Source organism: Lactuca sativa, chromosome 9 (genome assembly GCF_002870075.4).
Source record: "Lactuca sativa cultivar Salinas chromosome 9, Lsat_Salinas_v11, whole genome shotgun sequence".
Lineage (NCBI taxonomy): Eukaryota > Viridiplantae > Streptophyta > Magnoliopsida > Asterales > Asteraceae > Lactuca > Lactuca sativa.
The window spans coordinates 220064687-220208865 of NC_056631.2; the positions used below are offsets into that span (position 1 = coordinate 220064687).

General features: G+C 40.4%; 8 protein-coding genes, 1 long non-coding RNA gene, 1 other non-coding gene and 2 pseudogenes across 10 annotated transcripts; 6 read left to right on the forward strand and 6 right to left on the reverse strand.

Annotated features, from left to right (window-relative positions):
• Positions 1-18561: 18561 nt before the first annotated feature.
• LOC111879026 (uncharacterized) lies at positions 18562-19266 on the reverse strand (annotated as a pseudogene).
• A 23063-nt stretch (positions 19267-42329) lies between these two features.
• Positions 42330-45483, reverse strand: LOC111878997 (uncharacterized). Its single transcript, XM_023875465.2, has 6 exons — positions 44315-45483; positions 44054-44169; positions 43629-43962; positions 43337-43522; positions 43103-43203; positions 42330-42995 (listed from the first exon to the last, which is right to left on the reverse strand). The coding sequence occupies exons 1-6, from the start codon at positions 45350-45352 to the stop codon at positions 42542-42544; spliced, it is 2229 nt and encodes a 742-aa protein (XP_023731233.1). The 5' UTR covers positions 45353-45483; the 3' UTR covers positions 42330-42541.
• A 77-nt stretch (positions 45484-45560) lies between these two features.
• Positions 45561-52048, forward strand: LOC111879027 (MACPF domain-containing protein At4g24290-like; annotated as a pseudogene).
• On the forward strand, positions 50683-51737 carry LOC128129278 (MACPF domain-containing protein At4g24290-like). The gene is made up of 2 exons (XM_052767898.1): positions 50683-50970; positions 51576-51737. Exons 1-2 carry the CDS (start codon positions 50683-50685, stop codon positions 51735-51737), a joined length of 450 nt encoding a protein of 149 aa, XP_052623858.1.
• A 1649-nt stretch (positions 52049-53697) lies between the features above and the next one.
• Positions 53698-62172, forward strand: LOC111878999 (MACPF domain-containing protein At4g24290). Its single transcript, XM_023875469.3, has 3 exons — positions 53698-59655; positions 59735-59886; positions 59967-62172. The coding sequence occupies exons 1-3, from the start codon at positions 59370-59372 to the stop codon at positions 60618-60620; spliced, it is 1092 nt and encodes a 363-aa protein (XP_023731237.2). The 5' UTR covers positions 53698-59369; the 3' UTR covers positions 60621-62172.
• On the reverse strand, positions 57969-58680 carry LOC128129279 (uncharacterized). Its single transcript, XM_052767899.1, has 2 exons — positions 58473-58680; positions 57969-58426 (listed from the first exon to the last, which is right to left on the reverse strand). The coding sequence occupies exons 1-2, from the start codon at positions 58678-58680 to the stop codon at positions 57969-57971; spliced, it is 666 nt and encodes a 221-aa protein (XP_052623859.1).
• Positions 62173-65506: 3334 nt separating the features above from the next.
• Positions 65507-69337, forward strand: LOC128125925 (uncharacterized mitochondrial protein AtMg00810-like). Its single transcript, XM_052767900.1, has 3 exons — positions 65507-65639; positions 65690-67514; positions 67606-69337. Exons 1-2 carry the CDS (start codon positions 65507-65509, stop codon positions 66691-66693), a joined length of 1137 nt encoding a protein of 378 aa, XP_052623860.1. The 3' UTR covers positions 66694-67514; positions 67606-69337.
• Positions 69338-72916: 3579 nt separating this feature from the next.
• Positions 72917-73534, reverse strand: LOC111879000 (uncharacterized). Its single transcript, XR_002845990.3, has 2 exons — positions 73397-73534; positions 72917-73328 (listed from the first exon to the last, which is right to left on the reverse strand). It is a non-coding gene; the product is annotated as an uncharacterized LOC111879000 (long non-coding RNA).
• Positions 73535-74064: 530 nt separating this feature from the next.
• Positions 74065-94964, forward strand: LOC111878998 (MACPF domain-containing protein At4g24290). Its single transcript, XM_023875466.2, has 7 exons — positions 74065-74352; positions 74552-74790; positions 75432-75609; positions 75689-75751; positions 93561-93747; positions 93827-93993; positions 94081-94964. Exons 1-7 carry the CDS (start codon positions 74065-74067, stop codon positions 94714-94716), a joined length of 1758 nt encoding a protein of 585 aa, XP_023731234.1. The 3' UTR covers positions 94717-94964.
• Positions 94965-95904: 940 nt separating this feature from the next.
• Positions 95905-95977, forward strand: TRNAR-UCU (transfer RNA arginine (anticodon UCU)). Its single transcript has one exon. It is a non-coding gene; the product is annotated as a tRNA-Arg (tRNA).
• Positions 95978-133438: 37461 nt separating this feature from the next.
• LOC128129281 (arogenate dehydratase 2-like) lies at positions 133439-134589 on the reverse strand. The gene is made up of 4 exons (XM_052767901.1): positions 134518-134589; positions 133994-134086; positions 133703-133780; positions 133439-133594 (listed from the first exon to the last, which is right to left on the reverse strand). Exons 1-4 carry the CDS (start codon positions 134587-134589, stop codon positions 133475-133477), a joined length of 363 nt encoding a protein of 120 aa, XP_052623861.1. The 3' UTR covers positions 133439-133474.
• Positions 134590-136141: 1552 nt separating this feature from the next.
• LOC128129282 (uncharacterized) lies at positions 136142-137939 on the reverse strand. The gene is made up of 5 exons (XM_052767902.1): positions 137861-137939; positions 137663-137804; positions 137511-137577; positions 136317-136403; positions 136142-136234 (listed from the first exon to the last, which is right to left on the reverse strand). The coding sequence occupies exons 1-5, from the start codon at positions 137937-137939 to the stop codon at positions 136142-136144; spliced, it is 468 nt and encodes a 155-aa protein (XP_052623862.1).
• Positions 137940-144179: the final 6240 nt, after the last annotated feature.

Sequence of the window (144179 nt, forward strand, 5' to 3'; positions counted from 1 at the left end):
CGGAGCATTGGTTAGTCCAAACGACATAACCAAGAACTCGTAGTGTCCATATCGCGTTCTGAATGCAATCTTCTCTATATCTTGCTCTCTTACTTTTAGCTGATGATATCCTGACCTAAGATCGATCTTCGAGAAATAGCTCGAACCTTGCAATTGATCAAACAGGTCATCAATCCTCGGCAACGGATATCTATTCTTTATTGTTGCTTTGTTCAGCTCTCTGTAATCGATGCACATTCTCATACTTCCATCTTTCTTCTTCACAAATAACACCGGAGCTCCCCAGGGCGATGAACTAGGTCTAATGAAACCTTTGTCCAATAACTCCTGAAGATGCATCATTAGCTCCTTCATCTCCGTCGGTGCTAATCGGTAAGGTGCTGTTGCTATTGGCATGGTTCCTGGTAACAAGTCAATTCTGAACTCCACTTGTCTATCAGGTGGTAATCCAGGAAGATCTTCGGGAAATACTTCCGGATAATCACACACCACTGGAATACTCTGCATCACCTTCTTTTCTTTCTTAGCATCAATCACGAATGCTAAATATGATGTACATCCCTTGGTTAAACACTTTCTGGCTTTCATTAGGGAAATGATTCCAGAATTTACTCGCCGTTTGTCCCCATACACCATAAACGAATCTTTCCCAGGCGGATTTACTTTAACTATCTTCTTCTTGCACAATATTTCGGCATCATTGGAGCTAAGCCAATCCATTGCCAACACGATGTCGAAACCATTAAGCTCGATAGGCAATAATTCCTCATGAAACTTATTCCCATTAAGGTCGATTAAGATGTTTTTCATACGATGACTAACAGGTACAAACTTGCCACTAGCAACTTCGACTAGTAAAGCATCATCTAGTCTATCAACAGGCAAAGCTAGTTTTCTACCAAAATCATGCAAAATAAACGAGTAGTTGGCTCCAGAATCAAACAAAATTTGAGCAGGTAATTCGTTAACAAGAAAGGTACCTAAAGCGACATCAGCTTCATCTTTCGCAGCCTCAAGTGTCATCTGGAAGGCTCTCGCCTTCGGCTTTGGTGGAATGTTGGGCCTAGCTGCCTCCTTCTTCTTCGGACAGTCTTTCAAAATATGCCCCTCTTCATTACAACCAAAACACATCCTTTTGTTGTTCGGACACTCATTGGCAAAATGTCCAACCTTTCCACACTTGTAGCAGGTTACATCCTCGCTACATTTCCCAAAGTGCTTCTTCTTACACTTATCACACCACTTCGCTTCTCCTCCTTTTCCTCCACCAAACTTTTTCGAATAAGATTTTGAAAATTTGCTTTTCTTACCGGAACCAGATGTTCCCTCAAACTTTCTTTTCTCACCAACCTCAACCTTGTCGGTGGTTCTCCCCTTAATCATGTTCTCAACAGACTTGGCAGCCCAAATAGCCGCTTCTAGAGTATGTGCCTGACGTACTGGCACCTCGTACTCCCATGGGAGTCCCTTCGCATACCGGTCCACCTTTGTCAGCTCGTCTGGGAAGATACGCAAGGCAAACTCCATCTTATCGGTGAAGTTATTGGTGTATTCATCAACTGACATGCTGCCTTTCGTCAATGTCAGAAACTTGTTCTCTAGTTCCAACAGATTTTGAGCTGAGCAGAACTTGCGCTTGAACTGCACCAAGAACTCTGCCCATGCCAATTGAAGTGGCTCATTAGGGCATAAAGTCTTCCCTAGAGTCTTCCACCAACGAACGGCTCCACCTCGGAACTGACGCACTGCATAGATAGTCTGCAACTTGCCTCTGCAGCCACAAGTCATGAAGGCTAACTCCATTTCGGAGATCCAATCCATAACTCCAATCGGATCCTCCTTTCCATTGAAGGTCGATGGTTTGCAAGTTAGAAAGTCCTTGTACTTGCAGCCCATTCCATCATTCCTTCCATCATGGTTGTTTTGCCTAACTATCGGTGGGTTGGCTTGACCAACAGACCCACTGAAGTTTCCACCTTCCGAGTGCCCTTCATTTAATTCAGGCTCCTCCACACGAATTGATAGTTCTTCACGATTCTGTTGAAGCAACCGTCTAGTTTCATCCATCTGACGATCCAACATCGTCTGAATCATCATTTGCACACCAGCCATGGTTATTGGCTCAGGTGCTGCTGCTACGACAGGTACTTGCTCAATCACTGGTGGTTGATTCCTATTTTCATCAGCATTTCCAACTCCACTTCTTGTTCTCACCATTTTGATCTACACACCGAATAAGGTGAAATTAGATCCTCAATCACGATAGATATTCAAATCATCCTTATCGCTCCGAAACGTTTACGTGCTAGTTCTAATATCGTAGACGTACGCTTAGAATCCTACACACATAAGGTTTCTAGATCCGGTCGGCAACAGACCATAGATCCGAACAAATAATATCATATATGGAAACATATAACATTTAGCACATAAAGCATTTTAGGCAACTTTCTTAAAATAAACTAGTGCTCGTGTCTAAAACATAATAGACACAAATCTCAAAATTCCACTTAGCATTCTAAGTTTAAGTCTAGAAATCCTACGAATTCCTAGTTCGCTTAAACTAATGCTCTGATACCAACTGTGACATCCCCAAAATCTCGGCCAGAAAAGACCGATTTTCATTTATGGTTTTAAAATAATTTCAGAGTAAATCCTTTTGATTTGAAAGAGTTGTGGAATTTTTTCCCAAAAACAAAACATGATAAAACAATGTTTACCAAAGCATTTCATACAAGAAATGTATTTTTCATTATATAATCAAAACTCGGGGTGTCATGTTCCGATACAGACCAATAAGCATAAACGATAACATTACAAGTCATTCAACAAATATATACATATACACACTTGTAAACAAAACAACTTGATGGTTCATCCATCTTATGCCCTCGCGCCACTTCCTGTAATACAAATTAAAACTAAGTGGGTCAGGCTTGGGAGCCTGGTGAGCATATAGGGTTTTCAACCCACAATAAATAATTATATTTAATTTCCACCAACCAACAATAACCCAATTACCCATTCCCGTTATTCTCACTTTATGTCCCTAAGACAACTAACATAAGGGACCTAGTCTAAGAATATTTCATCGGGGCGACAACACATGCTTCAGGGGTTCCTCAGCAATATAAGTCAAATAAGGCAACCATGAGGGGGATGGAGTACAACGAATGAACACCCAAGTTCATTAACACCTACAGGTGGCGAACTTGCTAATGTTTCCACAAGACTATCTAGAAAAGTTCGTGGTCGTCATCTAAACTCCACTAGATGACTAAATCAAACAACAACGAGGCCTCTCATCTGTTTTATTACACACCAACTATCTACCCATGTTCTACCCAACATATTAGTAGATAAAATATACATTTTTATACATAGTTTTGAAAACCTGTATAACATGCTTTAATCAATACATATTCCACATAACAGATGAGGCACACACACACATAACACATATTTCATAGAGAATAAATCATATCTATGAGATAGAAGAAAGTGAATACACATTCACACATATAAACAACAATATACTTAATACACTCAAACCATACTTGTATTATTATCGTGTTTATGAAAGGTAGTATACACTCACTTGATCAGAAGATGATCAGACAGCACTACGACTTGCAGAAGTAGTAAATCTCAGCAGATCTGGAAGATCTTCACAAAAATCGAACTTCTCGCGGGCAGAGCTTCGGCTCGGGAACCGCACTTCTCGGGATATCCGGGATCTCGGGACTTGCCTCGGGGCTCAAGAATAATACCGGGGCTTCGGGATATTTCTGGCATGCAAATCGATGCAAAACGGGAGAGAGAAGAGAGAAAATAGCAAAAGAGCTCGGCTGCCCTTGCATCCTATTTATAGGAGGCTGGAGCCTCGGAGTACGCGGGACGTACGCCAGTACGCGGGGCGTACTGGTCCGAATTCGTCACTGCGTTCGTCATCCGAAGCCACTTGCTGCGAGTGTCGACATCTTCGGTGTACGCGGGGCGTACTTCGGATCGGATCGCTGACTCCCATTCGGATAATGCCGGATTTTCCAATTAAAATTAAATACAAATTATTTAATAAACTTCGGAAATTCATATCTTCTTCATACGAACTCCGTTTTCGACGTTCTTTATATCCTCGCGAAGGTGAGACTACGCTCTACAACTTTCGTTTAGACTCCGTCGGCTAATTTTAACTTTATTTTTATTATTTATTTTGAATAGGCCGGGACAGAAAAACTTCGTTATAAATTTATAACTTCTTTGTTTGACGTCCGTTCTCGCCTAACTTTTCATCGCTTCGATACCAACAACGAGACCTTCGATCCTCGTTTAGATTGTTCCGACTAAAAACCGCTCGATCTCAAATCGAGTATTTCGGGCTGCACACCGCGAAGTCGAAACTTCAATAAATCATAACTTTCTCATACGAAGTCAGATTTGGGCGTTCTATATATATTTGGAAACCTTGTTTCAACTACTACAACATTAACCAAAGATATCAAGTTTATTTTACACTTAAATTTTGACGCTTATTTTTATTCTTAATTAATCAAACTACATAATTAAGCAATAAAGCACAAAACACGTAATACTCAAATAATAGAATCTTATTATTTCAAAATGGGTTACAAAGGTTAACCTAGACTATTACATTGCTAAAAATGGCAAGCCCGGAAACACAGGCGTTACAGGAGGGCATAGAGGAGTAGGGGCGACTTGGCCGAACCGAGGCCTAACACCCGGTTACGCTGGGCGTACGAGGGTACGCTGGGCGTAACTCGGATTAGGCCGGTGACTCCCCCTTCGGATAATACCGGAATTCATTTTAAATTTATATATTTATTATTTAGCAAACTTCGAAAATTCATATCTTCGTCATACGAACTCCGTTTTCGATGTTCTTTATATCCACGCGAAGGTGAGACTACGATCTACAACTTTCGTTTAGACTCCATCGGCAAATTTTGAATTTATTTTTAATATTATATTTTTAATATGTCGGGACAGGAAAAGTCCGTTAAAGTTCCATAACTTTTTCATCCGACGTCCGTTTCTGTCAAACTTTTTACCGTTGCGCTTCTATTGTTGAGACCTTCGATTCTCATTTAGTTTGTGTCGGCTAAAAGTCTCTCGATCTCTATTTCGAGTTTTTAGCTGTCTACTGCTATATTCGTAACTTAGAAAAATCATAACTTCCTCATACGGAAAGGTTGTAAAGATTCCTCATATGAGTACCTCGGGGTTTTGAAACTAGAAACCAATTGGGGTTTGTGTCGGGTTTGTCGTTATAAATCGATCGAGTTTCGTTAGTCGATGGTTAAAGTGAAAGGGTCTTTTATAACACATGGACTGGTATGGGTAGGGCCACACCAATCCACGTCGAATGCCGATGTCGGTACTTCTCATTGTAAGACGTTTGTTAGTGGGATAGTGCATTCTACGTATGTGTTTTTAGTGCTTTTTAGTCTATCTCTATTATTACTACTATGAAAGCTTTGTTGAATGATTGGGGTGTTTGTTCGAGTGGATTTTTAAACTTGTGACTCACGGAACTCCTCTGCGTCCCTACTATCAAATGGAATGTATGAAAATAAGTTATCGAGGAGAAATGTACCCAGAATAACCATGGGGTCTGCAATAGCCTCCTCTTGGCCCATTGTGAATACTCGGCCTCCTCCACCAGCATTCATGATGTTTGACTCCAGGCACTCCCTTCGGAAGTGTCCCGTTACTCCGCATTCATAACAAGCACGGTCTATTCCTACATTTGTGGCTGAAGCAGTTGGTTGGGCTAGTTCTCTACAGTAGCGGACGGTGTGTCCCTTTCTATTGCACCTAACGCAATGCATTTCACGGCAGGGTCTGTGATGATGAAAGTTGCATCGGTTGCACTTAGGCTGGTTACCGTTGTACGACCTTTTGGGTGTAGGGGTATGGTTTGTTGATTGCTTGTTGGCGTTTCTTTGAGTTGATTTTCCTCCCCTCTCGCTCCAGGGTTTTCGTTTCATGTTCTTGTGTTCGCACCTTGCGGTATTCTTATAGGTAGCTACTGGTAGGTGGCTTCGATTGTTTCTTTGATTAGGATTTTTGATATCGTTTCCTTCCCTGCTTGAGTTGACAGAGTTATTGTATGCTATAATGGCTACCACTGTGGCTATAACTGTAGCTTGCAAAGTGGCGGTGTCCAATTGTAGGAATGGGGTTGCGTTGGTAAGTTGATTATTTTCGGCCCTTGCTGCGCCGCTAAAGTTTGCTTGAGACAGTGCAGCTGTTACTGCCGCAGTGATAGCAGATTGCACTATGTTGGGGTCATATTGGGGAGGTGGTGGTGGGGTTGCGTTTCTATGTGCTGATCTACAAGGAGACATTGTTCTGATAAGGAAATAACAAGAAAAACTATAAGTTTTAATGATTCGAAAGTCGCGCATTAGTGATTCGTTATATCAGAAGTTTGGTTTACCCTTGAATAGGGTTTTGAGGTCGACTCATAATGAAAGTAGATAAACTCATGAATTGGAGGGGTATGCAAAGGGTTTAAGAAAGGAAATACATCATATATATTATAAAACATGGTGCGTTACATTTTGTATTTAGGAAAATTTGACCTATCTAAAGGTCTCCGATTACAAGGTTAAGAAAAGTAAGGACTTTATCCGAGGTCTTATGCTATGACAAAATTTTGGAAGTCAGATAGGTATTATTTGTTACGCGAGCTGGCTACATGGGCCTTAGATTCTGCCAACTGACGCTCCATCTCGAGCATACATAGTTCATGTCTTGCCTGGCGTGCCCGAAGTTCTATCACTTCGGTTTGAGTTGTCGTTAGCTCTCTCTACAACGCTTCATTTCGATTTACGATCCTCCCGTGAGCTAATCCTAACTGTCGGATGCGAACTGTGTTGACTCCAGTGTTCACATCATTTTCCTCAGTTCGATGGATGGTCGTCCGTCCTTGTTCACCAATGCGTGAAATCCGACGAACCAATATAGGAAGGGCTCTGTTTGCTGAGCCTCCCTCACTTAGATTATAGAAGCTTCGGTCTCCATTGAATGGAAGGGGTTGATCCTGTTCGCTGCTCCACCTATTCAGGTTAGTTGCCCAAAGGGGCGTCGAGCCATGAAATTCCGGTCGAGGATTAGGATTTTGAATTGGAGCCGTTAAGGGTAGGTTATTGTCCTCGGGAACTGAGTCTGATTCTTCTTGCATTCCTTCTTCAGGATCATTCTCCATCCTTTCTCCATTACCTTGGTTGGGGTAATAGGGGTCACCGGGGTGATGGAATCCAGCCATTGAGTCTGTACGAGAATAGGGTTAAGAATTGACTATAAGCTAAAGCACATGGAATTTACCCTTAAGTTTAATGGTTGTAGGTACTCGAATACTCCCTTAGTATTCTTTAACGATATGCTTTTGGTAAGTTTTAAATTTGTTGTCCATTGCAGACACTCCTTGGCATATGTTAGTTGGCTCTCAGACAAATATAGTTGGTCATGCTATATTCTTCCCAGTTCTGATTACATGTCCCAAGGCATACCTGCACTGCACAACTTATTTATAATACTTCTATATTGTTTTAATTATGATACTGACCCTGTTATTAATATGAAATGCATGCATGCCTACTTTACAAAAACTAAATAAATAAATTTAATTTTAAAAGTATGACTCTTACTCAGAGTGTTTTTGCCCAGTTGTGTTTATAGTTGTATACCAAAAATGGTTTTGATATACTTAATTCACTATAAAAATGCTCTGATACCAATCTGTCACACCCCCAAACCAGAACGGCGGAAATGTTCGGGGGCGGAGGACGTCATATTCAGTATCATAATAGTTCATAGAAAGAAAAGTACACACCACCATATATATTAAGATTTCCAAAATGTTTACATAATTTTATTCGTTACATGTTCAAAAGATAAATACATAAACATCTTTCAAAAGAAGTAATTAACATCAGCACGTTAATCCCCAAAAGTTGATTTCCAAACCTGCTTAGCGGTTCCCTGAGAATACAAGTTATTTCAAAGAAAAAGTGTCAACAATTAAGTTGGTGAGTTCATAAGTAGTGTTTTGAGAAAATGTACGCCATTCGAAAGTTCGTGTATGTTTTCCAGAAAACCCGATATTTTCAAATGAAAAGAGTTATGATTCGTTGTGTTGAAAATGAATGTATTAGATCCAGAAAAATCCCATATTTTCCTTAATAGTTGAGATGTGATTTGTTGCGTTTTCCAAGAAAAACCCTTATTTTCTTATAAAAGTATGAAATGCATATGAATGTTCGTGTTATAAGTTGTAAATAATTGCACCAGGAAAATCCCTTATTTTCCTATTAGTTGTTTGTTTTAGATACAGGAAAAACCCTTATTTTCCTAACGTAACTGGCAGTCTCTAAGACCGAAAATCGCAAGCAACCGACGTGCTTAAAAGGTGTGGCATAGTTTTATATAATAAAGCTACACGAAGATCGCACTTGTTAGATGAAGAATAGTTTTAATAACTACTCGTTCATAAAAGCCTAATACCATAATAATTGTATATCCGATGAGTTTTATAACCATACTAAACATAATATGCCTGTAGCGACGTTCTTCAGGCGTCGTAGCGTTATGACAAACTGTCACCCAAAAGGACGGACTGTAGCTAACAGTCAGGGCGCGGGATCATGACTTCTCGTATAGATCTATACACATTTGACACGTTCTCCGAACGGGAGACTCTGGTTATAGACAGGACTTGTAGCGATACCTTCTAGCAAAAGGCAGTATTTGAAGATGTACATGTCTCACGGATTCTCAACTAAGTCTGTATTAAAGTAATAGTTTTGTATGCAAAGATTATCCTTTTTCACAATGTTTGACAAAGCATAAATCATAAGTTCTTTGAATGCATAAAATGATTTAGTAAAGAATGTTACCCTTGATATGATGTATTTGTATGTAAGCGTATAAATAAAACATTATTTCTATTTATAAAACATATTGTATCCCAAGAGGGTAAAGCTGTGTTGTGAGGTGTTTTGCATGATAATGACTTCATAAGATAGTTAAAACAACAGTATGAAAAGTATAGCAAAAGATCGATGTTTCACACGATTTTAGTCGTGTGTTTACTTGTATTCCCCCCTTAAAAGTGTTTAAAAAGCATTTAAAGTGTGGTTGTAGGGGTATGAACTCACCTGATAGATTGAAGAAGGTGTGACGAAAACCGAGCAGAACTTTGACTTGAAAAGGCGGATTTTTTTTGGGATTCTCGGGAATCTCGGGAGCGTAAAACTTCCTTCGGGGCTTGAGTATGGGAACTGGGGCTTCTGGATAATTATCACACGGAAAACGAGGCAAAACACAAGAAAAACGAGAGAAAATGAGCAAGTTTCCCCGGAACCCTCGCATCCCTTTTATAGGGGTGCTGAACCGCCTCGGTACGCTGGGCGTACGAGGGTATGCGGGGCGTACTGGGACGTCATCGCTTACGTACTTCGGATGGGAGGGCATAGAAGAGTAGGGGCGATGTGGCCGAACCGAGGCCTAGCCCCCGGTTATGCTGGGCGTACGAGGGTATGCTGGGCGTAACTCGGATCAGGCCGGTGACTCCCCCTTCGGATAATACCGGAATTCATTTTAAATTTATATATTTATTATTTAGCAAACTTCGAAAATTCATATCTTCGTCATACGAACTCCGTTTTCGATGTTCTTTATATCTACGCGAAGGTGATACTACGATCTACATCTTTTGTTTAGACTCCGTCGGCAAATTTTGAATTTATTTTTAATATTATATCTTTAATACGTCGGGACAGGAAAAGTCCGTTAAAGTTCCATAACTTTTTCATCCGACGTCCGTTTCTGTCATACTTTTTACCGTTGCGCTTCTATTGTTGAGACCTTCGATTCTCATTTAGTTTGTGTCGGCTAAAAGTCTCTCGATCTCTATTTTGAGTTTTTAGCTGTCTACTGCTATATTCGTAACTTAGAAAAATCATAACTTCCTCATACGAAGTCAGATTTGGACGTTCTTTTTATGTATGTTCACGGTTTAATGATATCTACGACTTTCATTTAGATACTTAAGGCTAAAATGTATTGTATTGGAACTTCGTGTTTTTCGTTTAATCGGTGTTGCCGGTTTTGTCGGAAATCTTAGAATGGTCATAACTTCTTCGTTATAACTCGGATTTTTGTGTTCTTTATATGTATGAAACCCTTGTTACGATATCTACCACTTAGTATACTCAATTACGGTTTTATAAAAGTTTAAATTTTGACCTGAATTTTGCTGTTGTTACACCGGTCAATGAAGTTTCATGCTCTCAATCATGTGAAGCTACGATTAAACTTCTTCGTGAACAAATTGATTTATTAAAAAGAGAAGTTGAGGACCTGAGATATGAAGGATGTCAACTCAGGAAAGGACAGAAACCCCTATAGGCTGAATTAGAAGCAAAAACCAATGACTTTAGGAGGCTTCAGGAAGACTATAGCAACAAATGTGAAACTTATGACTATGTTAAGAAACAACTTGCTGAATTAACTGTTGAATTTGACACATTAAAAAGCAAATTTGAAACTGCAGATTTGGATTTCAGAAAATTTGATATGTTAAGCGAAGTAGTTGCGAACATGATAGACCATTGTTTGAAATTCAAAAATAACCAACAAAAGGGTTTAGGGTTTGATAGTGTTCCTCCACCTTTCAATCATAACTACACATCCATCCCTCTGAATAAGGAAGAAATTGAAAAAGAAGCACATCTTGAGTATGGCCAACCCCCTGTTCCAGCTTCAGTTACGACTGAACAATCAGGTCCAACTGAGGGTGTTGAGATGAAAGATACTAATGTTTCTACTTCCTGTGCAAGTAAAGTAGCGGAAGATGAGAACAAAGAGAAAACCATTGAACAAACCAACATGTCATTGAACTCTGAATCTGTTGCTTCGAACTCAGTTGCTTCTGATCAACCTACTGTTGAGAAATACAGGCCACCAATTCCAGTGAAACAGAGTGCCTCCTACAATTGTGCTTGTGGGAAAAATAAGAGACAAGGCAAGGATACGCCACCAGGGGCAGGAAGAAACAACTTCACAATGAAGAAAAAGATATGTTTTCACTGTGGAACACCTGGACATATTGCCCGAAACTGTCCAAATCGTGCATATGTTTCCTACTACGTACAAGGATGGCAAAACACGCCAAGTGAGAGATACATCAAAAGAAACCCTTCCAGGACATGTTCAGACAATGGTGACTGGAACGCGCAGAAGGCCAAGAATCAAACCCACAAGGCAAAGAATCCAAATCCCAATGGCAAGAAGGAAATGTCGGCCAAGAAGCCCATTCCAAGAGATGCTCCAGTGAAACAAAGACCGGTTAGGTCAAAGTTATCTCAACGTCCGACATCAAGATCAACAGCAAGTACTGAGGCACCCATCGGATCGAAAAATAAATGGGTCAAACCCAACTACAAATGGGTTCCAAAGGTTCAATCTCCTAAATCACCTAATGACTCTAAAGTTTCTTCATCTTCTGTTTGTGATAAACATGATATGTCTTGGGAGAGAGTTCCATGCAAGGATGAAAAAGGTTAACCCAGTTTCAAAATGGACTGGGTTCCAAAGACCAACTGGTCCCGCTCTGTGTCAGAGCAGCTATGGATGCATATGATCAGACTTCGGTTTGTTGGTAGTGGTTGTTCCAGGCACATGATAGGGGACATCTCTCAACTGTACAAGACTCAGAACTTTGTTAGAGAGTATGTGTCCTTTGCGGGAAAAGAAAGAAGGGAAGAAATGAAGGGATCACATGAGGTTAGTGCTTAATAACATGAAGAATTTTCAGATCTGTTCTGAGATTATGCATGCTGTTCTCAGACCTTCTTAATGCAAATTCAATCAATGAATTACGGTTTGCGTTTTCTTTTCGATACTCTGAGTTTATCTTACACTGATTCATTTTAAAGACAACCTTCTATAGTTTTTTTTGTTAGTAAGTATTGTTTGGGGAAGTGATATCAAGAATGTGATAACGAGCAGTCTAAAACATGTGTAAAGGACTAAATCTGAATTGTCTAGACTTTGTGATCAATGTGTTGGTAGGCACGAAGGATTTGACAGTGTGGATTTATATAGGATTGTTTGGACTGACCATACAACGCTCAGGTAGATTGAGCAGTGAGATAAACACAGGAACCTACAGGATACACTAAATTAATACGCATCTAGAACAGTGGTTCAAATTTTCCTTGATGTATGGACTTATGTCCTTAATTCTGGTTCTGATAGGGCGACCGGGGGGTTTTGATAAAGTAGGTATGTAGAAATTATTTTCTTGCTTTCTATCTGTCAGTCATATGTTGCTTCCTCTGTGTGATCAGAAGATCCGACTTGGATTGCAACATATGCAACTCTATTTCTGTGCACCTCCTTATCTATGAAATTCTTTCTATCTGTTAGCCATATGTTGTCCCCTCTGCGTGATCGGAAGATCCGACCTAGGATACAACATATGCAACACCCTACTATCTCTATAACCCTCTATGTCTGTTAGTCATATGTTGTCCCCTCTACATGATTGAAAGAGATCCGACCCGGGACACAACATATGCATCTTTCTCTAAATCTGACTTCCTCCTTAATAATTGTTTACTCACCTAAAGTAAGAAGTCCTTAGGAAGCTCTTGATAACCAGGGTATATCGGGATGTGGGGAACACGTTCTAGTGCAACTAAAATTGAACCATTTAGAGGTTGTCTGTAGATCTTGTTGCTTAATTTAAGTGGACAACAACACCTGTAGTCTTCGTCAGCTAAATGATTTATTTAGAAAAGTTATCGATATCCTTTGTGTTTAAGTGGACCACAATACCGACAATTGATCAGATCTATTCATGAAGGTGAAGGTACTGATAAACAAGTTCAGACTGTCTCACAACTTTGATCCCAAATATTTTTCTTTTTGTTAAATTTGTTCATAGTTTTCCTCTATGCACAAATTTAGGGGGAGAATTAGAAAATAATAATAATAATAATAATAATAATAATAATAATAAAATAAATAAAAATTCATAAATCAAACAAAAATAAGAAAATTCAAAATCAAAAATAGTGTTATATTCTGTTTTATTTCTTGTTCAAGAAAATAAAAAATCCAAAAATATTTTGTTTTCTGTTTTATTTTTTTCAGAAAATATGAAAAACCTAAAAATATTGTGTGCTAAAATTTATTTTAGTTTTGTTTTGTCTTGAAAAGTGAATTCAGTGTAGATGAGACTCATGGAAACTGTGTCAAAAATTTCTGAGCCAAAGCTTCATCCATGAGCATCGAAGAATTCTCATTCAAAGGAGCAAGGAATGAAGATTATTCTTTCAACATTCAATCCTTCAACCCCAAAAGCAAGGTGAAGCTGAAATTGAAGATTATTTGACAGATTGCATTGAAGCCTCCTCAATCAGTCTGCTGCTATCTTAAATCTGCTAAAGTGATCCAGAAAATTTGTTCTCTCTGATGTTCTCTGTGAAGATTCTCAAGCTGAAAGTGCTATCTTTGAAGAATCATTACATCAAGCCTCCTTACCCAATGTGCGTTCAGAGTCAAATCTTGAAGAAAAGCTCAAGTGCTCAAGATGAAGTCATTCATTGAAGATTCATCAAGTTCATCTTGAAGTTGTGAAGGATTTGGAGATTAATATTGAAGCCAAGCTCTCGATGAAGATTGACAAGAAAAGGCAGCTACTTTTTAGGGGGAGCTTGTTGGGTCATTTAAGAAAAGAAAGCTCTAAACCAAGGGGGAGATTGTTGGGTCAAAAATATGGGTCATACTTTACTTTTCTAGGAAAATGTATTTTTTTTGTCTTGGACTGTAAACAACTTGGTGTTTACGGCCGTATACTTGATTACGGTTGTGTTTACGGCCGTGAACAGGTTTACGGCTGTAAACCCATTCACGGCCCATGTTCACCAAGCCCATGTTCCCTATAAATATAGGTGTAAGGGGTGAGGAGTGGAGTGATGAACAGAAGAGAATAGAGGAGCTTATGTGTGTGTATTTGAAAGTGTTCTAGAGAGAGAAAAGAGAGTGTGTTAGTGTGTGTGAATCTTGTATCCGAATCTTCATTCTTATCAATACATACAAGATTCATCTTCTTCTTTTTCTCCTTCTCTTCTATTTGATCTGATATCATCCGTTTGATTAGGATTCCACACCATCAAACGGATTTGATTGATACACAAGCTGATTGGGACTTACAAACTTTTATCTTTATGCCTAACAGATTCTTCTTATTTGTTCTACTACTCTTTGAGAACTTTTCAAAGTGTTAGAATTATGCTTAATCTTATAAACACAACCATATTTACTGAAACATCGGTAAACCTTGACGAATAGAGTTGTCGTCCTTTGTAGCGGATCTAAATAGTCCACATAAATGCGTACTAGATCCTTTAGTCCTTCACTTGACTCACATAAACATGTGATCAACGAATTAGTCATAATCTTCCACCGATGAAGATGCTCATCACACTATTTAAATTGCATGACTCCAAATTTATATCTAATTGAAACTTGGGTGATGAGAATTCTTTGATATGGCCTGAGATGTTGCTCGTGTAATCCTACCTATGTATGTGTTGTTGGAATCCGTTAACAAATACTAGCCTAGCCCCCTCTAAGGAGATTAAGCTTGATCGGCAATCTAAGAATACGGATAGGGTTTGACTGAATAATTATATGCTTTATTTATAATAATTGACCCTTTAAATAGGGATAACAAGACACTGGAAAAAGGAAACTCTATATTCTAATTAACTAAACATATATTGAAATCTTTAAATAAAATAGCATGCAGCAAAAACGAGCCCAATTACTCTTTAGTTTCCTTAGGTCGATGACTGTAGGTCCTCCCCTCCTCCATATTGAGCTTTTCCTCAAACTCAAAGTCAGGATATGCCTCCTGAAAAGTCTGCCAATCCTCCCAGGTAACACTTTCCTCTGCTCCAGCAACCCATTGAACCAACAACTCTGGCTTGCCTTGAGTGTTACGGCCTCGTAGTACCTTAAAGGGAGCAAACAATGTTTTGCCATCCAAAAGAGGTGGTAATTCAGTAAATACAGTCGGTGAAGATCCATAATGCGGTTTTAGCAAGGAAACATGGAAAACGTTATAGATACGAATCCCTTCTGGTAAAGACAAGCGATACGCAACCATCCCAATTTGTTCCACTATTTCGAAGGGCCCATAGAACTTTGGAGACAGCTTGGTGAAAGTTGCCTTAGAAACCATTCATTGCTTATATGTATGCAATTTGAGCCACACCCAATCCCCTACTCGAAACTCCAATGCTCGATGACGCTCATCATAAGCTGACTTCATGCGTTGTTGTGCCTCCGAGAGACGCATGGTGGCTTCTTGTAAAAATGACGCACGATCGATTAAAGCTTGGTCGACTGCCTCCACCTTAGAATGCCCTCCGTCATAGTTCAATAAACAAGGCGTATCTCTTCCATAGGTGAGCTTGAAAGGTGTGGTTTTAAGAGCCGTGTGATAAGAGGTATTATAACAATACTCTACCCACGATAACCACATCAGCCACTGGCGAGGCCTATCCCTAGTTAAACATCTCAAGTACATTTCGATTGTGCGATTAACAACCTCCGTTTGTGGGGGTGATAAGTTGTTGAAAAAGATAGTTTTGTCCCTGATAAACGAAATAAATTCTTCCAAAACACACTCTGGAAGACTTTGTTATGCTCAGACACTATGGTTTTGGGAAGACCATGCAGGCGAACAATTTCTGTAAAAAAAACTCAGGCCACAAATTCAGCCGTATACGGGTGTCCTAGTGGCAAAAAATGGGCATATTTAGAGAAACGGTCTACGACGACTAAAAGTACTGATTTACTAGAAACTTTCGGAAGAGCTTCCACAAAATCCATGGACACGTCAGCCCAAATGCTCGTCATAATGGGAAGGGGCTGTAAGAGACCGACTGGTTGTAGTATTTCCCATTTGTTTCGTTGGCATATGAGACAATGGTGAATATAGCCTTGAATCCTTGTCTTCCAACCCTTCCAATAGAATTCTAGTCGAATGCATTCCATAGTTTTTTGATTTCCTTCATGTGTGGCATCATGAATACCTGAAAGAACCAATTCAATTAGCGGGGATGTTGATTGTAAATACTTCCTTCCTTCGTATAGAATCAGCCCGTTCACCACCGACCACTTGGCATATTCTTCCCCTGCTAAAATTCGGTCACGCAATTCACTAAGGACGACTGATTTTTCAATTTCGTTCCAGACAGCCGGTAAAACATCTGTACAGACATGAGCTATCATGTATAAGTCACCTTGTTCAATATCTTCTTCATGTCGTGATAAGGCGTCGACTACCCGGTTCAGTGCCCCGGCCCGATACTCAACTTCGAAATCAAACCCAAGAAGCTTACTAACCCAATGTTGTTGTGGTGATGTGGTGAGGCGTTGTTCCAGCATAAACTTCAAGCTATCATGATCCGTTTTAATCATAAAGTGACAACTGCACAAGTACGGATGCCAATACGTGACTACTTTGGCCAAACCAATCAACTCCCGATCATATGTTGGAAGCTTATGGTGTCGATATGCAAGCTTTTGGCTAAAAAATGCAATTGGGTGGCTATGTTGTTGGAGAACCACGCCTACCCCGCTACCAGAGGCATCACATTCAATTATAAAGGTTGTAGTAAAGTTGGGTAATACGAGAACGGGTGATTCTGATAGCGTTTGCTTTAGGCTTGTAAAGGTTGCTTCCAATTCATCACTCCAAACAAACCCACTTTGTCTAAGCATGCCGGTCAATGGTGCAACAATAATCCCATAATCGCGAATAAATTTGCGATAAGACCCCGCTAATCCAAGGAATCCTCATAAGGTTCGAATGTTGTGTGGTTTTGGCCATTCTTGTATCACTTGGATTTTACTTTGGTCAACAGAAACACCATCTTGGTGAATTATATGGCCCAAATACGCCACCTCTTTGCAACCAAATGAGCACTTTGATTTTTTAGAAAAAAACCATGTGCTCGCAACAAACCAAAGACAGTTTGAAGATGACAATAATGTTCTGTTCCTGTTTTATTGTAAATCAAAATGTCATAAAAAACTAAGACATACTTACGAAATTGATGGCGGAAAATGTCGTTCATTAAACTCTGAAATGTTTATGGCGCGTTGGATAGGCCAAATGGCATTACGAGAAACTCGAAGTGTCCGTGATGAGTGTGGAATGCAGTTTTCTCGATGTCAGTGGCTGCCATGCGAACTCGATGGTAGCCTGAAGCCAAATCTAACTTTCAAAAAAAAAGTTGCTCCATGTAACTCATCAAGGAGCTCTTCTACCACCGGAATGGGAAATTTATCCTTGACCGTTTTCGATTTTAATTCCCGATAATTTATGCAAAATCTCCACGAGCCATCATGTTTTTTTAACCAAAAGAAGTGGTGAAGAAAATAGAGATTGGATGCATATGATGGTACCATTTTGGGGCATCTCATCACATTGAGAAGTGGGGGTAGTGGTAAGGGCGGACTGCAATAGGTTCGGTACCATTATGAAGTCGGATCTGGTGGTCACAAGGATGAGTGGGTGGAAGCCCTTGAGGTTTATCAAATATATATGCAAAAGATCCAAGTAGGTCATCGAATTCGGGTGCCAAATCTCCAGATGCACCCCGGGCAGTTAGTGCGATTGGCTCCGAGGATTCGCCATGCCATTTAATTAGCCTATTATTAACTTTGAAATCCATATCTCTAACTGTAAAATCCCATAATATAGGGCCTAAATTTTTAAGCTAATGTATGCCTAAAACAATATCAAATCTTCTAATGGAATGGAAAAGAAATCAGTTGAGAATTCATACCCTTGGACCATCATGTGTAAGTTACGACTTACCCCGTTGCTCGCCATTTTGCCACCATCAGGTAACGCAATGTGCAAACCTGGCTGATTTCACACTTGAATTTGGAGATCTTCTGCAACTTTAGCAACAATGAAACTGTAGGTGCTGCCACTATCAAGCAACACCTAAGCCACTCCATTCCAAATATTTGCCCAGACTTGAAAGGTCTTGTCACTTGTAGTGCCTGCAATAGCATTCAAAAAAATTTCTGGTATGATTACATCTGCCCCTTCCTCATCATCATCTGTTAGCATGATGCAAAAAAATTTAAAGCACTTGTGTCCTGCCGAAAACATTTCATCACAGTTGAAGCAGAGTCCTTTAGCTCTCCTTTCAGCCATCTCGGGGGGGGGGGGGGGGGTGAGGCGTTTCCAAGTAGGGTTTCTTGGTTTCATGGGGGGCTTAGAGGGGGGGGGGGGGCAAAGTGGGCAGCTGCACTGGGCCCAATTTTTTTCATTATATATTTTTATGTTAAAATACAAAATTATAATAAAGATAAGGGCCTTTTTTTTTTCTTGTTCGTCCTGGGCCCTTAAGAATATTTTATTTTTCAGGACCGGCCCTGCTTGGTTTAGCAATGTTTCCAATGGTATCTCGGGTTTTATTCCTCAATATGGTCTCCAAATTATGTATCATAGGCGTTGTTATTCATACCAAATTTCATGTGTAAGATAAGAATCCATAAAAGCTCATATGCATCTTTAACATGAAAAGTTAAAAAGATAAAAAGGATGATGAACTTACTTATAAGTGCACCCATTGGGCCACTCATGAATACGTTAGGGAGATTGAGGATGCAATATGGTATGGAGACACCCACCAGAAACTGTGCGACTTCACTGCTAAAGTTGTTATAGTTGTGTGACAATAAACTGTACATTTCTTGTGTGTATCGGGGGCTAATCTCATCTAGATACATCTGAAAGAAATCTTTTAGGACATGGGTGACACCAAGATCATTGACTTTTAGTGGGGTCCCATATGGTGCTATTCCAGATGGAGTTTGTTGGATACCAGCCCCAAAAAGTACTCAGTACTATATACCACCACACTTGTATGCATGTTTTTATATATAAGTTAACAAATGCTTAATTGGCTCCATGGTAGGTTGGGGGAGGGGGTATGATGCTTACCATATGCCTTCAATGGATTTCCTTAAGAACGACATGGAGAGTTGACGAGCTAAGCCTTCACTTAAATCATACACGTGCAAAGTCACCTTGTAACCCTCCTATTAGTGAAAATTTTCAAGTGGTTATTTCATATCTTAAATAGTAAATTTGAAATGTGTAACTAGAAAATATTTGATAGAGCAATGTACCTTGGCCATATTTCAAATTTAAAATATAGATGTCCTGTCTGTAAGGCCTTTTGCTAAGTTGAACGACAGTGAGCTCTGGATGAACAAAGAAAAAAATGCATTAAGAATACAAAATATTGTATTGAAACAATAAGAAATAGCTCCTGAAAAATATTTAACACTGATGATCATAGATAGTGATGCAAATCTATAAGGTTAAACATCAGAAGATTCATATTGAAAAAAGAAAAGAGTAAATTACACGAATGGTCCCTATGGTTTGGGGTAGTTTGTTTGGTCCCTAACTTTTTTTTTTTTAACTCGGAAGGTCCCTATTGTTTGTTTTTGTTGTGCACTTGGTCCATGTCTTACCTAAAAAGACTTTTTTGGCCTTGATTTTTTAATTTATTTAAATAAACATACCCCAACCCCACTTCCACTCACCTTACCTTACCTTACCTACTGATATGGACATATTTAGTCATATAATTTATATATTATCTTAATAATTTATGTTGATTTTATCTCATTTAATGAACAAAAGGTGTTTGACTAGTTTAGAATTTCATTTTTCAGCAACAATGACATGCTCGGATGAAAAAGGAAGCAGATTTAGCAATTGGAAGCTTGGATCTTTGATTTTGAAGAAAGAAGGATGTTGTTGGACAGCTTGACCCCTCGTTAGTGTTTTAGCCATATCTAATGAACCGTAACTCCGATTAATGAGATTCAAAATATTCTGAAAACTAGACACAGTTTCAAACGACTTTCATGTTTTGGGAAAATGTTGATTGCAAGAGAACGCTATGAGTTGGGCCTCAACTCGACGAGTTGATCAGAAAGTTCGCGATTCTCGACGATGTCTTGCCGTACACGGGATTTTAATGACTAACTCAACGAGTTGGGTCACAAACTTGTCAATTTGGCTCTGTTTTCAGAATTTATATATAGAAACGCTTCTCATTCGAGCCCTAATTAATTGGGGAAGATTTGGACGATTTTTGGAGACTAGAAGGCTTCTTAGAGCTGTGGTTTTCGAGATTTCAACTTAGATATCAATTTGGAAAAAGATCAAAGGCAACAACACATTACTTTTATCTTAATCTTTTGCATGAACCATGTTTCAATCATTAGTTTTATTTTTTAGTTTGTTATTTGCTGTAGATATGAGCTAAAAACTCATTACTTCTGTTTAGGGTAGACTAGGTTGTTAATATGGTTTGAATTTTATGGCTTGGATTATTTAATTTAGTGAATTTTGTTTTGTTAAGCTTGTTAAAGATCATTATGTATTGACAATAACTATTTTCTATTAATTATCAAGTCTATTAAGTTGCATGAATATCTCTTAATTGCTTGTCTCATATAATTTATGTGAAAACAATATTATATGCCTAGGAATAGTGAACAGGAAACTAGGGTTTAACTAGAAAATAGGTAAGTCAATGTGTGAGCTTGTGTGACGAACAACCATACAAGAAGTTAATTGAATTAGTAATTTAATTAGCTAACTACAAGTCTTACTTAACCCGAATCAATAAACTAGGAAAATCATTGGTTTAACCAATTGGCCACTGTTTGAATTGATTTGTTTTCTAAGGATTATTAATAGTGAACATTGAACCTAATCACATTAATCGGTAGCCAATTATATATTAATCCATTGCATTTTCCATGAAATCAACCATAGGAATAAGTGAGTCGAATATGAACAAAAGTCTCTTTTATTATTGAATCTAGTTATCTTCTATTCTCTTTAGTTGTTAATTGCCTTCGTTTAAGTGTTATTTAACTGCTTAAGTTTCTAGTCTTCAAAAACTAGAGAAAACCCCCTTTCTATTATTTGTTTTATTTAAATAATATTAGCATTTATTTTAATTGTTTACCGTTCCCTGTGTTCGATACCCTACTTGCTTGAACTATATTACTAATCGATAGGTACACTGCCGTTCGTGTGTTTATTTTGTGTCTAAGTTAGTAGGATTAAAACTAGTGCATTTCACACACATCAAGTTTTTGGTGCCGTTGTCGGGGAACGGTTCAAATAGTTAATTTTATTTGCTAATTTTTGTCGTTTTTAATTAATTAATTTTTTTTATATTTAATTTAATTTTAATTTTAATTTTTATTTATTATGTATTTTCCAAATCTCGATGCTCTTGATGCTTTTCATGAGGAAGTAGTACGAGAAATTGAGCAAGAAGATGAGGAGTATGACTCAGATGATGATTTGAAGAAATTTGGAAGATGGTTAGATAATATATTGCCTAATAAATAAGAGCAATGTGAGTCACAAGAGCTAAAGTTACAAGATGAAGAATTTAATCCAGAAAGAGATTTGAAGGAGCTGGAAAGATTGCTGGCAGAGGGGTCAGACGAAGAACAAGAACAAGCTGAGTTGCAGGAACCACAACGCGACCCCCTGTTTTTCCAGTTTGTGTTTCGAAGCAAGGGGTGACGATTCCAACTTTGGAGGTAGTTCTGAGGCACGACCCATTTGTGATTAGTACCCGACCGGTTCCCACCCTTGTCAAGATTCTTGGGTTACATGAATTTAAGCTCGTTTGGCCAATTTTTGAAGCAAAGAGCCAAATTTTACAAATTGGTCCAAAGAAAATATTCAATGCAACGGATGGATTGACATTAACTTTATTGGAAGTTTATTAAGTTGAGAGTTCAGCTCAAGACTCGCACAAAAAGAAGTGCTTGCGGGAGGCAACCCGTCATTAGAGTTTGCTTTTCTTTTTCTTTTTCTTTTTATTTTGTGTGTTTAATTTGGTTTGTTTTTAAACTTCTAGTCTATTAGAGTAATATAGGAATGCTAATTTGATGTTTGTTTTCCTCTTATTATGTAGTTTTTTTTGTCTTTGATCTTTGAAGAAGTTAGGGTGATATTAGAGCGATTTCTTAAAGCGTGAGGGAAATAAAACGAGGGGTTGAGTCGTAGACGAGAAGATTAGAAGACATTGGTCGATATATTGAGTTCGATGTTTATAATTGCTAAAAGGAGTCTCGTTGCTGAAGAAATAGAGGAGGTGTATTACACTAATACCCTACTAGAACACCAAATCAGAACTGAAGCAGAAAGAAGAGTTTGTCTGATCAAAGCCAAAAACTCGTCGAGTGCATACATATAATACGACGAGTTCCAGAGGCAAAATGTGATTTCTGCCCAAGTTACGATCCAACATGACGAGTTCTCCACTATCAACTCGGCATGTTGCTCAGTCATTTTATTTTTGAGTCTTCGATTAGATTCTATACGGCGCGGGCATTGTTTAAATTTTGAAGTCCAATTCTAGGCGATTCCAAGAAGCTTTTTCCACTACATTAGGAGTTGTACCACACTAGATTTTGACACCCAAGGCATGGATGAGTTGTTCCCACGCCTTAAGTCAATTGAAGATGGAGCTTAACAAGAAGAAGACCGACCTCATAACTACTATCCCAGGGAAGTTTGGTCCAATTCCCTCTTTATTTTTATGTTTTCTTTATCATGCATAACATGCAATGGGGGCATTGCATAAATTAAGTGTGGGGTAGGGATTGGTTATATTAGTTAAATTTGTGAAATTAGAATCCTAATTTTCGGTATAATTTTAAAAAATTTGCATTAAAATTGCTAGGGTTAATTTAGAAAATTTTGGTAAACGCAATTAGGATTCAATGCTAGTATTGTGTTTGATGATTCCTTGAGGACCTAAATGTTTAGTTGAGCCTATATACGTCCTAGTGCATTTGTGGCACCCTTTGTTCTAGTGAAATCATGGAACAAAACACACAACCTTGCTTAGTTTGAGGGACGCAACATATTTAGCATCGTGTACCAGAAATGTATCCAGGAAAACTTAAGTAGTCATTGCACATGAGACTAATTCCTTTAACCAATAAGGGATGAAGTTAAATCCCCTTGCGTAAGCATATGTTTTTTTAGGTTTTTAGTTTTGAGAGAAAAAAAGTGAGTGTTGAAAAAATCAGAAAAAAAGAGTGATGCAATGTTTGAAAGAAAGAATCTACAAAACTATGAAGAAAAAAAAAGAAATATCAAGAAGAAAAGCTACAAATTATTGAAGATTCAAAGTATCAAGTATTTTTATTTGCATTGTACATTTTTTTCTAGGTTATTTTATCGTATGTGTGCTTGGGGGTTTAACCAAAAATGACTCGAGGTTAAGATAGTTTTATGGGGATGGATTCGGAGGGATGCATAAAATGAGTGTTGTTCAAAAGAAGTGGGCGTGTGTTTATGAGGATTGTTTGTATTTAGAATTATGGGGGTCCTTAGGAAAAATTTAGACACAAATGCATGCGTTGCAGTCTTGGCATAATGGTTGTGTTCAATTGGGATTGTCTTATGTGATATTAGTGTGTTAAAATTCAGTTTTGCTTGGGGGCAAGCAAAGGTCAAGTGTGGGGTATTTTCACCTTATTTAAATAAATTAAAAAAACCAAGGGAAAAATAGTATTTTTAGGTAAGATAGGGACCAAACGTGCAACAAAAACAAACTATAGGGACCTTCCGAGTTAAAAAATTAAGTTAGAGACTAAATGTGCAAATTACTTCAAACCATAGGGACCATTCGTGTAATTTACTCAAAAGAAAAAGTAGAGCAAGTCTATTAATTTTTTTCCATTTAGCTAACCAAAACATGACATGTAAATTGATAATGATAACATCACAGACCTTACTCATATGCATATTGCACTTAAATTGATGAAAAGAATTAGAAGTTAACTAGAAATCCTATAGAATTGCTAAGACTAGACATATGATGATCTTATATGTAATGTCTGATATAAGAGTTTCAAATAAAGCAAGAATTCCAAAGATCGCAATTCAAAGATTTATGGTAATACTTGAGGACAAAGAGACAATAGACAAATCTACACCAGAGAATTCTTATTCTAAAAAAGAAAAAGTAGTGTAATTGATTTGACCATGTTGCGTAGCTCTCATTTGAGTCTAACTGTTGCAGGGATAAATATTCTACTCGAATGATTATTTGAGCCTTTTGTTGAGTATAAGTGTTCTGTAGCTGTATATAGTCAGTGACTTTGTTCCCTTTGAAGCAACAATGTGATCGAGGGTTGGAAGCATTTTGTGTGGTAAGAAACTCTATGGGGTTGGCATGGTGGCGGTTCGGTATGGTAGGTCTGACAGGGAGTCAGACCATTGAGACTTTAGGTTTCAGATTTTAGGTGATGTAGGATTGGTTTTTATTTAAGAGATTGATGAGTCGTTCTTCGTCGGACTTGAAGAACTATTCTAAGGATGGTTTCAGTAGATTTGGATAGGCCGTTGTATGATCAGGGTTGGAAGTGGTATGTTTGGTCTGTTATTCGTCGAGATTTTGGCTTGGAGTTGTTTCAACATGGGCGGTCTGTCGGGGAGTCAGATCATTTTAGATTTAAGATCTCAGAAAAGTAGAAGTCTAATTTAGAGTTGTTTGTTTTGATATGAGTGTTAGTAAGGAGCGATTTCGAGGACAAAATCAAATTTAAGTGGGGGAGATTTGTAACACCCGGAATCTAAAAGATTAATTGTGGAAATAAATCCCCTTTTCTAGGGACCAACACGATGAGTTGATGGTGGGAAATTCGACGTATTGGAGGCTTTTGGGACGCACATTTTTATGAATCAACTTGGCGAGTTGGCGAAGGAAACTCGACAAGTTGGATGCTGATTGAGAAACCCTAATTTTTAGGGTGTTGTACCATATTTAAAGGCCTTAAGTTCTTTGGCAGGCCTCCTTACTAGCCTCCTCTGTCCAGAAACCCTAAAATCGAGCATCATCTTCCATTGTTGAGTGTGTGAGTTTGGGGAGGGACTTGAGTTTTCATTTTTGGTGCATGTTGAAGGAGCTAAGGAATTAGGATTTGCTTGGCTTGATAGAGAAGTCTTGGATCCAGAATCTCTGTCTATTTGCCAAGTTTTTGAGGTATCAAGTTCTCACATTGCTTATTAGTTGCTTAAATCTCTTCTTAGGTTAGATTTTATGCTTTTACCCATGGTTGGGTGGATGTTGGGGTTTAGGACGTCCCGAATGATTATTATTTCAGATATAAGGTCTTCATGAGATCTTTTGGCATAAAGGTGCCAACTTTATGGATTTAAGGGCTTCATGCATTCAGTAAGTCTTTCATTTATCCCTTTTTGAGCTTTCGAGCTCCCCCTAGTCATACTTAAGTGTAAAGATGGAAACTTTATGTGACCATCTAGCCTTATGGGGTCAGATCTGCATTTTTGGGTTTTCTCTTTGATGATTAAGTTCTTAATGGCTAAGCCCTCACTCTTTTAAGTCTAGGGTTTGGGTTTGGACTCATTTTGTAACATCCATAACTTACGTAAAAATTAAAAACATTTCAAACATCCAAAAACCATTATTTATTACAAAATGTGTTTAAAATAGTTTCATATTAGAGTATCCCAGAAATCAAAATCATAAAATGTGAGGAGGTGCACGATCAAGCCTTCACCTTCCCGCGATCATCCGAAGTACCTGAAACAAAATCAACAACTGTAAGCCCGGAGCTTAGTGAGTTCCCCCAAAGTACCAATACCCAAAAAGATAACATAACAACACGCATAGTGAGCTATCAGCCTGATTGGACCACCTCATAGGGGCCTACAACCTATCTGGATTGCTCCCGAGCCATCAACACGTATGGACCGCCTCGCAGGGCCTATAGCCTATTCGGAACGCTCGCCGGGCCTTCGGCCTGACTAGACCGCCTCAACCCAACCACACACACACACACACACACACATATATATATATATATATATATATATATATATATATATATATATATATATGTCGACATACTCATAAAACATAAACAACCAACAGACAAGAACAGATCATACATATCACTAAGCATAGCATCATCCTATATACCAAGATACCGATCTAACAGATCATAATAACATAACAACATCCTATCTACCAGGATACCGATCTAATATATCATAACTGCATACAAGCATACTATAACCAAGATAATAATCCAAAGGGCTGGTCTTGGTGCCTTCGACCCTTTAGTACAGTAAGGAAAACTCACCTCACAATGTCGAACTGAACTGAAAAGATCAAGCTCTTAAATCACAACTCCAAGCTAAAACACCTACAACCACCATAGGACTAAATCCATCAAGATCCAAATTACCAAAATACCCTCAGAAGTCAAACTTGGTCAACCCTGGTCAGAATCAAAGCCAACAGTCAAGGTCAACAGTCCATGTTGACCCAACTCGTCGAGTGCAGCTAGCAACTCGTCGAGTTCCTTTAGAACTCAAAAAATCGGGAAAACCCCTGACTAACTCATCGAGTTATCTCATCAACTCGGCGAGTCCACTCACAATCTAGAAAGCGGGAAAACCCGACTAAACTCGTCGAGTTGGCTATAAACTCGTCGAGTTCCTTCATCCTTTTCATATTCAGTCCTTTCCAGTCGAATCCAAAGCCCCAAACTATAGATCTAGTCCCTTAGGGTTAAGATACCACGTAAAGTTGCTAACTTTACGTCCATGCATGGCATCAAAGGGGTTAAAATACTCATATGAAACTTAATAAGGGGTCTAGGGCATGGAGGATGGATAAAGCTTGAATCATTAGTCCTAAGGAGGCCTAAAGGTGTCCAGATCTGAAGTCATAACTTCAAATCATGCTCACCTCCGAAATGGTTCCAAAATGGGCTAAAAGACACTAAACTTCCATAAGAGAAGATCTAAGAAATGGAAAGCCAAGGTAAAGACTTTTTACCTCCAAATGGTTGCTAACACAATTTTAATGCCGGATCTACAACTTCCCCCTTCACTCCAACCTCTTCAAGCTCGAAGTTCCTTCACAACCACACCAAAATCACTCTCCAAGGCTCTCTCTCACACACAAGAAGGTATAAGGCTCAAGCTAGGGTTTTCTCTAGGCAATAAGGTGGAAAGGGAGGCTGGTGAGGGGACTTAAGGTCCTTTAAATTGGGTGCAAACCCTAAAAATTAGGGTTTTCATGCACAACCTCAACTCGTCGAGTTGGGGTCCTCCAACTCGTTGAGTAGGTTCCATAATCAGGGCCGGTGATAGGCAGGGCAATATGGGCATGTGCACTGTAACAGCTCGGATTCCCAGGTATTATTTATTTATTTATTTATTTTGGTAATTTGTGAGGGGACTCGGCGAGTTGGAGCCTAGACTCGCCGAGTATGATCGCGGATTTGGACGCGGGTTCGCGTCCGGACGCGACGAGTCCAAGAGTGGACTCGGCGAGTCCACTCTGTTTAATGAAACCCTAATTTCTTGGGTTTGAGGCGTATTTAAAGGGCCTTATGGCCGTCATTTGCACTCATCAGACCCCCAGAGTGAAACCCTAGAGCAATTGAGTGATTCAAGTGAGGGAAGGAGCCATTATTGATCTTGGAGTTGTTGTCTTGCAAGGAAAGAGGAGATCTAGCCAAGAGGAAGCAAGAGAGGGGTGGATTCTTGAAGATTTGAGGTCCAGAACATCACATCTGAGGTACAATCTCGAATCATTCTCTGTTATTATGATGTTCATGTAGATTTAGGGCTTTTGAACCCATTTATGGCTAGATCTAGTGTCCTCATGGTCCCTTAGCGAGTTAAGGTCCTGGATCTAGACCCATAGAGGTCCAGAGCACCTCATTGCTAAAGCTTTATATGCATCCATGGAGGTTTTGGCTTGGGATCAATGTATTTGAGGCTAAAACACCATTCATGAGCTATTCAATGCTTGATGAGCATCAATACTTGGACTTTACATGGTCAATAAGCTTAAGGAGATTGGATCTATGAGTTAGTGAAACGGATCTGAACTCAGAAGGTCGTTTGGGGTTGTGCATGGAATGCACTCGCCGAGTCCATTTCCCAGACTCAGCGAGTTGGTGAGAGCTGTTCGTTGATTACGAACCAGGGGTTGAGTAACCGAGTCGGGTGAGTGACTCGGTGAGTCGGAAGAGATTCAGAGGGATCGGGTTCCCGTAGGAACTCGGCGAGTCCACGCTAGACTCGGCGAGTCGGGTTGACCGTTGACTGGTTTGACTTCGTGGTACTAGTCAGTCAAAGTCAAATAGTATTAAGTAGAAATACGCTTGTGTTGTAGGAGGACGATAGCTCGGGAGATCGAGCACTAGTGGTTAAGAGATTTACGAGTTACCGAGACACGCGAGGTGAGTCTTCTCACTATACATTACCTTGAGTGGTATTTCGAGTTGACCAGAGGGTCTTATGTGCTATGATATTATGTGTTATCTTAGAGATTTTGTGTTATGTGTTATTTGTATGCTGTATGGTTATTTTGACCGGGCCGGAGGGCCCAACGATTCTGACCGGGCCAAAGGGCCCAATGAGCTATGACTGGACCGGAGGGTCCGACGAGCTGCGGGACTGGAGGGTCCCGCCCAGACATCTAGACCAGAGGGTATGATTTAGCCTTGAGTGGCGTATTTGTGGCATGTGGTATTTTGGGGAACTCACTAAGCATTTATGCTTACAGTTGTTATGTTTGATGTCTCAGGTACCAGCGAGAACCGTGGGAAGACGACGGCTTGACACGTACACACACTGATGGAGATTATTATGTGTAGAGATCTTGGGATTTGTTTTTGAAAACAGTATTGATTATGGATTTTGATTTGTGATGTGATACATTATGTGATTTTGAAAATGAAAAATTATTTTGAAAATTTAAGGTGTTACAAGTTGGTATCAAAGCCTTGGTTTGAGGGATTCGGATGCACCTTCGGGCGTATTTGAACTCAAACCGAGGATTTGAGAAATTTTCAAATAAAACTAAAATTTTCTAAAAAGAAAAAGAGGTTTTGGGAAACGAGCAGAGTGGAAGGTGTGTACGGTCAGCCAGCGCCCGAACGGTCAATCCCCAAAATACCCTTACATTATATGTTATGAGTTATGAGATATTATGTTGTGCATGTTAGAGAGGCTAGGTATTCCTATTAGGACTAGACTGAGCCTGATTTGTGATGCCTTAGCTTAGGAGATCGCTGCTGTTATGAGATACTTTGAGAGTGAGTAGGTAGCAGTGAGGAGCTCAGAAGAGGGCTATTGAGGGTAGCCAGTGCATAGCGAGAGTAGAGTGTTTGCGATTTGGGATCCTAGGAGGAGGACTTGGGTTGTATATCGATTCGATGTGGACGATAGTATTGGGCCCGTACTATTGAAGACACCGGATTGGTGTGTAGTCCAAGTAAGAATCCTTGGGGGTACCAAGAGAGAGGATGTTTGAGTTATCGAGTGTGAGTATACTCGAGAGTATTCCTGATATTTCTTATGTTGTATTTCATAGGTTGATCATGGTCGGGACATGCCATAACCCCGAGAGCAGTGGGGTGAGCGATGAGGAGATCCGTCGGATCATCCATGAGGAGGTGGGTGCTGCCATCAGAGCCGAGATTCCGGAGATGTTTGGGTCTATTAAGACCACACTGATCGAGACGTTCGACGAGCATTACGCTGCTTTGACTGATGTTGTTGTTGCTGCAGCCACCGCAGCTGTTGTTGTTGCGAGATCCCAGGGTGGTGATTCGTTGCTGTACCGAGAGTTCAGCAACACGAAACCACCGGAGTTCGATGGTACACAGGATCCAATCGCCGCTATGAGGTGGATCTCAGACATGGAGGGGTGTTTCTATACGTGCTCGTGTCCGGAGCACTTGAGGGTGAGATTCGCACTCAACCAGCTTCGCTTGGGGGCGAAGGACTGGTGGAAATTCGTGACCGCGAGCTATTCTACAGCTGAGCTGACTGCAGTGACCTGGGAGAGGTTTACTGCGATGTTTCATGAAGAGTATGTTCCCCAGGTGGAGAGGGAACATTTAGCTCAGGAGTTTCTGACCCTCAAGTAGGGGACCGAGTCGGTGACAGTAATTACGAGGATGTTTCATGAGCGGGCGTTGTTTTTCCCGGAGTTGGTGTCCAGTGAGCAGGCTCGCATGAGCCGTTATCAGAGTATTTTGAGGAGGGACATCCATGAGTTCGTGGCGAACTCGACTTATCAGACATTTGCCGAGCTCCAGGCAAATGCCAGGAAGAGGGAGATCGAGCTTGAGACACAGGCGAGGGAGGAGACTGAGTTGCAGAGGGGTGATCGGTGACCGGCGCAGTCGCAGCCGGCCGCCAAGCGGGCAAAGCCCGCTGATTCGAGGATGGGCAGTTCGAGGGGCCGCACTTATGGGAAGTGCGGCAAGAGCCATGAAGGACCGTGCAAGACTGGGGTATGTTACAAATGCGGGAAAGAAGGACATTTTGCGAGGGACTGTCCGAAGGGGTTCTCGGTTTGCTTCCATTGCAACCAGATCGGCCATCGGAAGGCCGAGTGCCCCCAACTTCAGAGGTCAGCGCAGAGATCTGCACCTGTGGTTCGAGCTGCTGAGACCCGGCCAGTGAAGGCCGAAGCACCGAAGGCTAGGGGGAGAGCCTTCCAGCTGACTGCGGAGGAGGTCCGCGCAGCACCTGATGTCATGGCAGGTACTTTTCTTGTGAGTTCTGTACCTGCATTGGTTTTATTCGACTTGGGTGCGAGTCGGTCTTTCATATCTTTGGCTTTTAGTCGTCACATTAGTATTCCGAGGGAGGCGTTGAGTCGACCTCTGCGGGTTTCCATAGCAGATGAGCGTGAGGTATGTGCTACCGAGGTGATACGTGGATGCATGTTGGAGATCTTCGGGGTGGAGTTCCCGATCGATTTGATTCCGATCGCTATGGGGGATGTTTGTGTCATAGTAGGAATGGATTGGTTGAGCCGTTTTGGGGCTGTTATAGATTGCGAGCGTCAATTGGTGACGACCCGAGATCCTAGTGGGGGAGCGCTGACGGTTTACGGCGAGGGGACTCGTGGTAGTTCGGTTTTCTGTTCGGCCGCTAGAGCGAGGCGGAGTTTGCAGCAGGGCTGCAAGGGGTTCGTAGCCTATGTGACAGATGTGCGAGAGGCCGCTGGGAGGCCAAGTTCAGTGGATGAGGTGCCGATAGTGCGTGAGTTCCCGGACGTGTTTCCCGAGGAGTTGCCGGGTGTGCCTCCCGAGAGGCAGGTGGAGTTTCGTATCGATTTGGTTCCCGGGGCTGCGCCTATCGCCAAGGCGCCGTATCGGCTAGCACCGCCAGAGATGCAGGAGTTATCCTCACAACTGCAAGAGCTGTTGGGGAAAGGGTTCATCCGTCCTAGTAGCTCTCCCGGGGGAGCGCCGATCCTTTTTGTCAAGAAAAAGGATGGTTCACACCGGATGTGCATTGATTACCGGGAGTTGAACAAGTTGACGGTCAAGAACCGTTATCCGTTACCGAGGACCGACGATCTATTCGATCAGTTGCAGAGGGCGTCTTGGTTCTCCAAGATTGACTTGAGATCGGGATATCACCAGATGAGATTTCGGGATGAGGATATCCCGAAGACGGCGTTTAGGACTCGTTACGGGGATTACGAGTTCGTGGTGATGCCATTTGGGCTCACCAATGCACCAGCGGCATTCATGGATCTCATGAACAGGGTGTGTAGGCCGATGTTGGATCGTTTAGTCATTGTATTCATTGATGACATTCTGGTGTATTCGAGGACCAGAGAGCAGCATGAGGAACATTTGAGGGAGCTCCTCGGAGTTCTGAGAGCGGAGAGGCTTTTCGCCAAATTCTCCAAGTGCGATTTTTGGTTACGGGAGGTCCAGTTCTTAGGGCATCTCGTTAACCAGGATGGGATTTTGGTTGAACCGGCCAAGATCGAGGCTGTGATGAGTTGGGAGGTGCCGAGGTCACCTACGGAGATCAGGAGCTTCTTAGGGTTGGCAGGCTACTATCGGAGATTTATCAGAGTTTTCTCCAAGATCGCCGTGCCACTTACCAAGTTGACCCGGAAGGGTGTTACTTTCTCATGGGGTCCAGAGCAGCAGACCTCGTTTGAGACCCTTCGCCAGAGATTGTGCGAAGCCCTTGTACTCGCACTACCGGAAGGGATGGAGGATTTCGTGGTGTACTGTGACGCATCAATATCGGGGTTGGGAGCGGTGTTGATGCAGAGAGGGCATGTGATCGCGTATGCATCAAGGCAGTTGAAGCCTCATGAGATGAGATATCCCACCCACGATCTGGAGTTGGGGGCTGTGGTGTTCTCCCTCAAGATCTGGCGTCACTATCTGTATGGGGTTTGGTGTACGATATACACGGACCACAAGAGTTTGAAGTCCTTGATGGATCAGCCCAACCTGAACATGCGACAGAGGAGATGGCTGGACGTGGTAAAGGATTATGATTGCGAGATCCTGTACCACTCGGGTAAGGCTAATGTGGTAGCTGACGCCCTGAGTCGTAGGGCAGAGGGTGCCCCGATGCGAGATATCTGTATGAGGTTGACGGTGATGACTCCGGTATTGGATACCATCCGAGGGGCCCAGGCCGAGGCGGTGAGACCGGAGAACCGTAAGAGAGAGCGAGTTATCGGGCAGGTGTCGGAGTTTGTTACCGATAGCCGTGGGCTTATGACCTTCCAGGGACGGATTTGGGTACCGTTTGTGGGAGGGACGCGTACCATTTTGATGGAGGAGGCGCATCGATCGAAGTTCTCAATCCATCTCGGGGCTACCAAGATGTATTTGGACCTAAAGAAGGAGTATTGGTGGCCCTGTATGAAGAGGGATGTTGCTTGGTTCGTCAAGAGGTGCCTAACTTGTCGCCAAGTTAAGGCCGAGCACCAGTGTCTGCATGGTAAGCTGCAGCCATTAGAGATTCCCGAGTGGAAGTGGGAACAGATTACCATGGATTTTATCACCAAATTGCCAAGGACTGCGAGAGGAGTCGATGAAATTTGGGTGATTGTGGACAGGTTGACGAAGAGCGCTCATTTTCTTGCTATCAGTGAGAGCTCTTCTGCTAAGAGGTTGGCAGAGTTGTATGTGAGGGAGGTGGTATCGCGGCATGGGGTTCCGTTGTCGATCGTTTCGGATCGAGACGTACGATTTACTTCCAGATTTTGGAAGAAGTTCCACGAGGAGTTAGGTACGAGGCTGCATTTCAGTACCGCATACCACCCGCAGACGGACAGACAGAGCGAGCGGACGATTCAGACGCTTGAGGATATGCTCCGAGCATGCATTTTGGATTTTGGAGGGAGTTGGGACACCTATCTACCCTTGGCAGAGTTTTCGTACAACAACAGCCATCATTCGACCATCGGTATGCCACCTTTTGAGCTGTTGTATGGGAGGAGATGTCGTACCCCTATTTGCTGGGGTGAGGTAGGGCAACGCGTGATGGGTAGTCCGGAGATAGTGCTTCAGATGACAGAGCAGATCCAGCAGGTCAGGCAGAGGTTGTTGACCGCTCAGAGTCGCCAGAAGAGTTATGCAGATAGACGTCGAACCGAGCTCGAGTTCCAGGTCGGCGATTATGTTCTCCTGAAGGTATCTCCTTGGAAAGGAGTGATCCGATTCAGGAAGAGGGGCAAGCTAGGACCCCGATATATTGGACCGTTTCGGGTGATCGTGAGGGTGGGCAGGGTAGCATATCGCTTGGAGCTACCCGCTGAATTGGAGCGGATTCATAATACCTTCCATGTGTCTCAGTTGAGGAAGTGTATAGCCGACGAGTCGGCGGTAGTGCCGTTAGAGGACATTCAGTTGGATGCGAGCCTGAACTACGCGGAGAGACCAGTTGCGATTGTGGATCGAAAGATCAAGGTTCTGCGGAACAAGGAGGTGCCCTTGGTTTTGGTTCAGTGGCAACATCGGAAGGGGTCCGAGATGACTTGGGAACCGGAGCATGAGATGCGTGAGCAGCATCCGAAGTTATTTGTAGAGCGAGACTTCGAGGGCGAAGTCTAGTTCTAATAGGGGAGAATTGTAACAGCCCGGATTCCCAGGTATTATTTATTTATTTATTTTGGTAATTTGTGAGGGGACTCGGCGAGTTGGAGCCTAGACTAGCTGAGTATGATCGCGGATATGGACGCGGGTTCGCGTCCGGACTCGACGAGTCCAAGAGTGGACTCAGTGAGTCCATGCTGTTTAATGAAACCCTAATTTCTCGGGTTTGAGGCGTATTTAAAGGGCCTTATGGCCGTCATTTGCACTCATCAGACCCCCATAGTGAAACCCTAGAGCAATTGAGTGATTCAAGTGAGGGAAGGAGCCATTATTGATCTTGGAGTTGTTGTCTAGCAAGGAAAGAGGAGATCTAGCCAAGAGGAAGCAAGAGAGGGGTGGATTCTTGAAGATTTGAGGTCCAGAACATCACATCTGAGGTACAATCTCGAATCATTCTCTGTTATTGTGATGTTCATGTAGATTTAGGGCTTTTGAACCCATTTGTGGCTAGATCTAGTGTCCTCATGGTCCCTTAGCGAGTTAAGGTCCTGGATCTGGACCCATAGAGGTCCAAAGCACCTAATTGCCAATGATTTATATGCATCCATGGAGGTTTTCGCTTGGGATCAATGTATTTGAGGCTAAAACACCATTCATGAGCTATTCAATGCTTGATGAGCATCAAGACTTGGACTTTACATGGTCAATAAGCTTAAGGAGACTGGATCTATGAGTTAGTGAAGTGGATCTGACCTCAGAAGGTCGTTTGGGGTTGTGCATGGAATGCACTCGCCGAGACCATTTCCCAGACTCGGCGAGTTGGTGCGAGTTGTTCGTCGATTACGAACCAGGGGTTGAGTAACCGAGTCGGGTGAGTTACTCGGTGAGTCGGAAGAGATTCAGAGGGATCGGGTTCCCGTAGGAACTCGGCAAGTCCACGCCAAACTCGGCGAGTCGGGTTGACCGTTGACCGTTGACTGGTTTGACTTCGTGGTACTAGTCAATCAGAGTCAAGTAGTATTAAGTAGAAATACGCTTGTGTTGTAGGAGGACGATAGCTCGGGAGATCGAGCACTAGTGGTTAAGAAATTTACGAGTTACCGAGACACGCGAGGTGAGTCTTCTCACTATACATTACCTTGAGTGGTATTTCGAGTTGACCAGAGGGTCTTATGTGCTATGAGATTATGTGTTATCTTAGAGATTTTGTGCTATGTGTTATTTGTATGCTGTATGGTTATTTTGACCGGGCCGGAGGGCCCAATGATTCTGACCGGGCCAGAGGGCCCAATGAGCTGTGACTGGACCAGAGGGTCCGACGAGCTGCGGGACTGGAGGGTCCCGCTTAGACATCTAGACCAGAGGGTCTGATTTAGCCTTGAGTGGCGTATTTGTGGCATGTGGTATTTTAGGGAACTCACTAAGCATTTATGCTTACAGTTGTCATGTTTGATGTCTCAGGTACCAGCGAGGACCGTGGGAAGGCGACGGCTTGACACGTACACACACACACACACTGATGGAGATTATTATGTGTAGAGATCTTGGGATTTGTTTTTGAAAAGAGTGTTGATTATGGATTTTGATTTATGATGTGATACATTATGTGATTTTCAAAATGAAAAATTATTTTGAAAATTTACGGTGTTACATGCACAGGGCCCCTTTTTTTTAGGGGACCATTTTTCTATAATATTGTTAATCGACTAACGGAAACTCTCATCAATCACCAATTCATCATCATATTCAACTAGTCAACCACGCACCAGCAGAAGTTGATATTCCAAAATCCAGTTGAGAAGACAACGTAATTAGCGAAACCAGTTCTAGTTGTGCCTTCTAAAGACTAAAATCAATGATATTCTGGTATTAAGTTTTTACTTTTCTTTTTGTTATAGTTTTTTATCAGCCTGGAATCAAGAATTAGGTTTTTGTTTCGATGGGCAACCTTGAATCGGAAATCACTCTAATCGCTAGTATTTAGTAATGTTAATGTTTATCATTTTATCACTTATCAGATTATGTTTATCACTTTGTCAGAAATCAGAAATTCTTATTTCTTTGGAGAATTTATCTTTAGCAGATGCCTTTGGTGATTCCATCCTTAGATGCATACATGGACCATGGGTTACAGTCTTACATAGGTTCTTTTATTATCCTTTATAGCATTCTAATATTCATATCCGTAACATGTTAAACTTGATATACTGTCTAATCTTTATTAGAATTAATAGATGTAGAAGTTGAAATTGTTCTTAATGATATCAAGGGTAATTTTGTTTAAAGTAAGGAGTTATTTAATGTCAAAAGCTTGAACAAGATGGTCTTTGTTTTGACCTTCAAAGGCAAAGCTAAATGACTCTGTACAAAAATATAACATACCTTGTACAACCTAATATTACTTGAACAAAATTCATTTATAGCATACCTTCTAGAACCTAAACTCTATTTAATATTTTTTTGACAACGTTTTAAAGCAGTTTTCAACAACATTTAAAGAGATTTTTAGCTGCATTTTAAGTCGGAAATTTGACAACATTTTAAACCCGGTTTTTACAGCATTTTAAGGCTTTTTTTTACAACATTTAATATGTTTTTTCACCATTAAAATCAACCTTTAAACTTTCTATTCTATCAACCAATTTTTTTTTTTGTTTTTTAAGTCTTTAAAATCTATGTCAACTGGTTTTAGATAGATAGATAGATATATAAATAAATATCTCATTATTGATTTGATACATAGAAAAACATTTAGTCTAAGAGCTTTGTTTGTTGAAAATATGACACAGTATGCTGACTAGCTCAAGGGTAAATTGCAACAAATAGTAACATACTTTCACTTCATTTTTAGTTTGGTCATTAGACTTTAAAAATCATGTCTAAAACGTTTATTGCTATAAAATTTATCATCGTTTTAAACAAACTTTAGTTTATATAATTGAATTTGTTGCACGTTAAGGCCTAAGGGCCTTTTTTATCGACTCGTCCTGGACATCTGAATTCTCAGGACCGACCATGTCCATAATCCATGCGGCTTTATTAGTTTCTAGACGACGAGTTGGGGGCTCCAACTCATCGAGTAGGTCTTATGTGATGTGTAAAAATCCTTAAAATTTCATACCTGGGAGTCGGGATGTTACACATTTAGGTGGTTCCTAGGGGTAAAGTTGGAAACTTTACCCTTCTTGATCTCATTTTGGTCGAGATCTGGGCTTTGGAGTTTCTGGATTGATGGAGGCAGCTTAATGCATTAAGCTGTTGGTTCTTGGGCGGACTCGACGAGTTTTTGGTCAACTCGGCGAGTTGACTTGGTTTTCCCCGTTTCAAGTTGATGGAGAAACACGACAAGTTAATTGGTCAACTTGGCGTGTTGGGTTAACATGGATTTTTGATCTTGACTTTTTGACTTTTTGGTCTTGGACCAAGTTGTCCTAAGGGGATACTTGAGGTAATTAGAATTGTAACTAAGGGAATTATGGGCTTAGGTTAAGGGCCATATCGGGTTGGACCCAATTTGGAAAATTAGGCCATTAGTGGGCCTTTATGGATCTTTTAGATTTGGGCCTTAGTTTGATGTATGTTAGGTCAGGGATAAAATGGTCATTTTACCCCAAGTATTGATGGTGGGCCTTAGAATGGAACCTAATTGCTAATGGGTGTTATTTTGATCTAATAGCTCGAAGGTGTTGTTAGGGCAACATCTAAGGAATTTTTTCAGTAAGCCTGTGCATTCGAGGTGAGTCTTCTCACTATATCCATGGTCGAAGTCACCAATGCTGACCCATTATGTGTTATGTGGTATGTTAGTTGTCTTTGTGATACTTGCATGGAAGACCCCGGGGAAGCCCGTGGCATTCAGATGTCAGGACATGTTGTAAGGCCTATGTTGTATCTGTTTATGCTTTTGATCTTTATTGACAATCACATCCCGAGGTTTTTAATATAATGAAAATACATTTCTTCGGAAATGCTTTGATAAATTCTTTATCATATTTTTGGGAACAAATTCTGAAACATATTTCTTTAAAAGGATACTCTGATTTTCAAATAAAGCATAAACAAATTGGTATTTTTGTAACACTGCAAATTTTCAAGACAATTTTTTTCTTTTGAAAAACATATGATTCTTAATACACATTTCATAAAACATCATTTGTTTAGTTTACAAAACACAATCCCTTCCTAATTACTTAATAATCTAGGATCCTCGAAACATAATTCTTTCACTGGTGTGTACCATCAAGCTGGTGCCGTCCTGAGATACTGAGAAAACCTGAAACACATAACACGTAACACGGTAAGCACGAAGCTTAGTGAGTTCCCCAAAATACCACATACCACACTTATTAGCAACTCGAGGCTATAACTCTGTGGACCCTCTGGTCCTAACTCTATGGACCCTTTGGTCCTAACTCTATGGACCCTTCGGTCCTAACTCTGTGGACCCTCTGGCCCTAACTCTGTGGACCTTCTGGTCCTAAGCTCGTTGGACCATCCAGTCCGGTCTGCTTGAGCCTTTCGGCCTTATAAATCGTTGGACCCTCCGGTCCGGTCTATAAACTCCGCATAGCATAAATCACAATGACATAATGCATAGCATGTCACATACAATAGGATAACATAATACTCAATGTAAGCACGTAAGACCTTCCGGTCACACATAACTACCACTCAAGGTAAAGTATAGTGAGAAGACTCACCTCGCATGATGTCGGATACCCTCTCGTGCTCGATAACCCGACCTAGCCTCCTCCTATCAAATGATAACATCTATAATCAAAATCCTCTCATGTTCTCATCCCTAATAATGGGTAGAAGACCATTCTATCCCTCTCTGACCTCTCTTGAATCAGCTTGACCAAAACCCCAAGGTCATCTGAAGTCAACTCTAGTCAACGGTCAAACTTTGACTAGACTCGTCGAGTCCAAGCATGTCCTCTGAATTCTCCTATGGCCTCTCTCGGCTCGTCGAGTTAACCTTTCACTCGACGGGTTACCATGGGTCACGAATAGCGGGGCAACCCGACTCGACTCGGCGAGTTTCCTCCATGGCAACACTCAAACGATCTTTTAAGGTCAGATATGTTTCTCTAACTTGTAGACCTGACCTTATAATACTCCATAATCACGTAAAGGTCCAATCTTTAAGCTCATGCACCACTCATAACGTCTTATTTGGTGAAATAGCTTCTAAAATGGCAACCTAGGTTCACAACTCCAATGGAACAGAATAAAGTTGAAAGAGTGGGATTCCCTAGACCTCTCAAGGTTTAGATCTGAGGTTTCCCACCTCAGATCATGTCTCACTTAGCTCATAATCACAAAATAAGGGGAGTTAAACCCTAAAACTCCCAAGATCTTGAGGTCTAACCAAAAATAGGTGAAAAGGATGCAAGATCATACCTCTTACAGCAGTCCCAAGCAAAGAAATGTTAGATCCACAGCCCCCATCTCGTTCCTTGCTTGAATCATGCTCTTCCCCTTCTACAAAACCCACCAATTTACTTGATTTCATCATAAGAACTCTCCCATGGCTCCAATGACGATTTAGGGTTTCTCACAGAAGATATGGGGCGCATCCAAGGTCATAAGTTCCTTTAAATAGGCTCCAACCTCGGAACTTAGGGTTTTCGCTGCCCAGTACCTACTCGACGAGTCCATACTTGGACTCGTCGAGTCCGCTCATTAAATCCACGTGACCAACTCGACGTGACTCGGCAAGTCAGACCTTCGACTCGTCGAGTCCCTCTATATCCTCAAAATTGAAACACAAACTATCATACCCGAAATCCCGGATGTTACACTTTTCTGGTTGTGAAAATGGGGATGTCACAAATTATCCTTGGAGGATAATTAGGAAGGTAGATAATTACCAATTCAAGATAATATTATTATATTGATTTTAGGCTTATTTAGGGTTTCCTGGTTGCACTATATAAGGACTCCTAGTCCTTTGATTTTCGGCCATTATCCCAATTAAAGGATAGCCAAAATTCTAAGCCACCTCTTTCCTCTCTCCACATGCTTCTTATTGCTAGCTTGGGTGTGAGCCATTAGACACACGACATTTGTGGTGCTTGATTCCAAATCTTTTACAAGTCAAGGATAATTGTTATTTGATATAATAACAATAAGGTATGTAATCGTAAACCCTTTGTGTTTTTTGAAAATTACCTAACATTTCTAGGGTTCTTATTTTGATGTTCTTAGTTATAGATTTAATAGTGAAAACATAGATCCTGTTTTAGGTTGCATGCACACTTAAGAGTTTTAAGTTTGTTTTTGTTATGCCTAAAACCCATCATGACCTTCATAAGTAACTTTCCAACTGCATCACGAACCCATAGGAAAGCATATCAAATCTGAATTTGATCTCTACCTTCTACTAATTTGACCAAGACTGATTATGTTACTACACAAATCTGGTATGTAGTAAACATCCTGAAGCATGCGTTCTTCACCATTCTTGCACTGAAAGACTATTGAACCTCTTTGTTCAATTCAAACTTTAAACCCATTTCCAAACTTCATGTATCCTTGAATCATCTTGTTTAGGTCGCGAAACTTGTACCTATGACCAGTCATGTGGTTACTGGCTCCTGTATCAAGATACCATATGTTTGATTGATTTTCTTGATCACCATTTGTCTTCAGATGAGGGTGCACATTTTCTTCATTTAAGAATACTTCACCAATCTGCTCACTTACATTAAATGACACGAGTATAAGTGTTGGTTCGTTGTCATTGTGTTCTTGAATCAAGTTGTTCTCTAAGATTCTCTCACGCCTTGGGTTTTTACATTATGCAACATAATGTCTGAAATCTTGACAGTTGTAACATTTCACTTTACTCTTGTCTTGATTACTAGATGAATCACGATTTCCATCTTTCAGTTGGTGAAAGTTATCTCTGCCACGACCACTGCGGCCACCAACGTTGCCTCCTCTTATGCAACCTATACCTTATCCTCGTGTAGAACTAGACCCATTACAGTTTCATTTGTAACTGGATCTTGAATCATCTTTTGTCTTTTTCTTACTTCTCTCGGACCATTCTAGATAAGTCAAGAGAAGCTTCTTGTCATAAGTGTCACCATGACCCCCACATTCTTTCTTCACGAGCCTTTAGCCTTCCTATCACCTCCTCAACTGTCATCTCTTCTAGATCACCAAATTGCTCAAGTGTTGAAGCAATCTGAAGAAAATTTGGATGACACCGCTCGTAGTAGCTTCTTCACTACATACGACTCTTCAACAATTTCAACCAAGGTATGAATGTTGCTTACTATGTTACTCACTTTCACAATGAATTCATCTACAACCTCCGAATCTTTCATGCTCAAAGCTTCAAACCTAGCCTTCAATGTTTGGATTCTTACTGTGTTTACTCTATTTGCCCCAAGAACCTTGGCTTCAATGCATCCCGTGATTCTTTTGCTGTTTGCTTCTCCACCAACGACATCAACATGCCTTCTGGAATGCCCTGGTAGATGGCTGCCAAAGCCATCTTGTCTTTCTTCACTTCTACAACAATATTTGTTGGGCTCGACTACATCCCAAACTCCTTGGGCTTGCATGAACACCTTCATTTTATAACCCAAGTAACATAAATGTTTTTTTTTTCACATGGAATGTGATATGCCCATCCTTCTCATTCTTGTCGTTTCTTATCATCTTATCTCACGAGGTTGGTATTTGGGCATGTACCTGATACCAAATGTTAGATTTTACCCAACAAATACAGCCTCTATTTAGTGGTTAATAATGGGAAACACAAAAAGAGAGAAAAAGAGATACCCAGGTGGGGAAATTCTGCATTTTTATTCATAAAGGTGAAAATGAGAGATCATATAACATACACATTTGCCTTCCATATTTACAACAAAACAAAAGAAGCCTAAAAGAGAGGAGAACAAAGCTACCTATTCCAAGTGTAAGAGAGTAGAAAGAGGGAGGGTGAGATCGTTGCCGGGAGCCATGTTAAAGAGAGGGAGGTAGCGGCGATTAGGGAAAAAGGAAGGATCATGTTAGGCCAATACCATGTAAGGTTGGATAGAAATCACCACACTTGTGGAGAATCTTATATTAATATTTTATAGACATAAAGATACAAGAAAATAGGAAAGATAATTACATACAACAAGTTTCCTAATCTATGAGAGTAGAAAGAGGGAGGGTGAGATCGTTGCCGGGAGCCATGTTAAAGAGAGGGAGGTACCGACGATTAGGTAAAAAGGAAGGATCATGTTAGGCCAACAATCCAATACCGTGTAAGGTTGGATAGAAATCACCACACTTGTGGAGAATCTTATATTAATATTTTATATACATAAAGATACAAGAAAATAGGAAAGATAATTAAATACAACAAGTTTCCTAATCTATGAGATAAAAGATCTCTTCAAGATATCTTGTGAGATATATGCTTAAAATCGAATCGTTACACTTAATTCATTTCCAAATTCTAATCATATACTATAAAAAAAACCTATATGGCTTTAAACTCAATGCCTTGCACACTGAGTTCTGTAATCCTCGAAAAAGACCTAATGTTGAAATAAAGATCAAACAAAGGATTTTCACTAGTAGTAGCACCAGTTTGGCATTTCCATACTTGCACTTCCAACCAACCATCATTCCTACGTTGTGGAACACCTTCCATTTTGGTTCTCTTTAATGGGTTGTGTATGTTGGTGTTGTCATTAACCTGTTGTCTAATAATTGGGGTCTCAGGCAAAAATAAAAGGATATGATGTGGATCATACTCTCCACTCTCTGTGATACAACTCTGATCACTCACTTCCACAACTTGCCCAACGTTAGGGTTCTTGGTTTGTATGTTGTAAACAAGAAAGCATGCGTATCTTGTCTGAGGTGACAACATTTTCGAAGTGCAGGTTATTGAAAAGGATTGTTGAGTACAAAAAGCCACTTCTTTAAATCTGCAACAAGACATATTGTGTTTTAATAGAAATGGTTGAAGAATATTGGTGATTTATTGTCATTAAGTCATTTTAGGTAACTGGAATTTATATGAGTGGATTACCACCTTGATTCACGTGAAGGCCCCCATCTCCACACTAATTTTCGCAAAGCCATTCTTGCTGGAAGCATATGACATTTCTTCCCATTGTTTGCAAGTGAGAACCACTGTGAAACCATAAACGTGTAATTAAGTATTTCTTTTGAAATTATAGTAGCTAGAACAATGTTCATATGCTTAACAAATGACAACAGCTATATTGTGTTTATGAATATCTTAAAAAATAGTAACATGATATACCTCTTCACCATTATTGATTGGGAACCCTTTATGAAGAATAGAGTAGAGTTCCTTCTTTGTTGTCCATTGCACACTATTTTTGGATGACTTGATCAGTATATCTTCATAATCACTTGGCAACCTTTGTTCCCAATATGTCTCTGGCATATCCACCTTCTCATCCTCTAACAGTTGATGATGATCCACCTATAATAAAACATACACTTTATTTTCCAAGAATGTTTGAAACACAAGAAAAACATAAACGAAATGATCTAAATGAATAAACCAATATTTTTTGGCTTAGGCTTACTCTCTCGATGGGCTGGAACTCGATGCCTTCTACAATCAACGGATGTCCTCGGCAATCAAAAGTTATATCAAAATCAGCACTTTTTTTGGTGCTAGTAAACTGATACAATTCAGTCGTGAACCATCCATCTTCTCTCTCATCTGCTATGTATGAAGTCGAATAGTATGTCTCCTCAGCCAATTTGTAATTGAGGAATAAAAGGTCCATACTTTCATAGTCAACAACGAACACAAGGTTTACTGCGTATGTGATATGAGGTGACAAAAATTGTGCTTTGACATGCATTTTGAATCTCCAACATAATGGTGCAGTATTTTTGTTGTCTAATGGAAATCTGCAGGAAGATGCAGCAATGGATACAATTAATATTACATACTGATGAATATTCTAAAAAGCTAGAATCATAAAGGAAGATGACGACTAACCTTGATTTATGTAGACCATTGTATGCATATCTGGGAGATGCAGGGAGAATAGGAATCAAACATACTTTTGCGGATATCATTTCACAATGTTCACCATTCTTGTTTAATGAAAACCACTGTTCATTAAAAGACATCAAGTTAGGATATGAGTACATTTCAGCAATCACTGTTTGTTGAAATGTATACTATTTGGTTTTAATCGTACAAATTCCTTAAATTAGCAGTTTATAATTCACAATTTTGATAGAGCTAGCTAATTACCGTTTTGCCCCCGTTAACCAACATTCCTCTGTAGAGAAGCATCTGTAGTTCCTCTTTGGATCTGTAGACATGAGGAGCTACTGCAGTTTCAATCATCTCTTCAAAGTCCATTGGTCCTTCTGTCTTTTGAATATCAAGTGCATTCTCAAGTTCTTCCACAACATCAGACATCTTTGGACGTTCTTCACGAGATTTCTGCAAACATCGATAAGCAATGCCTGAAAATGTTTCCAATGAACTCGGATTCATATGTTCCTTCAGGTCTTCAAAGATAATCTGATCTAGTTTCTTCTCTTCATAACTTTTTTTCCACATTGGCCACAAGCTCATAAAATGACCATTGTTATATTCATAGCAGAGTCTCCCACACAATACTTCGAACAAAACCATGCCAAATGAGTATACATCCGACTCTTTCGTTAGGAGGTAAGTCTCCATATACAGAGGATCTATATACCCATACGTACCTACAACATTGGTGGCAAGAAAGCTGTGTTGCTGATTAGCAGGACCTATCTTCGATAAACCCATGTCAGAAAGTTTAGCATTCCAACTCTCATCCAGTAGAATATTTGAACTTTTAATATCCCGATGGATAACTCTTTGTTCTGTCCCTTTAGGATCATGAAGGTAGCAGAGTCCCTTTGCAGCTGTGAGGCATATCTTGAGACGTTTCCACCATGTGAGAGTATTGGCACTTAAATGGCGATCTAGGCTTCCGTGATATGCATGCTCATACACAAGGATCTTCTCATCATCTTCATCACAAAATCCCAGAAGAGAGATGAGGTTTTCATGTGTGTAACGGGAAAGCATCAGGATCTCTTTCAAGAACTCAGGGTTTCCTTGCCCAAGCTTACGATCTAGACGCTTAAAAGCAACCATGGTTAGCCCTTCAGACTGAGAGAGTACTCCTTTGTACACGTTCCCAAATCCACCTTTTCCAATAACGTTGTTGTTATCAAAGTTGTTGGTAGCTGATTTTATCTCTTCCAGTTTGATTTTAAGATGTTGATTCTCTCCCAGAAAGGCCTCCATTGTTTGTTGATCGGATCGTAATTACAAAACTGAAATCGAAATGATGGAAGCAAATGCAAGTGCAGGAGGCGAGGCTTCCATGAAATTGTGTGGGTTAGGTCATAGGTGGTGAAATCGTATGTGAGTCAACGTGTTGAATAGTCAACACTACCTAGCCATCATTAATACATTATAGAATAACTTTCAGCCGCCCTATGACTTTCATTGACTTTCAATGAGGCTCGATGTTGAGAATAACAATAACAAGTTTGGAGATAGCAGTGACAACGATGACAAGTTAGGTCGCCGGAGTGAGAGAGGGAGGTTTGACGGTGGATTCCTGTTTATTAAATCCCCTGAATCTGAATCCCGTAGGCCTCACATCCAGCTCTACCATCTAGGGTGTATCGATCGTCGCCAGCACTGGTTGATATGCACTTGTAGATTTTTCTTTTGAGAAATTGAAGTTAAAAATGGCGCTTAAGCTTCCAGCTGCTGAAGCTGCAAATGTTGCGATTCAGTCAATTGGATGTGGTTATGATATGACGTCAGATTTGAGGCTTAAGTATCGCAAACGTCGTTATGATTCAGATGTTGGTAATAATCCATATCGAAATTGCCGTTTGATAGAAATTGAGGAGGATGAATGCAGAGACATTGTGCTTCCTGGTGGACTTCTACTCCTCGATGTTCCCCAATCCATCAAATGTCATGAAGGCGAACATAGGCGACTTCATTCTAATCCTCTTTCTTTTCAGCTGGTATGGATTATGGATAGTTTTACTGTTTTTTTTTTTTATTCCTTGTGCCATGCATATAAAATAAAATATCAGCATTAATTACTATGCAACTGTTAGGTATAAAAAATTTAAATGATTGGTTAGCCACATAAATGAGAGAAGTTTCTGCATTTTTTGTATGCAAGATGTCTCAGCAATTCAATCAGGAATTATCATTATCTGGCAAAATTCCTTCAGGCCATTTCAATTCCATGTTTGAGTTTTCTGGAAATTGGCCGAAAGATGCATCAAGTACTAAAACCCTAGCTTTTGATGGTGTTTTCTTCTCTTTGTACGCTGTTGCATTAGAAGAATCTCCAACGGTTCTTTGTGATCATGTCAAGAAAGCTGTTCCATCTTCATGGGAGCCTGCATTGTTAGCAAGGTGAGGTGCAGACATTTTCATACACTTAAATCTTTCAATGCTGAAGACTGTTTTCTTCCCTGAAGTAAGATTTGGAGAAGCTAATACTATGCCCATTAAAGGAAGGGTTTGATGCAAGAAATAGCAATGTACTTACATTGATTTGTTTACTATAGCATGTTTGTATTTTAAAAGATCCACCCAATTATCGCAATGTCATTACAATTCCTTAATAATGGGAAGTCAAATTTTAAATGGCCATTTAGTAGATTTTTACCCCATCTTGTGCAAAACGTAAAACAAAAACACATCATACCATTATATTATGCAAGTCTAAGACGATTAACTCAAAGTTGCAGCATTCCCCTATGAAGAGCCTTTAAATTTGTATTTGTGTCGTTTGTTTATATAACTCTGATAAAATTATTTATCTATTTTCCATGTTCTCCTTTTTTCTTCCAGGTTTATCAAAAAATTTGGCACTCATATAATTGTGGGTGTAAAAATGGGTGGAAAAGATGTTATATATATGAAACAGCAGCATGCATCATCCCTTGAACCTGCTGATGTACAGAAAAGGTTATAGGAAATGGCAGACAAGAGTTTTTTGGACTCTTGCTGAATTCATCAAGTATGGGCTTATTAGAGATGCTCCATTTTTTTAGTGGCAAAAAAAAAGAACATGCAAGCTTTGATATCCAGGTAAATAGATTAATTTGTTAAAATGATAATCTGTGAAACAAAAATTGCAATTGTAAATGCAGTAAACAGCAATGTACTATGTATTTTCACATTTTTTTCTTATTTTTTTGTAATTTCTTTTCATTTTTTTTTTCCAAAAATCTAACCGTATAACTACAGAGTGATAAATATTGACATATTTAACTAATATTTTCATGCTTTTTAACAGTAATCACAATAATCAGCTAAGAAGGACTTGCAGAAGGAAGCCATGTTCCTAAGTGTCAGCCTTTTGGACAATTAGCAATAATAAATGCCAAGGGGTTAAAAAAAAGCAGCACTTTGGATGATTTAGTCGGCATCTCTTTGGTCACTTTTATCTGTGTATGAATTTTGTAGTTCATAATAACAGTACAATAAACAAATGTTGAAATTCAACTGAAGAATTTTTTTTTTACAAATCCAACCCCGCAACGCGGGATTCTTCCCTAGTTTTAAATTAATTATAAAGTAAAGTTCAATTAATTAAAAAAAATCAATAAAAATAAAATATTAAATTAATTGTAAAATCAAATTAAATTAATCGTATGTTATGAATGATATGTTAGTTTTACTAAGTGTTTTTGGATTTTAATGGTATGTTGCATTATGTTTATATTATTCTACAAATATCCCTTTTGGATTTGTTTTAAATGGTGTATATAAAAAATTTTTGTGGAAAATATTAAAAAAAGGGCTATAGAGACGACATGTCGTCTGTATAGCTTTATAACTGTAAAAATGATTTTTCCATTCCAAACGACATGTCGTCCATATTGATCAACTTTTCCAAACAACAAGTCGTCTCTATAGGATCACACTTTTACGGACTACATGTCGTCGGTATAGGGTCCGAATAAAACTTTTCTTTATTTCCACAAAAGTCAATCCCGACGACCTTTTATAGACGACGTGTCGTCTAGACTGGCTATGCTATACCGACGACACCTATCCCGACGACATTTTCGACTTTTAGCGACGGACCTATACCGACGACTTTTTACAGACCACATGTCGTCGGTATAAGTTTTAGAGACGATAAGTCGTCTGAACAGAGTCCATAATTGTCGTCTGCATAGGGCTCGATCCTTGTAGTTTCTTCTTTAGATGGTTATGATCATTTGTCTTGGTTTTAACTGCAAAAACATGGCAACATACTTTCATTGATTTGCTTATTATAGCATCCTACCTTTATTTCCTCCTATTCTAGCCTTATTCTTCAGGAAATCTGCCCAGTTAGAGAAATGTCATACACATACATAGCAGTTTAAAAGTTATAATTGGGTAGATTTTTCCAGCTACCGAGACGATGGGCCCCTACATTCAGTGAGTGGTCCGTTGGTCCACAACATGAGCAGCAAAGTACAACATCTTTACAGTTCAGCTTTTTTGGTACCAAGCTCTACGTGAACACCAATCTGGTAATTTCCTAATCTTAGAACTTAATTGCAATTCCGATGATAGGAAATTACTTCCTGACTGTTTCTAAATAGGTCGATGTAGGTAAGATGCCCGTAATGGGACTCCGGCTTTACCTCAATCCTGAAAGAAACCATCAGTTAGAGATCCACCTCCAACACCTCTTCGGCGTCCCAAAATTCTTCCATATAGCAGATTCCGTATCCGGAATCGGAACCTTCAATTCCGATTCCTACGACAGTACATTCTACGAAAAGGTCCAAGGGAAAAACTATGACCACGTCTGCACCGCCCCGGTCGAGTCCGAATACGGAATCTTCTCAATCGTAAATGGGGCCCAGCTACATGTCGGAGATCACGGGTTAAAAAAAGTCCTCTTTTTACGCCTCCGCTTCTCAGAACTACTTGGTTGCACCGCAAGGAGGTCGGAATGGGAGTCTCCGGGCCAGATGTCGGAATCTTCAGTTTTTTTCGAGGAGGTCATCCCACAACAGTTTCGAGTCCCACACACCCGGTTCAATATTTTTCGAGAAGGCCCGATGGAGATGATGCCGAATTTATTAAAGATTGTGGATATAACGGAGATGAAACGGGGCCCACAAGAAAGCCCTGGGTATTGGGTCGTCACAGGGGCTAAATTTGTAGTGAACAAGGGAAAGATTTCTCTTAAGGTCAAGTACTCTTTGCCTCATATATATGTTAGCCGATGAACAAGTGGCAGATTAGGTGGTGATGTGGGTCATTTTGAACTCGTGTTTGGAGCTACAAAATTTCATCTCTTGTGAAACCAAATGTCAAGTTATGTGGTTTCATCGTGATGTTGAAGTAAGTGTTAAAGTCCGTGGATTGTAAAGAAATCAATTAAAAGATTTTTTTGGGTGTAATAATTTCTAGATACACAGTGTGCAAAATTTGCACATGAATTTGCAAATTTATCCTTCTGTTTGATAGAGAACTAACGTTTCAAATGTACATAGATTATAGATATGTGTCTTGAAATGCACTTGTGGATAAGAACGAGTTACAGTTGAGTTGCAGATTCAAGTAGGAGGCCGGAACACAAGTTTTGTGAAAACCCCAAAACTAAAAGTACGAACACCCAAAAAATTTCATTGTAAAACATTATTTACATAGGTAGTGTACACAATTAACAACGGGATACAAGTCATATCATACAAGCCATAGTTACTACAAAATTCCTAATTTTTTGCGGTTTATCAACCATGTCTATCGTTAACATACTAATTTTTTGCGGTTTATCAACCATGTCAATTTCTATCAAACGCCAAACACCCCTGGAATATGGACACTTTTATATCCCAACGGATTACTCTTTGTTCTGTCCCTTTGGGATCATGAAGATAGTTCGCAGTGACACATATCTTGAGACTTTTCCACCATGTGAGATTAGGAGCACTTAAGTGGCGATCTAGGCTTTCGTGATATGCATGCTCATACACAAGGATCTTCTCACCATCCTCATCACAAAATCCCAGAAGAGAGATGAGGTTTTCATGTGTGTAACGTGAAAGCATCAGGATCTCTTTCAAGAACTCAGGGTTTCCGACCCTTAAAAGCAACCCTGATTTGGCCTTTCGAGTGAGAGAGTAATCCTTTGTACACGTTCCCAAATCCAGCTTTTCCAATAACGGTGGTGTTATCAAAGTTGTTGGTAGCTGATTTTATCTCTTCCAGTTTGATTTTAAGATGTTGATTCTCTACCAGAAAGGCACTCATTGTTTGTTGATCAGATCGTAATTACAAAATTCAAATCTATATGATGGAAGCAATTGCAAGTGCAGGAGATGAGGCTTCCATTGACTTTCATAAAATTGTATGGGTTAGGTGAGATGTGGAGTCAACTTGTTGAATAGTCAACGGTGGTCGCCAGAGTGAGAGGGGAGGGCGGGCGGTGGATTCCTGTTTGAGAGAGTAATTTAATCAAATCCCCTGATCTCACATCCAACTCTACCATCCAGGGTTTGGGAAGTATTAGAGAAGAATCGATCGTCGGCAGCACTGGTTGAGATGCACTTGTAGATTTTTCTTTTGAGAAATTGAAGTTAAAAATGGCGCTTAAGCTTCCAGCTGCTGAAGCTGCAAATGTTGCGATTCAGTCAATTGGATGTGGTTATGATATCTCGTTAGATCTGAGGCTTGAGCATCGCAAACGTCGTTATGATTCAGATTTTGGTAATAATCCATATCGAAATTGCCGTTTGATAGAAATTGAGGAAGATGAAGGTAGAGATATTGTGCTTCCTGGTGGGCTTCTACTTCTCAATGTTCCCAAATCCATCAAATGTCATGAAGGCCAGCATACGCGACTTCATTCTGATGTTCTTTCTTTTCCGCAGGTATGGCTTATGGATAGTTTTACTGTTTTTGTGCTCTGACAAATCTTCCTTTCAATTACTACAATCCGCTATGCAATATGTAAAAAAAAAAATAACATTTCATCTAAAAATGATTTATTATTAACATCTTATAAAGTCAATAATTTTAAAAAAGGGTTTGCATATATATAAAAAAGACTTCTAAAACATTTTTTTGTTAACTGTTTGAAAATAAGATTTTAAAAAGTCATGATTTATTACTTTTTAAAACAACTTATAATTATTAGCTTGAAAAAGAGATTTTAAGAAGTCATGATTCCTTTTTGGTCAATTTTATATGTATAAACTAAGTCAAACATTTTTTAAAAACCAATTTATTGATTTATCGACATTGACTTTTGTCACTATAAAAAATAATCCAAACATTTTTTTTTTAAAAACTTTTTTTTCTCACATTCATAAATCAATAAGTTCTTTTGCCTAAAAGTTACTTTAGGGTTTAAAATGAAATCCCAAATATCCTCTAATTGCTATGCAACTGTCAAGAGTCAAAAATATATGTGGTATAAATGGTTGATTCGATATATAAATAGTACAAGTTTCTGCATTTTTTTTTGTGTGTGCAGATGTCGGAGCAATTCAACCAGGAATTATCATTAGCTGGGAAATTTCCTTCAGGCCTCTTCAATTATGTGTTTGATTTTTCTGGAAATTGGAAGAAAGATGCATCAAGTACTAAAACCCTAGCTTTTGATGGTGTTTTCATCTCTTTGTTTTCATCTCCGTGATCATGTCAAGAAGGCTGTTCCATCTTCATGGGAGCCTGCATTGTTAGCAAGGTGAGGGGCAGACCTTAAATCTTTCAATGCTAAAGATTGTTTTTCTTCCTTGAACCAAGATTTAGAGAAGCTAATAGCAATAAATAGCAATGTAGTTGCATTAATTTGGTTATTATAGCATCTTACTTTTGTTTCCTCCTATTGCAACGTTGCATTTTAAAAGATTTACCCAGTTATATCAATGACCTTCAATTTACAAAGGAATTTTCACTGCTTTAATTAAGTAAGAAAATAATTGATGGTGTTTTCCTCACATCTTATATTGTTTGTGTGTGTCTATCGTATACCTAAACAATAATTGGGTATTAAAAAAAGTTTAAAATTACCATTCCTTAATAACGGGAAGTCGATTTTTGAACGGCTAATTAGATCTTTTTACTTAATCTTGTGCAAAATGTTAAAGGAAAAAACACACACACACACATCGTACCTTATATTGTGATTTGTATAAATCTAAGATAGTTAACACAAAGTTGCAACATTCCTTTATGAAGAGCCTTTAAATTTGTATTTGTATCATCTGTCTATATAAATTATGATAAAAGTATTTATGTATCTTCCTGGTTCTGTTTATTGTTTAATCTTCCAAGTTTATTGAAAAATTTGGCACTCATATAATTGTGGGTGTAACAATGGGTGGAAAAGATGTTATATATATGAAACAACATTATGCATCATCCCTTGAGCCTACTGATGTACGAAAAAGGTTACTAGAAGTGGCAGAAAAGAGATTTTTGGACTCTGAACACGTTTCTCAAAATTCCAAGGTACTTTTGTTATTTGTAGTTTATTCTTTAGCTGATTTATAATCATCTTATCTTTCAAACAATCATTTATTCATCACTTTCCTTTCTTTCCATTTTAGAATACACGGTAAAACTTTCGAACAATCATTAAATTTGAACGACTTTCCTTTGTTGTCCTCACGAAACAATTGATACGCCTCTTTAAGAGTTTATTTAGCACTTAGTCCCCTTTTCCTTTGGAGTTATAGGTTGTTGTACAGCCCATTCAACTTCGTAACATTCCTCACAATCTATCGAAAATTTTGAATCCGGTTGGTGCTTAGTACAGTAGTCGTCACCTTCCCCCATTTGTGCGACAAATCTTCCGTAATGTGTAGCCATAAAGGCTCAATCGATTGTGCGTTTACTTCCTTTTCATCCTCGAATATGTCGACCCATGCTTGTGTCAGCAACAATTCTTCCCTCGGAGTCCACCCTTTAAGGTCGACCTTCGTTTTAGTTGTCGTTTGTTCTTTTCCTTTGTGGAGTGGAGGGGGTTGGTCCTCCAAGATGTCTTCGGGTGAGGGAGTTGAGTTTCCTGTATGAAGTTCTCATCCAACTCTTCATGGAGGGTTTGGGTTGGAGGGTCGTAGGATGGGGTTGGGCTTTGTGGCGCAAGATGTGGTTGGGTGGGTGAAAGTTGATCGAGCGAGAAAAGTCACAAAGTTGTTGATCATCTTCGGTGTATTATTTGGCATTTGCATGGGATAGTATTGTTGAATAATTTGATATTGAAATTGTAGAGGGGCTTGATTAGGGCATGAAGTTGGGGACGATAAACAAGAATGGGAGATAGAAAGCAAAAATGTTACTAATTGGCGTAATTTAACTAGAAACACGAGATTTTCTTTGACTATATTTGGGAGGGGGAGGGGTGGGATTCATTTTTCTTGTAAAAAAGAATGAAATATTAAGAAAATGAGAAAATATGGTGTGAGTTTGATGGTTAAAATAGGTGAGTACTGATAGAGTTGTAGATATATATATATATATATATATATATATATATATATATATATATATATATATATATATATATATATATATATATATATATTGACCGTTGGCTTAAAAAAATTAAAATTTAAAATAGTCAACCATTGGAAGAATAGAGAGATGGGGAGGGGGAAGGGAGGAAGTCATCTCGTAAGCAAAAAACCGCATTCCAGGGTGTAGTGTTAGGATGTGGTGTTCCCTATTGATACACCATTAGTGATGAACGGTTGAAGATTTAAATATCCTTAAATGCCCTGGACTGGCTAGAAAAAAAAGGCACCTATCGTTGTTTTAAGTATTTTATTTTCAAATAAATTTATATATTTATATAATATAATAAAAAAATTGGACCCTATACAAGTGACCACTTTACTCTTCCCTCAGCGCCCCCTATAGATTGCACCCCTAATTGATAATGGATAGAAAGAATTGTTAGTAACTTCTGACTCGATCTTATACATGCGTGCACTCCGCACAATCCCCGTACATATATTATAGTACAAATCATGAAGCCCCTTAGCTCACATGTTGGTTCCAGTTACTTAAAATGACATGGTGATACTAAAATCACCAACTATCCTTCCCCATTTTAGTGTAGCCCTTGAACAAACATAACCTTATCAAACAAACCAAACTAGTACATAATGAAAATATCGAAACGATTGAATTTCCACTTAGTATCATACATTTGCAAATACTCGAGAATCAGGTTGTTCTAAGAATTGAACCCATCAACCCATTTGAATACCGGAAAGTAATATACATACTAGTTTATTGAATTTCTAGCATAATACAACTTGACACAATTATAAAGCTGTGTGTCCCAGTCCTCTCATAATCGTATCAAGGTCAAGTCCACAACCTCTTGAAATGCGGCTACACTTCACAATCACGTAGGTAACTCCTTTCCATGTATCCGCACATACATTTATCAAAGGAAGTATTAAGAAGTTAAACTTCAACCTGACTAACTTGCAGAACCGAACACATACCTGGGATGAATACTTCATGTGTTCCAATCTATAAGTATGAGCTTTCCACATCGAATTCAACTCCTAACATTATATTAGAAGGGAATTGGGACATTATAGAATTAAATGGACTTTAAGCCCATCCCAATTACAGACTTGTGCACTAAGTCTCTTGTCAGACCTTTAGTCAAGTGATCTGCCAAATTTTGTTGCGATTTCACAAACTCAACCGAAATCACACCATTCACGATTAGTTCTCTAATCATACTATGTCTAACACCTAGGTGTCTAGACTTGCCATTATAAACCTGGCTATATGCCTTAGCCAAAGCGGTAGCACTATCACAAAGGATAGAAATAGGTGCTATCGATTTAGACCACAAAGGAATCTCATAGACTAAATTCCTTAGCCACTCCGCTTCTTTACCAGCAGCTACTAACGCAACAAACTCAGATTCCATTGTTGAGTTTGTAATGCAAGATTGCTTCTTGGAAGCCTAAGAAATGGCACCCCCCCCCCCCCAAGTAAGAATACCCAACCAGAAGTTGAGGAATGGTCCTCATGTTGGTAATCCAACTTGCATCTTAATGACCTTCTAAAACCGAAGGACTCCCCAAGTAACTCAAACCATAATTCATGGTTCCCTTGAGATACTTAAACACTCTATTCACTGCTTGCCAATGTTGAGCACTAGGATTGCTAGTGTACCTGCTCAACTTACCTACAACAAAAGCTATATCAGGTCTGGTACTTGTCATGACATACATCAAGCTACCAATAGCCTTAGAGTATTCCAATTGCGAAATGGGAACACCATTATTTGGCATTAATTTCACACTTGGGTCCATAGGAGTACTCACATGAGAACACTCGGTAAAATTAAACCGCTTGAGAATTTTCTCAATATAATGACTTTGAGTCATTACCAATCCTTTGTTCATCCTCTTAATTCTTATTCCAAGAATTACATCAGCCTCTCCTAAATCTTTCATGGAAAACTTGGATGATAACAATTTCTTTGTTTCATCCACTTGATTTTGGTCGGTACCAAAAATCAACATGTCATCTACATATAAGCAAATGATCATTCCAGCTCTAGTAACATCATCAAATCTACTATAAACACATTTTTCACATTGGTTTGTCTTGAAACCAAAAGACAAAATCACCTCATCAAATTTTTGATGTCATTGTTTTGACGCTTGTTTCAACCCATACAAAGATTTGACAAGTTTACAAACCATATGCTCTTTACCGGGCATAATGAAACCTTCTGGTTGTTTCATGTAAACTTCCTCGTCAAGATCACCATTTAAAAAGGCTATTTTCACATCCATTTGGTGAGTAACCATATTATGAATACTTGCCAAGGCTACCAACAATCTAATAGTAGAAATACGTGTAACTGGAGCATACATATCAAAATAGTCAATACCGGCTTTTTGTCTAAAACCTTGAATGAATAACCGGGATTTGAATTTGTCACTAGTCCCATTAACATTCATTTTCTTTTTGAAAATCCATTTGCAACCAAGTGGTTTAGAACCCGGAGGCAAATCAGACAACACCCATGTGTTGTTCTCAAGAATTGATGACATTTCATCATCAATTGCTTCCTTCCAAAAGGCACTATCACGAGACTCCATGGCCTCTTGATAAGTCTTAGGATCATCTTCAATACTATAACAATAAGAGTATTCAAGATTAATTTCATCCCTTGAACCTTCCACCAAGTACAGTTGGAAGTCGGATTCAAAATTTTTAGCAATTTGGCCTTTTTTGCTTCTACGAATATCTTGTGGTTCTTGCACGATACCACCATCTCGACTTTCTGAATTTTGCTCTTTATTAGCACCAAAAGTCAGATCCTTAGGCCTTTGAATCGATGAAAATCTCATCTCATCAAAAATTGCATCCCGCGATTCGATAACAGTGTTAATTGGGACCGAATCATTAGGTTCTATTACATAAAACCTATATGTCTTGGAATGTTCAACATATCTAATGAATATAAAATCAATTCCACGTTCTCCTAAATTTTTCTTTTTGGGCTCGGTAAGTTTTACAACTACCCGACATCCCCAAACCCGAAAATAACTCAAATTCGACTTTTTCTTGAACCAAAGTTCATATGGGACTGTTTTGTTCCTTTTATTTGGAACCCTATTTAACAAATAGCAGGCCGCTAACATGGCCTCTCCCTAGAATCCTTCACTCAATCCCGAGTAAGACAACATCGAGTTTACCATTTTCTTTAAAACTCGATTTTTGCATTCAGCAATACCATTCTGTTGGGGCGTGTAAGGTGTCGTGGTCTCATGAATGATACCCACTGATTGGAAGTATATGGGATCCATATATTCACCTCCCCTATCAATCCTGAGACATTTAACCGGAATGCCCAATTGTAATTCCACCTCGGTTTTGTATATTTTGAATTTATCTAAGGCTTCATTCTTAGAATGCAACAAATACACATAGCAAAACCGAGTGCAGTCATCAATAAAAGTGACTACATACTTTTTTATTCCCTAAAGAAGGAGTGGAATGAAAATCACACAAGTCACTGTGTACAAGTTCGAAAACAGCTGAATTTCTAGTGACACTAGGAAATGGCTGTTTTGTCACTTTTGTAAGCATGCATGTTTTACATATATCAGATGTTATATCAAAGGCTAGAATTAATCCATCTTTTGACATCTCATGCATCGTTCTAAAGTTGACATGATCTAATCTTACATGCCAAAGCATAGATTTATCAACATTAGAAGGAGAAGATACAAATGCAGAATTCTGAACAGGTAGTAATTTGTCAACAATATTCAAACGAAACATTCTATTATTTAAATATCCAAATCCAACAAACATTCCACCCTTAGACAAAACAAACTTATCCGACTCAATAACTTGTTTAAAACCATCAGAATTCAAAAAACTAGAGTTAACAAGATTCTTACGAATCTTGGGAACAAACAAAACATCAAATAACCTAATTGTCTTTCCAGAAGTAATTCAAGACACACGACACCTAAACCACAAATAGGAATAAAAGAATCGTCTCCCATTTTTAGCATCGATCCATCTTCAGGCGGAGTTAATGTTTCAAACATCCGTTTATACGTGCATACATGGTTCGTTGCTCCGGAGTCGTTCCACCAAGAAACATCATCATCCTGCACATAGAATGATTCAGGGATAAATGAAACATAATAAACATAATTCTGATTAGAATTATCAAAGTTAGTCAAAAACTGACATCCTTTAACTTGAGCCCAAAAACCCGTTCACTTTCCCATTGGCTCTACTGTTTTCCAGCACCATTGTTGCCCAAATTCACACGGCAATCACGTTTGCAATGCCCAACTTGATTGCATCTCCAACAAACCAGATCCTTTCTCTTTTTGTTGGAGTTGCTTGGGACATGTTCCTACTTACGTTTGCCATGTCCTTTGTGGTTCTGGTTCCTTGGTTTGTTTTCAACCATATGAACCGAGGGCTGTCCAGGTTCAACTTTTCCTTTGGGTTTTTCAGATTTGTCACTTTCCTTCGCACAAATAGATTCTTCAATACGAATGTGACTAGCAAGTTGAACCAATGACAGTTCCTCCTTTTGATGTTTCAAGTTATGTTTGAAGTCTTTCCAGGACGGAGGCAGTTTGTCAATGATAGTGGACACAACAACGGATTCATCCATATTCATACGGTGCAGTTTAAACTGACCGTATATGCCAAGGAGTTCATTGTATTGTTCAGTGACAGACCTTGAATCTTCCATCTTATAATTATCAAAGTCACTGACTAGAAACTTCTTGCTAGAAGCATCCTCGGTAATGTATTTCAGTTGAAGAGTGTCCGTCCCACAACTCCTTGGCACACAAGGCTTCACTATGGATATCAAATAAAGAATCAGACATATCGTTCAGAATGTGACCTTTGCAGATGTAGTCATCATTGTCCCACTTCTGTCTCTTTCTTGTCTCTTCAGCCGTCTCAACCACACCTTCTGCAGGATCTACCGGTCTTGGAGTAGTTAGCATGTATGCTGCTTTCAGAGTGATTAGCATGAAGTGCATCTTTTTCATCCAATGCCTGATATCGACACCTTCAAACTTCTCAAGCTTGGCAAACTTAGTGGTCATCTCCCGGATTGAGTCACACATCTCCAGAAATAGAAATATCAGTTTGAATGTAGGGAATATAAGGGTTTGTAGTGGAGATCTGGATACCAACTTGGATCGTGATATCACTTTCCGAACTGATATTTCTACCCTATGCCTGGGTTACAAGAAATTCAGCCTAGGATAATCCAAGTGGACACTTACGTTTCTAGGCACAGAAAACGTAAGCCAGTATGCTAGAGGATTCTATGAAAGTATGATGAAAACAAGAGCTTAAGATCGTAACCCTCTTCTGGAGAGGAAGAGCTGTTTAAATATTAAACACGATTAGGGTTTCATTAGGGTTGGGCCGTCGTTAGTTGCTTTGGAAGCAAGTAATGTCAATCCGAATTTAATGAAGATTTAGGGTTACCAAAAACTAACGAGTTTCGTTAGTTTTACCATAATCAACCTCAAGAAATTGAATTTTCCATTATGTTCCCAAATGTAAGATTCGGTGAGAATTCGTTAGTTGTACCATAATCACCCTCAAGGGTTTCATTAGAGCTTTGCCCCTTGGACCCCACTAGGGGCGTTGCCCCTAGACACCGCCAAAGGGGCGCTGCCCCTTTGGAATCCCGGACCCCGACTAGTCGTTGAACCGGCTTCTGACTCGATCTTATACATGCGTGCACTCCGCACAACCCCGTACGTATATTAGAGTACAAATCATGAAGTCCCTTAACTCACATGTTGGTTCCAGTTACTTAATATATATCACTGTTCATTTCAATTATTTGCAGGATCAAATACAGTGGAGTGATGACAAGAACCTAAAGCATATTTATAGAAGGAGAGGTGGGAGTGATGATAGGAACCTACAACATAATGAGTGGTTACAAACGGTACAGTCTGAACCAGATGTGATCACAATGTCCTTCGTTCCAATAACCTCTTTGCTAAATGGTGTTAGGGGAAGTGGATTCTTAAGTCATGCCATAAATCTCTATTTACGCTGTGAGAAAATGATCCTTTTACCATCCTATCCAGATTACGTTAATTTGAGATAAAATTATGATTTTAAGGTTGTTTATAGATAAACCTCCATTCGAAGAGCTTCACCAGTTTCTGGACTTCCAGCTACCAAGACAATGGTCCCTTATATTCAGTGAGCAGCATGAGCAGCAAAGTTCAACGTATTTACAGTTCAGGATTTCTGGGCCCAAGCTCTACATATATACCAATCTGGTAATTTCCTAATATTGGAACTTAAATTTGATTCCAATGGCCGGAAATTACTTTCTGATCATTTTACTGTTTCTAAATAGGTCGATGTAGGTAAGATGCCCATAACGGGCCTCCGACTTCACCTCAATCCTGATAGAAACAATCAATTAGAGATCCACCTACAACACCTCACCTCTCCCCCAAAATTCTTCCAACTAGAAGACTCGGTAACCAGAATCTTAAATTCTGATTGTGACGATCCCAAATACTATGAACGGCTCCAAGGGATTATCTATGACCACATCTGCACCGCCCCGGTTGAGTCCGAAGACAAATTCTCAATCGTAACCGGAGCCCAGTTACAAGTCGGGAATCATAGGTTCAAAAAAGTCCTCTTCTTACGCCTCCAGTTCTCAAAAGTACTCGGTTGCACTGCAAACAAGAATCCAGAATGGGATGTGTCTCCAATCCAGAAAGCGGAATCTTCAATTGCTTTCACGGAGAAGGTCCTCCCACAACAGTTTCAAGCCATTCACGCCCCACTGCACGAACCGAAGCTTGTGGTCCATACAAAGAAGATGCAGAAGCTATTACATCTTGTGGACACGACGGAGGTGAAACGGGGCCCACAAGAGAGCCCAGGGTATTGGGTTGTCTCAGGAGCTAGACTTGTTGTGGAGAAGAGAAATAATTCTCTTCTTATATTACATCAAAAGATCTCTCTTGAGGTTAAATACTCTTTGCTCGATTGTTAATTCGATGAAAATGTGGCCGATTAGGTGATGGTTTAGGTCGTTCTGAACTCGTGTTTCGAGATGTCACGGTAATATAATGTTTTCAAGAGTAACATGCTACATAATTTTGCCACTTGTGAAACGAAATGTCAAGTTATGAGGTTCATTGTGATTGTAAAGACCTCAAAGCGATTTGTTTGGGTGTACTAATTTCTAGATACACATACGCTTTTTGAAATGCAAAATTTTCAAATAGATTGCATATTTATCCTTCTATTTGATAGGAGATGAAGAAATGCTTTGATGAAGAACTAACAATTCATATGCACATAGATGTGTGTCTTGAAACGCACTTGCAACAAAAGGACAAGAACAAGTCATAATTACAGACTGCAGTAGGCGGAACACAAGTTTTGATAAACAAAGGGATACAAGTCATATCATAAAAGTCATAGTTATTCCAAAATTCCCAATTTGATGTATTCTTTTGCTTTTAATAATTGCCAACCCCGTGTTTTTTCAACCATATGTGTTATTGTTAACATACTACTTGACTAGCATCAAACAAGTCTCATGTCTCAATTAGCTAAATTACTATTGTGCATCTTCTTGATGGTTTCATAGTTCATTTATAATGTTCTCAGGTTCAATTGCCAGCCACACAGTAGCTAATCATCTTAAGTAGTCAAATTCTACCATCACTACAAGTAGGTTCCAATCAACTACTTTGAGCATCATGAAACTGCATAGAACTGACTTGATATTCTTTTATGATGAACCTAGTCAGTTTGCGTGAATCTTTAGACAAGAAAATTGTTCTGCTTAGGATGATTGACTCTAGTTGAAATGTGAAAATCTTTAATTTACTAAACAGCCTTGTCAGCTTCGAATAAATTGACTAATCAACTTGAGATTTTCCTTTAATGGAACGATCACTGAAACATTTGCATGAATATATTGAGTGACACACACACACACACACACATTTTGTGTGTACAACTTGCCCAACGTTAGGGTTCTTGGTTTGTATGTTGTAAACAAGAAAGCATGTGTATCTTGTTTGAGGTGACAACATTTTGGAAGTGCAGGTTATTGAAAAGGGTCGTTGAGTACAAAAAGCCACGTCTTTAAATCTGAAACAAGACATTTTGTGTTTGAACATAAATTGTTAAAGAATATTGATGATTTTAGAGTCATTAAGTCATTTTTAGGTAACTGGTTGGATTCCCAACTTGATTCATGTGAAGGCCCCCAATTCCACTCTAATTTTCGCAAAGCCATACTTGCTGGGAGCATATGACATTTCTTCCCATTGTTTGCAAAAGAGAACTACTGTGAACCATAACTGTGTTAGTACTTGTTTTGAAATTCTAGTAGCTAGAACCTTGTTCATATGCTTGACAAATGACAACAACTAAATTATGTTTATGAATATCTTAAAAATGGTAGGATTGAATCATTTATTAGCTGTTGTTTGGAATTGGATATATAATGTTTAAAAAATATTTGAAAAATGACTGCGCATATAGGGAAATAAACTATAAAAACTAAATGTAGACAAAGTTGTAAAAAGTTAGGATGTAATGGGAAAAAATTCCTTTCCTCGACATTGAGTGGTTCTTTTGGCATCAAGTAAATAGAAACAATCACAATCATATATAGCTTACCCGATTAAGCACTATTTTATACTATTATGTATATTGCCTGAGTGACCATTTTAGCGTTTTGTCTAGAAGACGACGATCGGGTTATTTTGGGTTAGAATTATAAGTTTAAGGTTGTTTATAGATAAACCACCCATCGAAGAGCTCCATCAGTTTCTGGAATTCCTGTTACCGAGACACTGGACACTCTCTTCAATGATTTGTCCCTTAGTCCATACATGAGCAGCAAAGTGTAATAGCATCTTTACAGTTCAGCTTTTTCGGGCCCAAGCTTTACGTGAACAGCAATCCGGTAATGTCCTAATTTTGGAACTTAATTAATTCTAATTCCGATGACCGGTTATTATTTTCTGTTACTGTTTCTAAATAGGTCGATGTAGTAGATACGACGCCCGTAATGGGCCTACGGCCTTACCTCAGTCGTAAAAGAAACAATCCCTTAAAGATCCACGTGCAACACCTCTCCTCCCTCCCAAAAGTCTTCCAACTAGAAGATTCTGTTACCAGAATTTTAATTCCGATTCCGACGGCCGTGGACATTACAAAAAGGTCCAAGGTAAAAACTTCGACCATGTCTCCACTGCCCCGGTCGAGTCCAAAGACGAATTCTCAATTGTAATGGGGGCCCGGTTACATGTATTAGGACTAAATCAACATAATCAATTACATTAAATAGTTGATTTATTTTATCTTGTAAATTATTCTCTGTATATCTTCCTGTAATAACTTTATTTTGTTAATATATATTCAAATCCTCCCATATTGGTGAGGTATCCCTTTCAATTATCACATGATATCAGCCAAACTTCTCTCTCTCTCTTTACGTTCTCCATTCTCCTTTCTCTGTAACTTTGACTAATCTGCCATGTCTTCTTCCTCTTCAACCACCGACAGCACCCTCCCAATGGCCGCTATTTTGCACATGATTTCTTTTAAACTCTCCTCTAATAACTATCTTCTCTGGAAAAATCATATGATTCCAATTTTCACTGTTCAGAAACTCATGGGACACATTGATGGGTCTTCTCCATCACCTCCTCCTATTATTGTTACAACAGAAGGTAAAGAATCTCCCAACCCTGCTTACTCTGTATGGCGTGATGCAGATCAAAAGGCTCTCCTTCTCATCAATGCTTCTCTCTCCGAAGAAGCAGCGGCTGAGGTTCTCGGTCTCACTGTTGCCCACTTTGTTTGGTTGGCTCTTGAAAATGCCTACATTCTGTCGAGCGAATTCAGAATCTCCGTGATCAACTCTGGCAAATCACCAAAGGTACTACTTCTGTTTTAGAATTTGGTCGAAAATTCAAGGGTATTTGTGACCAACTATCCGCTATTGGTCATGCTGTCGATGACATGGACAAAGTTCATTGGTTTCTTTGCGGCTTGGGTGCATCTTTCGAGACCTTCTCAACATCGATTTCAACAGCCTCTACACGCCCCTTATTTCATGATTTACTCTCTTAGACAGAGAGTCATGAAATGTTTTTACACTCTCTCCATGGATCTGTTGCACCTCAGGCTGCCTTCTCAGCCCAGTCATCAAGTGGTAAAAACCGTGGTGCTCCTTTCAATAACAATCGGGTCCATTCTTCAGGCGGTAAAGGATGTGGGAAGCGTCCTCCTCATTGTCAGTTATGCAGAAAAAATGGTCACTATGCAAATCAATGTCCTAATCTTGCTTCTTTTGCCTCTCAAGCATCAACATTAGATGCAAATCTTGCACAAGCTTTTCAGGCACAATGCCATGTTACCCAAAATGCACCAGATTGGTATGTCGACTCGGGTGCAACGGCTCATATGACTCCTTCTCCGGACAAGGTTAATCATGCTAAACCATACATGGGTGATGCAAACGTGACTTTTGGAAACGGTAACTCTTTCACCCTGTTCCCGAGTTCAACTTATGGAGAGAAAGGAAAGGAAATGGGTGGAAATGAGAAGAAAATAAAAGAAATTGGTGTTCCTGAGTTTTATTAAAGGAGGGAATTGGAAGGAAATGGGAGGATCACTTTCCCTCCTAACTTTCCTTCCGATTTGGGAGGATTTGGAAAGAAAGAACAAAATGATTCATTTGAAGATAATGGGACACATTGTCGAAATGGGTCTCGCTATGCTCTTCAATGCACATGTTCCGACACCTTATTGGTGGACGCTTTTAGCTCTGCTGCATATATCATAAATCGTCTACCTACACACATATTAAATAACAAGTCTCTATTTGAGCTTCTTTTTCTTCGGCCATCCACGTACAACAATTTTAGAACCTATGGTGTTTGGTTTATCCTTATCTTCAGGATTACTCTCCTAACAAGCTTGCTCCTCGAAGCATCCCGTGTATCTTTATTGAGTATTCTTCTCAACACAAGGGCTTTCGTTGTTTGGACCCAGTCACTTCTCGTATTTATGTGACACGTCATGCTCGTTTTGATGAAGATTGTTTCCCTTTTTCGGGAAACCTCACTACTAAGGATCAAACCTTGTTGGACTTAATAAGGTTTTTTGATAACAGTTCTAGTGTGACATCCTCACCTACTGTTGCAAAAGTCTCAATAGAGCCGACTATGCCATCTCGACAGCCTTGTTCCTCTTGTTCAATTATGGAGCAACCTTCTTTTTCAGACCTAATAGCTCAACTGTAACCCAATGATGGACCGCAGTCTCCTCCTAGCCCACTTCATGATGGTGAGCCGATCGATATGTCTAACGCTTCTGATCCAATACCACAACCGCAACAACCGTTGAATACAAACCAACAATCTATTTCAACTCATCACATGACTACACGAGCAAAAGCTGGGATTTTCAAACCTCGACACCAATTGGATTTAGCTCATACATCTTCTCATGCACTTTACTCGACTTTATTTGCTCAAAAGGATCCAAAAGGATTCAAATCCGCTGCTAAAAACCCAAAGTGGATGTTAGCAATGCATGAAGAAATGATAGCTCTTCAACAAAATGATACTTGGGTTTTAGTACCGTGCTCGGAAATATCTTCGGTTCCAAATGGGTGTTTCGCACAAAGTATCATTCAGATGGATCGATTGAACGTTTCAAAGCACGACTTGTGACTCAAGGATTTACTAAGTTCCCGGTCTTGATTATTCTCTTACATTTAGTCCCGTTGTTAAGGCAGCCACGGTACGTATTGTCTTGTCTCTTGCAGTTATCAATAAATGACGTCTTCATCAACTCGATGTCAAAAATGCTTTTCTCAATGGTTATTTGAATGAATCTGTATTTATGGAACAACCACCTGGTTTTGTCGACCCTCGTTTTCCTAATCACGTTTGCAGGTTAAAGAAAGCATTATATGGGCTAAAACAAGCTCCGCGAGCATGGTTTCATCGTCTTACTTCCTTTCTTATTGCAAACGGTTTCACGTGTGCTCGGTCCGACACTTCGCTTTTTGTTTTTAAACGGTAGCGTGCATTATTTATCTTCTTGTTTATGTTGATGATCTCATTTTAACCGGCAACAACGAACAAGTTATCTCTTCGTTTATTACTAAACTTCATCGAGAATTTGCAGTTAAGGATCTTGGTGACCTAAACTACTTCTTGGGTCTTGAAGTTTCATATACGGATGATGGCTTATTTCTTAGTCAGTCTAAATATGCGCATGACATTCTAGACCGAGCAAATCTTCTCCATGCTAAACCCGTAGGCACACCTCTAGCCTCCCATGAGATATTCACGTCCACTGGTACCTCATATTCTAATCCAACAGAGTACTGCTCGTTAGTGGGTGTGCTTCAGTACTTGACCATTACTCGACCTGATATCTCATATGCAGTTAATCAAATAAGTCAGTTTCTTCAAAACCCTACGATAGATCATTTTCAAGGTGTCAAGAGAATTCTTCGTTATATCAAGGGCACCGTTTCTTTTGGGCTTACTTTCAAAAAGCCTAATGACACATCTATTTTGGGTTATTCGGATGCTGATTGGGCTAGATGTATAGAAACCCGAAGATCCACATATGGTTACTCCATTTTTCTTGGGGGTAATCTAGTTTTGCAGAGTGCTAAAAAGCAGCCTATGGTTGCTCGTTCAAACTGTGAGTCGGAATACCGGGCAATGGCAAACACCGCTGTTGAAATCGTTTGGGTCACTCACTTGTTGTGTGAACTTCATGCTTTACCTCCAGATCGCCCAACTCTATTATGTGACAAACGTAGTGCTCTATTCCTAAGCCAAAATCCGGTGTCTCATAAACAGGCAAAACATATTGATCTTGATTATCATTTTATTCGCGAGCTCATTTCATCTGGCAGATTGTGTACTAAATTTGTTCCTACCAAGCTTCAGGTGGCTGACATCTTCACAAAAATTCTTCCACGTCCACAATTTGAATTCTTTCGAGCTATGCTTTGTCTTGGACCACCACCGTCTTGCTTGCGGGGGGATATTAGGAATAAATCAACATAATCAATTATATTAAATAGTTGATTTATTTTATCTTGTAAATTATTCTGTGTATATCTTCTTGTAATAACTTTATTTTGTTAATATATATTCAAATCCTCCCATATTGGTGAGGTATCCCTTTCAATTATCACAACATGTTGGGGATCACAGGTCCAAAAAAGTCCTCTTCCTACACCTCCACTTCTCAAAACTACTCGGTTGCACCAAAAATAGGAACCCGGAACGGGATGGATTTGATGGGAAAAACGCAACCACAACGGTAAATAACAATGCGGAATAATACTTCGTATGACTAAACTATTCCCGTCTTGAATGAACCTTTTAGGATGCAAACAAACAGGGTATTTTCACTTGCTCAAAACAGTAAATCCCCTCATCTAATAAATAAGTACTAAATTGCCACGTGGCAATCATTAAGAACCCTCCCATCTAATTTTCCCGCTCAAATAACCAATGTGAATTTCCGACTTTACCCTTGATATTGAAGTATCCTTCTGGCATCTTAACTTCCTTTTTTCCTCCTCATTCCACTTTGGTTTCCTTTTCTCTTTCTATTCAAATTCAAAACTCAAATACAAAAAAATACGAAAATTATTCTTCAATCACCCCTTATCACGCCTCTTCCTCCTCTAATTTCTCATTCGGTTTTGGAAACCAAATCTCCATTATATACGCCAAGCCATAGCTATCTATATTAATGTTGTCATCCTCTTTTGAAATTTTCATTTTTTTCTCCACTGACCACAAACTTCGATCACTACAGTCTTCTTTTGTTTTTTATTTTTGTAGATTTTTCTACTGGTTATGGACTTCAGGAGTAGGTATGTATTTTCTCTCCATCTATATTAATTTTGATTTTGGAACTCAATTGTTATACTACTTTTGAGGTTTTTAATTGATATGTCTATGCAGTTGGGTTAATTTCTCTCTACATCTCCAGAAATCAACGACCAAATCGTATCCAAAATTGAATCTACAGGTAAGGCTCAATTCCTACTTTTAATGGATTACTAATACACCTCTGCCACCTCCATCTACAAACACTTAGCACTTCAATTTCTCTCCAATCAAGCTTCTTCATCTTCCTCACAAAGCCAATGTAGTCCTCGAACCCAATTAGGGCGAGGTCAGTATATTGTTTGTGGTTATGAATCACTTTTGAATTTTTGATTAGTCCTCTGATGGGTTCGATCTAAAGCTTTTAAGGGGAAAATGATTTTCTTATAAACTTCAATTGGGTTATAAGCATCGGTAATTGGTTTGAATTCTACAAGGGGCATGTCGAACCTAACATGATTGTTTCTCTATTGTGTTTCAAAATTTTATGGTCTTTTTAAAATTGATATCAACTTACGTTTTATTTTCTGAACACCATAATTATCCTAATTGTAATTTATACAAGAAGACTATGTTAAGAATGCAATACAAGATGCATGGTTTGAAGCAAAGTAAAAATTATGAGTAAATCGATCTACTAACCGCCATGTTGGTAACTTTTTTCTTGAATGGACGGTCGAGGTAAATGAATATTTTTTGGTATATCAGTATCATCTTTTTAGCTTAATATTTCCTTGCTAAAATTTTTATTTTGACAAATTGCATCCAGAGAATATAAGTAGTTTAAATATATGGGAAAATGAAATGAACATAATGATTTTTCTAAATGATGCTCTGGTCATGGAAGTCTAATCTCTGGGTCCGGGTTATAACATAATTTGATATTTGAATGGGCTCTGCAAGAAAATGGTTATCACACACCAGATCATTTTTTTGGTATACTAGTACCAATTTTTATAGCTCAATATTTCGGAGTTGTCAGTACTTTTTATGCTGTTTTAAATGCTTTACATTTTAAAATTATAAAATTAATAATGGTTTTTGTTTCTTCTATTTAGTAGAGAACTTGAAAACATCTCCTCCTCTTTAATTATATTCTGGACCATTTTGCCCTTGGTGCGGCTTTGGTGTTTTTCTCCAATTTTGGTATTGATATGGTTTTAACTAAAGACTCAGAGTTACTCTACATATTTGTTAAGCAAAAAATTCCACCCTTGGCGAGAGAAGACTGTTTGATCCAATACTTGACCATATTGCCCCTGGTGTTGCTTTGTGGCTTTAGTGAAATTAATTAGGTGTTTCCCATGTTTACAAACCAAGACTTCACAAGAACCTTACATACTTGCTATGCAAAGATATCAAGGTTTATTGATTTTCCTGGTGATGCTTGGATTCAACACTTTAGTTCTTATCTCCTGTTTGTTGATCAGTGAGCAAACACTGTCTTTTTTTTGTGCTTTGTGCTTTGGTTTGTTGATATTAATTGTTACTTTTTTTCCCTTTTATGTTTATCTGTATCAATTCTTTGTATTGTTCCATCCACCAGCTGGTCAATTAATATTATTTTAAATATATTGCCTTCAAAAAAAATGTAGTAGTGGCTTTCAATTCCTTTATGCCCTTGAAAAGAGCAAGGCATATGAACTTCATATATTTTGTGGTAATGGAGTCTTATAATCAAATATGAAATTCGTATATTATGTTTAATTTTCCTGATTATTGTATGCACAAAACATGGAGACTTATGTTAGAGGTCCTATTCCTAAATAAATATGCCTCCACATCTTCAAATGTATTGGCACATGGCTACCCCACTAACTTGACTTCTTACATCATCACAATAGGAGAGTTTAGTTACCATAATTTGTCTTTCATATTTTAAAAGTATTATTTTCAATATTGTACTTATATTTTTGTGTTTTGTCCTTCAAATTTTATTTTATATATATATATATATATATATATATATATATATATATATATATATATATATATATATATATATATATATATATATATATATATATATATATATATATATATATATATTTGAAAAGAAGATGATATCATAATTAGAATGTTAACTATTGGTGCTTTCAATTTGTTTATGTGTGTGTTTGTGTTTGAATATGTTATTATCAATGTTATTTTAATTTATCAATCGTGTAGTTTCAATATTGTACTTATATTTTTGTGTTTTGTCTTTCAAATTTTAAATTATATCACATTTTTTTAAATAAAATTATCTAAAATATTAATTTTAGATAATGACGGTAACATTACCAATAACACATCTAATGTTGTATTTAAAGAAGTATTTGGAAATTTATGATTTATAACAATTATTTAGAATATGCTATTACTAATTTTTAGTACTTTGAGGCCAGTTACATACTTATTTATGTAAAAGTATTACTTTAATAATTGTTTAATTTCATAAGTTGATATTAATTTTTTTAATAAACCCGCGTAATACACGGGTCTTACACCTAGTAATCAATCAATACGAGACACCAGAATTTTAGCGTGGAAAACCCCTCAAAACAAGAGTAAAAACCACAGGACTACTAAAGCCGCTTCAAATCCACTATCACCAATATTTGAGCAATACAAAGTCTTCTCTAAATGTACTAGAGTCATACAATAAGCATCAAACACTTGGAACAAATAACTTCAAGTGTTTGGAATCAAATGAGCAAAGACAAAGAAGAATATCACCAAAAAGGGGCTGCTGTCCAGCAGCTAACAAATGCAGTGATTCCCGAGCCTCTAGAATGGATCTGGAGAATTCAACCGTTGGATATGAAGGAATTAATGTCAGGAAGCCACTATCCGAAAATCAAAGAAAATGGACCGTTGGATCTTCGGGAATTTACCGATCACTGCAGGTGTATCTTCAAAAACGGGAAAAAAATAAAAGAAAAAAGAAAAAGAAACCCTCTCTTTTGCTCTTACTCTGTCTATTTGGTGGCTGAGAATTTGTGCATCATATCAAAACATTAGGGAAACAATATATATATATATATATATATATATATATATATATATATATATATATATATATATATATATATATATATATATATATGGGTTAAAGTTAAGTTGGGCTATCTACTCATGGGCTAAAAACTCCCATAAAAAACCCAACAAGATCATCTAGAAATCTGAATCTTCAATTCCTTTTCCAGTCCACGAATCGAAGTTTATGGGCCCTGCAGAGACTTTGGAAGCTATTGAAGTTTGTGGACACAACGCGGGGACCACCAAGATATCCCAGGGTATTGGGTTGTCATAGGGGCTAGACTTGTTGTGGACAAGGAAAATATTTCTCTTCGGGTCAAGTACTTTTTGCCTCAAATCAATGTTAGCTGTTGAAGAAGTGGCACATAATCATTAGGTGATGTTTTAGGTCATTTTGATCTCGTGTTTGGAGATGCCATGGCAATATAATGTTTTCATGAGTACCAAGCTAAAAAATTTCATCACTAGTGAAATGAAATGATGTTGAAGTAAGTTTTAAAAGTTCTTGGATCGTAAAGAACTCTACTAAAAGATTTTTGGGGTGTCCTGATTTAACTTCTAGATACACATATACACTTCTTCAAATCCAAAATTTTCAGATAGGTTGCAAATTTATGCTTCTATTTGATAGGAGTTGAAGAAGTACTGCAAAATTTTCAAGTGCTTTGATGAAGAATTAACAATTCAAATGTACATATATATGTCTTGAAATGCACTTGCAGCAAAAGGACAAGAACAAGTCACAGTTGGGTTGCAGGAGCACAAGTTTTGAAAAACCCTTCAAAACTAAAAGTACACCAAAAAATTAATTTTAAGACATCACTTGTAGTGCATAGTGTACTCTATATTAACAAAGGGAGGGGGTAGGCATTGGCCCACTCATATAAAATTAAGGTTATATATATATATATATATATATATATATATATATATATATATATATATATATATATATATATATATATATATATATATATATATATATATATTTGTTAAATGAAAGGAATTAGGGTTGTCATATAGCCTATTCCATTCAAAACTTGACATTAGTTGAAGGTAATACATTATTGTCTATATCGATTACACACCATTTTAGATTATTTTAATGATGTAAGACAACATCATGTACAACTTAAATAAAAAATTTATTTAAGAATGCATATATAATTACATTTTGTTATCGTTTGAAGAATTTTTCCACTTGTTCATATTTTGTATATTATTTGGCATATCCTAAAACAAAATCTATAGCCACTAACAAAGGTATACAAGTCATATCATACAAGCCATAGTTATTACAAAATTCCTAATTCTTTGTATTCCTTGGCTTTTAATAATTGCCAACCCCACGGTTTATCAACCATATGTGTCTATTGTTAACATACTAATTGACTAGCATCAAACAAGCCTCAATTAGCTAAATTCCTATCTTGTACATCTTCTTGATGTTTTCATAGTTCATTTATAATGTTCTTAAGTTCAATTGCCAGCCACACAGTAGCTTGGAATTGACTTGATATTCGTAGTCCTATCCACATTCACTATGGTCAGTTTTGAAAATTCTTTTATGATGAACCTAGTCGGTTTGAAAAACTCTTGACAAGAAAATTGTTCAGCTTAGGATGATGGACCCTAGTTGAAATGTGAAAAACCCTTTAATTTACTAAACAATCTTATCAATTTCAAATAACATGAAATTTTCCTTTAATGGAATGATCATTAAAACATTTGCATGAATATATTAAGTATCACCATATTTTGTTGTCAACTTGTCATCGTAAGTATATTAGTTAATCCTCCTTCACTTTTATGCTCAATTTCAGCAGTCATAAATTTAATTTTCAGAAGCAGTTTGAACTTAATGAGGTATTTTGGAATCATGTTTTATGATGCACATATTTTCCAAGATAGCTGTAGGAATAAATTGATGTAATCTTTTCAAACTGATTTGGTATTATCAAAGTAATTCAACAAAAGGCAAACCCAATTTCATGACTTCATATCCATAGATAAGAAAACCTGTTACAGTTAACTCATTCCAAATTCCAACTATAAATAAGGAAACCTAATTATATAGATTTAAACTCAATGTGTTACTACATGTTTTGAAATTCTAGTAGCTAGAATCATGTTCATATGCCTGACAAATGACAACAGCTACATTATATTTATAGGATCGAATTATTCTTATCAGATATACCTCTTCACCATTATTGATTTGGAACCCTTTGCAAAGAATAGAGTAGAGTTCCTTCTTTGTTTTCCATTGCACACTCTCTTTTCACCACCTGAGTATGTTTTTGTTACAAATTGTATAGCTGTAAATAGATTTGATAGATAGATTTGTAACAGAATAGGAAGAAGATGAAAGAAATGATGCTGATGTATTGATATATAGAATCAAAATGAAGAATGTTCCACAATCATAAGATTGCCCAGGGATAAACGTAAGCCCTCTCTCACTGAATAAATAATCAGGAGCCAATTACAATGCAAAGGAAATACTTGACATCTCTCACAGAAATATTCCCTCTATTTATTAGCTTCTCTCCCTGAACAGACTTCTAGCCACCTTCCTTTTCTACCCCTTTGTTGATTTCCTTTTCTACCCTTTTGTCCCTCTTGGAAAAAACCTGTAATAACCTGGGCTTTTCCTTCCGAATCATTGTAGCATCACATTTGTATCAGTCTTCATACTCAATTGGCAACTTTTGTTCCCAATATGTGTCTGGCTCTGGCATATCCACCTCCTCATCCTCTAACACTTGATGATCCACCTGTAATTAAGCTTACACATAAACAAAATGATCTAAATGGATAAACCAGAAGTTGTTGGTTGGCTTACTCTCTCGATGGGCTGGAATTTGATTCCTGCAATGCCCTCGGCAATCAAAACTAATATCAAAATCAGCATATGTCTTGATGCTAGTAAACTGATACATTTCAGTCATGAATCAAAAGTAATATCAAAATCAGCACTTGTCTTTCAGTTCGATTTTAAGATGTTGAGTCTCTCCAGAAAGGCCTCATTTATTTGTTGATCAGATCGTAACTATGAAATTTAAATCGAAATGATGGAAGCAATTGCAATTGCAAGTGCAGGCCATGAAATTGTGTGGGTAAGGTGAGATATAATGATCGCACATAATTGCATAGTATGTAAGTCAACGTGTTGAATAGTCAACACTTTTTTGCTCTCTTGATGTTGAGTTGTGGACAATAACAATAACAAGTTGCAGTGACAACGATGACAAGTTTTGGTAGAGGCAGAGATGAGAATGGGGCCAGCGGTGGTCGCCGGTGTGAGAGAGTAATGTTATCAAATCCCCTGAATCTGAATCACTCCGTAGATCTCACATCCAGCTCTACCATCTAGGGTGTGTATCTTGAATGGAATCATCAAAACAAGGTTTAGGAAGTGTTACAGAAGAATTGATCGTCGCCAGCACCCGTTGTGGTTGAGATGCAATAGTAAATTAACTTGGTATTCATTTTGAGAAATTGAAGTTATTAATGGCGCTTAAGCTTCCAGCTGCTGAAGCTGCAAATGTTGCGATTCAGTCAATTGGATGTGGTTATGATATCTCGTTAGATCTGAGGCTTAATTATCGCATGCGTCGTTATCATTCAGATATTGGTTCTAATCCATATAGAAATTGCCGTTTGATAGAAATTGAGGAAGATGAAGGTAGAGATATTGTGCTTCCTGGTGGGCTTCTACTTCTCAATGTTCCCGAATCCATCAAATGTCATGAAAGCGAGCATACACGACTTCATTCTGATGTTCTTTCTTTTCCGCAGGTATGGATTATGGAAAGTTTTACTGTTTTTGTGCTTTGACAAATCTTCTTTTCAGTATCTACAATCCGTATGTAACGTGTATAAAAAGAAAACAACATTAATTGCTATGCAACTGTTTGAGCATGAAAAATGTAATTGGTTGGTAAGTTTCTGGTTTTTTTTTTTTTTTTTTTTTTTTTTTTTTTTTTTTTTATGCAAGATGTCGGAGCAATTCAATCAGGAATTATCATTATCCGGCAAAATTCCTTCAGGCCTCTTCAATTATGTGTTTGATTTTTCTGGAAATTGGAAGAAAGATGCATCAAGTACTAAAACCCTAGCTTTTGATGGTGTTTTCATCTCTTTGTACACGGTTGCATTAGAAGAATCACACATGGTTCTTTGTGATCACGTCAAGAAAGCTGTTCCATCTTCATGGGAGCCTGCTTTGTTAGCAAGGTGAGGTGGAGACCTTTTCAATTTTCATACCCTTAAATCTTTCAATGCTAGAGATTGTTCCCTTTCTTGCATCAAGATTTTGAGAAGCTAATATCAAGAAATAGCAATGTACTTGCATTGATTTGATTATTATCGCATCTTCCTTTTATTTCTTTCTATTGTAACGTTGTATTTTAATCGATCCACCCAATTATATAGCAATGCCATTCAACTACAAATGAAATTTTCACTGCTATAATTAGGTAAGAAAATAAGTTATGGTACAATGTAATTCCTATGTGTTCTTTATTTATTTACCTTCATATCTTATATTGTTTGTGTGTGTCAATCAGATACCTAAACAATAATTGGGTATTAGAAAAAAAAGAATTACAATGCCTTAATAATGGGAAGTCAATTTCTGAATGGTCAATTGGTAGACTTTTACTTCATCTTGTGCAAAATGTTAAACGCACACACACACACACCTCACTGAAACACATCATACCATTATATTGTGATTTGTGCAAGTCTAAGACCATTAACATAAAGTTACAGCAATCCCCTATGAAGAGCCTTTAAATTTGTATTTGTGTTGTAAGTCTATTATAAATTCTGATAAAAGTATTTATTTATCTTCCTTGTTCTGTTTATTCTTCTAGGTTTATCGAAAAATATGGCACTCATGTAATTGTGGGTGTAAAAATGGGTGGAAAAGATGTGATATATATGAAACAACAGCATACATCATCCCTTGAGCCTGCTGATGTACAGAAAAAGTTAAAGGAAATGGCAGACAAGAGATTTTTGGACTCTAAACAGATTTCACAAAATGACAAGGTACTTTTGTTATTTGTAGTTTATTATTTACACGGTTTATTATTTTCTTTATTTATCTATTTATTATTTTTTTCTACAGTATGACATCACACATCTAAGATCTGCAGACTTAGACACCTCTAGCTCTTATTCTTACAAGGAGGTATTCTCTTGAAGAAATATTGTTCTATGATATAATTGAATTTCTATCATGTGTCTTAAGGTTAAATGCAAAAAAATTCTGAAAAAATCAAAGTTCTTAAATTTTAATTCTCTACAAAATGAGCACAATTATGAAAATTTATAAAAAATTATTATTTTTTTATTTTTTAATATTCATAAAAAAACCCAGAACTGTTTTTCCAAAAATAAAAAAAAAAAAAAAATTAAGAAATACTTCTACTCACTATACTAGTGACTTTGTAAAAAGAATTTTTAAAAAATAAAGTATGTTAAACATAATATGATCCAAACAGAGATGATTCAAAATATTTATGATTCAAAAATATTATAATTAACATATTTATGATCATTAAATTGTTATGATCTAAAAATATGTTGATTCAAATATTTTATTATCCTTAATTATTATATATTTTATGATTCAAAATTAAATGATTCAAAAAATATAATGATCCAAATATTGTATTAAACTAAAACTTTATTTAATTATATATATTATGATCCAAAATCATATGATTCATAAATGATATGATCCAAATTACGATTATTCAAAATGATATGATACAAAATTTTATGATTCAAAAGAACATCTTTTTTTACAAAAAACATTTAAAAAAACTTTAAAAAGTTCTTTTTAAAAAAACAATAAAAACAAAAAATAAAAAAAAAACTTAAAAATCGAATATACTATTACCTAAAAAAGTTTTTTTTAATTAAAAAAAATAAAAAATAAAAGAAAAATGAAAAAGAAAAAGAAAAGAAAAACACATTTAAATGACGTTCCATGAACGTTCGTCGCACATGATTATTCTCTCTAGTCCGTATTATGTTCCATGGACGTTCGTCGCGTTTGAACGTGTCACGACCAAGTAAATGAGTTTGACGTTTGTACAATTAACGAAATGATTGGTGGAGAATAGTATTTGCGGTTCCTATCGGATCTGAACCTTTTATATATATATATATATATATATATATATATATATATATATATATATATATATATATATATATATATATATATATAAGACTAGATAATATTAGTACATGGACTAGATTGTAACTATATGTATTATATATATCCCTTGTATATGTTACGCATGATAATAAGAAATATACAAATTTACCAAATCTTATTTGGTATCAGAGCTAGGCATTCTCGGCCTCTCTAGGGTTAAAACCATTGCCGACAATTCCAAAAAAAACACACAACCACACAGGTCGATCTTCACAATTCATTGATCATGGCGACTATCATAGCCTTCTCCACAACCAAGAAAACCTCACACAACTCCCATAAGTTTCCATTTACTTTTTCTCCTACCGATTATGGTTTTTGGAAGACAATGATCCAACCGTTTCTCGTTACCAACAATCTCTTTGGATATGTCGATGCTACTATATCGTGTCCAGCTTCAACTTTACCGGCAGCAGAAAAAGCCACCACCACTGATCCCCAACCAAACCCGTCTTATGTTGCTTGGATAGCCAATGATGTACACATACATATGCTTCTTTTTTCTACTATCTCTGAAGCTTCCTATCTCCATGCACAAGGTACAAAATCCAAGGGTGTATGGCTTTCCTTACAACGAGCCTATGCTCCTCAATCATCCTCTCGAGATCTCAGAACACAGCTTCTTAAACTCGAGATGAAGCCTGATGAAACAGTCTCCAACTATCTCTTACATGCTCAAGAGTATACTGATGCACTTTCCAACATTAGTGAACCGGTTAAAGAAAAAGATATTGTCATGCTTGTGATTTGAAGTCTTCGTGAAGAATACAATGGACTAAAGTCCAACCTTCTTGCTTGACAAACCCCCACCTCCTTCCAAGACCTTAATGACCTCCTTGTTGATCATGACTTCATGATTAGGAAAACCACCCCCAATGTGGCCCATGTTCAGGCATTTGCTACCACCACCGCCAACCGGTCCACCTCCACCGCAACTACCTTACCAACTGATCAATTGCAAGCTCTTCAATAGCTTCTCAATCAACTTGGTTTACAACTAAACTTATCCCCTTCCTTAAGCCCTCAGGCGTTCTACACTGCCCGCCCTCTAGCTTCTCAGGGTCGCAGACCCAACAGCAGACGAGGCCGGGGCAGCCTCTCACACTCATAAGGGGGTACCCGGTCTCAATTCCCTTGGGCTTCTACACAAAATATAGTTTTTAGCATATATAATCGGTATGGGCACATTCTTTCCCAATTTCCTACCCGAGATCCTAATACCATGCGTACTCGCTCACAGTCCACTACCAACTTTGCAAAAAATCGATCTCATACTACTACATGGCTCCCTGCTCAAGCAACCATGTGTAACGCCCCAAAATTCAAGAATAAAAATTTCTTTTAATAAAACTTTACTTTAAGCAAATTCATCATTTCAAAAACATAAACAGAGTATTAGTTTCCAAAATACATGTTCGTTATTAGAGTAAACATTCCCAGGCTGTCTAAACTATTGTGTGTGCCATGCGATCACCCCGAGCTCTTCCCTCCGCTACCGGAAGTACCTGAAACCAAAACTGAAAACCGTAAGCACGAACCTTAGTGAGTTCCCCACCCTACCACATACCATGCATAACCACGTACTGCACATACTGGGCCACGCCCGTTATCCTGGGCCTCGCCCACTCCCTCGGGCCTCGCCCGCTACAACGGCCCCGCCGCTCCAGGCCTCACCTGGCTTCGAGCCCCGCTCGGATACATATCTGTTTCACTTAGGCCTCGCCTGTCACAGGGCCTCGCCCACTAACATATAATAGCACGTAAACATATCACATCACATCACATAATCTAAACACATACTAACGGATCTTGTCCTAAGGCCTCGCCTATCTCTGGGCCCCGCCCTTGTCCTGCTACTGACGAGTCATGGAACCCCGTCCATACTCCTGTTGATAGTGAGGTACGGGCCCAGCCCACCCTCACTCCTTCCCTAACTTGGGCCTCGCCCCTGCTCTGCTGCTATTGAGACGTGGAACACCATCCACACTCTGCTATTGGTGAGATACGGGACCTCGCCCACACTCACCTCCCTACCAGGCACATACAAGCATCACACAAACAACAAGTATAAACTATCACATAAACCATTCCTTGGGCACCCGCCCTCTATCATTGGACCTCGTCCCGAATATCATACTAGCATACTGTGCCTAGGGCTAACCCCCGGGTCTTCTACTCATAACTACATGGGCCGGCATTGTGGCCGTAGACCCATTCATACAAAGGGAAACTCACCTACACTGACTGATCTGGCTGATGAACCCACTAGCTGCTGCACGGCAACTCTCTGAACTTCAGCTCCACTCGCTCCCCGAACTACCAATATCAATACAACACTGAGTCTAACTAACCCCCGACAGACAACCAAGTCAACTCTGGTCAAAGTCAACCTCCCAGGTCAACCCTACTCGCCGAGTCACCCTATTGACTCGCCGAGTTCATATGTTCAGAGCCCTTCTATTCGCGACTCGACTCGTCGAGTCAGTCCATGACTCGTCGAGTCTACCGATTACCGAGTCCTGACCTATCCAACTCACCGAGTCTCCATTCGACTCACTGATTCGAGTCTCAACTCGAAGGGTTTGGGGTTTCGCGACTGACTCGCTGAGTCTAAGAACAGACTCGCCGAGTCCAGGACAACCTTCAATAGACTCGCCGAGTTGTTCATCCAACTCGCTGAGTTCCTACCCAACTTCATCTGACTCGACGAGCTGTTCATCCCACTCGTCGAGTTCCTCCAAATCTTCATGCTACTCGCCGAGTCCACTCAAAGGACTTGTCGAGTCCATTCAGATCTCCATACATGCAGAGGACTTTTGAGTCATGCATGGACTCCAAACTGTAGATCTACCCTTCCCAAGCCCATTCCTCACGTAAAGTTGCAAACTTTACGTGTAGAGAAGGAGATCTAGGCAAAATACACCATAAACTAGGGTTTAAGGCAAGGAGGCTCCATAATCAACTCAAGGGCTGAAACTTTATGCTTCCCAAGACCAAAATCGGCTTAGATCTGAAGTAGCAACTCCAGATCCGGCTTCTAACTCAAATGGGCAACTAATCATGGCTAAAAAGCCCCAAAACTCACAACCAAAATAGATCTAAGGGAAGGAAATTACTTAATACCTTCAATACCTCAGAAAGGCTCCACAAACTCCAGATCTGAAGCCAATCCTTGAAGCTTCACTGATTCCCCTCTTTCTTCTTCCTTCAAATCACCCAAAAATGGCTTGGAAGCTTGAATGCACAACAATGGAGGCTTAGTGAAACGACCCAAAAATACGACCCAAAAATTTCGTTTTTAATACCATCAAAACTATAATCAGAGTATCATATAGATAAACCATGCGTGATATGTCCCAAAAGATAATAAAGTACTGTGCGGAAAATGTAACATGCTATATCCAAAACAACAACTAAATCAAAACCAACTAAAGCTGAAACGGTGGTGTGTGCGATGCCGTCATCCAGAGCTCTTCCCTTTGCTTGCGGAAGTACCTGAAACCAAAACTGAAACTGTAAGCATGAAGCTTAGTGAGCTCCCCCAACTTACCACATACCATACAACAACATATAAACACATATTGGGCCTTACCCACTGCATCGGGTCGGGACCCGGAAAACTGCATCGGACCGAAGTCCGGAACTGACTGGGACCTTGTCCCCTGCATCGGACCGAAGTCCGGAACTAACTGCATCGGACCGAAGTCCGGAACGGACTGCATCGGACCGAAGTCCGGAACTAACTACATCGGACCGAAGTCCGGAACTAACTGGGACCATGTCCCCTGCATCGGACCGAGGTCCGGGACTGACTGCACATAGTATAGCATATCATAACAATTTATACTGCATACTGCATCGGGCCGTGGCCCGGAACATAACACATACACATAGCACATAAAACATGTCTGAACCACGAAGGCATCAACATACTAACTACTACATCGGACCGAAGTCTGGAAACTACTATTAACTGGACGGGCCGGCATTGTGGCCTTAGACCCGCCCCTATGGGAAGGAAACTCACCTCGTAAGCTAGCGGATGAGAGTGCGGCTCGGAAAGCTAACGGCTGCTGCTCCTGAATCTCCTCGGCTACGAATCCATAAACACACTCAATCAATCACTAGCACTACACTCAGGGTAAAATGACTCTTTTACCCTTGGTCAAAGTTGACTTACTCAGGGCTGACTCGCCGAGTCGGGATACCCGACTCGCCGAGTCCTAGACTCTCCGCTCAACTCTTACCAGCTGTCACTCGTCGAGTGTGGCATCGACTCGACGAGTATCCTCTGGATCCAAAAACTCAGATGATCTTCATCCGACTCGCCGAGTCAGATGAACAGACTCGACGAGTTGTTCTTAATCCTCAAGGAGATTGCCTTGGACTCGCCGAGTTGTATGAACAACTCGCCGAGTCCCTCCATTACAGAGTCTACTCTTAACTCGCTGAGTCCACTCCCTAACTCACCTCGGACACTCGACACTGAAGAAACTGAAGAATTCGGGACTCGCGACCTGACTCGTCGAGTCGTTCCTCCGACTCGCCGAGTCGCCGCCATGCAACATATTTTTACTCGATTTCTCTTGAATCCAACACATGCAAATGATAGATCTAGGTCCATTAAGCTGTTTTACCACGTAAAGTTTCCAACTTTACGTGCACAACCACATGAATGAGGGAAATAAGACTAAAATATGCACAATAAGGGTAGATCCATGGCTAATAAGCAATGTAACTCCAAAAAGACAGTGGATCTGGACTCTTCAACACCCCAGCACTCAGATCCAAAGGTATATCGGCTCAATAACACAATCAAGCAAGCATAAAGCTTGGAACAAGCATCAAATAGCCCTTAAAAGAGCTCTAATGGAAGTTTAAGCATGAAACCAGAAGAGAACTCCGAAAATACCTCAATAAGTTCACACTTGGTCTTGGATCTTGGCACTAGAACTCGTTTCCTTGCTTCCTTCTTCTTCTCCTTCTTCACCCCTTCACAAAATGGAACAAGATCACTTATAAGCTCACAAGAGGAAGGTTTAGGGTTTCTCACAGTGCTCTCAGGGGGGGGGGGGGGGAAAGTGACGAGATGGAGGCTATAATGGGGTTTAAATAGTGAGCAAACCCGGGGAGTTAGGGTTTCACCCAGACGGACGGACTCGCCGAGTCCAGGATATGGACTCGCCGAGTCGCCGGCTCCCGCGTGCACAAGATGCGCGTCCTGACTCGGCGAGTCAGGCTAGAACTCGCCGAGTCCCTCTTGAAAACTTAGCCCAATCAAATTAATTAACATACCGGAAACGGGTCGTTACAATTCTCCCCCACTTGTTTCAGACTTCGTCCTCGAAGTCTGCTACGGCTGGACCTGCGAATAACTCCGGGTAGTGCGTTCTCATTTTTTCTTCAGCCTCCCATGTCCATTCAGACCCCTTCCGATGCTGCCACTGCACCTTTAACAGCTGAATTACCTTGTTCCTCAAGGTCTTGGTCTTCCGTTCCAAAATTGCTATCGGCTTCTCGATATAATTCAAGCCGCTATCGACCTGGATATCCTCCAAAGGAACGACCGCTGCCTCGTCCACTAGACACTTCCTCAACTGCGACACGTGGAAGGTGTTGTGTATCAAACTGAGCTCCGCAGGAAGATCTAACCGGTAAGCAACCCGACCCACCCGGGCCAAAACCCTGAAAGGACCAATAAATCTGGGGCCCAATTTGCCCCTCTTCCGGAACCTGATGACACCTTTCCAAGGTGAGACTTTCAGAAGAACCATGTCTCCTACCTGGAACTCCAAGTCTGAACGCCTCTTGTCGGCGTAGCTCTTCTGCCGACTCTGCGCAGTCTGCAGTCTACTACGGACCTGCTGGATCAGTTCCGTCGTCTTGAGCACCACTTCAGTGCTCCCCATAACCCGCTGACCGACCTCACCCCAACAAATCGGGGTCCTGCACTTCCTGCCATATAACATCTCAAAAGGAGGTCGATCAATGCTCGCATGATAGCTGTTGTTATACGAGAATTCCGCTAAAGGAAGATACGTATCCCAACAGCCCCCAAAATCCAGGACGCATGCCCTAAGCATGTCCTCGAGAGTCTGAATCGTCCTCTCGCTCTGCCCGTCAGTCTGAGGATGAAAAGCGGTGCTGAAATGGAGACGAGTACCCATCTCGTCGTGAAACCGCTTCCAGAATCTGGACGTGAAGCGAACATCTCGGTCCGACACTACCGATACCGGCACTCCATGACGTGCCACAATCTCTCGCACATAGATATCGGCTAACCTTTCCGCCGATATACTCTCCTGGATCGGAATAAAATGGGCACTCTTCGCCAGCCGATCCACCACTACCCATATCGAATCTACTCCATGTGCGGTCCTGGGAAGTTTGGTGATAAAATCCATGGTGATGTCCTCCCATTTCCACACGGGAATATCCAACGGCTGCATCTTGCCGTGAGGTCTCTGGTGCTCCGCCTTGACCTTCCGGCAGGTCAAGCACCTCTCAACGTACCAAGCGACGTCCCGCTTCATGCAGGGCCACCAATAATCAGGTCGAAGATCTCGATACATCTTCGTCGCCCCTGGATGGATAGAAAATCGAGACTTATGAGCCTCGTCCATCAATACCTGCCGTACCCCACCCCAGTACGGTACCCACACCCTACCATGAAGCGTCATCAAACCCCGACTGTCGTAGTCGAACGAAGCTACTCGACCCACTATCCTCTCGCACTTCTGCCTCTCCTCCTTGAGACCCTCCATCTGAGCCTCCTTGATCCGCTCCAACAAAGGAGTGATTACCGTCATCCTCATACACAAATCCCTGATAGGGGCCGCCGACACCTTGCGGCTCAGGGCATCGGCCACCACGTTGGCCTTCCCTGGATGATACAGGATCTCACAGTCATAGTCCTTCAGCACGTCCAACCATCTCCTCTGTCTCATATTCAAACTCGGCTGATCCATAAGGTATCGTAAACTCTTGTGGTCCGTGTAGATAGTACAGCGGACCCCATACAGGTAATGCCTCCAAATCTTGAGGGCAAATACAACTGCCCCCAGCTCCAAGTCGTGGGTAGGATAATTAGCCTCGTGAGGCTTCAACTGTCTCGAAGCATAAGCCACCACATGGCCTCGCTGCATCAACACTGCTCCCATACCCGTGATCGAAGCATCACAATAGACCACGAAATCCTCAACACCCTCTGGCAAGGTAAGGATCGGAGCCTCGCACAATCTCTGCCTGAGAGTCTCGAACGCCGCCTGCTGCTCAGGCCCCCAACGAAAAACTACCGACTTCTTGGTTAGTCGGGTGAGCGGCACTGCTATCTTGGAGAAATCCTGAATAAACCTCCGGTAATACCCTGCCAATCCTAGGAAGCTCCGAATCTCAGATGGAGACCTCGGGACCTCCCACTGCATCACGGCCTTAATCTTGGCCGGGTCAACCAAAATACCCTTCTGATTAACGAGATGCCCAAGAAACTGCACCTCGCGTAACCAGAACTCGCACTTGGAGAACTTAGCGAACAGTCTCTCCCTCCTCAAAGTCTCCAACACCTCCCGCAGGTGCTCCTCGTGCTGACCCTGCGTCTTGGAATACACCAAGATGTCATCGATGAACACTATCACTGACCGATCCAGCATCGGCCTACACACGCGGTTCATGAGATCCATGAACGCGGCTGGGGCATTGGTGAGCCCAAATGGCATCACCACAAACTCATAATGACCATACCGGGTCCTGAAAGCAGTCTTCTGTACATCCTCATCCCTGACCCTCATCTGGTGGTAACCGGAGCGTAGGTCGATCTTGGAGAACCAAGACGCTCCCTGGAGCTGATCAAACAAGTCATCTATCCTCGGAAGTGGGTAACGGTTCTTCACCGTTACCTTGTTCAACTCCCGGTAATCAATACACATCCGATGCGACCCGTCTTTCTTCCTCACAAATAAGATCGGAGCTCCCCAAGGCGAACTGCTCGGTCGAATGAAACCCTTGTCTAACAGCTCCTGAAGCTGTGTAGACAACTCCTGCATCTCAGGGGGAGCAAGTCGATATGGTGCTTTGGCTATCGGAGCCGCACCAGGAACCAGGTCGATCCTGAACTCAACCTGCCTCTCAGGAGGTATCCCCGGCAAATCCTCGGGAAACACATCCGGGTAATCTCGAACAATAGGAACATCATCGATCGTCGTCTTGCCCTTATCCCGGGCATCCAAGACGTAGGCTACGTAACCGGCGCAACCCTGCTGAACGTAGCGTCTCGCCCTAGCGGCAGAGCAGAAGGTCAACCCTCGCTGGGGCCTCTCGCCCTGAACCACTATCTCTCCCCCACTGGGAGTGCGAACCCTCACTAGCTGAAGCTCACAATCAATCACCGCCCCATTGGGGCTTAGCCAATCCATTCCCACAATAACTTTATTCCCGCGCAGGGGAATCGGAACCAAATCCACTGAAAACTGCTCCTCAAATATCTGAAGGGAACACCCTCTATATACTTTGTCGACCCTCACGGTCCTATCATCTGCTATCTCCACCTCTAACGGACAATCCAGTTCCCCCGGAGCTCTGCTAAATCTCTTGCTAAGCGCAAGCGATACAAATGATCGGGTGGCCCCCGAGTCAAACAATACCAAAGCAGAGATGCCGTTCACCGAGAACGACCCTAAATAAAGCGTACCATCAAATAATATTCAAACGATATATTAATAATTAAGAGATGAAAGAAATATACATACCCGTCACCACATCAAGAGTCGCTCGCGCCTCCTCTGCTGTCATCTGAAATGCCCTGCTCTTCGCCACCGGCGCATCAGCTCGGCCCTGACGGCCATCCGTGATCCTCAAAGTAGCAGGGGCGGGTGCATGCACCTTCCTTGCTGCAGCTAAACTGGGACACTGGGACCTTTTGTGTCCCCTCTGATTGCACTGAAAGCAAATCAGATCCGATGCTGTAACCGTAGTGGCAGGGGCCGTACAATCCCTACTCATATGCCCGATCCGTCCGCACTTGTAGCAGCCGGAACTCCCTGCCTTGCACGCCCCCTCGTGCAACCTCCCACACTTGCCACATCGACCGTGGCTCTGCTGACCCCTGGACCTGTGATCTGAAACCTTGGGCTTTTTGCCCACACTGCCTGCACCCGAAACCGCCTCCGGTTTCCTCTTCCTCTCCATCTCGAGATCAATCTCCCTCTCTCTGGCTCTAGCAATCATGTCGTCCAGTGTTTTGCAATTGGACCGGCTCACAAACATACGAATGTCGCTCCGCAACATCTCGTGATAACGGGCCTTCTTCATCTCCTCGTCTGCTGCATACTGAGGAACAAGAAGGGCCCGCTCCCTGAACTTGGCGGTGATCTCCGCCACTGTCTCGGTAGTCTGGGTAAGATCCTGGAACTCCCTGGCTAACTGTTGCACCTCAATGACCGGTGCGAACTCCGCTCTGAACCTGGTAGAAAAATCAGCCCAGGTCATGGCATCCAATGCCGCATCATCCTCGATGGTATGTCCTACCTCCTCCCACCAGTCACGTGCCCTGTCCTTCAGGAGACAGGACGCCAATCTGACCTTGTCCCCCTCGGGACATCTGCTAGTGCGGAACGCGTTGGCCACATCCGCCAACCACCTGGTACTCGCTATGGGGTCCCGAGCCCCGTGGTAGTCAGGAGCCCCGCACGCCCTGAACTCCCTGAAAGTGAGTGTGCGCGACCCCATCACGGCCGCCATCTCAGTACGGAAGGTACTCAGTCTCTCATCCATCATCTCCAAAATGCCCTCCTTGATCGAACCGAAGATCACAGGAGTCTGCTCAAGTATGATGCGAGTAATCTCAGAAGAAAGGAACTCTCTGGTCTGCTCATCCATCTGTCCGACCTCCGGGTCGGATCCCGATCCTGATCCTCCTCCGGCATCTGAACTGCCGGCTGCTGGCCTCGGACGCAAAACTACCATTCTGAAACATATCATAGCAACATCAGAACATTGAAATATTTCAAGGGATCATAATACGACTACTAGCTTCCTGGTCTAATCTTGGCCTTCCTTGATTCGAGTACGGATCCTCTGTTTCCAGTAGTATGGGCCCCTACTACCTTCCACATCTATCCGTACTTTCCTCAAGAACTGCCTCGACTTCCCCAAGTCACTTCTACCGCTGCTATTTTCTGCTACTCTCACCCTAGGCTTGCCCTAGAGAAAACTCGAGCTCAATACGACTGGTCCTCAGCTGCTGTAGGTCTCCTTGCACTGCCAGTTAGCCATCACCTGAACACCATCACATGTGATGAGGGTCGGATAATCCTTCAAGTAAAAGATCCGTCCCTACAACGGTTGGACTCAAACAAGAGCTGCGCAGTAGGGCCAGTTCCAGCACTCTGGGATTATTCAAACCTGATTACATGTGGTGTGACGTGTCCACCTAATGGCTAACTCCCATTACTCGGAATCCCACTAAGCACAAAGCAAGCAGCATTCGGACAAGGGAAACAGACTCACGCAAGCTATTCTTATAACAAGAAATTGCACTAGCATAGGATGCTAAGCTCACACTATCAGGCATAACCTAAACAGGCTATCCTACTGCTGTCTACTCAATTCTAGCATGCAATATTCATAGAGCTGTAACACATAAGCAGGCACATAAGGCATTCTCCTACACCCTTAGCCCTATTCTAGCATGCTGTTCTACTAAACTGAAATTGAACAAATAACTTGTATGGGTAATTTGGGAGTACTTACTTGAGCTCGGTTGACCGCATGCACACACCTCTATCTTAAAACAATTCTTTTCCTTCTAAGTGTTCTCAAAATTCTTTTGTAAAAACATTTTATTAAAAATCTTTTATTTCCCCTTAGTTTGAGTTCAGATACACCCGAGAGTGTATCCGAATCCCTCAAACCAGGGCTCTGATACCAACTTGAAACGACCCAAAAATACGACCCAAAAATTTCGTTTTTAATACCATCAAAACTATAATCAGAGTATCATATAGATAAACCATGCGTGATATGTCCCAAAAGATAATAAAGTACTGTGCGGAAAATGTAACATGCTATATCCAAAACAACAACTAAATCAAAACCAACTAAAGCTGAAACGGTGGTGTGTGCGATGCCGTCATCCAGAGCTCTTCCCTTTGCTTGCGGAAGTACCTGAAACCAAAACTGAAACTGTAAGCATGAAGCTTAGTGAGCTCCCCCAACTTACCACATACCATACAACAACATATAAACACATATTGGGCCTTGCCCACTGCATCGGGTCGGGACCCGGAAAACTGCATCGGACCGAAGTCCGGAACTGACTGGGACCTTGTCCCCTGCATCGGACCGAAGTCCGGAACTAACTGCATCGGACCGAAGTCCGGAACGGACTGCATCGGACCGAAGTCCGGAACTAACTACATCGGACCGAAGTCCGGAACTAACTGGGACCGTGTCCCCTGCATCGGACCGAGGTCCGGGACTGACTGCACATAGTATAGCATATCATAACAATTTATACTGCATACTGCATCGGGCCGTGGCCCGGAACATAACACATACACATAGCACATAAAACATGTCTGAACCACGAAGGCATCAACATACTAACTACTACATCGGACCGAAGTCTGGAAACTACTATTAACTGGACGGGCCGGCATTGTGGCCTTAGACCCGCCCCTACGGGAAGGAAACTCACCTCGTAAGCTAGCGGATGAGAGTGCGGCTCGGAAAGCTAACGGCTGCTGCTCCTGAATCTCCTCGGCTACAAATCCATAAACACACTCAATCAATCACTAGCACTACACTCAGGGTAAAATGACTCTTTTACCCTTGGTCAAAGTTGACTTACTCAGGGCTGACTCGCCGAGTCGGGATACCCGACTCGCCGAGTCCTAGACTCTCCGCTCAACTCTTACCAGCTGTCACTCGTCGAGTGTGGCATCGACTCGACGAGTATCCTCTGGATCCAAAAACTCAGATGATCTTCATCCGACTCGCCGAGTCAGATGAACAGACTCGACGAGTTGTTCTTAATCCTCAAGGAGATTGCCTTGGACTCGCCGAGTTGTATGAACAACTCGCCGAGTCCCTCCATTACAGAGTCTACTCTTAACTCGCTGAGTCCACTCCCTAACTCACCTCGGACACTCGACACTGAAGAAACTGAAGAATTCGGGACTCGCGACCTGACTCGTCGAGTCGTTCCTCCGACTCGCCGAGTCGCCGCCATGCAACATATTTTTACTCGATTTCTCTTGAATCCAACACATGCAAATGATAGATCTAGGTCCATTAAGCTGTTTTACCACGTAAAGTTTCCAACTTTACGTGCACAACCACATGAATGAGGGAAATAAGACTAAAATATGCACAATAAGGGTAGATCCATGGCTAATAAGCAATGTAACTCCAAAAAGACAGTGGATCTGGACTCTTCAACACCCCAGCACTCAGATCCAAAGGTATATCGGCTCAATAACACAATCAAGCAAGCATAAAGCTTGGAACAAGCATCAAATAGCCCTTAAAAGAGCTCTAATGGAAGTTTAAGCATGAAACCAGAAGAGAACTCCGAAAATACCTCAATAAGTTCACACTTGGTCTTGGATCTTGGCACTAGAACTCGTTTCCTTGCTTCCTTCTTCTTCTCCTTCTTCACCCCTTCACAAAATGGAACAAGATCACTTATAAGCTCACAAGAGGAAGGTTTAGGGTTTCTCACAGTGCTCTCAGGGGGGGGGGGGAAAGTGACGAGATGGAGGCTATAATGGGGTTTAAATAGTGAGCAAACCCGGGGAGTTAGGGTTTCACCCAGACGGACGGACTCGCCGAGTCCAGGATATGGACTCGCCGAGTCGCCGGCTCCCGCGTGCACAAGATGCGCGTCCTGACTCGGCGAGTCAGGCTAGAACTCGCCGAGTCCCTCTTGAAAACTTAGCCCAATCAAATTAATTAACATACCGGAAACGGGTCGTTACACTTAGGGTTCGCTTTCTGAATGAGGGAGGCTCTAAGGAACCCTAATGGAGAGAATAAGGAGCTTAAATAGCGCCCAAAGTCCCGGATTTAGGGTTTTCCTCGCACAGACCAGACTCGCCAAGTCCACTTGGCTGACTCGCCGAGTTGGTCACTTACACCTCGATCCGGATCCCGCTCGGACTCGCCGAGTCGCCCCTAAAAATTAGGGTTTTCTTTCCTTTCTTGGCCTTCAAAACTTTGGGTGTTACACCATGTATCTCACGATCTCTCCTCACTAGACAGTAACACACTTTACTTTCGTGAGGATGCTTTTCATGTTGGCAATGATATGGTTTTACCTATTCTTCATATTTGTTCTACTCATTTTTATTCACCCTCAAAAACGTTTTCATTATCTAATACTCTTCATGTTCCCAAAATAAAAACGAATCTTCTTTCTGTTCAAAAGTTTTGTGTAGACAATAATGTTTTCTTTGAATTTCACTCGTCTTTTTTTGTTGTCACGATCAATATTACCAAAATTACCCTCTTCATGGGTCCAAATGACAATGGGCTCTACTCCATCCGTCTTCCTTCCTTCCAGCATCTTCCCAAAGTTGCATACACTACTTTTAGAGCTTCTTCTGATATTTGGCATCAACGGATGGGGCACCCTCATTAACAACTTTTGAATTTATGTGTTCTAAAATTTGTTTTCCTGTTTCTAGCAAATCTTCAGGTTCTTTTTGTAATTTGTGTCATATTGGGAAATCTTCAAAACTTCATTTATCTACTTCAAGTTTTAATAGTAAACATCTTTTAGATCTTGTTGTTTGCGATGTCTGGGATCTGGCCTCAGTTACCTCATCTGATGGTCATACATATTTCTTGCTTTGCGTGGATGATTTTTCTCATTTTATGTGGATCTTTCTTGTTAAACTCAAGTCTGATGTTTTTGATGTATTTAAACAATTTCTTGTTGTGACTGAACGACAATTCTCTACAAAAATCAAGGTTGTTTAAACTGACTGGGGTGGTGAATTTTGTAAGCTTCACAATTTCTTCAATCCCTTAGCATTGTTCATTGCCTCTCTTGCCCTCATACAAGTGAACAAAATGGCTTAGTTGAGAGGCGACATTGCCATGTAGTCGAAACCGGCTTGACCTTACTTGCTCAATCGAGGGTTCCAAATACTTATTGCCACTTTTCATTTGACATGACAATCTATCTAATAAATAGGATGCGCTCTTGTGTCACTTCCCATGTCTCACCATTTGAGACTATCTTTAAGCGTAATCCGGATTTCTCCTTTCTTAAAGTGTTTGGGTGCCGATGCTTCTCTCATCTATGACCCTACAATTAACACAAAATGGATTTTTGGTCCATTGCTTGTATTTTTCTTGGTTACAGCTCATCTCATCATGGGTACCAGTGCCTTGATCCTACTACATGCAAGTTATACATATGTCGACATGTACGGTTTCATGAAACTTCATTCCATTTTTTAGCATGTAAACCTGTACCGCCTGAAACACCTCCACATGATCCTTATGTGTCCACTTATCCATTCACTACTATACCTGACCATGACCCTCCAACCCCAACCTTACCCTAGGCTGAGCCTTTTCGCACCTATGAACGTCGACGGCGATGTGTTCCTGTTCACACCAGTGCATCAACAGTAAAAAATGAGGCCACATCCGCCTCCCCCACGGCCCAAATAGTGCCTCCTACCATCCAAACAAACCCTACCGAGGCCCAACCAGATCCTAACGCAACCCATCTGATGTTCGGTCTCGCCCAACAAATTTGCGTCCAAACCCAAAATAGGTGCAATACTTTACACCTTCGACCTTCCATGCATCCACTACTTTCGAACAGGAGCCCACAACTTTCTTTGATGCAGTTAAACATCCTCGGTGGCAACAAGCAATGGCTAGTAAGTATGTCTCTCTTATTCGCAATGGGACTTGGACGCTTGTTCCTCCTAAGCCTAACTCTAACATTGTTGATTGCAAGTGGGTTTATAAAATTAAACGCGATCAGATTGGCTCAATTACACGCTACAAAGCTCGTCTTGTTGCTAAAGGTTTTCATCAACATCCTGGGATTGACTATCATGATATGTTTAACCCGGTTGTCAAATTTACCACTGTTCGGGTTGTTCGTTCTCTTGCGGTCTCAAACAAATGGCCACTCAGACAACTGGATGTTAAAAATGTCTTCCGTCATGGTGATCTCCACGAGACAGTTACTTGTGCCAACCTCTAGGTTTTGTTGATTCACACAATCCCATTCATGTTTGTTTACTTCATAAGTCGTTATATGGGCTGAAACAAGCCCCATGTGCCTGGTTCCGTCGTCTGTCTCGTGCTCTACATACCCTTGGCTTTAAAGGATCTTACACAGATTCCTCTCTTTTCATACTCTCAACTAAGCGTACATAGGTTTATATGTTTGTTTATTTTGATGATATTATAATTACTGGTAATAATCTGGGGGCTATTGATTGCATTATTCAGAGTCTTAGTTAGACTTTTGCCCTTCAAGACATGGGAGCTCTCTCATATTTCCTTGGTGTTTCGGCTAACTATTTTGGCACTGATCTTTTTCTATCTCAGCATATATATTATACATCTTACAACATACAGGTCTTACTGATGCCAAACCTGCTAGCACTCCTCTCCCTATGGGCAGCTCTCTCACTCTTGGTGACTACTCTTGGTGACTGTGCTCTTTTTGCTTTGATATCGTCAAATAGTTGGTGCACTACAATATGTTACTTTATCCCGCCCGGATATTACTATGTAGTCAAAAAAGTTTGTCAGTTCATGCATTCCCAACTGTTAACCACTCATCGGCGATTAAAAGAATTCTATGATATCTTAAAGGCACTAGCACTTTCGGTTTGTGTCTCACGCCTTCACACGACACTACCATTGATGCTTATGGTGATGGTCACTCTCCTTTGCTAACTGCCTACTCCGATGCTGACTAGGTTGGGTGCCCGGATGACCGTCGATCCACCAGGGGATATGGTATCTATCTTGGTATGAATCTTGTTTCATGGTCAGCAAGTAAACAGAAGACTGTCTCTCGCTCATCCACCGAGGCTGAATACAAAGCTCTCGCCAATACTATTACTAATATTACGTGACTTGAAGCTTTACTATGAGAACTATGCATTCTAGTTATGACGTCACCAGTTCTATGGTGTGACAATCTTGGTGCCACCTACTTGTCTGCTAATCCTGACTTTCATGCTCGTACAAACATGTTGATGCTGATTTCCATTTTGTTAGAGAGAAGGTTGCAACGAAGCATCTCTCAGTTCAGTTTATATCTACAAACGATCAGATTGCTGCCATATTTACCAAACCATTATCTTCACAATGATTTGAGGGGTTACACTCCAAGCTTAATGTTTGTACCCGACATTAGCTTACGCGGGGGGGGGGGGGGGGGGGGGGGGGGTATTAGACAAGATAATATTAGTACAGGGACTAGATTGTAACTATATGTATTATATATATCCCTTGTATATGTTAGGCATGATACTAAGAAATATACATATTTACCAAATTATATATATATATATATATATATATATATATATATATATATATTAAGTATGATTAACTGATTAAGTTTTGGATCACTATAGTGTCATACACATACAAAGCAGTTTAAAAGTTATAATTTGGTAAAATTTTCAAAGTATAATTTCCTACCAAGAAAAAGATTATATCGTTGCTTTCTCTTGCATTTAGCTCTTTGTCTTATATTTATACCATTGTTTGTTTCAATTATTTGCAGCATCTTTTAAGCATTTGCAGAAGGAGAGGTGGGAGTGATGACAGGAACCTAAAACATAACGAGTGGTTACAAACCGTACAATCAGAACCAGATGTAATCACAATGTCCTTTGTTCCAATAAGCTTGTTGCTAAAGGGTGTTATGGGAAGTGGATTCTTAAGTCATGCCATAAATCTTTATTTACGCTGTGAGCAAATGACCGTTTTACCCTTCTACCTATATTTCGTCGATTCAGTTCAAAATTGTAAGTTTAAGGTTCTTTACAGATAAACCTCCATTTGAAGACCTTCCTCAGTTTCTGGACTTCCAGCTACCGACACAGTGGGCCCCTGTATTCGGTTTGTTGTCTCGTGGTCCACAACATGAGCAGCGAAGTGTGACATCTTTACAGTTCAGCTTTTTTGGGACCAAGCTCTACGTGAACACCTATCCTGTAAATTCCTAATCTTGGAACTAAATTCCTGTTTCGATGACCGAAAATTACTTTCTGATCTTTTTTTTTTTTTTTTTTTCTACATAGGTCGATGTAGGTAAGAGGCCTGTAACAGGCCTCCGACTTTCCCTCAATTGTGAAAGAAACAATCAGTTAGAGATCCATCTCCAGCACCTCTCCGCCGTCCCAAAATTCGTCCAACTAGAAGACTCCGTAACCGAAATCCTCAATTTCGATTCCCACGATCATAAAGACTACGAAAAGGTCCAAGCGAAAAATTTCGACCATGTTTGCACAGCCACTGTCGAGTCTGAAGACGAATTCGCAATCGTAACCGGGGCCCAGTTACATGTCGGGGATCACGGGTCTAAAAAAGTCCTCTTCCTACGCCTCCACTTCTCAAAACTACATGGTTGCATCGCAAATAGGAATCCGGAATGGGAAGTGTCTCCGGTTCAGAAACTGGATTCTTCAATTTCTTTCATGGAGGTGGTCTACGCACGACAATTTCAAGTCCCGCATGCCCCACTTCACGAACCGAAATTTGTGGGCCCGACGGAGACAATGCAGAAACTATTGAAGTTTGTGGACACAACGGAGATGAAGCGGGGCCCGCAAGATAGCCCAGGGTATTGGGTTGTCATAGGGGCTAGACTTGTTGTGGATAAGGGAAAGATTTCTCTTCGAGTCAAGTACGCTTTGCCTCAGATGTTAACCCGATGAAGAAGTGGCAATTAATCGATCATTAGGTGATATACTTTTAGATCGTTTTAAACGCCATCCATATCAACTAAACGCGTTTTTTATAATTTCTATGGAAAACTGAAAATAAAAACTTAACTTTATTTATTAGACACGTTTTTTTTTTTAGAAAAAGTGTAACCTAATAGAAATTTAACAATTAAACTTGCAACTATATGCATGCATTTTGAGATTCAAGATAAAGAAAGATGTAAGGAAGTTTGAGACAAGCCTTATCCAAGGTATGAAATGAGCCAACAATGTGAAATCGGCTAAACACCAACATTTTTTTAATGTTTTTTAATAGGCATATATACACTCAAGTTCCAATATTTTCATTGATTTGACAAGTTCTAAACATTATCTTTTTTGACAGTAAAGTCTCAACTGCCGATAGTTGACATGTTTACCTTTTTTTTTTTCGGGTTGGCCGGTAATTAGGACTTTACTGCAAAAAAAAAAAAAAAATTGAGTTTTATGTCAAATCGTGAATTAGGACTTTATTGTAAGAAAAATAAAGTTTAAGACTTTCTTATCAAATCGTTGAACATATTAGGATTTTAATGTGTATACTAGGACACTAAAAAAAAAAAAAAAAAAAAAAAAAAACTGAGATACTCAAGAAAGAAAGAAAGAACCATGAATGTGTTGGTTTTTTGTAGTCCTAAAAATGAAGAACAAAGAAACCAAAAAAAATGAAACTGTCCTTCTTACCCCTCTCCACATTCACACCCTGGTAAAGATGATGATGGTAAGTAAAACAATGGTATTGCGACGAAAATCACAACAAAACGTTATTGGGCTACCAAAATACACTGAAATCTCAATATTTTGAACGATTTAGCAAGATAGTCTTAAACTTTATTTTTTTAGAGTAAAGTCTTAATTTACGATTTGACAAGAAAGTCTTAAACTTTTTTTTTACAGTAAAATCCTAATTACCGACTAACCAGAAAAAATGGTAAATGTGTCAAAAATTGCTGGCACTTAGGATTTTACTATCAAAAAATAAAGTTTAGAACTTTTTGTCAAATCAATAAAAATATTGGGATTTTAGTATATATATCCAATTTTAATATAAAACAATCAAAAACATATATATGTATACATGAAAGTCAAGAAAACGAACATCATTGATATAATATATAATGTCGAAGTTAAAATCAACTGGCGCCCATGGCCTAATGGATAAGGCGTCTGACTTCTAATCAGGCGATTGTGGGTTCGAGTCCCACTGGGCGTGCATTAACTTTTATTACTATTTTAACCTTTCATTTTCTACATTGTTTTTATTTTTCAGATTTACATTTTTTTTTTCCGATTTTTGTACTTGTTTACATATAATTAATCATGACTTTGTAAAACGACTAATTATTTATTTACGCAATCATGATAATACTGTTGGGTTAATGTTATAGTTTCGATGGATTATTTCTTTTTTATTAACAAAACATCATCGTATTTTAAAAATTATTATAATAGCATGTTATAGTTAGAAAATTCTCATTATTCTGTTTTAGTTTACGGAGAAGATCGAAATTTCATTTTTTGAACACTTGATTAGCCGATAAAAAAAAATCAAATTAGCCTCATTGTCTGGTTTCACATATTTTAACTGTGACTATTCCGTTAAAAATGTGTAAGGACCTTTATATTAATTTGGTTAAAATATTAGGATTTTTTCTAAAGATAACTCAGTATAATTATATGATTTTTATCCAAAAACAACCCACTAGTTTGTATGTACCACATTAGTTCATTTTCTAAAGATAACTCAGTATAACTTTAGGGTAGGAAGATATAGTTCATAGATTTTGAGTTTAAACAAAATCCCCAACAATGGCAAAGACGAAGAAACTCGTCTTCATGGTTGAAAGTTTTGTTGCTTTGGCTACTCGATGACCCACCATTTTTTCCGACATTACGCGGGCGTTTTTGACTTTTTGTGGTGATGAAGTACCGGTAAAAAGGTTATATAAAATCATAATGTCCATTGCATTTGTTTTTAGTTTTTAATTTTTGTTTTCTCGATACAAGAAAGCAACCAGATAAAGGACCCAAACTTGTTTATTAAATTGATATCAAATATTAAGTTTGATAGTGATGATTTTGGAATTGCTCCAATTTATAGGAAACCACTCGCCTCAGAAGTCTTCTTACCTCGGATCTAGCCCACTTCGGACTCTCCTTCTGACTTCGGAACACCCTCCATTTCGGAGCTCCACTTTAGATTTTTGGCATTTTGCACCTTTTCTCAGTTTCAGAGTTTTTGACTTCGGAATTTCCATCAGGTTCGAATTTTTCTCATCTCGGACCTTCTAACCTCGGATTTTATGCCCATCTCGGAACTTTACTGTTTCATACTCTTCTGACTTCGGACTCTTCATACATTGAAGCCTTCTGACTTCAGACTCTTCTGACTTCGGAGCCTTCTGACTACGGACTCTTCTAACTTCGGACTCTTTTGACTTCGGAGCCTTCTGACTTCGGACTCTTCTGACTTCGGAGCCTTCTGACTCGGACGCTTCTGACATCGGAGCCTTCTGACTTTGGATGCTTTTGACTTCAGACCACCTTCCAACTTCGAACTTCATTTTGGATTTTGGCAGTGTTGGACTTTTCTAGTCTCGGAGTTTCAACAAATCTCGACACTTTTTAACCTCGGGACTTCTGCATCTCGGAGTTTTTTGCCACTTTGGATGCCTCCCACCATCATTAGAGATATTTATAGTATATTCAATCATCAAGACTAGGTAAATCTCGGAAGTTCAAACTCGCAACAACACTTCCCGGTTCTCGCATCCAACCCTCGAAAACAACTCGTTAACAACATATCGAGGTGAGAGTTACGGCCACTCTTTTATTTATTCGTTTTTGGGGGAAAATACATGGACTATATAGTATTTTATGATACAAATACATAAGCCTTATATGATATGCATGCTACAATTTTAAAGTATTTTCAAAGTTTCATAGACTTCTATACCTGAATACTGATGGCGTGCCTAGGGCAGCACAGCAGAACCACGTCTAGCCCAAGAGTCGGGCACGCCAACTAGGCTCAGCCCAGTAGGCTTAGCGCCCGTTGGCGTCCCTGGGAGCGAAGTGTGCAAGCGAAAGGCTCGCGCCCGCCAAGAGGCGCTCCTTGCCCCAAGACAAAAGATATGGTCAGGAGACAAACAAAAGGATCAGAGCATTACCGTCGGAGCCAATGAGAGCGCTCTAGCGGTTGAAGGCACACAACCCTCCAATCAGCGTCTCTGATCCTGTCTCCCCAAAAAGCGATCCTGTCTGGTACGGCCCAGGCAGGAGCGCTAGGTATAAAAGGATGTGCTCTCAGACCTACGAGGTAAGTTCTCTAAGCTTTCGAGAGAGAATACACACAAACCCTAAAATACCCTCTAACTTGACTGTTGGAGCGTTCTTCCGGGAGCTCCTCCCAGAAAGCGGCTGACGGCCTCTGTTCTTTGTGATCTTGCAGTGATAGCTAGACGTTCGAGAGAAGTTTGCGGATAGAGAAAGAGCAAGGTCGCATCATTTGGCGCCATCCGTTTGTGAGACAAAGAACACAAGCGAAAAGCACAAAAGCGAACGACAATGACGTCCAACAGCAGTGAGGGACGACCGACCAGTCCCATACGTCCCATGACGGCGTTGGACGAAACACCACCGTCTACAATGGTCAACAGGGCCATTTTAGGCGAAGGAAGTTCTACAGCAATCGCCGGAAACGTTCCACAACTGCCGTTTTCTCAGCAAGGAACGACTCTGGTGGGGCCACTTCTGTCTACACACCTTCAGATGCTACCATTCTTTGCACCGCCGCTGGAGCAGGCACAACCGGTCCACTCAACAACACTTCCGTCGAGTCACGTTTTCAACATCTCACCGTCATTTGCAACGCCATCGTCATTCCAGATGATGGGTGGACAGAGTTCAACGACCTCGTTACCGCCGCCAGCGCAAACCATGATAAACCACTCACCACCCATCTACCTGATGGCCAGCGCATGGACTGGACCGACTATCCCTGCCAACGGCAGCCTTCAGCAGCCGGTAATGATCAACCCTGTAGCCACCTTGCACCCTTTCTCCACCCGTTATCCCCTCTAGCTGCCATTCCAGCCATACCCCTTTTATGGACCAAGTCCTGGCTACCTCACACCGCCATCGCATGGCATGAACCCTCAATACCAACAGGGAGCGTCGACTGTCCCAGACCAAGACAGTTTTTCCCGTAGTGTGACGTCTCCGTTTGTTAAAGAGCTATTGGATTATGAAATACCGAACACAGCAAAGCTCCCGACGCTCAAAACATACAATGGAACCACCGACCCAGATAGCCACATCGATACGTATGAATGGACGATGACGTCGTTGAAACTTAACGAGAAGTTCTGGTGCACGTACTTCCCGACGACCCTTGATGGCAACGCCGGCACGTGGTTCAAGATGTTGCAACCAGGCAGCATTTCAAACTTTTCTCAGCTTAAGTACCTCTTCCTTAACAACTTCTTGCAGTTACGTAAGTACAAGAGAGATTCTCATTCAATCATAGGTTATAAATAGAAAGAGGGGGAAACTGTACGAGAATATTTCACAAGGTTCATAAATGCTACGTTGGATGTACCGGGACACGATGAAGGGCTCATAGCTGGCGCCTTTACATGGGGGCTCTTGCCAGGCCCTTTGTCGCAAAAACTCATGGGAAAGAAGCCCTTAACACGGGCTGAATTGAAGGAAAGGGTAAAGCAGTATCTGCGGCAGGAAGAAGGCAAGTCAGCCAAGCAGGCCTACTTGAATGCCATGGCGACCAGACATCACAACCCGAGTCACATGGATTTTCGGGGGGGAAATAGGCACTATGGCCAGGCAAGAAGACCACCGACGCGTTTTCGACCGTTTATCAAGGACAACAGACGTGGTCGTCGCCCAAAAGTGTACACGGTGTCCGAGAAACAGCAGTCGGCCAAGTTTCCCAAGAACCGATACTGTGAATATCACAAGAGTAAGACACACGATACGGCCAACTGTTCGGTATTAAAGAAGGAGATGGAAGAGAAGCAACTTAAAGGAGATCTAGTGGAAGTAGCGCGAAGCCTGCGCGCCAAGTTTGATGCTGAAAACGCCAAGGGCACACCTCGTGAGGGGATCCAGCCCAAGGAGATATTCATGATACGAAGTAAGAGAAACAGGGAAGAACAACGGAGGGAGCGGGAGACCGCCAAGCTTTCAGCACGCACACTCACGTTCTCCGTACAAGACCCCCAACCAGAAGGATGGAGGGGCGACAACCCACTGGTGATACAAGCCTCCATCAGGGATGTAACTATACATAGGGTCTATGTCGACACCGGGAGTTCGGCGGACATCATCTATGAGCATTGCTTCCGGCTCCTCCCAGACCGCTGGAAGGATAACTTACGGCCCATGACCGGGAGGCTAGTAGGATTCACCGGTCATAGCCTTTGACCGCTGGGCATAATCCTCCCCCCTGACCATTACTAGCCACGACAAACAGCGAAAGAAAACCGCCTTGATAGACTTTGTGGTCATTCGACATTCGGCGGAACACAATATCATTCTGGGAAGAACAACCCTCTTGAAGTTAGGGGCAATACCATCAACTATGCATGGGATCATGAAGTTCGACACCCCAATGGGTGCGGCTACGGTGCTGGCCACCCCACCTAAAGAATTGCAATGCTATACAGTCATGAAGCCGACAGAGATAAGCAAAGAAACTAAGAGGCCCAAACACAATCCCGTGAAAGGGAAGAAAGTAATCAATGAAAGATACCCCGACCAGCCAGTCAGCATTGGATGTGATCTCCCAAGTCACACAAGAAGAGCGCTGGTTGACTTGCTCAAACAATACAAACATGTATTCTCATGGACTCCTACAGACATGGTAGGGGTAGAAAGGAAGGTCATCGAGCATAAACTTGTAATTAAACCAGGCGCAAAAGAGGTTAATCAGAAAAAGAGAGTCCAAGGAGGAGATCGTAATAGGGCAATTAATGCAAAAGTGGCCAAGCTGGCAGAAGCCAGGATAGTGCGGGAGGCAATATTCCCGACATGGATCGCGAACCCAGTTATGGTCCGCAGGCAAGACGGGTCGTGGCGTATGTGAATAGACTTTTCCGACTTAAATAAGGCATGCCCTAAAGATTGTTACCCTCTCCCGGAGATTGATCAGAAAGTGGGATCGTTACAAGGATTTAAGCTAAAGTGTTTTTTGGATGCATACAAAGGGTATCATCATATTTTGATGAGCAAAGAAGATGAGGAGAAAACAGCCTTCTACACGGATGATGGCACTTTCTGCTACACCAAGATGCCTTTCGGCTTAAAGAATGCAGGGGCCACATATCAGCGCCTGTTCGACTCGATATTTGCTAAACAAATCGGGAGAAACATCGAGGTATATGTGGACGACATGGTGATTAAGAGCCCGCATGAAGACAAGATGTTGCAAGATATTGAGGAGACTTTTCGAACCCTAGAGGCGGTAAAGATGAAACTGAACCTAGGCAAATGTACGTTTGGGGTGGAAGAGGGACAGTTCCTGGGATACTATGTCACCAGGCAAGGTATCCAGCCCAGCCCGACCGAAGTCGATGAATTCATCGAGACACGAACCCCGAACTCCCTCAGGGATGCACAAGGTCTGAATGGGAAACTTACAACTCTAAGCAGGTTCATTTCGAAATCCGCTGACAAGGCCATGCCGTTATTCCACACATTGAAGGGATGCATTGAGAAGAGCAATTTCCAATGGACGAATGAAGCAGAAAAAGCGCTCCAAATAATCAAGGAAGCGCTACATGAATTACCCATGCTGGCCAACCCTGTCCCTGGAGAGACGTTACAAGTGTACCTCTCGACATCAGACGAAGTGATATCTTCAGTATTGACCGTAAAAAGGGAAGGGGAACAGAAACCGGTATACTTTTGTAACGACCGAAAAATACAACCAATTTTAAATTTTTCAAAAACATCTCGATTCCATTAATTCTTTCCGCAAAGGTTTTCAATACAAAACATTTAACGTGTTCCCAGAATCACAGTACTACAAAATCATGAGGATCGGTACAATCACGCCTTCGCCTTGCCACGATCGCTTGAAGAACCTGAAAAACATGAAACCACAATTGTAAGCCTGAAAGCTTAGTGAGATACCCCCAAAATACCAACCACAAATACCATACACGCATAACATGCCATAACATATCCGATCACAGAGCAGCCATGAACTTCGGGTCTACTGTGTGACTGGTCCGTCGCACTGGCCTACAGTCCACCTGGTCCACCCTCTGAGTCTATCCACATACATCGAGTCTACAGTGTGATTGGTCCGCCCGCTCCCGGGCCTTCGATCCACCTGGTCCACTCTCTGAGTCTACAGTATGACTGGTCCGCCCGCACCGGGCCTTCAATCTATCTGGTCCACTCTCCGAGCCTTCGGCACATCTGGTCCGCCCATCCGGGCCTACAGCCTATCCGGTCTGCTCACTGGGCCTTCGGGACAACCGGTCCGCCCTGGGTATCTTGGCCTACAACACACAGCAGGACCTGCCTCAACCCATGTAACACTTGTGTTTCCGGGCTTGCCATTTTTAGCAATGTAATGGTCTAGGTTAACCTTTGTAACCCATTTTGAAATATTAAGATTGTATTATTTGAGTACTGTGTGTTTTGTGCTTAATTGCTTAATTATGTGGTTTGATTAATTAAGAATAAAAATAGGCGTCAAAATTTAAGTGTAAAATAAACTTAATAACTTTGATTTATGTTGTAGTAGTTGAAACGAGGTTTCCGAATATATATAGAACGCCCAAATCTGACTTTGTATGAGGAAGTTATGATTTATCGAAGTTCCGGCTTAGCGGTATGCAGCCTGTTTTACTCGATTTGAGATTGAGGGGTTTTTAGCCGAAGCAATCTAAATGAGAATCGAAGATCTCATTGTTGATATCGAAGCGATAAAAAGTTAGGCGAGATCGGACGTCAAACGAAGAAGTTATGAATTTATAACGAAGTTTTTCTGTCGCGGCCTATTAAAAATAAATAATAAAAATAAAGTCAAAATTAGCCGACGGAGTCTAAACGAAAGTCGTAGAGCGTGGTCTCACCTTTCCGTGGATATAAAGAACGTCGAAAACGGAGTTCGTATGAAGAAGTTATGAATTTCCGAAGTTTATTAATCATTTTGTATTTATATTTAAATCAAAATTCGGAAGCATTATCCGAAGCGAGTCATCGATCTGATCCGAGGTACGCGCCGCGTACTCGAGTACGCCCCGCGTACTCCGAGGGTGTCGACATCGCAACAAGTGGCTTCGGATGACGCATGCGCTTACGAACTTGAAGCAGTACGCGCTGCGTACTGCTGTACGCCCCGCGTAATTGAGGCTTCCAGCCTCCTATAAATAGGATGCGAGGGTTTCGGGTTCATTTGCTATTTTCCTCTCATTTTTGTGTCAAAGCTCTGCGCAAAAACCCCCGAAGCTATCCCGAAGTCCCGGTATCATACTCTAGCCCCGAGGCAAGTCCCGAGATCCCGAAGATCCCGAGAAGTGCGGTTCCCGAGCCGAAGCTTTGCCCGCGAGAAGTTCGATTTTGGAAGAGATCTTCCAGATCTGCTCAGGATTACTACTTCTGCAAGTCGTAGTGCTGTCCGATCATCTTCTGATCAAGTGAGTGTATACTAACTTTCATAAACACGATAATAATACAAGTTTGGTTCGTGTGTATTAAGAATATTGTTGTTTATAAGTGTGAGTGTGTAGTTATTTTCTTCCAAATACAATAATATGAAGTATTTTATATAAAATACGTGCTATGTGTATATATTTGGTTGTGTTATGTGTGAATGTGTATTCACTCTCTTCTATCGTATAGATCTGATTATTTCTCTATGAGATATGTGTTATGTGTGTGGGTGCCTCATCTGTTATGTGATATATCTGTTGATTAAAGCATGCTATACAGGTTTTTAAACTATGTATACAAATGTATATTTTTATCTACTAATATGTTGGGTAGAACATGGGTAGATAGTTGGTGTGTAATAAACAGATGAGAGGCCTCGTTGTTGTTTGATTGAGTCATCTAGCGGAGTTTAGATGACGACCACTGGCTATTCTAGACAGTCTTGTGGAAACATTAGCAGGTTCGCCACCTGTAGGTGTTAATGAACTTGGGTGTTCATTCGCTGTACTCCATCCCTCTCATGGTTGCCTTATTTGACTTATATTGCTGAGGTACCCCCCCCCCCCCCCCGAAGCATGTGTTGTCGCCCCGATGAAATATTCTTAGACTAGGTCCCTTATGTTAGTTGTTTTAGGGACATTAAAGTGAGAATAACGGGAATGGGTAATTGGGTTATTGTTGGTTGGTGAAAATTAAATATGATATTTATTGTGGGTTGAAAACCCTATATGCTCACCAGGCTCCCAAGCCTGACCCACTCAGTTTTAATTTGTATTACAGGAAGTGGTGCGAGGGCATAAGATGGAATTCGTAGGATTTCTAGACTTAAACTTAGAATGCTAAGTGGAATTTTGAGATTTGTGTCTATTATGTTTTAGACACGAGCACTAGTTTATTTTAAGAAAGTTGCCTAAAATGCTTTATGTGCTAAATGTTATATGTTTCCATATATGATATTATTTGTTCGGATCTATGGTCTGTTGCCGACCGGATCTAGAAACCTTATGTGTGTAGGATTCTAAGCGTACGTCTACGATATTAGAACTAGCATGTAAACGTTTCGGAGCGATAAGGATGATTTGAATATCTATCGTGATTGAGGATCTAATTTCACCTTATTCGGTGTGTAGATCAAAATGGTGAGAACAAGAAGTGGAGTTGGAAATGCTGATGAAAACAGGAATCAACCACCAGTGATTGAGCAAGTACCTGTCGTAGCAGCAGCACCTTAGCCAATAACCATGGCTGGTGTGCAAATGATGATTCAGACGATGTTGGATCGTCAGATGGATGAAACTAGACGGTTGCTTCAACAGAATCGTGAAGAACTATCAATTCGTGTGGAGGATCCTGAATTAAATGAAGGGCACTCGGAAGGTGGAAACTTCAGTGGGTCTGTTGGTAGAGCCAACCCACCAATAGTTAGGAAAAACAACCATGATGGAAGGAATGATGGAATGGGATGCAAGTACAAGGACTTTCTAACTTGCAAACCATCGACCTTCAATGGAAAGGAGGATCCGATTGGATTTATGGATTGGATCTCCGAAATGGAGTTAGCCTTCATGACTTGTGGCTGCAGAGGCAAGTTGCAAACTATCTATGCAGTGCGTCAGTTCCGAGGTGGAGCCGTTCGTTGGTGGAAGACTCTAGGGAAGACGTTGAGCCCTAATGAGCCACTGCAATTGTCATGGGCAGAGTTCTTGGTGCAGTTCAAGCGCAAGTTCTGCTCGGCTCAAAATCTGTTGGAACTAGAGAACAAGTTTCTGACATTGACGAAAGGCAGCATGTCAGTTGATGAATACACCAATAACTTCACCGATAAGATGGAGTTTTCCTTGCATATCGTCCCAGACGAGCTGACAAAGGTGGACCGGTATGCGAAGGGACTCCCATGGGAGTACGAGGTGCCAGTACGTCAGGCACATACTCTAGAGGCGGTTATTTGGGCTGCCAAGTCTGTTGAGAACATGATTAAGGGGAGAACCACCGACAAGGTTGAGGTTGGTGAGAAAAGAAAGTTTGAGGGAACATCTGGTTCCGGTAAGAAAAGCAAATTTTCGAAATCTTATTCGAAAAAGTTTGGTGGAGGAAAAGGAGGAGAAGCGAAGTGGTGTGATAAGTGTAAGAAGAAGCACTTTGGGAAATGTAGCGAGGATGTAACCTGCTACAAGTGTGGAAAGGTTGGACATTTTGCCAATGAGTGTCCGAACAACAAAAGGATGTGTTTTGGTTGTAATGAAGAGGGGCATATTTTGAAAGACTGTCCGAAGAAGAAGGAGGCAGCTAGGCCCAACATTCCACCAAAGCCGAAGGCGAGAGCCTTCCAGATGACACTTGAGGCTGCGAAAGATGAAGCTGATGTCGCTTCAGGTACCTTTCTTGTTAACGAATTACCTGCTCAAATTTTGTTTGATTTTGGAGCCAACTACTCCTTTATTTCGCAAGGCGTTATTGCCTATCGAACTTAATGGTTTCGACATCGTCTTGGGAATGGATTGGCTTAGCACCAATGATGCCGAAATTTTATGCAAGAAAAAGATAGTTAAAGTAAACCCGCCTGGAAAAGATTCGTTTATGGTGTATGGGGACAAACGGTGAGTGACTTCTGGGATCATTTCTCTAATGAAAGCCAGAAAGTGTTTGACCAAGGGATGTACATCATATTTAGCGTTTGTGATTGATGCTAAGAAAGAAAAGAAGGTGATGCAGAGCGTTCCAGTGGTGTGTGATTTTCCGGAAGTATTCCCTGAAGATCTTCCTGGATTACCACCTGATAGACAAGTGGAGTTCAGAATAGACTTATTACCAGGAACCACGCCAATAGCAAAAGCACCTTATCGATTAGCACCGACGGAGATGAAGGAGCTGATGATGCAACTTCAGGAGTTATTGGACAAAGGTTTCATTAGACCTAATTCATCGCCCTGGGGAGCTCCGGTGTTATTTGTGAAGAAGAAAGATGGAAGTATGAGAATGTGCATCGATTACAGAGAGCTGAACAAGGAAAAAATAAAGAATAGATATCCGTTGCCGAGGATTGATGACCTATTTGATCAATTGCAAGGTTCGAGCTATTTGTCGAAGATCGATCTTAGGTCAGGATATCATCAGCTGAAAGTAAGAGAGCAAGATATCGAGAAGACTGCATTCAGAACTAGATATGGACACTACGAGTTCTTGGTTATGTCATTTGGACTAACCAATGCACCGACAGCGTTCATGGATTTGATGAATAGGGTTTGTAATCCGTTCCTTGATAAATCCGTGATAGTGCTCATAGACGACATTCTGATCTACTCGAAAAGCCAGGAGGAGCATGGCAGACACTTGCGAGAAGTGTTAGAAGTTTTGAAGAAGGAGAAGCTTTATGCAAAGTTCTCCAAATGTGATTTTTGGATTCGTGAAGTCCAATTCTTGGGTCACGTGGTCAACCAAGAAGGGATAATGGTTGATCCAGCGAAGATCGAAGCTGTGACGAAGTGGGAACAACCGAAAAGTCCCACGGAGATTCGAAGCTTTTTAGGATTAGCCGGATATTACCGAAGGTTTATCCAAGGCTTTTCCTCGATCGCTACTCCATTGACATCTTTGACCCACAAAGGAGCTACTTATGCTTGGAGTGATAAGCATAGAGAAGCATTCGAGAAGTTAAAGAAGAAGCTATGCGAGGCACCGATACTTTCTCTACCCGATGGAGTTGAAGACTTCGCTGTTTATAGCGATGCGTCTGGTGTTGGATTGGGTTGTGTTTTGACCCAAGGAGAAAAGGTGATAGCATATGCGTCTCGACAACTGAAAGAGCATGAAAAGAATTACCCGACTCATGATTTGGAGTTGGCAGCGGTAGTTTTCGTCTGAAAATATGGATGCATTACCTCTATGGCACGAAGTGCAAACTTTTTACTGATCATAAGAGTCTTCAATATCTCTTTAATAAGAAGGAATTGAATATGAGACAACGACGCTGGCTAGAATTACTTAAAGACTACGACTGCGAGATACTTTACCACCCCGGTAAAGCTAATGTTGTTGCTGATGCTCTCAGTCGGAAAGTCAATCTTGAAAGGAAGAGGCCAAGAGTGTTGAGAATTGAAGTTGTCTCGACTATTGTGGAAAGTATAAAGAAAGCTCAAGAGGAAGCTTCTGAGAAAAATGACCGAACGGAGGAACGTTTGGGTAAAACGTTGGTGTTTGGTACTAATGGTCATGGACTGAAGGTATTCCAAGATCGTATTTGGGTACCTAAGTCAGTAGGAATTAGGGATCTTCTGATGGAAGAAGCTCATAAAACCATGTACTCGATTCATCCTGGTAGCACTAAAATGTATAGGGACCTGAAACCCTACTACTGGTGGCCGATGATGAAGCTTGATGTTGCAAAGTATGTGGCCGAGTGTGTGACTTGTGCGAGTGTCAAGACACAACATCAGAAACCTTACGGGAGTTTAGAACCATTGCATGTGCCTATGGGTAAGTGGGAAGACATTGCTATGGATTTTGTCACTAAACTGCCCAGAACAAAGAACGGTCACGACATGATTTGGGTGGTCGTTGATCGATTCACTAAGAGTGCGCATTTCATAGCAGCCAAGGAGAAATGGTCTATGGAAAAGCTTGCGAATTCTTACGTGAAGGAAATTGTGAGGCTTCACGGTGTTCCGTTAACGATTGTATCGGATCGTGATAGCCGTTTCACCTCAAGGTTTTGGAAAAGTCTACAAGAGGAAATGGGTACCAAGTTATGTTTAAGCACAGCTTACCATCCGCAGACTGATGGTCAGAGTGAAAGAACAATACAAACACTTGAAGATATGCTGAGAGCATGTACCTTGGAATTCCTAGGTAATTGGGATGAACATTTACCGTTGGTAGAATTTTCTTATACTAATATTTTCACTCGAGCATTAAGATGGCACCTTATCAAGCTTTGTATGGACAGAAGTGTCGTACGCCGTCTTGTTGGCTTGAGGCTGGGGAAAAGCAGTTTATGGGACCAGAGATGGTTCATCAAAATGCTGAAAAGTTGAAAATAATTAGGGAAAGAATGTTAGCAGCTCAAGATCGTCAAAAGAGCTATGTTGACAAGAAGCGAAGACCGATGACTTTTGAGGTTGGAGATTCGGTTTTGCTTAAAGTCTCGTCGTGGAAGGGACTTATAAGATTTGGTAAAAGGGGAAAGTTGAGTCCAAGGTTTATTGGACCGTTTAAAGTCCTTCAGAGGATTTGGAACCAAGCTTACAAGCTCGAATTACCCGAAGAACTGAATGGAATTCACAACACTTTTCATGTGTGTTATTTGAGGAAGTTCACGGGAGAAGTTCCCGATATAATTCCAATTTCTGAATTGAGAATTGATGAGAACAAAAGGTTGATTGAAGAACCAGAGGCAATTGTTGACCGAAAGACTAAGAAGTTGCGACGCAAAATGGTTGGGTTAGTGCTTGTCCGATGGAAACACACGAATGGGTCGAATCTCACCTGGGAGACGGAGAGTGACATGTTGAGTCGCTATCCGCATTTTTTTGTTGATGTGTGATTCCGGGGACGGAATCATTCTAAGGTGGAGAGAATTGTAACGCCTGTGTTTCCGGGCTTGCCATTTTTAGCAATGTAATGGTCTAGGTTAACCTTTGTAACCCATTTTGAAATATTAAGATTGTATTATTTGAGTACTGTGTGTTTTGTGCTTAATTGCTTAATTATGTGGTTTGATTAATTAAGAATAAAAATAGGCGTCAAAATTTAAGTGTAAAATAAACTTAATAACTTTGATTTATGTTGTAGTAGTTGAAACGAGGTTTCCGAATATATATAGAACGCCCAAATCTGACTTTGTATGAGGAAGTTATGATTTATCGAAGTTCCGGCTTAGCGGTATGCAGCCTGTTTTACTCGATTTTAGATCGAGGGGTTTTTAGCCGAAGCAATCTAAATGAGAATCGAAGATCTCATTGTTGGTATCGAAGCGATAAAAAGTTTGGCGAGATCGGACGTCAAACGAAGAAGTTATGAATTTATAACGAAGTTTTTATGTCGCGGCCTATTAAAAATAAATAATAAAAATAAATAATAAAAATAAAATCGAAATCCGACGGAGTCTAAACGAAAGTCGTAGAGCGTGGTCTCACCTTTCCGTGGATATAAAGAACGTCGAAAACGGAGTTCGTATGAAGAAGTTATGAATTTCCGAAGTTTATTAATCATTTTGTATTTATATTTAAATCAAAATTCGGAAGCATTATCCGAAGCGAGTCATCGATCTGATCCGTGGTACGCGCCGAGTACTCCGAGGGTGTCGACATGGCAGCAAGTGGTTTCGGATGACGCATGCGCTTACGAACTTGAAGCAGTACGCGCTGCGTACTGCTGTACGCCCCGCGTAATTGAGGCTTCCAGCCTCCTATAAATAGGATGGAGGGTTCTGGGTTCATTTGGTATTTTCCTCTCATTTTTGTGTCGAAGCTCTGCGCAAAAACCCCCGAAGCCCCGGTATCATACTCTAGCCCCGAGGCAAGTCCCGAGATCCCGAAGATCCCGAGAAGTGCGGTTCCCGAGCCGAAGCTCTGCCTGCGAGAAGTTCGATTTTTGAAGAGATCTTCCAGATCTGCTGAGGATTACTACTTCTGCAAGTCGTAGTGCTTTCCGATCATCTTCTGATCAAGTGAGTGTATATTAACTTTCATAAACACGATAATAATACAAGTTTGGTTCGTGTGTATTAAGAATATTGTTGTTTATAAGTGTGAGTGTGTAGTTATTTTCTTCCAAATACAATAATATGAAGTATTTTATATAAAATACGTGCTATATGTATATATTTGGTTGTGTTATGTGTGAATGTGTATTCACTCTCTTCTATCGTATAGATCTGATTATTTCTCTATGAGATATGTGTTATGTGTGTGGGTGCCTCATCTGTTATGTGATATATGTGTTGATTAAAGCATGCTATACAGGTTTTTAAACTATGTATACAAATGTATATTTTTATCTACTAATATGTTGGGTAGAACATGGGTAGATAGTTGGTGTGTAATAAACAGATGAGAGGCCTCGTTGTTGTTTGATTGAGTCATCTAGCGGAGTTTAGATGACGACCACTGGCTATTCTAGACAGTCTTGTGGAAACATTAGCAGGTTCGCCACCTGTAGGTGTTAATGAACTTGGGTGTTCATTCGCTGTACTCCATCCCCTCATGGTTGCCTTATTTGACTTATATTGCTGAGGTACCCCCCGAAGCATGTGTTGTCGCCCCGATGAAATATTCTTAGACTAGTTCCCTTATGTTAGTTGTTTTAGGGACGTTAAAGTGAGAATAACGGGAATGGGTAATTGGGTTATTGTTGGTTGGTGAAAATTAAATATGATATTTATTGTGGGTTGAAAACCCTATATGCTCACCAGGCTCCCAAGCCTGACCCACTCAGTTTTAAATTGTATTACAGGAAGTGGCGGAAGGGCATGAGATGGATGAACCATCAAGTTGTTTTGTTTACAAGTCTGCATATGTTTATATTTGTTATATGACTTGTAATGTATTCGTTTATGCTTATTGGTCTGTATCGGAACATGACACCCCGAGTTTTGATTATAATGAAAATACATTTCTTTTTTGAAATGCTTTGGTAAACATTGTTTTATCATGTTTTGTTTTTGGGAACAAATTCCGCAACTCTTTCAAATCAAAAGGATTTACTCTGAAAATATTTAAAAGCATAAATGAAAATCGGTCTTTTCTGGCCGAGATTTTGGGGATGTCATAACCCAACTCCAGTCCAAACAACCATGTGCACATATACATACAATCATATAGCAATTCACAGTCAACAAGCAGATCAAACAGATCACGTAGCATATTATCATCCTAACCAGGATACCGACCTAACAGGTCACTAGCATGGCATCTCCCTATCTCTCAGGATACCGATCTCAATCAGGTCTCTAACATATACCACCCTAGCTCACAGGATGCAACATATCAAAGCAGTAACAACATAACAACTACCTGGATCTCAATCCGATAAGGGTCGGCCTTGGTGCCGTAGACCCTGATGATATAGTGAGGATAACTCACCTCGAAACTGCCGATTGAACAGATAACCCAAGCTGCTCCGATCACTGACACGATCTCCACCACTGGACAACCACCAATGCACTGAACTCAAAACAATAATCAACAATTACCAAAATGCCCTTGGAAACTACTGGTCAACCCTTGGTCAAAGACAAGGTCAAAGTCAACCCCTGACTGACTCTACTCGCCGAGTCAACCTGATGACTCGCCGAGTCCCCATACTCAGAACTTCCCTCAATCCGCGACCTAACTCGCCGAGTCACCCCGAGACTCGCCGAGTCCAACAACTCTGAGTCCACTCACCCACAACTCACCGAGTCATCCCTTGACTCGCTGATTCTCGACCCAACCAGAAAATATTGAAACTCCTCGACAAGACTCGCCGAGTCCAAGAACAGACTCGCCGAGTCTAAGGCTATCTTCAACCTACTCGCCGAGTTGTTCTTCCAACTCGTCGAGTTCCAGCTCATCTTCAAGCAACTCGTCGAGTACACCCATGTGACTCGCTGAGTACTACCGGTTTGAAACCATTCAGAAGCATTTCAGGCCATGCAAATGCTCCAAAACATAGATCTAGCCTCCTACAACTCATCCATCATGTAAAGTGGCGAACTTTACTTGAATCCAAAGAGATTTATGCATTTTGCACATTAGGGCTAAGGTTTGGGACATGATAGCTTCATACAACACTCAACACAGGGACTTTCATGCATTCCAATTCCTTTCCATTCCAGATCTGAGGTAGCAACCTCAGATCTAATCTCTAAACACCAAAACCCCAAAAGATAAGATCTCAACACCCCCAAAATGAAGAATCTAGACAAAAGCAGCTCAACAATGGAAAGATACCTCAAAAGGAAGCTCCAAGAGAAGATTATCCCGAATCCTTGCAAAGCCCTATGATCCAAGCCTCTTCTTCTTTAGAATCCCTTCAACAACCACCTCTCCAAGCTCTAATTTGCTCAACAATGGTGCTTCTCCATGATTTTAGGGGTTCTGGCGCTCAAGGGGGAATAAAGAGGCTGGGAGGAAAACATAATGTTCTTTATATAGGGCTCAACCCCGAGAATTAGGGTTTTCTCCACTCAGCGCCTACTCGCCGAGTCCATCTTACCGACTCGCCGAGTCGGCAACTAAACACGCGACCCAGTCGCGACTCTACTCGCCGAGTCCACCCATGGACTCGCCGAGTCACTCTTTCCCAATTTACTCTTTCAGCCCTTCCACTCTACTCTTGATATTTTGGGATGTTACAACTTTGTTAGTAGAGCACTGGAAGGACCAGAACTCATTTATCCCACGCTGGAAAGGTTGGTCATGTGCTCATCTATGTGGCGCGACGACTAAGGCGATACTTTCAAGCACACCAGATTGAGGTGCTCACGAGTTACCCCATCAAATAGATACTGCTCAAGCCGGAGACGTCGGGCCGGCTGGCGAAGTGGGCGATTGAACTGGGAGAGCACGACATAAATTACCGCCCAAGTACAAGTATCAAGGGACAAGTGCTAGTCGATTTCTTACTAGAAATTCCGGACGGAGGGGACCCGACCAAAGCGTAAGTGTAGGCAGTTGAAGGGGCCCCGGCTGATAACGGTTCATGGACTTTGTATACGGATGGGGCATCCAGCAGGGAAGGCTCAGGGGCGGGGCTGATCCTGACCAGCCCGGAAGGAGAAGAGGTAACCTACGCCCTCCGTTTCGATTTCCACACGTCAAACAACGAAGCAGAGTACGAAGTGCTACTCGCAGGATTGCATCTAGCCAAGCAGATGGGTGCGAAAGCTGTAACGGCCCTAACAGACTCGAGGCTAGCAATAAACCAGGTTGATGGGAGTTTCGAGGTAAGAGATCAGAGGATGGGAAAGTATGTAAAGATGGTGAAACAATTGGTAGGATCATTCGGGCAGTTTACAATTAAGCAGATACCTAGGAGTGAAAACAAGAGGGCAGATGCTTTAAGTAAGTTGCAATCCACGTGCTTCAACCACTTGTCAAAGAAGGTCCTAGTAGAGGTACTCTGTGAAAGAAGTATAGACGAACAGCAGGTGAACGCCCTAACCACAGCGGGGCCCATGTGGATGACACCGTTCCGGGAATACCTACAGAGGGGGGTGTTACCAGACGATCATGGCGAGGCTAGGAAGATACGTATAAAAGTGCCTTCGTACGCAATGGTTAACGGAGAATTATACAAGAAAGGGTTCACGACCCCATGGCTAAAATGTGTGGAACAAACCAAAGGGAGAGAGATGTTACAGGAAGCACACTCAGGCCAGGTAGGTGCACACGAAGGGGCACAGGCTTTAACGGGAAAGGTGTTGTGAATGGGGATATACTGGCCAACGATACAACAAGATGCAATAGAAATGACCAGGAAATGTGGGGAGTGTCAGTCTTACGCCCCAGTCCAAGCGAACCCCCCGGTGCCACTGCATAACATATCCAGCGCGTGGCCATTCTATCAATGGGGCATAGATATAGTAGGTCCGTTCCCAGAAGCGCCAGGAAAGCTAAAGTATATGGTGGTGGCCATGGACTACTTCACAAAATGGATTGAAGCGGAGCCATTGGCATGCATATCGGGGAGACACATGATAAAATTCATATGGAAGAACATCATGAAAAGATTTGGGACACCTAAAGTTCTGGTCAGCGATAACGGCCTACAGTTTGCTGAGAACCCGTTCAGAGAATGGTGCACCACCAAAGGGATAAGCCAACGTTTCACATCGGTAGCACACCCGCAAGCGAACGGACATACAAAGGTATCCAATCGAACCATTGTGAATGGAATCAAGAAGAGGCTAGGGAAAGTAAAAGGGAATTGTGCGGAGGAGATACCGATGGTGTTGTGGTCGTACATAACTACACCATGAACAAGCACGAAGGAAACCCCTTTCAGCCTGACGTATGGGACAGAGGCCATGCTTCCCATGGAGGTGGCAGTGAACACACAGAGGGTGGCCAACAAGGATGAGGAAAGCAATGCACAAGACTTAAGGATAAACCTGGATATCCTAGAGGAAAAGCGTGAAAAATCTGGAATGCGCCAAGCTGCATATAAGCATGCAACAGAAAGATACTACAATCAAAGAGTAAAGGAAAAAGCGTTCAGAGTTGGTGAATACGTTTTGAGGAAAAATAAAGCAAGCCGAGCCCAGCCCCAAGGCAAGTTGGGCCCAGCATGGGAAGGCCCTTATAGAGTCACAGAAGCAAACAGGAATGGCACATATGTGTTAGAAACAATGGAAGGAAGGCAGATTCCAAGACGTGGAATGCTAGGAACTTGAAGAAGTATTTCTTTTAAACAAGAAAGAGGGAAAAAGGCGCAATCTCAGCTGATCGATGTGCTGCTTAGTGTAGCACAACCCAATTACTTAGAGTACATACGTCCATGCTTAGTGACATGAGTTTAATACTTAGTGTATTTAAAAGTCCGCGGTCAATGTAGAATGATAATGCAATTGCTGATCTTTGATACTTAGTGTATTAATTTATAACGATTAAATGTTCATATGCGAAACTCGATCATTGGGTGCTAAGAGTGCCTAATATCGACACTTAGTGTGTCGGCGATAGCACGGGCAAAACGAAATGCCTAGCGCATCAGGGCGCTATATCTCCTAAACAATGTATAATAAACAAGCAAGCAAAACGATAAGCAAAGCGAGCAAAAAACAAACAATGCTTAGAGCATACAAAATATGCATCCAGGAAAATAAAAAATTGTTTTTTAAAAGTCCAAACATTACACAAGTCAAAAGTATCAAAACCTAAACCAACCAAGCAGAGAAATTTTCACACCCCAGGAGGGGTACCACACGATGCCGGGGCAACCTTCCCAGCATCCTCTCCATCACCCACAACCACCTCACCAACATTACCATCACCAATACCTGCTCTAACACCACAATCATCTTCACCACCAGCCTCACCATCCTTACCATTTCCCCCTGCATCAGCCTCAACTATCGACATAATTTCCTGACCCATCACACTTTCTGGAGTACCCTCAAAACCACCAAAAGAACATAACTTCCGAAGACCTTCAATACCTAACTCCCCCAAATCCAACAGAGATGCATGATCCATACTAGCAAAAGACAAAAGAGCATCGTTTACACTGACCGTAGGACCAACCAAAGAAACACCAGCAACTACCTCCCTACCACCAACACCAGCAGAAGTCTTCTGAAGGGACTCAACACCAGCCATAAATGCAGCATGGAGGATGAGGCTTATGGTATTGGTAAAATCGGGATGCTCAATCAACTTATCAACAATACGAACAACACCAACACGCACCAGCCAATCCAGGTCTCGACGAGAAGCGTCCATATCCGACTGTAGCGACGACACAAGCTTGTCACGATCAACGGCATCACGCTCAAGACTCTCCACCTGAATCATCAAACCCTCATTCATCTGTGTAAGGGAGTCAACCTTGGCCTCTAACACGGCTCTGGCTTCATCAAGGACGTTTTTCTCAGACGCTAGAAGCTTGCACTTCTTCTCAGATAAACGAAGATCATCACCAAGCTTGCTAAGACGGCGCTCCAGACTTGCCACGTGATCCGTAGGCGACATGCACGGTCTCCATCTTGCCAAGGGTATGGATGCACCGGGAACCTGCAACAAGATAAAACATGGCCTGCGCAGCAGTGTAGGCCATATTGTGATCAGGGCAGGGTTACCCATCGCCCCCATGTCTCCAACTACAGCCGGAGGAAAGGCGTGGCGTGAAAATTCCAAAGCATTGGCGCGCACAGAGAGTCGAGAGTCATTGCGAAGATCCCAGGATGGAACAAAAACAGTAGAATCAGAAGCACCATCTCCAGAACCACCATCCTTGGATATTGCAGCTTGTTTAGGGACACCAAAACCTTTTGTTGGGGAAAGCTTTGAAGGAACAAACGGAACACTTGGAGAAGGAATAGAAGAGAAGTCTGAAATAGCAGGCTGTTCAGTCGCCCTGTTGATCCCTTCGGACTGTTGTGTGTCGTCATCAGGGATCACTACCACACCAGTTGGTGTGGAACTCATAGAACTCAGCAGGCGAGAAAAAGCTGCGCCTATTATGTACCCTCTTGGTAGCAGTGGGTGCGCCAGTAACTGGCTCACCCATGGCTTATACAACTTTTTGTTGCACCTGCATCCGCTGGACATCAGCGATGATTCCCTCCTTGCTGTCCTCACTATCCTCCATGGAGGATGAAGGAACGCCACCCAGGGGCATGACAGCAGAAATGGGGCGAGCATGCAGCGGATTCTCCTCGGACCCCGATGAAGTTGTCGGAGGAACGAGAGGGGCAGCGGTTAGAGCAAGCTGATCCATCCGACGAGGTGGAGGAGGCCGATCGACCAGATCCACCTCGCGAAACCCTAACTTGCCCCGATAACGTTTTCGCAGCACCTCGTCCATGGACAGAGAAGACTCAGCACCTAGGGAAAGTAGAACGGAAATATAAATAACATAGGAGTAATAAGGGGACAAAAAGGAAAAGAGGGATACAACACTCACCATCAACGACGGAGAAGAACACCGCCATATTACCATGCCGCCTCCAAGAGGGACTCATCCCTACCCCAAAAAGAAGCACCTCGGAGTAATATTCAGTGGATACCTGCACATTCTTCAAGTAGTCGACGACACCCTGGTTGTGGAGGAAGAGCTTAGGGATGGTATCGGCGAAAGCATTGGCACGGTAGCGACCACTACCAACCAGCTCCTGATTCACCCACAACCATTTATCTTGCCAGTTTTTTGGGGTACACCCGTCGGGAACTAAGGCGTGTCCCCCTCGACGGACCGAGAAGGTGCATTTATCTTCGGTAACACAAAATCGGAAGAAAAACTTGAAGACGAAGTAATCCGGAAGATACCCATTGGACCTGCATATCATTTCAAATGCGACCACTTTCTTAACTGCATTGGGAGTCAACATCTAAAGACTGCAACCATCTTTCTAGAGGACCTCCTCCTGAAAATCCGTTAGAGGAAAGCGTATACCAGTGTCTAGGGTTTTCAAGTAAACCCCAATCTTACCAGGGGGAGGGGAAGAGATGCTAGAGCCAGGAGAGGGAAACTCCACACCTTCTAATTAAGGAAGACAAGCCATAAGTGATTTCCAACTGACGATACTCGGCGGCGGATGGAATGACTCCGGGAAGGTTTTCCATGAAAGAAAAATGGAAGATAAACACAAAGAGGAGAAGGAGGAACAAATGAGGCAAGAGAAACCATGCAAATACCCTTATAAAGAAGTAAAGGAGGCGGGACATTTAAATGTCTGACACAATGAGGTAACTGCCAGTCATCATGCGTAGTCATGTCGCCATTAAGGACGTAGTGACGGGTAAAGAAAAATCGACACACATCAGTTAATTAAGCCCAGAACACCGTAAATAGCGCTGAAAAGCAACGGCTATTGGAATGGGGGACTTGATGGTGTGCCTAGGGCAGCACAGCAGAACCGCGTCTAGCCCAAGAGCCAGGCACGCCAACTAGGCTCAGCCCAGCAGGCTTAGCGCCCGCTGGCGTCCCTGAGAGCGAAGCGTACAAGCGAAAGGCTCGCGCCCGCCAAGAGGCGCTCCTTGTTCCAAGACAAAAGATACGGTCAGGAGACAAACAGAAGGATTAGAGCATTACCGTCGGAGCCAATGAGAGCGCTCTAGCGGTTGAAGGCGTACAACCCTCCAATCAGCGCCTCTGATCATGTCTCCTCAAAAAGCGATCTTGTCTGGTACGACCCAGGCAGTAGCGCTAGGTATAAAAGGATGTGCTCTCAGACCTGCGAGGTAAGTTCTCTAAGCTTTCGAGAGAGAATACACACAAACCCTAAAATACCCTCTAACTTGACCGTCAGAGCGTTCTTCCGGCCGGAGCTCCTCCCGGAAAGCGGCTGACGGCCTCTGTTCTTTGTGATCTTGCAGTGATAACTAGACGTTCGAGAGAATTTTGCGGATAGAGAAAGAGCAAGATCGCATCAAATACTTTTATTCATAACACTTTACACATATATACAATTTTAAAAGTATTTCATAGTTTCAAGGACTACTACCCATGAATACTTTTATATAAAAGGTTTACATACTTATACAAGGTCGTTATGTTGAACTACATTTCTCTATAAAAGCGAGTAATTTATACCTTTATAAATACGTTAACCATACACGACTTTTACGAATGCTTTATTCATTATGCCTGGTACTTAATTTTAATTAAGTTAAGGGCTGAGTTATTCACAAACTTTTTGTTAATGGTTTTTGAGTGAGACGCTACTATTCATTAGCTGAGTTTAATTACTTAGCCTGCCACACACTACTATAATCTTTAGGCTCCGGAGCGAGGTACATATGTATAGATCTATATGGGGTTGACAACCCCACCTGCGGTTTCTAGATACAACCTTCATCTGATCAATCGTAGCAGGCGATATGTGTCTACGATCGTTACTACGACGTCTAATGAAGCATCGTAGGTAGGGGTACTTTTCGCCCATATCTTGATTATAGAACTCACTAAAACCATTAACATGAATCTCTCTCTCTCTCTCTCTCTCTCTCTCTCTCTTACTACAACCATAGGTTTGGTTGCCTTCAAGTACATATTTTAAGTATGGAAATTTACTTATACAAAGCATACATTTTGACTATCAAGGAGTTATTACAAGTACATTTTAAGTATGAAAATTACTTATACAAAGCATACATTTAGACTATCAAGGAGTTATTACAAGTACATTTTAAGTATGGAAATCACTTATACAAAGCATACATTTTAACTTTCAAGAAGTTATTACAAGTACATTTTAACTGTAGAAAATACTTATACAAAGCACACATTTTGACTATCAAGGAATTATTACAAGTACATTTTAAGTATGGAAATTACTTATACTAAGCATACATTTTAACTATCAAGGAGTTATTACAAGTCCATTTTAAGTATGGAAATTACTTATATAAAGCATACATTTTGACTTTCAAGAAGTCATTAGAAGAACATTTTAAGTATGGAAATTACTTATACAAAGCATACATTTTGACTTTCAAGAAGTCATTACAAGTATATTTTAAGTATGGAAATTACTTATACAAAGCATACATTTTGAATTTCAAAGAGTTATTACAAGTGCATTTTAAAAGCATGAACTTATTCATATCAAATATATTTTTGGCTTTTAAAGACTCTTTGCAAATACTGTTTTTTTTACTATTGTCATATATACAAAGATAATACTTTTTGGATTTTTTTAAAGTATTACTGCATTAGCAGAAAACCTATGACTCTCTCCAACCTCGTGTTGACTTTAAAAATACATGTATTCTAAGGGCTCAAGCGAATTCGGACGAATAATATTCAGGAATCTCAGACGATTTAGCTTACTGCTTTTTATTATGTTCATCTACATGTTTAAGGCAACTACTATATTATCTAGTAAGAACCCTGTATTCAAATTTTTTTGATGAAATATGAATGTTGTTTTGTCTATCATTGTACTTGTGTTGTATATTCAGTTTATCTGTGATCCATGAACTTAGTCGCAAAGCCCGACATGTTCCGCCCCGGCCGGGGGTGTGATATTGGAGGGAATGAGGGTTAGAAGTGAGTAAAGATCTTTAAATAGGGTCCAAGACCCTAAATTAGGGTTTTAATCTGGCCTGACGAACACAACGTGTTCCCTTGGGGAACGCAGGGAGTTCCTAAATGGACCTGCGTCCAATTTCCCATGTACGCCATGCGTACCTCCTTTGTACGCCATGCGTACCCGTTTTGGCCCAACATCCCTCTAACTTTAAATGGTCATAACTTTTCCATCCCTTATCCGTTTTTGACATTCTTTATATCCACGAAAAGGTAACGAGAAGCCATACACATCTATAAAATCTATTTAGTCTGAAAACTAACCGAAAGTAAATCCAAAATTCATAAAAGGCCTGAACCGACGACTTTACCGATACCCTTGGGCTTGAAATCACAAACCGAAATTTTTCATCACATAATCAACATTACCCACATCCAAATGGTCTAAACCTTTCTTCCCAAAGGCCCTAAGCCTTATGATAACTAATGATCGGGCCACGGCCCCGAATAATGAAGCAATTCGAAATCGAGTGTTACAACTCTCCCCCACTTAAATTCGATTTTGTCCTCGAAATCATACCTTGACATCCTTGGCTCGATAGCCTAAAGGACACAATCACAACATTGAGCATACAATGGCCTCCCCAAATCAACCAAACCCAACACAAGCAGAAATCTTCGATCCAGCGAAGACGAATCCATAAACCCATGCATAAAACCACTTTTACCTTGAATACCAGACTAAAGGGTTGTTTGATAGGGTGTCTAACTGGGTCCAAAGAGGGACTGGGTCCATAAAATAGAAATTGGCGTGTTTGATAGAAATTATAGATGTTTGGACTCGGTCTAATATGTGGACCCGGTCCATAAAAAACACCTAACTTGGTCCTTGTTTTTTATTTGATAGACCGAGAAAAAAACCACAAATATCGACGTTGCCCTACCACACTTGTGATCGAGGATTGATTTCATCCTCACCCTCCGATAACCTACCCTTATGAAGAAACGAGATTTCCAGTCACGATCAATAACAAGAGAGTAGCAATCGTGATCAACAACAATAACATCAACAGGTATCAGTTATATTTTTCTGCCCTTATTTTTCTCAATTTATCAACATCATGCATGTTATTTCTAATTCAATTTCTATGTTCTTGATTCATTGACGTGCGACTGAGGTTTAACTTTTTTGATTCTTAAATTCTTGGCTTTAAGCTTTCATGGGAGCATGCATGTTGTTTTTGTCATTGGCCCATTATAAACTTGTAAACTATTGCAATATCCTATGTATTTATGTATATAGTATGTATGTATGCATGTATATATGCTTATATGTTTTATAATATTTTGTGGTTTTAATGAAAAAAATGTCAACCTTATCATTGTCAATTTAGAAATTACAACAGAATTTCTTTTTGAAAATATAGAGGTTCAAATAAAAAAAACACAAATATAAATGCTTAAACAACAAAACTAGGAAAATATAATGATTTCTATGTATTTTACCCATTTTGGTTCTTGAAAACAAGAAGTAAAAAAGAGCTGTCATGGAGCTTGTAATGTGAAGTTTTTTTAAGCTATTTATATGTATTATAATATTTGATACATGAATTCTTGAAGCTGCAATGGGAAGGTGATAATATGAAACTAATATGTAGAAAGTGAATGTTGGGATTGTAGGAAGAATTTGTAACATACACGTTTTGAAATCATGTTTTGTAATGAATAAAATTGTGAAATACTATGTGAAATTGAGTATTGAGTTCTACCAGATGGTTTTTACTACAAATGAAGTAAAACTATGTTTAGAATCACTCAGAAAATATTGGAAGTCTTATGAGATTCCAATTAAAAGCCAAATAGTGAAATTTAGTGAAAATATAATATTTGAAATAAGTAAAATTTTATTATTGAAAGTTGTAAATAATCTCGTTAGAAACTTGTAGGCGAAAACCTCATCGAAATCCGAGTTATAACGAAAAAGTTATGACCAACCGAAGATCCGCGACAAAACCGACACGGCACCGAATGACGTAAAAAGTGAGTTTTTGATAAATTAATTTTTAGCCTCAGTGATCTAAATGAAAGTCGTAGTATTCGTTAAACCGAGAAATTCGATAAAAAAGAACGCCAAAATCTGACTTTGTATAAGGAAGTTGTGATTTTTCAAAGTTTCAGCTTAGCAGTAGACAGCTAAAAACTCGAATTTTAGATCGAGTAATTTTTAGCCGACACAACCTAAATGAGAATTGAATGTCTCGTCATTAGTAGTACAACGGTAATAAGTCTGACGAAAACGGATGTCGGATGAAGAAGTTATGAATTTTTAACGGATTTTCCTGTCCCGGTCTGTTAAAAATAATAATATTAAAATTAAAGTCAAAATTAGCCAACGAAGTCTAAACGAAAGTTGTAGAGCATAATTTTAGCTACGCGTGCATATAAAGAACGTCAATAACAGGGCTCGTATGCGAAAGTTATGAATTTTAGAAGATTAGGGCACAATTTTCGAGAATTTTCGCATGAATAGTGCCAGGCCACGTCACCTCGCACGAAGCAGCGACGTATCCGAGACGTGGCCCAATCCGAAACCCGCGCGTGTCGCATGCTGATTCAACCGAAGTGCGGTCCAACGAACTTCCGACGTGCGTCGTGTTGGGGTTGCAAAGTTATTCATTCATGACTTTGTAAATGTTTGACTTTTGTAAAACCCACTTGCATGTGGTGCTTTAGCCTTTAGACCCATTTACATGTTAGAGTGAGAGAGAGACATGTAAACACCTCTATAAATAGTGGGTTCATACCACTTGTAGAGGTGTGCTTGAGAGATGTAAAAGTGAGTGTGTAAGTGTGTGTTAATTATGTAGTCTAGATCTAGATCCTTTTTGTGTAACACCATATACATTCAATATATCTCTTAAACACCTAAATCACCATATTTAATTGTGCAAGCTTTAATTCCGCATGCCAAACCATGTTCTTTGTCACTACACGTCGCCTTGGTGTCCGAAGCTCGCTCCTCCACGCCTCCTCGTGTCTGAGGCTTCGCGCCTGCCTCGTCACCCCTTCGGACCGAGCCTCGCAGATGCGACGTGGAACCTCCCTAGCCACGAACCTTCGGTCTCGCACCCTATAAATAAGGGGGTTGCGAGACTTGCCGACTAACTTTGAAATTTTGACACTTTTTCACCCTAATTCCATATTTTCTCTATTTTGACTTTCCCCGAAGCCTCAATATCAATTTTAGCACCCGAAACACGTCCCGAAGCTCCCGAGAAGCACGGAAATTTTATCTTTTCGGTTTTGAAGCACTACCCTTCGCAGAGCCTGATTTTCAATTAAGCTCCCGGTTTTCAACATAGAAAGTCATATTTAAAGCCGAAGTGCTGCCAAATTACTATTTTGACCCCCGGTTAATTCAAGGTGAGTTCAATATATAGGAACAATTGTATGTTATGTGTTATATGTGCTATGTGTTTTTCAGTGTTATTATTTCGGGTTATTTTCCCGTGTGATTTTTATTCGCTATTTTTATAGCAAATGTAATACATTTGACCATATGATCAGTGAAAGGACTTAGATTCACATTGGTACTGGTATGTAGCCTCTGGCGATGTAGAGCATGTCTCCGTAAGAGAATGACTTCTATTCTATGGCATTGGCAAATGGTTAGACAGGATTATAAGCTTGAAATCTAACAAGATGTTAATCAGAAATTGTATGTCTTCTATGCCATTTGGGCCAAATTTTTATTGATGTATATCAAGTATGGAAATTGTTATGTCTGATTGATTGTATATCTTTGAATCAAGTCATCGCATGATATGAAAATCTTAACACATGATTCTCATATGCCTTTGTTGTTCCTTGTTTCTCTTTGCTTCTGCCATATTTAAGTATATATATATATGACATAACGTTATATTGTATCTATTATTGAACTCACTAAGCGTCACCGCTTACTCTATCAATATTTAACAATTGTAGGTGATAAGTAACCAGTATGATCTTATACAGTTGAAAGATTTAGAATAGTTTGTAATAGTATTTTTGTACTTCAGTTTATGTTAGTATAAATTACAACATCCTGGGTAGTTATGTAATATATAACACTTTCTAATAGTTGGTTTGTATCTAGTAGTTTGTAATCTCTTTATCAATGTAAAATATTGCTTTTATCAATATGCAAGTAGCATGTTTTGGAGTAATAATATTGTGAAATATGAAAGTTTGGGTCTTTCAATCATGGTATCAGAGTAGTAGTTTAAGCGAACTAAATTACACAGATTGGTATTTAGACTTAAACTATTGGAAATTCAATATATGAACTTAATCATTGTAAGTATAGGGATACAAACCATAGGAAATATATAAGTAAAAGTATTAGGTAATAATAAACCCTAATATTCTAAAATACTATCTTACTCCATATTTCAGATCAATGGCTGAACAAGTAAGTAGCCATACCCCTGAGGTTGGTGGAGGTCCTCAACCCGAGGAAGTGAATACTCTAGTATCTCCTCGTGAGGAGCGACTCTTGGGTAAATTACTGGTGTTATTCGACAGACTCTCGAAGAACACAAAAAGAATGGTGATAAAGGAAAAGAGAAAGCCACTGGAGAATCTTCAAGTGGAAAGGTGAAGCATCCCTCGTTCAAAGATTTCAAGAGTAGTGGTGCTACGGAGTTTTATGGTGTCCTTAATCCTATAGTTGTTCTAACTTGGATTCAGAACACCGAGAAAGTATTTCGTGTCTCTTATGTGGATGATGAAGACAAGGCTATCTATGCTTCTGCAATGCTCATCGGAGAAGCCTTGGTCTGGTGGGAAGCAACATATGAAGCTCTCAACGGATGTGACCAGGAGAACTTAGCCTGGGAGTTGTTCAAAACTCGTGTGCTAGAGAAGTATTGTCCTCTAGATATGAGGAGAAGATTGGAGAAGAAATTCCTTGAGCTTAAACAAGGAGGAATGACTGTGAATGAGTATGAAACTCAGTTTAATCAAAAAGCATGGTTTGCTGAAAAGTACATTCCAACTGAAGATGAGAAAATTCAGTTATTCTTAGAGGGACTACGACATGAAATCCATGATTTTGTAGCTAATCGGGATGTTTTGTCATTTGATAAAGCTGTTGAGTATGCTCGAAGGCATGAGCATGACTTAGAGATACGTGGTGCCACTCTTACTGATCCAAAGCATCCACGTACTTAAAGAACTACTCCTGTTTCCACTATTCCACCAGCGCAATCTGTTCGAACTGATCCTAGCAAGCAAGCGCAATCTCAAAGTGCTTTTCGTGGCCGTGGTAGGTCACAATCTTTTTCTATTCAATCGCCTTCATGTCGCGTTTGTGGAAGGAATCATCCGGGTCAATGCAAAATAGACAAGGAATCCATTGTATGTTATGGGTGTGGAGAAACTGGTCATATAAAGCCAGCTTCCTCAAGGAAGGATGTGACTTGCTATGCATGTGGTATTACTGGCCACAAGAAACATTTTTGCCCTACTCTTAGCAGCCAAGTGACGGGAAGTCAAGTTTCTGTTCAACAGCCGACGAGAAGTCAAGTCCATATCCAACAACCAAAGAATACTCCAGCTAAAAAGGAGGAGGTGCCAAAAGCTAAAGGTCGTGCATTCCATATTACCACAGAGGAAGCACGCGAGGACCCGAATGTTGTGATGGGTACATTTCTTGTCAACTCTAGACCTGCTCACATCTTATTTGATTCTGGTGCCTCAGATTCTTTCGTATCTTATGAATTTGTGCATTCTTTTCAAACTGCTTGTTATGCACTTGTGCAACCATTTCACGTAGATACTGCGGGAAGTATATCATTACTTGCTGATAAAATCTATAGGATTGTGTCATAAAAATTGAAGGCTATATTTTTCTTGCTAACCTAATCCTTATCTCTTTGCCAAACTTCGATATTATTCTCGGCATGGATTGGTTGTCAAAGAACCATGCAGAACTCTTGTGTTATGAAATGATGGTACACATTCCTATTAAAGTGGAAGATTCTATTCATGTATACGGTTAACAAAGGATCTTAAAAATAATCTCTTTCCTCAAAGCTAGTAAATTTATATCGAAAGGTTGCCCTATCTATCTAGCCTATATAGTTGACATCTCAAGAAAGGAAAATAAAACTGTAAATGATATTCCCATTGTTAACAAATATCCTGATGTTTTCGCCGATGATCTGCCTGGATTTCCTCCGGACAGACAAGTAGAATTCCTAATTGACCTTGTGCCTGGTGCTGCTTCGATTGCAAAGACTCCTTATCGTCTTGCGCCAGCTGAAATGAAAGAAATGATGATCCAACTATAGGAATTACTTGACAAAGGCTTTATTTGACCGAGTACCTCTCCCTGGGGTGCTCCAGTGTTGTTTGTCAAGAAGAAGGATAGATTATCGTGAGCTAAATAAGGTGACTATCAAGAACAAGTACCCACTACCTCGCATCGATGATTTATTCAATCAACTTCAGGGTGTTAGCTATTTCTCAAAGATTGATTTGAGATCTAGCTATCATCAGTTGAAAGTACAAGAGCAAGATGTACCGAAGACTGCTTTCCGTACTCGTTATGGGCATTTCGAATTCCTTGTCATGCCATTCGGTTTGACAAATGCTCCTACTGTATTCATGGATATGATGAATCGAGTATGCCGCCCAATGCTCGATAAGTCTGTCATCATATTCATTGATGATATTCTAATCTATTCCAAGTCTGAAGCTGATCATGCCGTTCATATTCGTGAAATCTTAGAACTTCTTCGAAAAGGAGAAACTTTATGCTAAATTCTCGAAATGTGAATTTTGGCTTCGCCAAGTTCAATTTCTCGGCCATGTTATTTCTAGTGATGGTGTATCCATAGATCCTACCAAAATCTAAGCTATTCAAAATTAGGAAGTGCCCCGTAATGCTTCCGAAATTCGTAGTTTCATGGGTCTTGCGGGTTATTACCGAAGATTCATTAAAGATTTTTCTCGTATAGTTGTACCTCTCATTAGTCTAACTCGAAAGGAAGCAAAATTCGAATGGGGTGAATCCCAAGAAAAAGCTTTCTCGACTTTAAAAGATCTTTTGACTCATGCTCCCATCTTATCACTCCCAGAAGGTGATGATGATTTCTCCGTGTATAGCGATGCTTCAAGATTAGGACTCGGTTGTGTGTTGATGCAGCGTGGTAAGGTGATAGCTTATGCCTTAGGACAACTAAAACATTATGAAAAGAATTATCCCACCCATGATCTTGAACTCGCTACAGTGGTATTTGCCCAAAAACTTTGGAGACATTATCTTTTTGGTACGAAATGCCAATTGTTTACCGACCACAAGAGTCTCAAGTATATATTCAGTCACCAAAGTCTGAATATGAGACAGCAACGAGCCATGGAGCTTATCAAAGACTATGACTGCAAAAATCCTATACCATCCTGGAAAGGCTAATGTGGTTGCAGATGCACTTAGCAGGAAGGTTTATCGTAATAGTATGTGTTATACTATTACTCACACTACAGTGAAGTTCACTATTATTGATGAACTAGAGAAGTGGCAAGTTGAGGCCTTAAAGCCATAAAATGTGAAGAAGGAAGGAATGGTACATTATACTGATGTTTTACTTGATGATCCACGAGGATTAAAAGTATTTTAGAATCGGCTATGGATTCCAAAGGTTGGTGGATTAAGACAGAAGATTTTAGATGAAGCTCATAATTCTAAGCTGTCAATACATCCTGGTACAAGTAAAATGTACTATGATGTAAGAGCTGATTATTGGTGGCCTGGATTAAAGAGAGACATTGGGCGATATGTGCAGGAATGCTTAGTATGCTTACAAGTCAAAACAGAGCACCAAAAGCCTTATGGAACTCCAGAAAGCCTTAGTGTTCCTATTTGGAAGTGGGAAGAGCTGTCCATGGATTTTATTACCAAATGGCCAAAGATTGCTAGACAGCATGATAGCATTTGGGTAATCGTCAACCGCCTAACTAAGAGTGCACATTTTCTCGCCATGTGTGAAACAGATCCAATGGAGAAATACGCACAAGTATACTTGGATGAAATTGTTGCAAGACATGGTGTGCCACTAAAGATCATTTCCGATCGCGATACTCGCTTCACTTCTCACTTTTGGGCGAGTATGCAACGTGAATTGGGATCTCGAGTTGCCCTCATCACAACTTATCATCCCCAGATATACGGTCAGACAGAGAGAACAATCCAAAGAGTAGAAGATATTCTTCGTGCATGTGTTTTGGAGTTTGGTGGTAACTGGGATAAACACTTGCCTCTTGTCAAATTTTCATACAATAATAGTTACCACACTTCAATCAAAATGCCACCATATGAAGAATTATATGGTTGCAAATGTCGTACACCATTATGTTGGCGTGATGTAGGACAGAAGATCCTTGGAGGCCCTGAAATGATTCAAGACACCACCGACAAGATTCAAATCGTACGAGAAAGAATGAAAGTAGCCCAAGATCGATAGAAGTCCTATACAGAAAAGAGAAGACGACCTATAGAATTCCAAGTGGGTGATTTTGTGATGCTGAAGGTATCCCCATGGAAAGGCCTTATGCGATTTGGGAAGAAAGGAAAGTTGAGTCCTAGATTTGTTGGTCCTTTCAATATCATCCATAGAATTGGAAAGAAAGCATACCGCTTAGAATTGCCTGAAGATTTGGTAGGTATTCATGATGTGTTTCATGTGAGTTATTTGTGCAAATGCTTGAGCATCTACCATGAGACAGTTCCATTATCCGAGGTGAAATTGGACAATAAGTTAAGATATGTTGAAAAGCCTGAAGTAATCGTGAATGAAAGAACAACTCAGCTACGTAATAAAGAAGTAGACCTGCTGCTTGTCAAGTGAAAACACCATCGAGGCCCAAACTATACTTGGGAGAATAAGAATGAGATAAAAGCAAAATATCCCCATTTATTTTAATCGATGTAATTTCGGGGACGAAATCCTCAAAAGGAGGAGGTATTTGTAACATACATGTTTTGAAATCGTGTTTTGTAATGAATAAAATTGTGAAATACTATGTGAAATTGAGTATTGAGTTCTAACAGATCGTTTTTACTAGAGATGAAGTAAAACTATGTTTAGAATCACTTAGAAAATATTGGAGGTCTTATGAGATTCCAATTAAAAGCCAAATAGTGAAATTTAGCAAAAATATAAAATTTGAAATAAGTAAAATTTTATTATTGAAAGTTGTAAATAATCTCGTTAGAAACTTGTAGGCGAAAACCTCGTCGAAATCCGAGTTATAACGAAAAAGTTATGACCAACCGAAGATCCGAGACAAAACCGAATGACGTAAAAAGTGAGTTTTTGAGAAACTACTTTTTAGCCTTAGTGATCTAACTGAAAGTCGTAGTATTTGTTAAACCGAGAAATTCGATAAAAAGAACGCCAAAATCTGACTTCGTATAAGGAAGTTATGATTTTTCGAAGTTTCAACTTAGCAGTAGACAGCTAAAAACTCGAATTTTAGATCGAGTGATTTTCAGCCAACACAACCTAAACAAGAATTGAATGTCTCGTCTTTAGTAGTACAACGGTAAAAAGTCTGACGAAAACGGATGTCGGATGAAGAAGTTATGAATTTTTAACGGATTTTCCTGTCCCGGTCTGTTAAAAATAATAATATAAAAATTAAAGTCAAAATTAGCCAATGAAGTCTAAACGAAAGTTGTAGAGCATAATTTTAGCTACGCGTGCATATAAAGAACGTCAAAAACGGAGCTCGTTTGCGAAAGTTATGAATTTTAGAAGATTAGGGCACAATTTTCGAGAATTTTCGCATGAATAGTGCCAGGCCACGTCACCTCGCACGAAGCAGCGACGTATCAGAGACGTGGCCCAATCCGAAACCGGCGCGTGTCGCATGCTGATTCGACCAAAGTGCGGTCCAACGAACTTCCGACGCGCGTCGCCTTGGTGTCCGAAGCTCGCTCCTCCACGCCTCCTCGCGTCCGAGCCTTCACGCCTGCCTCTTCACCCCTTCGAACCGAGCCTCGCAGATGCGACGTGGAACCTCCCTAGCCACGAACCTTCGGTCTCGCACCCTATAAATAAGGGGGTTGCGAGACTTGCCGACTAACTTTGAAATTTTGACACTTTTTCACCCTAATTCCATATTTTCTCTATTTTGACTTTCCCCGAAGCCCCAGTATCAGTTTTAGCACCCGAAACACGTCCCGAAGCTCCCGAGAAGCACAAAAATTTTATCTTTTCGGTTTTGAAGCACTACCCTTCGCAGAGCCCGATTTTCAATTAAGCTCCCGGTTTTCAACATAGAAAGTCATATTTAAAGCCGAAGTGCTGCCAAATTACTATTTTGACCCCCGGTTAATTCAAGGTGAGTTCAATATATAGGAACAATTGTATGTTATGTGTTATATGTGCTATGCGCTTTTCAGTGTTATTATTCCAGGTTATTTTCCCGTGTGATTTTTATTCGCTATTTTTATAGCAAATGTAATACCTTTGACCATGTGATCAGTGAAAGGACATATATTCACATTGGTACTGGTACGTAGCCTCTGGCGATGTAGAGCATGTCTCCGTAAGAGAATGACTTCTATTCTATGGCATTGGCAAATGGTTAGACAGGATTATAAGCCTGAAATCTAACAAGATGTTAATCAGAAATTGTATGTCTTCTATGCCATTTGGGCCAAAGTTTTATTGATGTATATCAAGTATGGAAATTGTTATGTCTTATTGATTGTATATCTTTGAATCAAGTCATCGCATGATATGAAAAGCTTAACACATGATTCTCATATGCCTTTGTTGTTCCTTATTTCTCTTTGCTTCTGCCATATTTAAGTATATATCTGGCATAACGTTATATTGTATCTATTATTGAACTCACTAAGCGTCACCGCTTACTTTATCAATATTTAACAATTGCATGTGATAAGTAACCAGTACGATCTTATAGTGTTGAAAGATTTAGAATAGTTTGTAATAGTATTTTTGTACTTTAGTTTATGTTAGTATAAATTACAACATCCTGGGTAGTTATGTAATATATAACACTTTGTAATAGTTGGTTTGTATCCAGTAGTTTGTAATCTCTTTATCAATGTAAAATATTGCTTTTATCAATATGCAAGTAGCATGTTTTGGAGTAATAATATTGTGAAATATGAAATTTTGGGTCTTTCAAAAATACGAAAGTTTGGGTCTTTCAGAAAGAGTAGAAAAAGTAGTGATATAATTGTAACGCCCCGATTCTTAGATATTGATTATGTTGAATCTTTTTGGTCTTTGGTCTACTTGACAAGTTGGTCGCCCTACTCATCGAGCAGTAGCGGGTTGGTCCACACGTTTTAACGACCTACTTGCCGAGTCTAAGAGGGGACTTGACGAGTAGGAACTGGAAGATGAAACCCTAAATTTCGGGGCATTGCACCCTATGTAAAGGATCATTGGCCTCCCCTAGCCTCCCCTTTACAATATCTTGTCTCTCTTTAACCCTAATTCGAGTGTGTGTGTGTGTTCTTTAGAGAGTCTAAGCTTGGTGGAAGGTTTTGGTGAAGGAATCACTTAGGAAAGCAAGCTAGTTGAAGCGAGGGTTCATAGGATTCAAGTTCTGCATCAGCAAGCACTCTCTTCAAGGTACTAAATTGTTTTCCTTGGCTCATTTTCTCTTAAACCCTCTTGTGCATGAGTTTTAAGAAAGGTTTCTTGTGCTTAAGCCAAGATCTGAATTTGTAACTTTAGATTTGGACTCCCCTTGGCTTCTAGATTGATAAAGTCACCAGATTTGCCTGGTATGAGCTTTCCCTCAAGGATGTGAATTCATTGCAAGATTAGCTTTGTCATTTTAGGGTCTTAAAGCCTTGCATGTACGTAAAGTTTGCAACTTTACGTGCTAAGCATGCCTAAGGAAGTTGGATCTACAATTTGGAGACTTTGCATGGCTTAAAAGTGTCTATATGGCTAAAGGACTGAAGGGACTCGGCGAGTCGCAAGGTCGACTCTATGAGTCATATGAAGATGGGCATGGACCCGATGAGTTGGATGAACAACTTGGCGAGTCCGATGAAGATTGCCGTAGACTCGACGAGTTGTATGGACAACTCGGCGAGTAGGTTAAGGTCTTTCTAAGTAATGGATGCGTGTGAACTTGTCGAGTTGCAAGAAGGAAAACTCGACGAGTGGCCTTAGAGCTTCGATCATGAGCCTTAGTAACTCGACGAGTCACTCTGGTGACTCGGCGAGTGGACGAGTATCTCAAGGAACTCGGTGAGTAGCTGAGGATACTTGGCGAGTCAAGGTTAACATGGATTGTTGACATTGACTGTTGACTTTGAATTTGACCAGGGGTTGACTAGTTGACTTATGGGATACCTTGAAAGGTTGGGAACTTATGAGTATGGTTCTATTATGATAATAGGTGGTGGAGTTTGTGGCCGTGATCCGAGAGTTGGAGTTTATCTATCGAGCTGACATTTGTAACACGACTAGAAAAACAGCCTTTTACGACGCTTATTGCACGTTGTAAAAGGATCAAACGACGCGCAAATGCGCGTCAAGGAAGGCCCTGTCATAAAGAAAGACGACGCACTTTTGCGAGTCGTCTATAGACGACGCGCAATTACGACACGCGTTTACGACACGCAATGTGTGTCAAGGAAGGCCCTGTCATAAAGGAAGACGACACGCATTCGCGTGTCGTAACCTTACGACGCGCGTGTGAATGACACGCAATGCGTATCAAGAAAGCCCCTGTCAAGAAAGGCCATGTCATAAATGAAGACGACACACATTTTTGCGTATCGTAAATTTAAATGTTTAAAAAAAAATTATATATTTATTAATTTTTAAATTAAATTTGTATTTAATTTCTCATAACAGAAATAAAATACCATATACAAAAAATACAATCCATTGCATAATATAAAATAAAATTTCATACTAAAAAATAAAATAAATTGCACAAATTATAATGTCATACAAAGAATCATTCAAATGTTAAACAAAAATAATACATTGCTAACATGGGTTATACATTCCTATAAGACTAACAAATAATCGTACAACTTTGTTTTTTACTGGAAACATTTCATGTTATTTGTTTCTGCCAACGCCTTGTGTGCGTACCGCTTGCTTAATGTGTACTAGAAAGGAATGCCAGACATGATTACAAGTCTCCCTTAATCTTGATTACTCACCTGCTTAAGTAGAATGTTGTTGTTGAGAAGGTTACCTAGCAATAGAGAAAAACACAACACCTCTCCCACAATCACAACATCATTTATAGAAAAAGGGTTGTCAATTACTTTCATTAAGAGTTTCATTCAATCACAAAAATATTAAATAAAAGGGTGAAAAAAATAACTTACTTTTGATAAGTTGGTCTCCCTTAGAGCAAACACAGCTAAAGCATTGAACAAGACCCTAGGGCCTTCTTCTAATGTAAACACAATGCTCGTCTGCAAAATTGATGCGATAAAATAAAATTTGAATATTGTTTGGGTAGTTTATATATGATTTTATAATTTGATTTAAAATACAATAAAATAAATTATCTTTATTATTACCTTATAGGGCTTGTCAATTCCTGGGATTATAGGTTCTCTTGCTAGTATTAGAAAACGAGTTATGTTATCTAAATCATCCTGAACATTCAATATAACAATTGTAAGACAAAAGGAGAAATGTATATTTGAAAATACTATAGGATATGGTTTTTTTAATGTTATCAATCCATAAATTAAGCGCAACAAATAGTTACCTATCTTTTTTAAAAACTTTTATGGGGGTATAATGACCGAAATGCCCTTGTATTTAAATACATGTTTACAAATATAACTTTAATAACTAGGAGACACATGGATTGTTTGTGCTAGAATATCAAGCCCAATTTCAGCAGCCCGAGAGCTTGCAACTGCTCCAGTGTCTTGTATGGATTCCGAGGCTACAATCTATTAAAAAAAAAACTCTTAACAAATTTTTAACAAAGAAAAAAACACAATACTAAAAGTTTAAATTCAATAATTAGCAACATAGTTTCATTTATTTGTGTATTATAACACCCTACTACATTGATCAAGTTCCTGTGTCATCAACATAACTCTACTAAATCACAAACTAGCACTTACTTTCTTACAATTTTACAAAATAACCAATGACATTGATTTTGGTCTACACAGTTCTCCAATTTTGTCTATTTTAGACATCTAACTCATACTTGAAAAAACAAAATTTGTATCAAACTGATAGTTGTCCTGTGCTAAAGTAGTTCCAACCACATCTTATGTCTCATTAAACACCAATTTATGTTGCATTATTTCCTGGACCATACATAATAAGTTTTAGTTAAATAAGTTCAATTCCATTCATCACTTAATTTAACAAACTGATAGTCGTCCTGTGCTAAAGTAGTTTTAATAGAATCTTCCCTTACAGCTCCATGGTACAACACCATTGATAAAATCAGGACTTGTAACTGCAGAAACAGGGGACCCATTAGCCTCACCGTTTTGCTTTTTAGTAGTTATAATTAATTAATACAAAAGGCAGTGATAAAACCACATATCATATTTACATATAATATAACAAATTCAGTCATAAAAAAATAACCCTAAACTCCTGTCTTGTCCCACATAACAAACAAACACAGCGGCCATATAACATGGGTTTGAAAAAAAATACAAGAGAGAGAGAGAGAGAGAGACCTTTAGGTTCTTAGCATCTCTTCCAGCAGTGACCTCACAAAGTATAAAATTGGAATGGCTTGGATATGGATTTAGAAACGGGACTTGTTTTAAAAGCGCATAAAGCCTCTCGCTTTCTTCTACCAGGGCCAATTTTACTTTATGCCAATCAATGAATCAATAATCTTGAGTCAACACAACAGTCACATCCATTTTCAATTGCTCCTAAACTTTTTTCTTATCAAGGCCAATACTGAATGTACTTTGAACAGTGATTGTAAGTAATGGTCTCAAATAATTACCTCCAAATAAGTGGGTTTCTGCAATATTGCACAAGTAGAGAGTTCAGCAGCAACAGAGACATTATAAGGTTGCTTTCCCTCTACAGGTACTCAATCATGCTCAAAGGAAATGCTCCATACCCCACCCATAGTCCTGCTAACCCTGTTTCCAATTCGTATCCTTTCCATCGATTCCAAAAAAATGTTGTGAGTAAGACCCCGTCTAGCATACATGATGATGGTACATAAACCTAAAAATAGGAACCTCACAAGTCAAAATAATATTTATAAATAGGAGGGGAATTTTGGTAAATTTACGTGAAACATGACAAGAGTAGACCCCGTCTGGGATTGAATGATGTTTTCTATAAGAACTTAAAGAATAGATAATTGAAAATACTTAGTTTTAAAAAATAAAAAAAGGTAAAAAACTCACTCTACTCTTCAGTTGTGTTTTCAGTGCTTCTACTTCCTCTTATTTCACTCTCTGGTAATGTTCCTAAGTCTGTAAAAGATTCTTCTGCAGCTATAAGAGCTTCTTGTTCCACTCTACTCTGCATCTGTGTTTTCATTTTTCACGTCAGACACTTCATTATTCACATTCTCATTCTCATTTGATTCCTGTTCCTTTTGGTTCTCATCTTCCCCATTGAATTCATTGAATCTTCTGAGTTTCTATTCACTGATATTACATTCTTGAGGTCAACAGAAGGCATCAAATTCGTATCTTGACTTGTGTTCATATGTTTATAGTTTCCTCCTTTGACACTTTTTGTGATGAAAGATCCACACTGAGTCCCACTTCACTTTCTCCTTTTCATTCACCTTTTCTTTGATTTCTTCACTACCATCACTATGTTTTCCTTCTTCTTTGTTCACCTCAGTCTTCTTAGTCTTTAACTGCTAGCATTTGCTGTAGGACAACAATATCCAAAATAACATGCATACTAATTTAATAAAGGTCTTATATAAGATAACATTTTAAACAAAACGTACACTTCAATTCAAAGTACCATAAGAGTCCACATCTTAGCATATCACTCTATTTGTGTTCTTGATCCCTTTGCATATCATATGATCCCCAAGATCCAGACCCAGGCCCATATTGAGGGTAACCTTCTGCAACAGGTTGCATCTGATTGTAACATTAATAAAAAAAATTGAGACCCAAAAAGAAATACCCCCAAGAAAGAAACTAAGAAAATGAGAGAACTTACATGATTCATTTTATTCATGGAACTAATGTCATAACTTGCAGGGTAAGGATTCCCTGAATAGTTAGCTTCAGCATTAACATAAGCAACCTGGAGAGATCAAATATTGACCTTCTTGTAGTACTACATCAGCAACCTGGAACATAAAATTAATATTAATATTATAAAGCAATTTTGTAAAATGATTTACATTAATATGGTCGAAGAAACTGACCACATTAAGAGCAGACAATAATGATTTACAATAATATGTACCAAATTATTATTATTATTATTATTATTATTATTATTATTATTATTATTATTATTATTATTATTATTATTATTATTATTATTATAGTTTACCCTTGACATTGCGGAAACACGAAATAAGGCATACACAACATTTGATACAATCCCTTCCCCGCTATGTGATATTACTTGAACCACCATGGATGCAAAGTTGGATGTCACTGATTCCAACAATGAACTCACCCCAAACTCAAGAAAACCTACACAACACAACAACGACTAGCTCAAAATTTTCACATCCATCACATTCAAATAACAACACAAACAAATACCCCTAGACTCTCCTTCATTACTTCTATAAAAATTAAAACGACAAACGAAATATAATTTAATTAATTGTAAGGGAGGAATATCATAATGAGATATTATTGTAATAATAAATTCTGTTAAAAGTAGTTGTAAGTGAATGATGCTCACAAGACATATACGACATGCTACAAGTGCTGCTCCATGATGCATCGTTGTACAACATATGGTTGCTTTCTAAAGTGAAACTTCAAGAAGAGGACCAGAAGAAGCTACTACTTCCTATAAATGTAATGCATCAAAACCCTATATGATAAGGGCATTCACGTCTTTTTCACAGAGTCAATTTAACAAACAGATCCTAAAGAGATAGTGACTTTAACCTTTGGACAGCTGCAAAGAAAGATTGAAGTGAAACTACAATAAGCCTCCACAAGATCGGGCTCTTGATCACACACATAAGAAGAATTTATTGCCATTACAGATGATGCATGTGTAAATCTTTCAATCGTGCTCATAAATAAAGCTCCTTATTTGACTTTTTTTCTGTAATATAGAATAATACAAGTGTTATTATGATGGCAATAACAAAATGAAAGGAAATAAAAGAAGATACCTCACCTTTTAGTAGATTTATGATATCAATTGTCTGATTATCACTGAAAATGGAGTGATTGAATATCTTGCTAAACACCCCTGATATTCGTGTAGTAATTCACTACTAGTTCTGCAAACCAAACCAAAAGAAGAACAATTTTTACAATAGACTCATCCATCCTTTTGATTAAAAGAGATGTGAAGTAGAAATTCACCTGTCCAAAAGGCGCAAACTAGAATCCAGACAACTGGCTAATACAAATCTACCATCATTTGATAGAGAGATACAGTTTGCAGGTTGCCCCAAATCATCAGATAATTCTCTGGAAACAGAAGAAACTTTAAAGCTCAAACATGCTACAAAGTTTTTCATTTCATAATCATGATGATTGTTACATGGAATACCTACCTACCAATCCGGATGTCAAATGTGTATACAGTTCCATCAACACTTCCAGCAATAATCTTAGTTTTTGTTAAACAGATAGACATAACACTGTCTAGAAAGGTTTCAATGATCTGTGAATCAATTAAAAATGTCATCAACTTTTGATAATATAAATAAAAAATAATTTAGCAGGCATGTAGATGTAGGAAAGGGAAGGAAACCCAAACCTGAATTGGCTCAGTGCTATGAGATCTACAGTCCCAGCCCCTTGGTCAAACTTGGTACTAATTTTATGCCTCAAAGTGGTCAAACTTGGTACTAATTGTTTTTCTGTCCCTCTTCCCAACCCCTTCAACTCTGACGAAGAAAAATCGCCTCCCCAGTCCCCCACCGCCACCTCCAAACCAGGCTTTTCCATCATCACACAAACCATCGGCCGTCAACTACACAACGTTGCTTCCTTTCTTGCTCCACCGCCACAACAATCTTCTTCTTCAACCCCGTCATTGCAGTACGATGATTCCGAAGAGGCTTCACCATCGTCTACTTCCTCTTACACAGGCATAAAGAACGATCTCGCTGAAATTGGTGGTAACTTTAAAACAGGCCTCTCTCTGCTATCATCCAATAAAGCAGTGAGTGAAATTTCTAAATTCTCTTCTAATTTACTCCAGTTTGATCTAGCGGATGATCTTGAAGAGATTGATCCAGTTGGGATTATTGATGATGTTATCAATTTCGTTCAAGAAATCTCTCTTCGCCCTGAATGTTGAATTTAAATACAATAATTAATTTGGCGGTATCACTTAACAATCCTGAGGTCACTGGTGGAAACCCTAGCACGTGTTAGAGAGAAGGGAGCTGGCGATGGCTTAGGGTCTACAGAGAGTCGGGAGGTAGAGAATAAAGGGAGATCTAGAGGAGAGAGTATCAGAGAGGGGAAAGTGGATTACAAGGATGAAAGATAGATAAAAGATAGAAAAAACGAGGCGGGTTTTCAAAAATTCAGGGATTTCGTTTCCCCCCTTGTCTACTAAAAGCGCGTTTCATTAAAATTATAAAGCGACAGGTACAGACGACGCACGTTTAAGATAAAGTGCCCTCCGTGTTTTTTATTTTTTTCTTGAGACACTAAATTAAGGTCACGCAATAATGCGTGACGTAAATCCTTAAATTTTTTGGAGAGATAACACTATTTTAAGGGCACTTCCTTTTGCGTATCATTAATCAGTGTGCGTCGTAAAAAGCGCGTCATTAAAGGTCTGTTTTCTAGTAGTGTAAGGTGAGTTACCTCACTATACTAAGGGCTATAAGGCACCAAGGCCGGCCCATTGAATATGTTATTCTAGTGTGTTAGTATGATTGAGTATGATGTGGGTTTTGCATGCTAGTGGTTTTGCCAGTTAGGTAGATCTGTAGGACTACCTGTGTTGTTATATGTTATCCGCATGCTCAGTAGTTATGTTATTATATGTTGATACGTTATGTGGGATGGGTTGAGGTGAGACTGCTTCGTGCGGCAATCCAACAAATCCAGGATCATTCCAGTTACGGGCTAAGGGAGACTCGTACTGTGGGCTCGATGGCAAGCCAGATGTGAGCTGTGGGCCGAAAGAAATCCAAAATCACACTGTGGGACCATGGGGTAATCTAGTCTATATAGTTATGGACCCATTACATGCTGTTCAGTTTGATATGATATTGCTAACATGGTTATGTGGATTGTATGTGTACTGGTATTTTGGGGGAGCTCACTAAGCTGTCGGGCTTACAGTTTCAGTTTATTGTTTCAGGTACATCAGGGGATCGTGGCAAGGCGAAGGCATGATCGTACAACTCCTCACTTTTTATGACTTTGTTTCTGGGATACTTTGATATGATACATTTTGTAAACAATTTTGTAATAATTAATGGATTTGAAATGTTTTTAAAAGTTTAAATTGGCTTGAATTTTTTATGGGTGTTACAAGTTTGTATCAGAGCCTTGGTTTGAGTGAATTGGAGGAACATTTGTGTGAATCCAGTCTCAAACCAAGGGAAGGAATTTCAAAATGATTAAAAAAAAGGTTTTCAAAATATCAAAGGAGGATGCAGGGTGTACGATTAGCCGGAGCCAGTAAGTAAACCCCAAAGTAACATACATTAATTGATTATGCGATATGTTAGAACAGCATGCTAATGTTAGGCTAGGGATCTTCAGGAATTGCATGATAGACTTGCCTGACTACATGATGCCTGGTAGCCGAGGGCTTCGTTTATATGAGATTGACATCATTATTGTAGTTGTCTGGTGTATGCCTCATGGTTGTACATATTCAAGATCTTATAGCCTGAGAATGTTTAATTCAACCTTAGGTTAGGATAGGATATTCGAAAGTATAGAGGGTCTAATGTTATGTATGGCTAGCAAGCACTAATGCTGTAGGGTTGATGGAGGTTTCATGGATGGGTGGGTCGTGAGAAGCCATGAGGCTAGTCGTGAGATAGTTTAGCATTCCTCTAGCAATGAGGGTTGGGCGCTAGCTATGTTATGTATATTTTTAGGGTGTCGGGGTGATACTTAAGACAAATATGGGTAGGTGTGGAAGGTAGTATGAGCCCGTACTACTGAAAGAATAGGACCCATATGCATAGCAAGGAAGTCACAACCCCTAGGGTTAGTCGGGAGTTGGTTATGTATTGTTATGCGATCATCTGATATATGTTGGTGTGTTTTTAGTATGGTGATGACGAGACGTTTTGTGATTGCATCCGGGTCAGGATCAGGATCGGGAGACGGGGGCCAGGAGGTGCCGGTAGCACTTGAGCCTGTGGTACAGAGGGGGACGAATGAGCTAGACACCAGGATTCGAGAAGTCCTGCATGATGAGGTTGCCAATTTTTTCCGGGTGCAGTTATTGGAGATGTTTGGGTCTATTAAGACCGCTATGGTTGAGTACTTTGATGAGCGTTATGCATCCCTTGCAGATACGGCTACTGTCGTAGCTGCATCAGCTGTAACAGCGGGAGGAGGAGGTGGAGATAGACGAGTTTCTAGTACCGGGACTTCGATAATACGAAGCCCCTGATATTTGATGGTACTCTCGATGCGATTAGAGCTATGAGGTGGTTATCTGACGTGGAGGGTTTTTTCTTCACGTGTTCATGTCCTACTGACCAAAAGGTCAGATGTGCCCTGAACCTGCTGAGGCTAGGGGCCAAGGACTGGTGGAGATTGACGACGGGATCGTACACTGATGATCAGAGAGCTGTTGTTACTTGGGAGCAATTCAGGGAGATGTTCCGCACCCACTATGTTCTACGGGTGGAGCGGGAGCGGTTGGCTCAGGATTTTTTGAGTTTGAGGCAGGATGGAGAGTCGGTTATGGAGATTACCCGTATGTTCACAGAGAGGGCGATGTTCTTCCTAGAGTTTGATTCCGAGCAGGCTCATATGACTTGTTATCTGAGTATGCTCAAGACTGAAATCCGTCAGTTTGTGTTTACCCAATAATGTGATACTCTGTTGGAGTTGCAAGAGGCCACTAGGCGGCGTGATTTGGAGATCGAGCTGCAGTTGAGGGAGCAGCGTCCGGCCCCGGCACAGTCTCAGCTGGCGCCGAAGCGGTCTAAGATCGCTGATCATAGGACTGGGGGTCAGTAGAGCCGCACATGTGGGAAGTGCGTTAGGAGTCATTCTGGAGTATGTCGAGCGGGTAGCGGATGCCACAGATATGGCAAGGAGGCGCATTATGCAAAGGATTTTTGCCAGGGCGCCCTGGTTTCAGGTATGAGGTTCTGTTAACACTGTGATCAGGTTGTCCATGTGAAGGCCAACTGCCCTTTGCTAGCTGCCAAGCCGTAGGTTCCAGCGCCAACTACTTTTAGGATCGCTGATGGGAGGCCTGTTTAGGCCGAGCCTCCGAAGGCTCAGGGGCGTGCTTTCCAGCTTACGGCAGCGGAGGCCAGAGTAGCACCAGATGTGGTTGCGGGTATGTTCCTCTCCTTTACCTCATTTATTATATATGTGATATGCTTATATGTTTTACCTGTGCTTAGGTATGTTTTTAGTAAACTTCTTGCCTGCTTTGGTTTTATTTGACTCGGGGGCAAGCCGGTATTTCGTTTCTTAGACGTTTAGTAGGGGGTATGGTGTGCCAGTTGGCGAGCTAGAGTGTCCATTGTGAGTTTCTATCACCAACGAACAGAGAGTTTCTGCTTCTTCGGTCTACCGAGGATGCCAGTTGGAGATCTTCAGAGTGGTCTTTCTGATCGATTTGATTCTGATTCCCATGGGAGAAGTATGTGTGATTGTGGGTATGGATTGGCTTAGTCATTTCAATTCCATGATAGATTGTGAGGGCCAGCGAGTGGTAGTTCGATCCCCAGGTGGGGAGAACTGATTGTATATGGTGAGGGCACCAGAGCGGGGTCAGGGTTATGTTCAACCGCCAGAGCTCAACAATATATTCAGCACATATGTGCGGGTTACTTAGCGTACGTGGTGGATATGCGGGTTTGAGACCAGACTTCAGTTTGAGAGGTTCCAGTGGTTAGGTAGTTTGCCGACGTGTTTCCGAAGGAGTTGCCAGGGATACCTCCGGAGAGGCAGGTCGAGTTCCGGATCGACCTGTTGCCGGGTGCGGCTCCTATTGCCAAGGCGCTGTACTGTTTGGCGCCACCAGAGATGCATGAGCTGTATTCACAGCTGTAGGAACTGTTGGGCAAGCATTCCATTCAACCTAGCATTTCTCCATGGGGAGCACCGATCCTCTTCGTTAGGAAAAAGGATGGATCGCACCGAATGTACATTGACTATAGGGAGTTGAACAAGTTGACGGTGAAGAATCGTTATCCACTCCTGAGGATAGACGATCTATCCGACCTGTCACAGGGTGCATCTTGGTTCTCCAAGATTGACTTGAGATCGGGGTATCATTAGGTCAGGGTTAGAGAGGAGGATGTGCAGAAGACCGCCTTTCGGACTCGTTATGGTCACTACGAGTTCGTGGTGATGCCGTTTGGGCTCACCAACACGCCGTCAGTATTCATGGACCTTATGAATCTGGTCTGCAGACCGATGCTTGATCGCTCGGTCATCGTGTTCATAGATGATATCTTGGTGTATTCCAAGACCCGAGAGCAGCACGAGGAGCACCTCAGGGAGCTGTTGGAGGTTCTGAGACGAGAACGACTGTATGCCAAGTTCTCGAAGTGTGAGTTTTGGTTACGAGAGGTCCAATTTCTCGGACATCTTGTTAACCAAGAGGGGATTTTGTTCGATCTGGCCAAAGTCGAGGCAGTTTTGCAGTGGGAAGTGCCAAGGTCTCCTTCATATATCAAGAGTTTTCTAGGGTTAGCAGGATATTATCAGAGATTTATTCGAGACTTCTCCAAGATTGTGGTACCCCTCACTCGTCTAACGAGAAAGGAGGTGGATTTTTGGTGGGCCCTTGAGCAGCAGAGGACGTTTGAGACCCTCCGGCGATGTTTGTGTGAGGCCCCAGTTTTGACACTCCCCGACGAGTTACCCTACACATGATCTGGAGTTGAGAGCGGCGGTATTCACTCTCAAGATTTGGAGGCATTACCTATATGGGGTCCGTTGTACAATATACACGGATCAAAAGAGTTTAAGACACATCATGGATCTGTCGAACCTAAATATGAGACAGCGCAAGTGGTTAGATGTACTCATAGACTACGATTGTGAGGTCCTTTACCACCTTGGAAAAGCGAATGTGGTTGCGGATGCGTTGAGCCACAAGTCAGCTGGGTCTTCCACCCCAGCAAGGTGTATGAGGATAGTGGTGGATTCCCTGCTGGTGAGTTTGATCAGAGATGCCCAGGTCAAGGGCATACGACCAAAGAACTGGAAGTTGGAAAGGATCAATGGTGAAAGCGCTCGGTTTAGTCAGGATAGTCGGGGGTTATTGACCCGATGTGGTCGAGTTTGGGTTCCGATGACTGGTGGAGTTAGGTAGACAGTGATGGAGAAGGCTGATAAGTCTCATTTTTCCATACACCCAGGGGCCACCAAGATATACCGAGACTTGAGTTTGAGTTACTGGTAGCCATGTATGAAGCGAGAAATCGCTTGGTATGTCGAGAGGTGCTTGACCTGTAGGATAGTCAAGGCCGAGCATCAGAGGCCGCATGGTAAGCTGCAGCCTCTGGAGATCCCCATGTGGAAATGGGAACAGATCATGATGGACTTCATTATGAAGCTGCCAAGGACGGCGAAAGGGTTTGACGCTATATGGGTCAGCGTGGATCGATTGACCAAGAGTTCTCATTTCATGGCGATACGGGAGAGTTCTTCGGCCAAGAGGTTGGGCGACATATATGTCCGTGAGATCGTTGAT

Coding starts and splice junctions, on each gene's coding strand:
- LOC111878997 (XM_023875465.2), bottom strand. CDS start 45,352: ATGGAGGCCTTTCTGGGAGAGAATCAACATCTTAAAATCAAACTGGAA. Junction 43,963..44,053: donor AATGGTCTACATAAATCAAG/GTTAGTCGTCAT, acceptor ATCTTCCTGCAG/ATTTCCATTAGACAACAAAA. Junction 43,523..43,628: donor AGTTCCAGCCCATCGAGAGA/GTAAGCCTAAGC, acceptor GTTTTATTATAG/GTGGATCATCATCAACTGTT.
- LOC128125925 (XM_052767900.1), top strand. CDS start 65,507: ATGGAACAACCACCTGGTTTTGTCGACCCTCGTTTTCCTAATCACGTT. Junction 65,640..65,689: donor TTCCTTTCTTATTGCAAACG/GTTTCACGTGTG, acceptor TTTAAACGGTAG/CGTGCATTATTTATCTTCTT.
- LOC128129281 (XM_052767901.1), bottom strand. CDS start 134,589: ATGGTGTTGTACCATGGAGCTGTAAGGGAAGATTCTATTAAAACTACT. Junction 134,087..134,517: donor CACAGGACGACTATCAGTTT/GTTAAATTAAGT, acceptor TTTTTTTAATAG/ATTGTAGCCTCGGAATCCAT. Junction 133,781..133,993: donor TTCTAGCACAAACAATCCAT/GTGTCTCCTAGT, acceptor TTGAATGTTCAG/GATGATTTAGATAACATAAC.
- LOC128129282 (XM_052767902.1), bottom strand. CDS start 137,939: ATGTCTATCTGTTTAACAAAAACTAAGATTATTGCTGGAAGTGTTGAT. Junction 136,404..137,510: donor ATTCAATCACTCCATTTTCA/GTGATAATCAGA, acceptor TGATCTCTCCAG/GTTGCTTATGTTAATGCTGA. Junction 136,235..136,316: donor CCATGAATAAAATGAATCAT/GTAAGTTCTCTC, acceptor TGTTACAATCAG/ATGCAACCTGTTGCAGAAGG.
- LOC111878999 (XM_023875469.3), top strand. CDS start 59,370: ATGAAGTCCCTTAACTCACATGTTGGTTCCAGTTACTTAATATATATC. Junction 59,656..59,734: donor CATAAATCTCTATTTACGCT/GTGAGAAAATGA, acceptor GGTTGTTTATAG/ATAAACCTCCATTCGAAGAG. Junction 59,887..59,966: donor TCTACATATATACCAATCTG/GTAATTTCCTAA, acceptor GTTTCTAAATAG/GTCGATGTAGGTAAGATGCC.
- LOC128129279 (XM_052767899.1), bottom strand. CDS start 58,680: ATGACCACTAAGTTTGCCAAGCTTGAGAAGTTTGAAGGTGTCGATATC. Junction 58,427..58,472: donor TGATGACTACATCTGCAAAG/GTCACATTCTGA, acceptor TGATATCCATAG/TGAAGCCTTGTGTGCCAAGG.
- LOC128129278 (XM_052767898.1), top strand. CDS start 50,683: ATGGCGCTTAAGCTTCCAGCTGCTGAAGCTGCAAATGTTGCGATTCAG. Junction 50,971..51,575: donor ATGTTCTTTCTTTTCCGCAG/GTATGGCTTATG, acceptor TTGTGTGTGCAG/ATGTCGGAGCAATTCAACCA.
- LOC111878998 (XM_023875466.2), top strand. CDS start 74,065: ATGGCGCTTAAGCTTCCAGCTGCTGAAGCTGCAAATGTTGCGATTCAG. Junction 74,353..74,551: donor ATGTTCTTTCTTTTCCGCAG/GTATGGATTATG, acceptor TTTTTATGCAAG/ATGTCGGAGCAATTCAATCA. Junction 74,791..75,431: donor GAGCCTGCTTTGTTAGCAAG/GTGAGGTGGAGA, acceptor TTATTCTTCTAG/GTTTATCGAAAAATATGGCA.